Below are 142,719 nucleotides of genomic sequence, written 5' to 3' on the forward strand. Positions count from 1 at the left end.
AAGGAAATGGAAGGAACTACTCAGAGGGACCAGAAAAGTGAAGGGAGTCATGGAGACGGGAAGGAGAGGGAGAGGAAAAATTAAGAGGGGGAATATCACTGACATTCCCTAGGGTTATTAAAGCATCCTAGTCAACATTAAAGGAACAAAATCCATTTAATTTCTTTAGGATCCAAACGTGACTGGCATTGAAATTAGGTAAAATTCACTGACCAAAAACTTTATTGAAGCAGTGTTAAGGTTGCCCAGTGCTCCCTTCCAGAACAGTTCTGCCAAAGTCAAATGTTCAGCCAAACTCAAATGTGTGACAAGCAAGAGATACAGAACTAAGGTGCATGCCCAATTAACCTTACCTTTGCCCCCTGGAACTGGCAATAGCCACTGGGAATGACCTGCAAGCCCGCCAGCTGCGTTCACTTCAGGTGTAGCTGCACTGAATGATGGAGACGTTAGATGGAGCAGCTTGGAAGAGCTGTGATTGTACCATGCAGGGATGTGAGGGGCTGTGGCCTTCCAGGAGTGCATGTGGGCCTCTCTCTCAGCTCCCCACATGTGTGTGATCAAAGGAAGGAGGTGCCTGAGTACCTCGGGAGATCCAGTGGGCCTCATTCAGCACTGAGCTCTGTAGGTTGTGTCATCCATGGGCAGAGGGTTCTTCTTGCCCTGGGGATTGCCAGCAGTGAGATGGGAGCTGAGTATGGTCTGTGAGTTTAACGGACGGTGAGTGAAAGTGCAGTATTGGGTGGTGTCATGAGCATAAGGGTGAAGGGGCTGTAAAAGGGGCTGAAGAGGCTGTAGAATACAGTAGATGTGGTGTTCATTCTGTGAAACAGGTGAAGTGTTTGAGTGCAGGGCAGGTAGGTAGCTCCCATTCAGTACAGTACAAAGGCAGAGTGCGAGAGTGTGCTATGGGGCGACTGGGACATCTCTCAAAGAAAGCAGAGTTACAGTTACATGGGTGTGTACCTTAACTTTGTGTTTCCTGGTTTTCACAAGGTCGAGCTTTTCTGAACTTGACTGTCTGCGAGCACACAACATACCTCCAGGCAACCCTAACTCTAGATGGGAGATGCCCTCCCATCAACATAGCACTGTCTACACCAGGAGTTAGATCAGTATAATTGAGTTGCACAGGGGACGTGGGTTTTTCACACCCCAAACAACATAGTTATACCGACAATTTCCTAGTGTAGACCTGGCAGCAGACATCCCCAGGAGAGGCATACCTTCCTCAATTCTTGGTTTACATAAGGTGTGGGAGGTAGAGAGGCTCAGACACCACCCAGATGGGCATGGCCTCACACATCCCAGTAAACATATGCAAGGCAGAGAGAAGGGCTAATAGGGAACAGAGGGATAGGGGGCCCCAGATCTGAGCATGTGCACAGGGGTCGGGGGGCTCAGACTCCGCTAGAAGGGTAAGTCCATCCACCCCCAACAAAATGTGTTTTAAGGCAGACAAATAAAAAGTTCCACATCAAAGAACGCGGATCATACCAACAGAATGGAGGAGGGCTTTATCCTGGAAAGCAGTGACTCTGAAAAGGATTTAGGGGTCACAGTGCACAAACACAACTCCGCTCCTGGGGCAATGCTGTGGCAAAAAAAGGGCTAATGTTATCCTTGCCTGTATAGACAGGGGTGAAGTGAGTAGGGTAGGAAGGTGATTTTCTCTTTGAATACAGTGTCGGTAAGACCAGTGCTAAAACACTACATGGGGTCCTGATGTCCACATTTTAAAAAGGATGTTGAAAAGTTGGAGAGGGTGAAGACAAGACACCGGTAGATGATTCAAGGGCTGGAGAAAATGCCTGATGAGAGACTTAAAGAGCTAAACCTGTTGAATTTGCTCAACAGAAAATTTAGAGGTGAAGATCACATTATATAGGCACCTTCACAGAGAGACAATAGCAGGTCCTACAGGGCTCTTTAATCTAGCACTCCAAGAACCAATTGCTGGAAGTTGCTTCAGAGCTCCAGGTGTCCACAGGCTCCATAGGGGAAGGAGCTCTCTGCTGGAGAAACCAATGAACGGGCCAGGCCTCATTTGCATTTCAGTTCTGTAGCAGGTTGAGACATTTTGGTCAACATTCAGCAAAGTTTTAATTTTAGGGGCAATAAAATTCCTGTTGGGTAAGGAAAGGACAAGAGGGCTACACCTCTGAGCAGTTTTGGCCTCTGCCCACCCCTTCCCTCCACCAGCCCCTCGGCTCTCTTTAGCAGCAGGGAGCAGATTCTGACCGCCAGGGAGGGCTCCAGCTTGCTCAGTGACCCCAGAGTAGCGAAATCCGAGGGGAACATTTTCTAGCACTGTCCCGGCCAGGCCGGCTGGGGTTTCAGTCCCTATTTTGGCTCCAGGGCAGGGATCCTGCCCCATTCCCAGACCTGTCCCTGCCCCATCCCCATGGTGGAATCCCCTATGGGAATCGTCTTGTTGGGGTGTCACACGGGAGCTCTTGCCACAACTAAGGACTGCTGGGCAGAAGGACACCGGCCAGAGGGGGCAGGAGGTCTCTGGCTAGGAGCATTTCTGCTGAGTAGCAGGGACACGGCCCCCAGCTGCTCCTGTTCCTTGTTGAGGAGGGAGCTGGGGTTGGAGGGGGAATCATGGGATTGATCAGAACCAGGCCTATTGGCTCAACCCCAAGGAACCCCTGGACACAGCCCAGCCCTCTCCTTGATCCCTGCTCTGGGGGTGCAGGGTCCCCTTCTGGGGGCTACTGCAGCTCTGAACAGCACAATCCTGATGGGACACTACCGCCTCCCGCTCAGCCCCCAGCGGCCACCTTCAGCACCAGCCCTATGGCCAGAGCCTCCAGCTGGGAGGGTGTTTTAATGAGCAAGCGTCTCATCTATGCCAAGGCTTGCCAGGGCTACCTCTAGCCTTGGCAGTTTATAGCCCTGGCAGCCCCAGGCTAGGGGCGTCAGTTATGAAAGTAAAACAACTGCACCTCTGATCACCAATTAAGTGCTGCCCCAGGCATGAGAGCATGGGGGGGGAGGAAGGAAGGATAGAGGGCTCCTTCCCCAGAAGGTAGCTCACCCAGGGCACCCAATCTGCATAAACCCCTGACCCTGGGGATACAAACCCTGGTGACCCCAAACAAGCCTTGACACTGAGCAAAGTGCAGCCCCCAGTTATCGATGGCCCCTGCCCAGGAGCGGAGATCCCTGCCCTCCAGGATGTGGTGGCAGCAGTGGGATCCCCCCCAGTCCCTGTCCCAGCTGCAGGGAGACAAATGGCTCTTTATCCTGGGGAGAGTCAAACACGCAGGACCCTGAATTGGTCTTCCTGGCTGGGGCTCTGTCCACGTTCAGGCCTGAACGCAGAGATGGCAGGGGTGGGGCCCTTCAGTCCTTACCGTCTGTCTCTGAACTCGCTGTCTGTCTACCCAGCCTCCGTGCCTGGGAGCTGCCAGGTCCTCTGTGCTTCCCCCAAGCTTGGTGTCTCTGTGTGCCCTGGAGTGAGCAGCCCTGTTTTATCTTCACCCAAAGGTGCCACCCACCCTCGGGCATGTGGAAGGAACCACCCAGACACAACAGCCCGGCCCTGTCAGGATGTGCCTTCCCCACACCCAGCTCTGCCTGGAGGAGCTGCTGCAGAATTGCCATGACGTAGGCAATTTGGCATCTCCCTCACATTCCCTTGCGCCACTTCTCCCGCACACCCCTGTGTGAACCAGGAGTTACAGGTTAAGTTTCACTTTCCTATTCCCAGAAATGTGCTGCCTTTACAGCAATGGGCCATTTCTCTTCTGCCAACCGCCTCCTGCTGTAGGTTGAGCTGGGAATAGTCACTGGGGACAAGGAGAGGAACCACCTCCCATAGTCGTGTCAACCAGTTCCTGCAACCTGGACTCACCTCAGCTCCAGCCAGTTCTTGCACCTGCACTTGGCAAGGGATGCTGTATGGGGAACAATGGTGTATGCGAGCATCACGTCGCTTGCTCACTCAAACTGTGTCTACAGGACTGCATGCTCTCTGCCAGCACAGGCCCCTTGTGTGGATGCAGCCCATTCCACACCTCTGAAAAAAAACACTCAGTTGGTAACACCAGCTTTCTGAATTCTGTTGGTATGGCTAGCATCAGTCTTCTTGTGGGTTTTACCCTCTATTATCCAGCAGGCCCAGTTCTCTACAGATCAAATAGGGGACTTCGGCATTGCAGTGCCTAATTTTTAGGCACTTAGAAAAATCACTGGAACACGGAGATTCACCACGCCTGAGTTAGGTGCCTGGGCTCCATATAAAATGCATGGGGAGACCTAGACACCTAAGAATGGGATCCACAAAAGCCAGCCTGCTAGGCCGTGAGCCTCCTGTGGTGAAGTAGAAATTTTCTGTTATATTTTTAAGCCAATGTGCGCCTCAGTTTCCCCTGATTCATTGTTACCCAGTGAGTAAAAAGAACCGTTTCCTCTCAGGGCAGGCTATGAGACATGGGTATGAATATTGTCTAGCTATCTGAGACTGAGCGGCTCACTGGAAAATGAGAAACCTAGAAGACCATGGCACAGCCAGTTACCTGAACATGGACATCTAGAAAGCAACCACCCAGAAGCAGCTGGATTTCCCCTCACCTCTCAGCTGGGAATCTGAGCAAACAAACATCCACCAGCTCAAAGGACCGGGAAGATGCGAGTTGGAGGAATAAAGAGCTGGATGCTGGAAGGACTGAGGACTTTCACCTGGAGTCTGAGCCAGGAGGTCAGATGGAGAGACACAGACAGAGCTTGAACAATGGGGTTCCCTCGAGCTTGGCTGGGCTCTGGGCTGACCAGAACAGTTTATGATCTAACCTTCATTTCTCTGTGCTAGCCTAAGGACTTCCTATGCTGGGTCCAGCTGACGCAAACCTGACTGTTTGGACAATGCTGTTAGAGTGTCACTACGAATGTTGGGGGAGGTGGATTAACCCCTGAAGAGTGGCAAGTCTCTGCCAGGAGTTGGTCTCAGCTGGACTCGTGGAGCAGAGCTCCCACCGTGAAGCAGGAGTGCTGGAGCTCAGAGGCTCAGGGTAAGGAAGATGTGAGGCCACGTAGCTTTCCCTGGAAGAGGAGTGAGACCCCAAGGGGGCCTGGCACACTGAACTGGTTCCTTTCCGAGACTCTTCCAAAGCTGGGGGCGTAGCACTGATCCTGTGGACATGACACACCTCCCAAGGTAGCCAGTGGGAGATGCTGATGAGAAGCCCCTACGCCCTGCCCCTCTCATGGAGACAGGTGTCACAGATCAGGCAGCTGCATCTCCCCTCAGCGATTCAGCAAGGGCACCCACTCACAGCTTCCAGCCAGTGCCTCTCTTGGGTGGAGACCTGTGTCCCTTCTGACCAGGATATGTCCGGGCCTCACATTCCCTGCCATCACTGTGTAATTCCCAGAACATACAGGCTGCCCAAGGACGCCTGCTGGCTTTCACGTCAGAGATAGATACAGTGTAATTGCTACAGGCATAAGTTACCACCCAGCTCTGTCTAAGCAAGCCTACATCATTCGAAGGAAAAAGGACAACAATAGAAGAACTTACACATGTTAATAAGCTTACCAGGAATCACCCCATCCTAAGAGTGCCCTTGGGGTACCAGCTCACCAGAGCTTCAGCTCAGAACAAGCACCCAGTCTAATAAGGCCTCAGCAGGCCAGGTCCTTCCAATCCTCCCCTAAAGACCGGGACTCTCCCAGGACCAGGGGTCCTGTCCATTAGACAGAAAAGGAAGAAAGCCCCGAGTCATTTGAAACTCAGGCTTTTATCCAAAAAGCTTTGTTTTGACTCTGAAGAATCCAGTTTGAACTAGTAGCTGCATATCAACCCCGGGGGGAGGGGGGGAGGTGACTTCGAAGACTAATAACAGAGGAAAATTCATTAGCAGCCCCCTCCATACATACAATGCCACAATGACACCTACACAACTGCATTTTTGACACAATGGCTCCCAAAGGTATTAACCCTAATTCAACAAGGTTTTGCTCCATAAAGATTATCTGAACTGTGTAAAGTTCGTTCAGGATATTGTCAGTCTGTCCCATCTCCCCCCTACAGCAGTGGGTGTAGCTAGGATGTGGACCAGCACCCTAAGCGAATCCATTGGCTTATTGCCATTACGTGTTTATTCTCTGGACTGCAGTCCTGTGATCCCTTTCCACAATTCACCTGTGCAGGTAATGAGCATTCTGCTAGCAAACATCCTCCCAAAAGCCCTACAGAATTGTTCAGCAACCATCCCGACTAAGTTCTCACTTTAGAATCCATCCACCTGAGCTTTCACATGCCAATTCTTATCCCCGCTAGCCCAAAAACCTTTGGATGTAAACTTGAGACCTGGTTCTCCCTCCCCCATCCCATGCAGTGTGTGTTGATTGGCTGCACCAACATTGGATGGAGGCTCCCCACCCGCCCCGAGTCCAGGTGAGCAGAATTCCCTCTCCTCTCTGGCTCAGGATCCTTCACCATCCCCCAAGCAGCAGTCTGACCCTCCACTTGGGCATCCGCCCCAGAAATGGGGGCCATAGATTGGCAGTGCATGTCAGCTGCCTCTATGTCTGCAACAGGATTTGACTCACCAGTTTGGCACCACCTGCTGCTTATCTGGGGAATCAGCCAGGCAGACCCCCCTCTCTGCAGTGTCTCACAGTCAGTCTGAGCTCTGCCACACCTGCCATCTCATGACTCAGCCCTCTGGTTCAATCCCAATCAATACCCCCCTCCCTTTTGGGGGGGGTTCTGCAGTTCATTCTACCTCCTGCTATGGCCACTGCAGTCCTACTACCAGTCCTAAAGCAATCAGGGGTGCAGAGGGGACCCAGGCCCACCCACTACTCTAGGTCCTGACCTAGGGTCCCTGTGTGTGGCAGCCTTCCACTGCATCTCCCACACAACTCCTCCATTGATTTCCCTGGGCCACTGCCTGAGTAACTTCTCTGCCCTTACTCCAGGGCCTTTGGCTCTGCTGAGTCCTAGCCAAGCCATTCACCCCTGCACTATCCAAGGACTAACACCCCTTCCCCCTTCAAGCTCCTTAGAGGCACCATTCTTGCTCTGCTCTGCAACTCCCTTATATACTGGCCTCTTGGGCCCTGATTGGCTGCCACACAGCCCCTTCCTATTGGCTACTTCTCCTGCAGTCTCGCCAAGGGCCCTCTTAACCCTTTCCTGGCCAATGAGGGGCATGCGCCCCAGCACAGTGTCCCTATTTGTGGCTGGTGACACTGCCGACATCATGGTCCATATGGCCCCTGGATCCCTCTGAAGGGCTGGTAGAAGGTTTACTCCCCTGATCTGGGCTTTAGGGCTGAGCAGATTTCCCTTGCAGTCAGTAGGTCCCTGTGCCTGTGTCTTCTCCAGTGTACACAATCTCACTCCTTTCCTCCTCAGACATTTGCCTACAAAGCTGGGGGTGTCACCTGACTCTTCTGGGAGTCTGGCTGGGGAATATGAGCCCCCCCACACACACACACTTCCCCGTGTTAGCTCTTCTATCTGCAGCTTTGCTCACACCCCCTTTTGCCTGTCTGAGGCTACCTGAGGGGGGGCTGGTTCAGAGCCAGAACGTCATTCCCCAAAAGCAAAGACAACACACCTACCGCCTGCACCTCCGACCCTTCCTGGGGCTGTACAGAAATCTGTGACATAGGCAGGAACCTTACCCCACATTTCACACCCTGGGAGCATTTGATGGGGTTTCACTACATGGGGTTTATCAATTGCTTTAGCAGTCCCCATCTCTCTCCACCCAGTCTATGCCTCCGCATTAACTTTGCTTCCACTGGTGACCTGCTGGATCTGTGCCCAGAGGAGTGCAGCACGACATGTGCGCAGTGGGATGGGGTATAAATGATTCAGCATGAACATTATAAGTCGTTGGCAGACTGGCTGTGAGACTCTCTCCCTCTGAGGTTCGGTCCCACCATTAACTCTGTGAGCTGGGGGTGCAGCTGGCCTTCCCAGCACAGCACGGGGATGCATTCTCAGGCAGTGACCCTGCTGGCCACAGAAGGTGCACTGCTTCTCCACCCACCCCGGGACTTTCCCTGCCCTCTGCTTGTGGGGCTCAGCCTGGGCCTGATCCCTGCCCTCTGATCCCATTCCATCCCTGTTAGCTTTTCTCTCAAAACCAGATAACTCTCCACATATTGCCCTGCCAGTTTTCCAATTATGGTCACATCTCTGGGATTTCTGTCTATTAACTGTGATTTCAGGACAGGGCGGCAGAATCTACTGGTTCAGAAACAAATACAGAGCACGTCTAGTAAACTGCAGCCGCACCCTATTTCTGGGCGAGGTGCAATCTGCCCTCTGCACGTGAGCTAAGCCACACCATCACAATGTTTTAAGTGAGCTGAACATACTTTTGTAACAGCCTCTCTGACTGTATCCTCATAGCTCTGTGGGTATTGTAATCATTGACTCATTAATATTGTTATCATAATGTAAGAAAAGTGAAAGAGACAAAGCTGTTCTGGTCAATTACATGATAAGGTTTTATATTATATGAGGTTAGCGAGCAGGTAGAGGCTGAGATAAAAGAGGAATCTCTACAGTTAAAGCACCAAAAATGTGGATCAATTAGTTAATTCTAATGGGACAAGGATGCCACCACTTCATATACATTGCTTATAAAGGGGACTACTATTCAGTTAGGCCAACACCTTCTAAATGCACAGTGCGATCTGCCATGGCACGAGCCGGCCTTCATTCTCCTGCTCATGAAAGATGTCCTAACTGGCTCGGAGCAGAGAGAAGAAGCCAGATCCCCTGAATTTTAACCTTAAACTAATACAGTACCAAGGATTTTGAGCTGCCATAGTTTGTTTCCAAGCACTGCACTGCAGAGCCCGCTTTGCCACGATTAACTGAAAAATAGGGGGGAACCTGAAATGAAAGTGATAAGAAATTGGGTGGCATCAGTAGACCACAACCTTAAGATGCATAAATTAACAAATCCGTATGTATTAAAGAAGTAAAATAATGATTTAGAAGTTTAACAGTTTGGTAATTTAAAATGTGTGAACAAATTGGCCATGCAGCCCAGACGGGTAAGTTAAAATTTCTTGGGGGTACACAGGCCAGTTACTTGGAGCTGGTGTACTTGGTAATGGCCTTAATGCCTTCCGGCATGGCATGCTTAGCCAACTCCCCAGGGGGCAGCAGGCCCACAGCGGTCTGGATTTCCTGAGAGGTGATGGGCAAGTCTTGTTATAATGAGCCAGGCGGGACGCCTCTCCGGCTATGTGCTCGAAAAGATCATTAATAAAATAATTCATGATGCCCACCATGGCTTTGGAAGAAATCTGGATGAACGTGTTTCAGCACCTTGCACATGCAGATGGAATACCTCTCCTTCCTGGTCTTGTGATGCTTTTTATCCCCTTTCTTTTGGGTCTTAGTCACCGTTTTCTTGGATGCAGGAGCAGACTTTGCCAGCTCAGGCATCTCGACTGCTGCTTACACACCACAGAGCACAGAAGGGGCAGTCTAATCAGGTGGCCAATGACTAATGTGTTCTTGGGCAAAAGGGTGGGCTGAGGTTAGATAAAGCTCACTCCAGGGGCTGCAGGGAGGGGTAAAACAGGTGTACTCAGCCCAAAACCAGAGTGTCATAATTGATTTAGCAGTTTTGATTGGTCTATAAGTATGGGCCAATCAGAGAAGGTCTGAAGGTGATTGGAGGATAAAGTAGGATTGGAGAATAGACCAATCAGAACAGGCAGGTAGGAGTCAGCCAAGTTAGGACCAGAACCAAAACCAAAGAAGATCAGAGTGACCTAAAAGAGCAAGGAACAGCAAGGAAAGCTGTGCTCGAGGATTTACATGTGTGTTTTAGTTTAGGTTTAGATTGATTGTATTAGGAAAGATTGGCTACTCTCAATAAAGAAAACACTTTGTTTTGGAAAAGCACTGCTTGGGTGTCAATCCTTTGAGTGGGGAACTGTATCTGTGTCCTCCTAAGAGAAAACAGATCTAGTCTGGTCTGGAAGGTTCCTGAGGGGCATAGAGAGATCTCTGATAAACCCTGGCCATGTCACTTGGGCAGACACTCCCCCCGTTCTTGTAAAAACAGATAAATGCGTCAAGTAAAGAGAATCTCTGGTAAGTCTAGGGTGACCAGATAGCAAGTGTGAAAAATCAGGACAGGGGATGAGGGGTAATAGGCACCTATATAAAACAAAGCCCCAAATATTGGGATGGTCACCCTAGGTAAAGCCCAGGAAGCAGCAATAGGTGAGATATTATAGGGGTATCCTGAGTCTGTTAACAAAACCATTTATTGAAATTTTGTCAGGTCAAAACTGATCCTGGTGAAATATTGCAAAGGCTTTTCTACACAGAGCAGCACTCAGGAAAGTTAAACTGTGCTCTCTGCTGCTTTCTTCCTTCTCTTTGGGCTTAAAAAAAAAATCAAGTGTGGCTTACACCTGGACCATCCATGACTTTAAAAATGTTCAAGGCAGGTTAAAAGCCTGATGATTAACAGTGTTTTGGGGAAGGACTCCTGGAGTCTTCAGTGGTTGCTCTGACTGGTATTGTCAAAACAAGAGCATCCACACAGGGGTTTAAAACGTTAAGGCTCTGAAAATTATGTGCATTAATTAACACTTTTAATTTCACATTATGTAGATTAGTCCTTAATAAGGGAAGGGAATATGGGAAATTGGGGAGGTGGGGGGGGGAAGCCCCTGTTAATTCCTTTAGTTTAAAATGTTATAACTGGTTTTCATGGCACCCACACAAATGGGGGGCTGCAGACATTCAGATGCAAATATCTCTGATGGCAAAGGATCAGTTTTTGCCACACAGTCGGTATCAAGAGTTGTCAAGTTATGAATAATAGTGGTTCATTTAACATCTGAGGGCTAGTCTAGTGGGATTTTCTAAAACATCTAGATGCTTTTGACCTTTAAAAATCTGTCCTGTAGTGAATATTTGAGGACCAAGTTCTACACACAAGTGGTGATGTGAAAAAGCACTAGTGTGCTCTGTAAGGAGTCAAAATAACAGATGACAAAGGTAATCCCCGTTGGCAGATGAAAGAAACTTGAAGTTTTGACACCAGCTCAGGAACTCAGTCAGCCTCGACATCATGTGACCCTAAGGCATACATTTCTGAATAAAAAAAAAAAGAAAAAGAAAAAAATTAAAATGAAATATTAATAGTGCAAAGATGGTGCTAGTTGGTGATTGCTAAAGCTACTAGCCACTGTTAATATTTTCAATGATTATTACAGATATAAATTAAACAGCCCAGTGACATCCTTCTGCACAGTATTAACGCAGGTAAATGATGAAGTGCTCAGAGAAATCAAAGTAAATAACTTAAAAAAAGTGAAATTACATTTACAGCGGATGACAGGAAGAAAGCTGTCCCATCCAAGCAATCAGAACAGCTGCTAAGACAAATGTCTGAACTGGCAGGGGGCTTTATGTAGACACAGAAACTGATAAGGGCTTCTTTTAAACACTAAAAACATGCATGAACATTATGATTTTTGGAGGGGGCGTGTCTGCGAAATATCTCACTGACTCAAGTCTCCTTTAGCACCGCAATACAATCCTATCAGATCGGGAAGAGCTGCCTTGTCTAGGCATTGGGATGCCCTGCGCCTGTAAGAACACAGCCCTGGGAAGCAATGCTAAAACGTACCATGATGGGAGACGGAGGAAACCCCATCTGCTCCACATTTCTGCTGCCAATGCTGGTAGCTCACCTCATCTGGGATAGCTATTACCCCCTCTGCCCTTCCTTACCCTGCGGTTTTCCCCTTTGCCACTGTCAGGCAGCAGCTCAACCCCCACTGCTGCTACCACCACCACTGCTTTGGCCCTTCAGCCCCCCTCTGCCAGCTGTTTGACCCTTTAACTCCTGGGAACTGCAGGCAGCTGCTTGCCACGCCCAAGAAAGGGCAGAGTGAGGGCAGCAGCTTCAGCAGATGTAACGGAGCATGTGCAGAGATGGCTGACGCCCGCTCAGCTGTCACGCAGAGGTACGAATCCCCCCGATGGAGCAACCCGGGACTGGGCGCGTGTCACACTCGGTCCTTTTATTCTGCAGCCCGGCAGGGCGCGAAGGGCAATTGCAGAAGGGGCTTCAGTGCATTTCATAGCCAGGCTCTTTCGCTGCAGACAGGGGCACTAGCTTTGATTTACGTGCAGTCCCAGGGAAGGCAGCTGCTGCTGCGGGCTGCAGCCCGGATTGGTATCCAAGGGGCACAGGAAGGGGCTGGATCAGCTGGGGGGGGGGGATTGTATCTGGTTGCATCCGGTGCTGGCTCCCGGGGGGGTCACTCTGCATTGCAAAAAGTAAATAGTAATAATCAGGGCATCAGAGGGTCACACACGGTGCGGATCCTGTTACCGGCTGTCTCCACTGTCATCTGGGAGCCTGGACAGCTGCCCCCCCCAGGGGGGTCTGTGCTGGGCAGAGACCTGCATTGAACCCCTCTGCGCCCAGCCGCGGGGGGGACTTTCTCCGGTATCTGGAACCAGCCCCTGGCCCTGCCGACACCAGCTCCAGAGCCGGAGATTGCAGGTGATGAGAGAGACCCGCGGGAAGGTGCCGGGGCCGGGCAGGAAAGTGACTCTGCCCAAGGGAGCCTCCGAGCTCAGCCCCTGGGAATCTGCCCCCTTCTTGCTAATGCACCTGCGGGGCGGGGGAGATCTGTGCTGCCTTGACAGCAAGGAAGTCCCTGGCCCCAGCTCCAGTCAGGATCTGCCCCAGGGGGAAGAGGTAGAGCAGTTGCAGAAGGAGCCCCAGTGATTCCCCCCCCCCCCCCCCCTTGTCTCTCTGGGGAGTGAAGTTCTCAGGAAGTTAAGGTTGAAAAATAAGACAGATGTGGGGCAGAGGCAGGAGACGTGGTGAAATGTGGCAGTTTTAACCATCTCTGCCCCATTGGGGAAATAACGGGGGAGAGAAGCAAGAGTTTGCAGCACCGAGGACAGGGAAGAACAAGGGGTTATTCTAGTTTAAAAAATCTCTCCTCATTACCAACCCCCTCAGAGACCCCGCGGGAAGTCCCTTTGACAGGTAAATCTCCCCAGTATTAAAATGCTGACAAGTGCATTTTTGCTACATCAGATACATCAAGCCGGAGAGAGGGGGACTGGGTGTATTTGTATGAACATTTCCAAGAACCCTCCCCCTTCCTTGTAAATAATGTGACACCCCCTTAAATCACCTGTGTGGAGCCCTTGGTAAGATCGGGGCCCTTGAGCTTTTTGCTACTCTTAGTAAAAATGGCTATTGGTTACTGAGAGCTCCGGTGACATGCAGAGGGGGGATTCTCAGTCCTCTTTTGGGGAAATATTTTGTGTTTAAAAAAAGGCTCTTTATTTTTTTTAAATAATAAATCTCTGTTAAATATTCCTAGGACTTCAAAACAGTGTTTAAAAAAGGATGTTTTGCTGGGGAGACAAGGCCTGTCAAAGTTAATCCTAAATGGGGGTAGATTGAATTCTCCATCACTGGAAGTGTTTCAGTCAGGAGTGGAGTCTTTCTAAACAATTTGCTATAGCTCAAAGGGAAATTATGGACTCAATGCAGGAGTTACTAGGGGGAAATTATCCACACTGTGTTCTGCAAATCAGACCAGATGATCACCATGGGCCCTTCTGGCTGAAATTTCACATCCTAGTGTGAGCACTGGTCCCTTCCCATTAGCATTTTATTTACTAACATAATTTACTAGTGGCAGAAAAGTGTGAGAAGAGTTTTATGGGGCACAGACCTTTGCCAACATCATGTTGCCTTCCACCTAATCCTGACAGGCACTGAACCTTTAATTTAGATGAAGAAGTGAGATGATGTGTCCAGAATTTTTAAAAGTGACCTGAAAAATGGAAATTAATTAGCTTTCTGGTCAGTTTCCTTCTGATCAATAAAAAGGCGTGGGAACTTTTTTATTCTTTTACTAATTAAAAATTCTGGTCTTAAGAACCCTAATGGACAACTAATGAATTAGTAGCTTTATAATGTCCAGGATTTTTTAGCACTAGTGACTGTGTACCTAAAGACTTGATTCAGAGATGAAGTGATTTTTATTCAGTCAGTTTAAACATTTTTAAATTGGTTTGCTTTTACAATATATTTGACTCCAAACACTTGGTGGAAAAGATGTGTTAGTTCAATATTCGGCACCTCCGTCCTCACAGAGAGTCTGAGAAAACTCCCAGTATACATGAGTTGCCCAATCAGCCAAAGCAACAATAAGAGAGTACAGATATTTTTGGAAGAAAAAATTTTTTAAAAAAATTTTGCTTGGGGGGAAAAGAATTTGCCAAGAAACTGTCAGGCCTCTGCTGTGTGCCTCAGAGAAGCACAAAAGGGAGCAGAACTGTTGTATTCATTTAGATCAGTGGTTTCCAACCTTCTTGGCTTGAGGGCCACCGATATCATTTTTACAATCCTGAACGGCCACCAGTCTCTGACAGCAGCATCCCCACACCCCCACTGCAGCCAGATGGAAGGAGTTCAGCAAGGAGGCTACATGTCCTGTAGCCCCATGCATGCCAATTGGGTCCCTAGGCAGTGTCTCCCTTCTGCAGCCAGCAGGATGGGAGATCACTGCATCCCTCCCTCTGGCTCCAGCAGGGACCCCAGCACCTATGGACCCAGGTGGAGAGCTTTGCCGTGATCCCTGTTATAGCCAGGGGAGGGCAGCGCTGATCTCCCGTCCCCTTGGCTGCAGCAAGATGCCTTCATGTGTCTTGTAGCCCTGCGACAATGTGCTCCACCTGGGTCCTTAGGCAGTGGCTCCCTTCTGCAGCCAGCAGGAGGGGAGTGCGAGCCACTTTGAAAGACCCTGAGGGCCACTTTTGGCCCGTGGGCCATGGGTTGGGAACCACTGATTTAGATGGAATATATGGGCCAGTGTTAACATAACCCAGTCATTGTCCAACATTAAACAGTGTTACACGTAGTTCAGGATTTGGCATACAGAGACCTCAGCCTGCTTAGTACCATGGCAAACCTACTATTGAAAATCCTTTAAACCTTGTATTAAATATAAAGAAAAGAAGGATAAACAGTTAAAGCATTTGAACTGTAAAGTATTAAATACTTTTTAGCAACATTTTAGCAACATTCCTTGTTCCCTTTCCCAGGAGCTGGAGAGAGTTTTAGAAATGTGGTATCAGAGAGGGTAATAATGGTGATGTCATCGGGATCCCTCTCTTGGGCCTAGCCCAGCCAGGACATCTCAGGGTCAGGATGGCGAAGGGTCCTGGTCTTCTGTATTTTTCCCCCAAAGTCTTTTTAAGGACCCAAAAGGGGAGTGATTAAATTGGGCTAGTTTCTAACACACCCATTTTGGTTTACTGGTTTCTGGACCCACATTTTCTTGTTTACCAGGCATGACTTTAACACAGTCCTTGAGTTATATCAGTAAGTCTTTTTGTTTAGACCAATTCAGATTTTGTCTCTCTTTTGTACCCTTTCCTAGCAACATTTGTGATTCTGGGTTATTGTGACATCTTATGAGCTTTCGCATACAGTAGAACCTCAGAGTTACAAACCGACCGGTCAACCACACCCCTCATTTGGCACTGGAAGTATGCAATCAGGCAGCCGCAGAGACAAAAAAAGCAAATCCAGTACAGTGCTGTGTTACATGTAAACTACTAAAAAAAAACAACAGGAAAGTTTAAAAAACAGATTTGCCAAGGTAAGGAGACACTTTCTGTGATTGTTTCATTTAAATTAAGATGGCTAAAAGCCGCATTTTTCTTCTGCATAGTAAAGTTTCAAAGCTGTATTAAGTCAATGTTCAGTTGTAAACTTTTGAGAGAACAACTAACGTTTTGTTCAGAGTTACGAACAACCTACATTCCCGAGGGGCTCACAACTCTGAGTTCTACTGTACTTTTTTACAGTTGAGTTCACAGCGAGGGTAAATTTGTCAGCCCCGTTACTGCAATAACAAGCTTTTCTTTTCTTTTCAAATGACCTTTAAGGAAAGGCCATTTTTCAAGTACATGACACTCACCTCCAACTACAGATTTTGCCTTTTCCTCTCTAATTCTTGCATTTTGAAGTAAAGTCCCCACTGATGTATGCTTTTCTCCTTCTAGTTATTACATTCTGATATTAATCTTCTCCAAAGGGAAGAGCGATGTCCTTGAGGGACACTGCCCAGCCACAGTTTGCCCCATTTCAGCTGGTGCCCCTCCTGGCCAACCCAGCTCCCCGCAACCAACAGCTGTCAATCACCTGCCCCTCCCCTGCTACTGCCCCCTCCCAGCTGCCACAGGACCTTCTGGCTCCATCACTCACTCACTGCCCCTAATTATTTGGCATCACACAGGGCTCCCTGCTGCCTGTGTTGGAGGAAACAACTTTTCATTTGTTTATCAAACACAGAGAAAAATGCGGGGTGATTTTTTTTATCATTCTCTCGGTTGATCCAATATTGATCCAAATTCCTCTAATTTTCTCTGTTTTCCATCCAATTTCCAAATTAGATAGAAAATTCCCTCTGAATTTCGTCCCTTTTCTGTAACCAGTCATTAATATAAAATCGCCTCAGATTTTTGCCAATTTCCAGTCAACTTTCAAGTGTTGGTATAAAATCCCTTCAGAGTTGGGGAGTTCCCCTCCCTTTCATTATCAGCAATTTCTCCTGCTATTGGAGGGAAACCTTTGCTCTGTCATTACCCCCGATGTGATGGGGCAAAGTATACTCCTAATCTCCTTGAGGTTCTAGACCTGCTCCCTAGGGCAGCCCCAGACTCTGACACTGTAAATTGAGTCAGAGACTCCAGGTGATTGAGAAAGAATGCAGGAAAAGTGCTGGCGATAGACAGGAAATTGACTGTCTTCACAAACAGCCTCTCCTCACCCGCAACTCTGCTCCCCATGGGTCTGTGAGTTCCAGAGCTTCTTGCTCCCATCAGCGCTATGAAAGAGAGAACACCCCTGGGAATGGCACAGTGGCCAAGTTTCCCAGACACAGACATGTTGGAAATATTAGAAGTATGGGTCACACGTACAGGCAAGCATAATGGCTTACATGAAGGTAACTGACTTTGACCTAGTTTTTGCTGGTTGCAAGTGTTGCATTGCAAAATTAATTCTTGCATGGACTTGCTTAAATTATAGCTGCTGTGAAGGATAAAGAAGATGTTTTGTATTGTGCTGAAGGACCGAGATAAGAAGAAGTTAATCATAATCTCTGAACTAGATGACATCTCATGGTCCCTTTCAGTCTTACATTCCTGTGATTCTGTGATCTACTTACTGCAGCATCCCTGGGCTGATTCACTTTCCTGGAAACAAGGGGAGGAATCGAAAGAGGAAAAACCAGTTCCTCTCTCTGCTTAGTCTGGATGCTGCTGGGGGAATGTGCTGCTCTCAGAGAAAATGTCAGGGTGAATCCCCAACGCAGCTCCTTTGATTCTGCTTTTCGATTACAATTGAAGCATATAGTAACCCTGACAGGTAGCGTTGCCTGCACAATTTCAGTCTAACGGAACTTTTTCAGTTGCTTATAACATACTTAAAGTTACTAGATGAGCTTGGATCTGATCCACTCCAGCAAATCCTATGTTCATCTTTCGAGTTGACAATCTCTGTCCTGATGACTTTATTTTTGAAAGTTGGATGAAAAAACATTTGGCCTGTTTTTGAGACGGGTCCAGGAAAAAGAAGGGAAATACAATTTTACCATTTTTTTAAAAAGTTTGTTTTTGTTGAAAGACTACTTGATTACACCGTATAAGGACCTTTCCCGAGGGAAAATAATAGGTACCAAAGGAAAATTTAGTCTAGTGGGTAAAGGTGTAACATCGACCAATAGCTGGCAGCTGAAGCTGGTCAAATTCAGATGAGAAATTAGGTATAAAATTTTAATAGTGAAGGTAATCAACCACTGCAACAAATTACCAAGGAAGTGGTGGATTCTCCATCTCTTGATGTTTTCAGATCAACACTGGATGACTTAATAGAAAATATGCTTTAGCCAAATACAGATCACCGGAGTCAGAACATGTGTTACATTTAATGGCCTATTACATATAATTAAATTTTGGGTCTCATTGTCAAATTCACCCGCGTTTAATATTATGTATCTTATTGGTCCCATTGACTTCATTTAATCTCTGTTACTGAGAGGGTTTAAAAAAGTCTCTGTGAGTTTAGTCCTGATGGGAAGGACTGGGTCTGTACCATAATAAAGTGATGAAAGCCAGGATCTTAAAAGACAGAGACTAAATGTAGACACCTAAATCCATATTCAGGTACTTGAATAAGAGGCCTATTTAACAACAGTGTTGGATACTCGGAACTGAGCCCCGCTGTTGCTGGTAAACCAGTGTTGAAACTCAAACCTCTTACTGAGAGAGCTGAAGCGGGAACTGGGTCCTAACTTTATATTGTTGTTTTTTATTATCTTGGCTCAAGCATTTCCCCAGAATGGCAGAGTCTAGGACACCTGTCTGCAGGGAAAGAACTGGGGAGGAACCAGGGGTGTGAAGTGGACTCAAGTTCCTTCCAAAATCTCCCCAGTCACTCTTCTCATCCTGACCGGCTGCAGAATAACATCCATATTTTGCTGCAGGTCATCACATCCCCTGAAGAGACGGGGAAGGGAAATGGCTACAGCGGAGCCGGTGACCTTCGAGGAGGTGGCTGTGTATTTCACTGAGGAGGAGTGGGCCCTACTGGACTCTGGTCAGAGAGCCCTCTACAGGGACGTCATGCTGGAGAATTATGAGACTCTGACCTCGCTGGGTAAGGGATTCCTGCCCCCTCAGGTATTAGAAGTTTGGGATGGGAGGTCTTTGAAGCACCTGGGTTAGCTTCTGTGCAGGATTCTTTACTGGTGCCCCAGTTGTCAGGGGGATGTTGGGTCTAGACTTTTACCCTAATTGTAAGCTCAACTGTGAAAAGTGAGTGAAAGTTCATAGTCTCACGATAGCCTATAACAACAAATGTGGATGGGAAAGGTTGCAAAAGGGAGACAGACAGACTGAATTGATCCATACAGAAAGGCCTACTGATAGAATTCAAGGACCGTGTTAAGATCATGTCTGGTAAACAAGACAATGTGAGACCAAAAATCAGTGAAGTAAAATTAGCGTGTCAGAAATTAGGCCTAAGTGATGGATAAAATAATGGGGATGGTCCATTCCACCCACCGCTTCCTTCTGGGGTCTTTAAAGATGGAGACTTTGGGGCTGCTGGAGTGAGTTTCACCATCACAGCTGCCACTTGCAGCATCTTCCAGGACCCCTGGATCTTCTTTATTCCACTCCTGACCACAGTGGGCCAGAACGAGAGAGCCAAATGACATTGCCACCTCCACAGGCATTAACTAAATCCCAAATACCGCCTGGCATGTGAGACTGTGTCACACATACACCCCACCCCCGTTTGTGGGTCCTTTTCCTTCTCTACCTTGTTTTTTCTCTTTTCCATCCCTCTCCTTTTTCCTTCTGTCTAATAAGGGTGTGGCTTAGTTGGCCAATACTGTATATTCAGGGTGTGAAATGGACTAATGCCCCCTTCTGAAACCTCCCTAATTGCCCTTCTTGCACTGACAGGCTGCAGCATAACGTCCACAGTTTGCTCCAGATCGTCCCATCTTCCCAGGAGCCAGGGAAGGGAAATGGCTGCAGCAGAATTGATGACCTTGGAGGAGGTGGCCGTGTATTTCACCGAGGAGGAGTGGACTCTGCTGGACCCGGTTCAGAGAGCCCTCCACAGGGATGTCATGCAGAAGAATTGTGAGACTGTGACCTCGCTGGGTAAGGATTCCTGTGCCCTCAGGTGTTAGAAGAGCTGGGGGGTCTCTGATGCATCTAGGTCAAATTCTATGCAGGTTTCTTCACTGTCACCTCTTCTCCCCTAGTTTCTGGGGGATCAGCGCCAATAGCCTCCAGAGCCCATGTGTGAGAGATTTTTCCTCCTACATCCCCTCCCATGAGACAGAAGATTCAGGACATCACATTGGTGTCGTTCTCCTCATAACCAAAGCTCTCAAATGGGACAAATTCACTGTCTCCCGACTCACCATTCCCAGGATAGGTTCCAGCCTCTGACCACTGTGTTGTCTCACGGATGGACATGTGTCTCCTGACTCAACTCTGCCTAAGTCTCCACTGGCTAGATTTTCATATGTGCTTCATCTCCATCCTGCCGGCATTCTGCCTTGGCCAGCTGTGATAGCGGGCAGCCCCAGATGTTCTTTATTCTTCTCCACCAGCTGGGAAGGGCAGAGGCGAGAGTCACCGGGCTGGATTCAGTTGCTGTTAATACCCCTGGGCTAGCTGTTGAGTCATCGTGCTGGATTCTTGGAAGGAGGGTGTCGTTCCTGCGGTCCCCTTTAGGGCAGTGGTTTCTCTCTGTGAAATGATGGTTCCTCTCAGTCAGAGGGCTGGGTTCTAGGACTCAGAGGGAGCGTATAAAGTAGTTGGCTGAGTTTGTAAAGGCCTTGCCGTCAGCTTGAAGGCATTTCCCTTTGTCGGTAATTCAGTAACTTTTGAATGCACACATACAATCAATTTCAAAATTTCGGGAAATGTTTTAGGCCTCCATGGCCAGCATGTTATTGATTGTGGGAAAAATTTGAAAAAAATATAAAATGGAGAAAGGCACAGCCCCTGCCCTCTGTTTAGCACAGCCATAATTTCACACACTAATGCACTTGTCTATATATCACACAGCTGGTTGATGGCAGCCATGATGCTTTTCAGCATAACAGGCCTTGCTCTCTGCATCTCATCTTTGCTCATCCTCACGATGGCTTTTAACATGGTGACACCCTGAATGACTTAGTGCCCAGACAAAATTAAGAGAAATAACTGGGGGGGGGCAAGAGAGAAGTGAGAGGGCAAGGGGTGTGCACACGGGCCCTGGCAAGGGGCGGAGAGTTGGGGACCCTGGTATGGAGGCAGGGAGGAATTCAGGGCCCGTCATACAGGGAGGGGGAAATGGGGGTAGTAAGAGGCCCTGGCATGGAGGAAAATTGGGGACCCTGCTATATAGGAGAGAGAAATGTGCGGGTCCAGAGAATTCCTGTCATGAGGGCGGATGGGAGGAGCAGAGTACGGGGGTCACAGATAGAGCCCATGCCTTGGAGGAGAATGAGGGGCCCTGGAATGGGGGAGGAAGGAATGTGGGGCAGACAGGCCCTGGCAGGAGGGAGATAGGGGTTGAAGAGAATCCCTGAAAAAGAGGAGGATGGAAGGCGGCACACAGGGAGCTTGTGGGGGGGAAATGGAGGGATGCAGGTAGCCCTTTGTGTGTGCAATAAACTTGGTCAGGACAAACTCTGAAGTGCGTGAGTGGAATGATGCAGAGTAATTCTGGGGGGTAGATCTCTGCACCCCATCATGGAGAGGAAGGCTGGTCTTGTGATTCAGGAACTGCCCTGGGAGTCCAGGGAGCTGGGTTTGATTCCTGGCTCTGTCAAAGACTCCCTGCGTGAGCTCTCGTCAGTCACTGAGGTTGGGGTTTTAATGGGAGTTAAGTGTCCGTCCCCAGTGCCTGGACCCCTTTTGCAGGGACTTGTGCCTGCCTGGAGGACAGAAGAGCCACAGTCAGGAGGGGGTTCGGTCCTTGGGCTCCTCTCTGGGCAGGGGTGACACATCCCCGGGCCACGCTGTCCTTTCCAGGTCTGGGGTGGATGGAGCAGGCTGAAAGGCTAAAAAGGCAGCACCAAGCCTGTGTTGTCAGCCAGCCGGGCACCTGCAGGGGAAGAGTAAGTGATGGGAACAGGCTGCCTGAGCATTGATCAGCCTGTGGATGGGACCCTAGGGCCCGTGACAGGAGGCCCTTTGCTCTCTGCACTGCCCTGGGGGCAGGTTTCTAGTGATGCTTTTCCTAGGCCTTGAGTGGCATTTCCTCTGCTCGTTTCTTAACAGCTTGTGTTGAAGAAGCACCTGGAGGCCCCAGTCAGGGATCAGGATCCCGCTGTGCCAGGTGCAGCATGGAGGCAGTGAGAGGCAGTCCCTAGCCCCATGCATACACAGCCTAAGTAATAGCTTCCTGTTCTGAACGGCGCTGGGGGAGGGATACGTGTGTGCTTGGGGGGGAGGAGGGTGTGATTGGCAGTGGTGGAGACTTAATTGCACCCCCAGACACCTAGTGAGTGTCACAACTCTGCTCGGCCTCCTGGGGGAATAAGTTAGAGCGATTCTCTGGGCAGAGTGGGATGGACCCTTGCCCCAAACCAGTGCATAATGGGATCTTGTATGTTTTATAGCCCGGGCCCTATAGAGTAGGGGTAAGGGAGAGGAAGGAGCCGTTCTGGGTGAGCTACCCCACTCCTGGGTCAGGAAGTAGTAACCACATTGACCGTAATGAACCAGATTAACACCTGTTTCCTTGCTCCCCTCCCAAGCAGGATTTCTGATTTCCAAACCCGATGTGATCTCCCGGCTGGAACGAGGGGAGGAGCCGTGGCTCCCTGATCTCCAGGCCTACGAGGGAAGGGAGCGCCCAAGAGATGCCCACACAGGTAAGGAATCAGCTGAAGTAAACTCAGAAAACTAGTTATCGTGTCCTCCTGGCAAACGTCACTTGTGCATTTTCATCAAAGCCGTCGGACTCTTTGGCATCTGCTTTCATCTGTATCCAGAGGATGTGGAGGAAGGATGGGTGCCCTGCTCTCCGTCCTCCAGGCAAGGGTTGTATTGGTAGGACTCAGCTCCTGGCATTTCCATTTCCCCAGGAGTTATCTAGGTTTGTTCCTCCTTTCCTGTTCTCCTCCATGAGGTTCCCTTTCGCCCCGGCACAGGGAATAACGCCTGTCTGGATTCTCTTTATCCCAGCAGGTGAGGAGATGCTGAGTGAGCAAGAGGTGGAGAATACTCAACAGGAAGGTCCTGAGCAAGTGGAACCGCACAGGACTCTATCAAGATCTGAAGAGAACATGTCCCCACGTCCTGATCAAGGAGAAGCCCGTGACATTCAGCACAAGTCAGAGAGGCAGCAGGGAAACCATCCAGGGAAGAGAGGAAGTAAATCCACTCCCAGGAGCAGAGGAGTCAAGAAGATCAAAGAAGCTGTCTTGCACAGAATCCCCACTGGAGAGAGACCCCACACAGGCATCCACTGTGGGAAAAGCTTCCCTCAGAGATCAGCCCTGATCACTCAGCACAGGATCCGCTCACAAGAGAGACAAAGTAAGTGCCCTGACTGTGGGAAATGCTTCCGAGACAACTCGGGTCTCACCAGACATCAGAGAATCCACACGGGAGAGAAACCCTTCAAATGCCCCGAGTGCGGGAAATGCTTTCGGGCCAGCGCACACCTGACTACCCATCAGCGAATCCACAGCGGAGAGAAGCCCTATCAGTGTTACGACTGCGAGAAACGATTCAGAGACAGCTCGGACCTCATTAAACACATTAGAATCCACACGGGAGAGCGACCCTACAAATGCGAAGAGTGCGGGAAAAGCTTTAGTGTGAGCTCACACTGTCTGTCTCATCAGAGACTGCACACGGGAGAGAAGCCCTACAAGTGCCAGGTGTGCAATAAGAGCTTTAGTCGACACACACACCTCACTGGCCATCAGAGAGTGCACCGAGTGAAGGACCCCTATGACTGCCCTCATTGCGGGAAAGAGTTCAATTTCTACTCATTCCTTATTAAGCATCAGAAAATCCACCAAGGACACAAACCCGAGAAGGAGCCTTGCTAGGGATGGGTCAAGTGAATAACAACTTTGCTGATGCCCCCAAATCTCAGAGGGTAAGGCCAAGCTGCAGTGGCCAGGTAACGAGGACATGCAGCGGTTGTTAAAGCAGAGAATAAAATCACCTTCCTGGAACAGAATCGTTTAGCGGAAGAGGCTGAGATAAGATTTCCACGTTGTGAGGGAATTGGATCATTACTTCTCGAGAAGCTCGGAAGGTTTTCTGTTCAGCTGCTATAAAGTATTCAAGTTTGCTGCCCTCTGCCGTGACCCTTGTATTCTTATACCCTGTGGCTTCTGACTTATTCCTGATAGTAAAAACAACGAGAGTCCTGTAGCACTTTAAAGACTAACAAATTTATTTTCTGTAGGCATAAGTTTTTGTGGGTTGTCACCCACTTCTTCAGATGCAAGAAGTAGAAATCAAAAGGCAGGTGTATATATATACATCCAAGTTTAAGGAACAACTGGGTTTAAACAGGGATTTGGAATGGCTCTCTCATTACAAGAAGTAATTCTCACCTCCTAATCAATGGTTGTGAATAGGCCTCAACTACTTCCCCGTTGTTGTTCCTTAAACTTGGATGTATATATATACCTGCCTTTTGATTTCTACTTCTTGCATCTGAAGAAGTGGCTTACAACTCACGAAAACTTATGCCTACAGAAAATAAATTTGTTAGTCTTTAAAGTGCTACAGAACTCTCGTTGTTTTTGCTGCATACAGACTAAACGGCTACCCCTCTGGAACTTTATTCCTGAAAGTGTTTTTATCTAATTAAATTGATACTTTCAAGAACAGCAGTGGGGGCTCAGTAAGGTTCAAAATGCAACATCCTGACCTGGGTTGTGGGCCCCGGGGTAGGACAATGGTTTATTTGTGACTTTCTTGCTTTGAACAAGGAAGAATGAGATGGATCTTAGTTTCTCAAGCTCTCTATCTGCAGAGGACACGAGAGTGAAAATGAGTCTCTGTGGGTGAGGTGGGGCCTCCAGGAAAATTTCTTGTACAAGCTAGCAAATGCAATTACACTGAGGATCTGCTTTTTATTCCCATGAATCATTGATCTATAAAATTTAACTAGATATCTTAGTTACTGATTATTACCAATACAGTTACACGCTTCCATTGTCCTAGGTCTCCAGCTCTCTGTTTCGATACACATATCCACTACAGAGTCCTATAACCAGGAGGTGAATGCCATGCCTGAATTCCACAGAGTTATTAATTAATTCTGTTACATTTAGATGCTTCAATTTATCTCCTAAGAAGTAACAAAGAAACCTATATTAAAGGTACTACAGTTAGTTTTCTGTGTGTAAATGCTAAAAGGTATCAAGGACCCACCTAAAGGAGGTATAAAATTAAATCTCAGCCAGCAAAATGAGACCATAAACTTGTCTCCAAAATTGTTTGAGACATTTCTTATCTTTGAGCCAACTCAGTGTTTCCATCACAACTCTTAGCAATGTGCAAAACTGAATATGTAATCTCACAACATTGCCTAATTCATATGATGAAGAAAAGCAAACAACTAATGTTTTAAACAGCCAAGGAACAATCAGACTCTAATGCCAAATCACATTTTATGATATTTCTGATTATTAAAAAAATAAACAACCCTCAAGTTGTTCAAACAAAGGCTTTTTGGTAAGAAAGCAGGTTTTTGTGGCAATGTATGCTGTTGGATACATTCATATACATGAAAAGATATTTACTAACAAAACAGATTTTGGTGCATAAAGTTGTAGTGGATGCTCATATATTATTAAATTGAGGGATTTTGTATAAAGGTTAAGTGTAACAATTGTGCAGTTATATTAGATGACATTATTAATAAGAATTAGCCCCCCCCCTTGTTTTGTTATTAATGTTCTGAAGCATCTAGATCAATGCTTAAAGTAAGAGAGAGCATTCTAACCATGTGGAGTCAAGATACTGATTTTTATAATGAACTTGGAAGCTGCTAAAATTAGAATCAAACTAGGGATAATTTCTTCCTGCATTTGGAAGTGGGATGGAATTAAGCTCTTCTCAAATTAAAGTTAAGAGTAAAAAGAAAAAAACAATAAAGCTTCCAGAAGATAATTACCAAGTTATAACAAAATACGAGAAAAACTTACTCTGTTGTTAAATGGTTCAAGAAGCATGACCTGTCCGTGTGTAGGGTAGACTAGCTGAAAATGCCAAGGTCAGGGCAGGCTGCAAAAGGAGAGCAGATTCTCCCAGCATTGGTGGGTGATACTGAAGTTAGACTCCCCAACCAGCTACAAACAGTGCTTCTGATTCCCCACACTGGTTATCAGGAAGCTAAAACAAAAAGTACCCACCCCCCTTTACTGCATTTCAGTCTCTGGCTCCCAATCAGCCACTAGGTCCAGTAAAGAGACCAATTATTTAAACTCTATGCTCTCTACCAAAAAGTTCTCTTGACCCTGAAGGGTCAGCCACAGTACCAAATCAATAGAAGTTTGGATCTTACCCAAAATAGCACGCTGCCAGCCAATCCTTTAGTAACTAAAACTAAAGGTTTATTATAAAAGGAAAACAAACAAACAAGATGAGAGTTGTTATATGATTAAAGCAATCAGGTACATACAAGTGATTTGAAAGTCGATATATGCCAGGTTTCCAGTAGAACTGTGGAGTTTGCAGGCTTGTATAGTCCCTCTGGAGTACATCCAGTACCTAGATGGGTCTCAGTCCTTTATTTCACAGCCTGAGTTGGTCCAGAGGTAGGAAGCAGAAATGAAGATGGAAGACAATATGGATGTGGTGCAGCTGCCTGTTACAGTGGATTGCCATGTGGCTTGTTTCAAAATACAAGCACTCAGCACATGGCATGGAAAAGCCTCAGAGAGAGTTTCCCCTGTCTATAGGGCATATTCTTACATGTCCTGGTGACTCATCAGGTGTAGCCTTGGCTTTTCTCCCTGGGCTCATTGTACCTGTGAGTTTCCTCAATGGGCCATAAAGCAGGCTTAGTACTGCTGCCATTCTGTGTGGGTGGTCGTGCAGAAACACAACGTAAGTTGAAATACAGCTATGTCTTACATATTTTAACCTACATCACAAATATGACATACACAAACAATATTATTTAGAACCTTTCTAATGGTACCTGACATGGCATATCTCCAACGGATTATTGTAATTTTGCAACATTGATACTAAATCATATTTTAAAAGGTCCCCCTAATCCAGCCAGCATCAAAAGTAGCAACAGGAAGTTGAGCCAAAAGACTTTTAAAACTATTAAGGATTCTAAGACGAGGCAGAAATCTCTTGGATAACAACCTTTTGTGAAGTTTTAATGCCACCTACTGGATGGGCAGAAAATTTGCCATGACTTGGCCTTTGCCTTTAATTTGGGCAGGTAATGAGTGACCATCTGCAATTAAAAGAAATGACTCCCCAAAAGGAAAGGGTCGATGGAAAATTGCCAGATACCTACTTTTGGGGATAGACCAATCCTTCAATGCAACCAAACTGGGGGAGATGATACAGAAGAAAGATTGTCAAGCCCAAAACCCTTGTCCAGCAAAAACCTGCATCTAGCAGATCATGTTCAGCAGATCAATGGCTGATTCAGAGGAAGCGAATCCATTCCACGTAAGACGTGGTCTAAGAGAAAAGTGATTTTCTTGTTCTCTGAGAACATAGATCCAGGGATACTAAAGTCCAAAATCGCAATTATAAGCAGTATGGGGGAAAAGACATTTCTCTTAAGACAGAATCTTAAGTCCCAACACGGCTAAGAAGACTGCACACTAAAAACCAGAAGGAAGGGGGAGAAATTCCACCTGGGCCTTGGAGAGCTTAATTATTGGTTTCATGCTACACTGAATCCACTGGCGTTCAGATCTGTTCCACAAAACCATACTCTGGAGCAATATCATTTCAGCAAAGCCCAGGGCTTCCCCAGGGGCTGGTTCCAGCCACCGGAGAAAGTCCCCCCTGGGCTGGGCACCGAGGGGTTTAATGCAGGTCTCTGCCCAGCACAGACCCCAGTGGGGAGTAGCAGCGGCTTAGCCCGGGTTTCCAGATCTCTATGGGGCCATGAGGCGGCAGCGTCTGAGCTGCCTGACCCAGGAAAATTGCAAATGTCCTCCTGGATCCTGAGCAGAGAGTCACTGAGCGAGTGCAGCCCCTCGCCAGCCTCACCCTCTGGTGGCAGGAGCGACAGAATCCACCTCCCTTCCTATGATCTCCGCCGGGGCTGAAAACGGGAGCCAGGAGGGACCTGGTCAGAACCTTTTACCCAACCCTGGAAACGTGTCCCACAGAGCAGCCCCCCTGCTGCCAGTCAGAGCTGTGTCTGTCCTCATGGGGTCCCTTTGACTGGGGGGTTCTCTGGTCCACCAAGAATCTCTCCAGGCTCCTGCTTCCATTCCAGATGGCAGCACAAGGAGAAGGGAGGCAAACACTTGCTCACGGGACATCCTGCAAAGAGCACCTGGATTGCCAGGAACACCTTCAGCAGGGGCTGGGGGATGGATGGTAATGCTGAGGGTGGAGACCAGGAGCAGCTGCAATCCAAACGCATCAGGTGTTGCTATTTTTTCCTTTTCTTCTCTGTTACTTTTACCTTCCCAACGTTCCCCTTTTCTTCTATTTTCTTCCTTTTCTTATTTTCATTCCTCTTTCACCCACTTCACACAGTCACATTCTCTGTCTCTCACACACACACTCACACACAGTCTTAGAGCCCACACAGCCCTTGAAATCTCTCAAGCTGCTCCCTGGGTCTCCTCTCTGCCCACTGGGTCACTCAGACCCACCCCATTCCCCACTGGGGCTCTGATCCACCCTCCCAGTCCCCTTCTGGGCCGCTGAGCATTATCATTCCCCCTGCCTGAGCTCTGGGAGACAAAGACCCCACCACGAAAAAGAATTTATTTGGCTAAAAAGGAACAAATTCAGGTAAAAATTTCATTGAGACATAAAAACTCTCCCAAAACCTGAATTTCCAGAAACACAAGATCCTGCTCCTCCCCACCATACAGAAAGGAGAAAATCCCTCCCAGGGCATCTATTTTAGGAATAATCTCAGTGTGTCACTATCAGCTGAGCCCCCGCCTGAAAACAGGGACAAGGGATTCCATCTACAGCCCTTCCCTTCCGTTCAGTAACACATTCCCCCTGACAGAGAGAACTGGAAAGGGACAGGAGAGCATCAAAGAGTTATAATTATGGACTACATCAAAAAGGCAGAGGTGTTTAATGCCTACTTTGCTTCAGTATTCACTTGTGGGACCAGATGCTTCACATAATTAATATTTAACATTAAGGGAGAAGAATTCAAGTCAAAACAGAAAAAGAAGAGGTTAAAGAATAGTTAGAGAAGTTTGATGTATTCAAATTGGCATGGCTTGATAGAAATTCACTCTACAGTACTTAAGGAACAAGCTGAAGCAGTCTCTGAACTGTTAGCGATTATCTCTAAGAGCTCATGGAGGACGGGTGAGTTCTTAGAGCACTGGAATAGGGCAAACGTATCTATCATAACAAAGGGAAACAAAGAGGACCTGAGGAACTATAGACCAGTAACCCTAGCTTCAATACTGGAAAGATACTGGAATGAATTATTGAACAACCAGTTTGTAAGTACTTACAGGATAATAGGGTTATAAGAAATAGCAAACATGGATTTGTCAAGAATAAAACATGTGAAACCAAACTAATTTCCTTCTTTAACAGGGTCACTGGTCTAGCGGCAAAGCAGTAGACGTCATATATCTTTATTTTAGTAAGGCTTTTTGACACAGTCCCATGTGACATTCTCAAAAGCAAAGTAGGGAAATATGGTCTAGATGAAATGACTATAAGGTGAATGAAAAATTATTTGAAAGACTATACTCAAAGAGTAGTTACCAATCGCTCACTGTTAAATTATAGGGATGTATCTACTGGGGTTCCTCAGAGGTCAGTCCCGGATCTGGTATTCCTCAATATTTGTATTAATGATTAGGATAACAGAGTGGAGAATGTGCTTATAACGTTTGAGGATGACAGCTAGATGAGAAGGACTGCTGGCACTTCGGAGGACAGGATGAGAAGTCAAAATGACCTTGACATATTGGAGAATTGGTCTGACATGAAGTCAGTAAAGACAAGTCTAAAATATCAAGATTGGAAAGGAAAAAACATCTGCTTTCTAACTCTAAGGGTAGATAAACTCCAGAATAGATTTCCAAGGGACACTGTGGAATCCCCATCACTGGAAGTTTTTAAGAACAGGTTAGACAAACACCTGTCAGGGATGGTCGAGGTTTACCTGGTCCTGCCTCAGTGCAGGGAACTGGACTAAGTGACCTTTCGGGGTTCCTTCCAGCCTGGCATTTCTGTGATTCTATGAGCCCCTGAAAACACAGTAATAATAATAACAGTGAAACTCTCCCTCTCCTGTGCTTGTATACTCCTGATCCACTTCATACACTGTAATTAGTAGCCCCTCACCACTCTCCAGGGACTTGGACAACTATTATCTCAATTGTAGAGATGGGAGAAATGGACAGAGAGAGAGAGGAGGGCAAGTGACTGGCTCAATGTCACACCCAGGAGTCCTAACTCACATTTCCCCCTCTAACTCCTAGACCATATTTCCAAGAGGACAAACCCCCAAAGTTCCCGCCTCTCTAGGAAAACTCCACCATGAATTCTGCAATCTCCAGCTGCCCCACCACCCATGATGGCAAAGATGTGCAATACACCGAGCATTGCTCTGACATTCTGTCAGTTCAGATCAGCCTTGTAACTACCATCCCAGAGGCCCCTTTCTGCTTCCCTGAATAACATTCCCTTGTCCCTACCCCAAGGAGCCCTAGAAGCTGCAGAGAAGACTCAGACATGAACTGCAATGAGGCTTTTTTACCTCTTCTCTAAACTGGAGAGTGCGTCTGATAGCCACAGAAATGTCTCTCCCCTAAACCCATCACCTGCTCCCCCCACACCCTAAAACAACCCAGTTCTTCAGTACCCAAATTCCTTCCTGCTCTGCCCCCGCCAACTATACCCCACTAAAACCCAAACCTTCATCCACCTCCTGCCTCTACACAGACCATCCAGCAAAGAAACACATTTACATTTTCCTTCAGGAGGACACAGACCCATTGCCCCATGGTGAGAGCTCCTACCACCTTCTATCATGTGTGGAGTTTCTGGTGGGACATTAGAGAGACCTTTGTCTTGTAGCTTTTCCCACAGACAGAACATTTATATTTTCTCTTTCCCGTGTGGGCTCTCTGGTGTGAAATAAGTTCCGACCTCTGCTTGAAGCTTTTGCTACAGACAGAACATTTATATGGTGTCTTTCCAGTGTGGATTTTCTGGTGTCTAATGAGGTCAGAGCTGTTAGTGAAATTTTCCCCACATTCAAGGCAGTTAAACAATCTCTCTGCCCTGTGCATTTTCTGGTGTGAAATGACGTGAGCCTTCCGACTGAACCCCTTCCCACAATCAGGGCAGTAATACGGTTTTTCTCCCGTGTGGATTATCTGATGATTCATAAGATTTGAGCTCTGCTTGAAACTTTTCCCACACTCGAGGCATTTATAGGGTCTCTCTCCTGTGTGGATCCTCTGATGTCTAATAACGGCGGAGTTGTCACTGAAGCCTTTCCCACAGTCAGGGCAACTATAGGGCATCTTTCCAGTGTGCATTCTCTGATGTTTAATGAGGTGTGAGCTCCAAGCGAAACTTTTCCCGCACTCAAGGCATTTGTAGGGTTTCTCTCCTGTGTGAATTCTCTGATGTTTATTTAGGTTTGAGCGTTCACTGAAGCTTTTCCCACACTCAAGACAATTATAAGGTCTCTCTCCTGTGTGGATTTTTTGGTGGGAAATAAGGGTTGAGCTCCGCTTGAAGCTTTTCCCGCAGTCGGGGCATTTATAGGGTTTCTCTTCTGTGTGCACTCTCTGATGCACAATAAGGGTTGAGCTCCGAGTGAAGGATTTCTTACATTCTGGGCAGTTATATGGTCTCTCTCCTGTGTGGACTCTCCGATGAACGAGAAGGGATGAGTCATTACTGAAGATTTTCCCACACTCAGTACATTCATACCGTTTAGTGCAAATTCCTGGCTGGATCATGTCTTCCCTAAGGTCCTTCAAACCAACCTCTTGGTCAGTGGATTTACCCCGTCTCTTCCTTGGGGAGTTTCCCTGCTGCCCCTCTGGCCTGTGCTGATTTTCATGGGCTTTTCCCTGTTCTGGACTCCAGGAAACGTCCCCTTCTGATCTTCCCAATAGTGGTCTCTGTGTTTCCATTTGCTAAGGACGTCCCTGGTGAGGGTTCTCCTCCTTGTTCTCACTCACCATCCCATCACCTGATGTGACAGAGAGAGAATCCAGACATGAGTCATGCCCTGCACTGGAAGAAGGGGAATCTCAGAAAACAGAACAGGAAGGGTGGGGGGACATTAAAATACCTGTTGGGAAGATTGAAAGAGCTGAATCTTCCCCCAAACCTTTCCCTAGAAGAGATGTGGCAGAGGGGGACTAGTTCTGCACCCACATCCCATACGGACACTCAAAGGGAGGGAGCTACTTCCAGGAGACAGTAAGGATGGGTGGGAAGTCATGAGTGACATCTGCCATGTATATTCAACACCTGCTGGGGACATGCCTGATCTGGGTGAGACAAAAGTGGAGGAGCTCAGAGGGCTTTTGTGGGAATCCCAGCTGCTTACATCAATGGCAGATGGCTTCTGTTTAGCCAATCCCTCGCCTGTGTGGATGTTTCTTAGGATCTTCCTTTCCACAGAGTCCTGGAGATCTTGGAGCCAAGTCTCTTCCCTTTGTTACAGATGGGAGATTACAACAGGTTTGGGAAAGGGAAACCAGACACGGATAATGGGTCAGACCAAGATTTTACACTTATTGTGAGACATAATTGTTTCCAGATGTGCTAGCTGGGGGTGTGTGTGTGACATACAAGGGCACAGTTCAGACTCCTGAGCAGTTGTGTCATAGAATCGTAGAAGAGGAGGGGTCTCTTGGGGTGTCTGCCCTTCCTTTCTATAGTCCTGTTCCCCCTTTGAGAAGCATTTCCAGCTGATAATCAAGAAACAAAGAGTCTATGTGGAAGGATTTTCTCTCCTGTTTTTTCCTCACCTGTTTGAGTTCCCTTTGTTTCAATTCCCGCTTGAGGACTCTAGTTACTGCAATTTACTCTAGTTAAATGCAATTTAAGCAGAACACACATTCCTTTGTTTAGGACAGGCCTGTTTGCCAATTTCTGCTGTGGTTTGGAATATGTGTTAACATCATCATACAGGAAAATCGGATACCTTCACATACAACATAGCCACACATATTTCATCAGCACTATACTGACCACTAAATGAGGAGTTTTCAAATGATACCTCAGAAGGCATGCTTTGTACAAACCGATTACAATGGCATGTAGGGTGTGAATACAGGGGTGTATTCCATCACAGTGGTTATGCTTATATAAAGCGATTGGAAACCATTCCTGGAGATCCTTTGAGGAGGTCAAGTGGTTTCTGGGAGACTCGCGGCTCCCCCTGCAGGAGAATCAGGGTCCTCCATGTACTGAGGGATGTTATGACCCTGGCACACCACAAGTCTTTATCCTCTTAGCCCCTGTTCCAGCCCTGCTGAGATCAGAGCCCTGTCCAGACACACAGCCAGTCCTGGCAATGGAGAGATGCACCCAATCTCCATCTATGAGCATGAATCCAAGTTTAAAAAGAGAGGCACATACAAGCCATTCTTGCCCTTGGAAACTCTGGGGATAGATTAGCATCTCCCCTGTGTCTCCGAATCGCCTCCTGTGGTAATGGGTGTGGAAGGGATAGTCTCTCCCAAATGGGTTCTGAGGACTATGGGGTGGATCCTCCTGAAACCAAAGGGAAAAGACCCCTGAGCAGAAGCCAACTTGGGCACTTGAGAGACCGCACAGCTTCTAATACCTGAGGGGACAAGAATACTTACCCAGTGAGGTCAACTTGTCATAATTCTCATGCATGAGATCCCTGTGTGTAGGGAAGAAAGCTGTGTGATCATGGGGGACTTTAATCTGACATCGGCTGAAGGTCTCATGCTACCAGTGCTAAAATGTCATTAGAATTTCTAAAAATTATAAATAATGTCCTGACTCAAAAGTGTTGCATCCAACATGGGGGAATTCTATATTAGACCTCATCTTGACAGATAAATTCCTCTTTAACCCAGAATTATTGGTTGCAAACAGAATAAAGTCCAAACCCAGTTATTTATATACTTTTGGTGCTTTAACACGGCCAATTCCGCAAAGCCGAAAATGGTTATAAGCCAAACGAGCTGGGAACAATACTTTAAACAGAAAAATGTGAATGACAATGGGGAACTGTTTAAAAACGTTTTATTAGATGTCCAAAAAGCCATAATCCCAAAACTGAGAATGAAGACTACTCTGATTTAAAAAGAAACAGCCTGGCTTAGACGGGAAGTGAGAATATTTTTGAAAACTGAAATATATATGTACAACAAATGGGGAAAAATGGAGGCTGATAGCAATGAATGCAAGTTAGAAGCTAGGAATTGTATATAATTAACAAGGGAAGCAAAAGGACACAAGGAGAAATCTCTGACCAGCATAGTTAAGGACAATAAGGAGTTTTTAAAAGTTTACAAGTAAGAAAAGCAATTCTATCAATGTTATTAGTCTGTTGCTATCTGGATATAGCCGTTAAGAATAATGCAGAAAAGGCAGAAGTGTTCAATAAATATTTTTGTTCCATATTTGGGAAAAAGTTAATGATAATAAAATACTTTCCATTCTATCAATAATTTAGGAGAATGTTAAGCAGCAGCTATTAAAGTCAGACATTTTTTAAAAAGCACATCTTGATACCAGGCATTCAAGAGTTTTAAAAGAGCTGGTAGATGAGCAGTCTGGACTAATGTTGAATTTTTTTTTATCAAGTTTGGAACAGTGGAGAAGTGCCACAGGACTGAAAGGAATCTAATGCTGTACCAATATTTTAGAAGGGTAAATGGGATGACGTGGGTAATTGTAGGCCTTTCAGCATAACATCAGGAAAAATAATGGAACAGCTAATATGGGAATTGATTAATAAAGAATTAGAGGAGGGTGATATAATTAATTTCCATCAACATGGATTTATGGATGATAGCTCTTGTCAAACTTAGGATATTTATTTTTGATGATTACGAGTTTGATTGATCAAGGTAAAGTGCTGATGCAGTGTGCTTGACTTCTGCAAGTCATTCAACTTCATACCACATGATATTTGATTAAGAAAGTAGAGTTATATAAAATGAACATGGCACATTAAATATATTAAAAACTAACTGTGTATAATGTCCCTTTAAATTAAAAATAACTGCTGAAACAAGTGTTGTGTCTGATATGTACCAGGCAAGGATTTGTGAACCCATTAAAACTTACTCAATAAATAATTTTAAAAACTGCCTAACTGCTAAGTCTAAAAATGTAATTCTAATTGGGAAATCATCAGAAAACGGGTGTGTTTCTAGTGGAATTGCACAGAGGTTCGTTCGTGGCCCTATAGTATTTAACTTTTTTTATCAGTGACCTGGAAGAAGGCATAAAATCATTACTGATAAAGTTTGCAGAGGTTACAAAGATTGGGAAAGTGGTAAATAATGAAGACGACCAGTCACTGTTACAGAAATTTGGATCACCTGGTAAACTGGATGTCAGCCAACAAGATGTTTTTCTCTACAGCCAAATATAAACTACGACATGTAAGAACAAAGATTTCAGGCTTTATTTGCAAAATGGGATACTCTATCCTGGGAAGCAGTGACTCTGAAAAAGATTTGAGGGTTACGGTAGATAATCAGCTGAACATGAGCTCCCTGTGTGACACGGTGCCGAAAAAGGCTAATGTGATCCTTCAATGTATAAACAGGGGAAACTTGAGTAGGAATGGAGAGGTTATGTTATCTCTCTATGTGTCACTGGTGCAACTGCTACTTGACTACTGTGTCCAGTTCTGGTATCCACAGTTCAAGAACAATGCTGAAAAATTGGAGAGGGCTCAAAAAAGAGGCACAAGAATGATTAAAGGGCTGGAAAACATGACATAGTGATAGACGGAAGGAGCTCAATCAATTTAGCTTATCAAACAGATGATTGAGTGGTGACTTGATCACCATGTACAAGTACTCATATGGGGAACCCAAATTTGATAGTGGGCTCTTCAATCTAGCAGATACAAGACACAGTGGCCAGAAGCTGAAGCAAGAGAAATTCAGACTAGAAAGGAGGTGAAAACTTTTTACCAGAGAGGGTAATTAAGCATTGGGAGAAACTTACCAATGGTTGTAGTGGATTCTCCATCACTGGAAATTTTAAAATCAAGATTGGATGTTTTTCTAAAATATCTGCTCTAGTTCAGGGGTGTCCAACCAGTCAGAGACCAAGAGCCACACAGAAAGCCACATCTACCTTACCCAGCTTGTCAATTTCACTTTTCAGTCTCTTACCCTCTGCAGAACAATTAGTGCTGATTTGTCAATTTCACTTCTCAGTCTGCCTCCAGCTGCAGTTGTATCAGCAAAGAGCCACATGCGGCTCACAAGGTGCAGGTTGGCCACCCCTGCTCTAGTTCAATCAGAATTAGTACAGGGAAGTCCTATGGCCTGCCTTATACAGAAGGTCTGACTAGATAATCATTATAGTCCATTATGGCATGAGAACTTATGAATCTATGCCTGTCTCCTGACTTTCCGGAGTGACTTGGCTTCTAAGTTCCACAGGCTGGTTTTAGATCTTTGATATCAGCACTTTCAGGGATTTGTTTCCTCATCCTGGATAATTTCTCACTCTTCCTGCTGGCCCTTTCCCACATCTTCCAGCTCCATGTTAGGAAGAATGTCATGTCCCTATAAATGGTTTGTTAGCCCCTCACCACATTCTAGTTTTAGAAAACTCCCAAACCCAGCCAGAGCAGCAGTGTAGATTAGTTAGGCCTTGGGTGTCCGCACAAGCAGTGGGGTGTGAGTGTGTAGAGAGCAACAGACACAACAATTGATAATGGGGATGGAATCCAAACCCTGGAACAGGCAGTGACTACAGAGGCCCCATGGAAGTGAAACTAAAATGAAATTGCACCCACTGGGACCGTCAGTCAACTGCTCATTTATTGGGCGAGAAAAAAGGGTTAAAATATCTGGCTGTTTGGAGAAAATAAACTTGTTTGATAGCCAAGCAGAGGAATGGTCTACTTATATTAAGGGATGAGAACAGGATCTAATTACTAACTACCCAAAGAGAAAAAGGTGGTGGTTTTATTGAGTGTAATGGGGGGGCACACAGAGTCCCTGGCATGAGGGGGAAATCAGGGACATGGTAGGGACACTCTTCCCCCATCTCCCCCCTGACAATCACTTACCTGAGCTTGTTCTGCTGCAGCCATTTCCCTTCACTGTCCTCTGGGAGAATGGGAAAATCTGAAGTGAAACCTGGGTGTTATTTTGCAGCCTGTCAGGGTGAAAAGGGAATAGAAGAACTTTCAGAAATGAGGCTTTAGACCATTTTAGACCCTGGTTCCTCTCTCTCTCTCTCTCTTCCCCACACCCATTTCCCTACAAACAGAGGTTCTGCACTCTGCCACACCAGGAAAATGCTGGGCCGTTTTTCTAAACCCACCAAGACATGTTTAAACCCTCCCAGAACCAAATGCTAGAAATGAGCAGAATTAAAGGAGCTGTGCTGTGGGATTCCCCCTGACAGCTTGACAAAGCCCTGGCTGGGATAATTTAGCAGGGGCTGGTCCAGCTTTGAGCAGGGGGTTGGACTAGATGACCTCCTGAGCTCCCTTCCAACCCCAATCTTCTCTGATTCTGACATTGTCCCCACAAGTAGCAGAAGGGCCTAGGCAGAGGCAGGAACCCACTTTTCCAGTTTCTGCTCCTCCTCACCTTGTTCAAAGAGAAGTGAATCTGAAGTCAATACATCTGGACAGGTTTGGGAGCCTGTAACCTCTCTCCTCCCTCCCCCTCTTACTTCTCCTTCCCCCTCTGCACAAGAGATTTGGTTACTCCTTTGTTCCAGCTACATCTACTCTGCAGAACTTATGCAGGCAAAGCCCCTTAATGTAGATGCAGCATATACACCGACAGGACTTTCTCTTCTGGTGCAGGAACCCCACTTCTCCGAACGATGCACGCTTCGTGGGCACGGATGTGTCTACACTGGGTTTTTGCCGGCATAGCTATGATGGGCAGGAGTGTGGGGAAAAGCACCTCTCGACCAACACAGCTTTGCCAAGGTAAATTTTAAGTGTGGATCCGTCCATGTTTCGCTTTCCCGGGGCTGGCTCGGCCCCTGCAGGCGCTAAGGGCAGCAGAGCCCGGCTGTGTCTGGGGGGGCAGCAGCTCCGGGACCCGCAGAGCCCCGGGAGCAGAGATGGGGCGAGGAGGGGCCGTGGGGGCAGAGTCACTTTCCTGCCCGGCCCCGGCACGTTCCTCGGGGCTCCCCTCACCTGCAGCCTCCAGGGGCTGGTTCCAGGCGCCGGAGAAAGTCCCGCCCGGGCTGGGCACAGAGGGGTTCAGTGCAGGTCTCTGCCCGGCCCAGACCCCGCTGGGGAGCAGCCGTGGCTCAGCCCGGGCTCTCTATGCGGTCATGGCGGCGGCGTCTGTTCTGCTTGACCCAGGAAGCTCAAATTGCAAATCTCCTGGAAAGATCCGAGCAGAGTCACCGGGAGAGCGCAGCGCCTCGCCCGCCTCGCCCTCTGCTGGCAGGAGCGACCGATCCCGCCTCCCCTCCTCCGATCTCCGCCGGGGCTGAACACGGAGCCAGGAGAGACCAGATCAGACCAGACCCTTTCCCCAGCCCTGGAAACGTGTCCCACGGAGCAGCCCCCATCCCCTGCTGCCGGTGAGGGCTGTGCTCACGGGATGCCTTGGACTGATGGGCTCTCTGCTCTGGTCCCCAGAGAATCTCTCCAGGCTAGGGTGACCAGATGCCCCAATTTTATAGGGCCAGTCTCATATGCGGGCCTTTCTCTTATACAGGCGCCTATTACCCCCTCCCCCCGTCATTCCTTGTCCTGCTTTTTCACACTTGCTGTCTGTTCATCCTACTCCAAGCTCCTGCTTCCCTCCCTGAGGGCAGCGCTAGGGGAAGGGAGGCGAACACTTGCTCACCGGACACTATAGGCGTGCGCAGCACATTTCATTAGGGTGTGCACCCAGGGAATTTTCATTAGGAGTGTCAAACTCAATTCCACCAGCCGGCCAGATTTCAATTATTGCCTTCCCTTTCTTATTTTCACTCCTGTTTCCCCCTTTCATACAGTCACATTCTTTCTCTCTCTCTTGCACTCACACACAGTCTCAGATTGCACACACCCCTAGATATCTCTCATCTGTCCCTGAGTCTCTTCTCTGCCTGTGGAGTCTCTCAGACCCATCCCAGCCCACCCACGGGGTTCTGCTCCACCCTCTCTGGGCTTTCTGTCTCCTCCTGGAACTTCAAGCATCATCATGTCCCCAGCTGATGCTTAGGAGACAAAGACTTCACATACACACACATATACTAATATATGATGTGTGTGTGTGTATATATATATATGCATCATCTATGGAATTTATTTCTATAAAAAGGAAACCATTCAAGTAAAAAAACTGAATGAGACACAAAGATTCTTCACGATTTGAAATTCCAGGAAAATGACACAATGCCTTCTCCCCCACTATCCAGAAAGAAGAAGGAAAAGCAGTAGACGTGATATATCTTCATCATAGTAAGGCTTTTGACAAAGTCCCACATGACATTCTCATCAGCAAACTAGAAAATATGGCCTAGATGAAATTACTAAAAGGTGGGTGACAAACTGTTTGAAAAACCGTACTCAAAGAGTAGTTATCAATCGCTCACAGTCAAAGCTGAGGGACATATCTGGTGAGGTTCCCTAGGAGTCAGTCCTGGATCTGGTACTCATCAATATTTTTATTTATGACTAGGATAACAAAGTGGAGAGCATGCTCATAACATTTGAGGATGACAGCTAGATGGGAAGGACTGCTGGCACTTCGCAGGACAGGATGAGAAGTCAAAATGACCTTGACATATTGGAGAATTGGTCTGAGGTCAAGTCAGTACAGACAAGTGTAAAATATCACGATTAGGAGGGAAAAAATCATCTGCTTTTTAACTATAGGGTAGATAAGCTGTGGAATAGGCTTCTAGCGGAGGCTGTGGAATCCCCATCATTGGAGGTTTTTAAGAATAAGGTCAACAAACATCCCTCACAGGGATGGTCCAGGTTTACCTGGCCCTGCCTTAGTGCAGGGAACTGGAGTAAGTGACTTCTCAAGGTTCCTTCCAACCCTGCATTTCTGCGGTTCTGTGAGTCTATGAAAACACAGTAATAAGAATAGAATAATAGTGAAACTCTCCCTCTCCTGTATTGTAATCTCCTGAACCACTTCATATGCAGTAATTCACTGCCCCTCACAACTCTCCAGGGAGTTGACAACTAGTATCTCCATTGTAGAGATGGGAGAAATGGACACAGAGAGATGAAGAGAAGTGACTGGCTCAGTGTCATACCCAGGAATCCTAACTCATTTCCCCCACCCTCCCCTCTAACCATTAGATCATATTTCCAAGAGGGCAAATCCTCAAAGTTTCACCTCTCTAGGAAAACTCCACTATGAATTCTACATTCTCCAGCTGCTCCCACCAGTCATGACTGCAAAGATGTCCAATACACTGAGCATCGCTCTGACATCCTGTCAGTTCAGATCGGCAAATCTTACTGCCTTGTAACTACAGCTCCAGAAGGCCCCTGGCTGGTTCCCTGAACAATGCACCCCTACCCCAAGGAGACCTAGAAGCTGCAGAGATGACTTAGTCATGAACTGCACTGGGGCATTTTTACCCCTCCTCTAAACTGGAGACTGTGGCCGATACCCACAGAAATGTCTCTCCGCTAATCCCATTGCCTGCTCCTGCCAGATCCTGAAATGACCCAGTACCCCGCATTCCCTCCTACTCTGAGCCCACCTACTATCCCCCATTGTAACCCAAACCTTCATCCACCTGCTGCTCCTACACAGACCATCCACCAAAGAAGCACATTTATATTTTCCTTCAGGAGGGCACAGACCCATTGCCCCATGGTGAGAGCTCCTGCCATCTTCTATCCTGTGTGGAGTTTCTGGTGGGACATTAGAGAGACCTTCACCTTGTAGCTTTTCCCACAGACAGAACATTTATACTTTCTCTTTCCCGTGTGGGCTCTCTGGTGTGAAATAAGTTCTGATCTCCGCTTGAAGCTTTTATTACAGACAGAACATTTATATGGTGTTTTTCTATGGATTTTCTGGTGTCTAATGAGGTCAGAGCTCCTAGTGAAGATTTTCCCACACTCAAGGCAGTTAAACAATCTCTCTGCCCTGTGCATTTTCTGGTGTGAAATGACGTGAGCCTTCCGACTGAACCCCTTCCCACACTCAGGGCAGTAATACGGTTTTTCTCCTGTATGGATTCTCTGATGATTCATAAGATCTGAACTTTGCTTGAAGCTTTTCCCACACTCGAGGCATTTATAGGGTCTCTCTCCTGTGTGGATCCTCAGATGTTTAATAACAGCTGAGCTGTCACTGAAGTTTTTCCCACAGTCAGGGCAATTATAGGGCATCTTTCCAGTGTGCATTCTCTGATGTTTAATGAAGTGTGAGCTCCAAACGAAACTTTTCCCACACTCAACGCATTTGTAGGGTTTCTCTCCTGTGTGAATTCTCTGATGTTTATTTAGGTTTGAGCGTTCACTGAAGCTTCTCCCACACTCAAGGCATTTATAGGGTCTGTCTCCTGTGTGGATCCTCTGATGTCTAATAAAGGCGGAGCTGTCACTGAAGCTTTTCCCACACTCAAGACAATTATAAGGTCTCTCTCCTGTGTGGATTTTTTGGTGGGAAATAAGAGTTGCGCTCCGCTTGAAGCTTTTCCCGCAGTCAGGGCATTTATAGGGTTTCTCTTCTGTGTGCACTCTCTGATGCACAATAAGGGTTGAGCTCCGAGTGAAGGATTTCTTACATTCTGGGCAGTTATATGGTCTCTCTCCTGTGTGGACTCTCCGATGAACGAGAAGGGATGAGTCATTACTAAAGATTTTCCCACACTCAGTACATTCATACCGTTTAGTGCAGATTCCTGGCTGGATCATGTCTTCTCTAAGGTCCTTCAAAACAACCTCTTGGTCAGTGGATTTACCCCGTCTCTTCCTTGGGGAGTTTCCCTGCTGCCCCTCTGACCTGTGCTGATCTTCATGGGCTTTTCCCTGCTCTGGACTCCAGGAAATATCCCCTTCTGATCTTCCCAATAGTGGTCTCTGTGTTTCCATTTGCTAAGGATGTCCCTGGTGAGGGTTCTCCTCCTCGTTCTCACTCACCATCCCATCACCTGATGTGACAAAGAGAGAATCCAGACATGAGTCATTCCCTGCACTGGAAGAAGGGGAATCTCAGAAAACAGAACAGGAAAAGTGGGGCGGGGGCATTAAAATACCTGTTGGGAAGATTGAAAGATCAGGAGCTGTATCATCCCCCAAACCTTTCCCTAGAAAAGGTGTGGCAGAGGGGGCTAGTTCTGCACCCACATCCCATACGGACACTCAAAGGGAGGGAGCTACTCCCAGAAGACAGTAAGGATGGGTGGGAAATCATGAGCGACATCTGCCATGTGTATTCAACACCTGCTGGGGACAATCCTGACCTGGGTGAGACAAAAGTGGAGGACCTCACAGGGCCTTTGTGGGAATCCCAGCTGCTTACATCAATGGCAGATGGTTTCTGTTTAGCCAATTCCTCGCCTGTGTGGATGTTTCTTAGGATCTCCCTTTCATCAGAAAAAGGGGTGTGTTTCTAGTGGAATTCCACAGAGGGTGGTTCTTGGCCCTATACTATTTAACTTTTTTTTATCAGTGACCTGGAAGAAAGCATAAAATCATTACTGATAAAGTTTGCAGATGTTACAAAGATTGGGAAAGTGGTAAATAATGAAGACGACCAGTCACTGTTACAGAAATTTGGATCACCTGGTAAACTGGATGTCAGCCAACAAGATGTTTTTCTTTACAGCCAAATATAAATTGCCACACGTAAGAACAGAGAATTCAGGCTTTATTTGCAAAATGGGATACTCTATCCTGGGAAGCAGTGACTCTGAAAAAGATTTGAGGGTTACAGTAGATAATCAGCTGAACATGAGCTCCCCGGGTGACACGGTGCCGGAAAAGGCTAATGTGATTCTTCAACGTGTAAACAGGGGAAACTTGAGTAGGAATGGAGAGGTTATATTACCTCTCTATGTGTCACTGGTGCAACTGCTACTTGACTACTGTGTCCAGTTCTGGTATCCACAGTTCAAGATCAATGCTAAAAAATTGGAGAGGGCTCAAAAAAGAGGCACAAGAATGATTAAAGGGCTGGAAAACGTGACATAGTCATAGACAGAAGGAGCTCAATCAATTTAGCTTATCAAACAGATGATTGAATGGTGACTTGATGACCATGTACAAGTACTCATATGGAGAACCCAAATTTGGTAGTGGGCTCTTCAATCTAACAGACAAAAGTACAAGATACAGTGGCCAGAAGCTGAAGCGAGAGAAATTCAGACTAGAAAGGAGGTGAAAACTTTTTACCAGAGAGGGTAATTAAGCATTGGGAGAAACTTACCAATGGTTGTAGTGGATTCTCCATCACTGGAAATTTTAAAATCAAGATTGGATGTTTTTCTAAAAGATCTGCTCTAGTTCAATCAAAATTAGTACAGGGAAGTCCTATGGCCTGCCTCATACAGAAGGTCTGACTAGATAATCATTATGTCCATTATAGTCATAGATAATCATTATAGTCTATTATGGCATGAGAACTTATGAATCTATGCCTGTCTCCTGACTTTCTGAGTGACTTGGCTTCTAAGTACAACAGGCTGGTAGTAAGTCTTTGATATTAGCACTTTCAGGGATTTGTTTCCTCATCCTGGATAATTTCTCACTCTTCCTGCTGACCCTTTCCCACATCTTCCAGCTCCATGTTAGGGAGAATGTCATGTCCCTATAAATGATTTGTTAGCCCCTCACCACGTTCTAGTTTTAGAAAACTCCCAAACCCAGCCAGAGCAGCAGTGTAGAGTAGTTAGGCCTTGGGCAGTGGGGTGTGGGTGTGTAAAGAGCAACAGACACAACAATTGATAATGGGGATGGAATCTGAACCCTGGAACAGGTAGTGACTACAGAGGCCCCATGGAAGAGAAACTAAAAGGAAATTGCAGTCACTGGGACCTTCAGTCATCTGCTCATTTACTGGCAGAGGAAAAAAAAGGGTTAAAATATCTGGCTGTTTGGAGAAAATAGACTTGTTTGATAGCTAAGCAGAGGACTGGTCTACGTACATTAAGGGATGAGAACAGGATCTAATCATTAACTATTGAGGAGAAAAAGGTGGTGGTTTTATTAAGTGTAATGGGGGGCACACAGAGTACCTGGTATGAGGGGAAAATAAGGGACACTGGTAGGGACCCTCTCCCCCCATCTGCTCCCTGACAATCACTTACCTGAGCCTGTTCCACTGCAGCCATTTCCCTTCACTGTCCTCTGGGAGAATGGGAAAATCTGAAATGAAACCTGGGTGTTATATTGCAGCCTGTCAGGGTGAAAAGGGAATAGAAGAACTTTCAGAAATGAGGCTTTGGACCATTTTAGACCCTGGTTCCTCTGTCTCTCTCTCCTCCACCCCCATTTCCCTACAAACAGAGGTTCTGCACTCTGCCATGCCAGGGAAATGCTGGGCCGTTTTTCTAAACCCACCAAGACATGTTTAAACCCTCCCAGAACCAAATGCTAGAAAAGAGCAGAATCAAAGGAGATGTTCTGCATAATTCCCCCTGACAGCTTGACAAAGCCCTGGCTGGGATGCTTTAGTAAGGATTGGTCCCCGTTTGAGCAGGGGGTTGGAATAGGTGACCCCCTGAGGTCCCTTCCAACCCCAATCTTCTAGGATTCTGACATTGTCCCCACAGGTAGCAGAAGGGCCTAGGCAGAGGCAGGAACCAACTTTTCCCGTTTCTGCTCCTCTTCACCTTGTTCAAAGAGAAGTGAATCTGAAGTCAATAGATCTGGACAGGTTTGGGAGCCTGTAACCTCCCTCCTCCCTCCCTCCGCCCCCCTTACTTCTCCTTCCCCCTCTGCACAAGAGATTTGGTTACTCTTTTGTTCCAGTTACGTCTACTCTGCAGAACTTATGCAGGCAAAGCCCCTTATTGGACTATAAAATGGATAGAGAACTGGCTAGAGCATAGGGCTCAACGAATAGTGATCATTGGCTCCATGTCTAGCTGGCAGCCGGTCACAAGCGGAATTCCCCAGGGATTGGTCCTGGGGCCGGTTTTGTTCAACATCTTCATTAATGATCTGGAGGATGGGGTAGATTGCACCCTCAGCAAGTTTGCAGATGACACTAAGCTGGGGGGAGTGGTAGATACCCTGGAAGGTAGGGATAGGATACAGAAGGACCTAAACAAACTGGAGGATTGGGCCAAAAGAAATCTGATGAGGTTCAACAAAGAAAAGTGCAGAGTCCTCCACTTAGGAAGGAAGAATCCCATGCACAGCTATAGACTGGGGACCGATGAGCTGGGCAGCAGTTCTGCAGAAAAGGACCTGGGGGTAACAGTGGATAAAAAGCTGGATATGAGTCAGCAGTGTGCCCTGGTTGTCAAGAAGGCTAATAGCATATTGGGCTGCATTAGGAGGGGCATTACCAGCAGGATGCGGGAAGTGATTATTCCCCTCTATTCGGCATTGGTGAGGCCGCATTTAGAATATTGTGTCCAGTTTTGGGCCCCCCACTAAAAAAGGATGTGGACAAGCTGGAGAGAGTCCAGCAGAGGGCAACAAAAATGATTAGGGGGCTGGAGCACAGGACTTATGAGGAGAGGCTAAGGGAACTGGGCTTGTTTAGTCTGCAAAAGAGAAGAATGAGGAGGGATTTGATAGTGGCCTTTAACTACTTGAAAGGGGGTTCCAGGGAGGATGGGGCTAGGCTGTTCTCGGTGATGACAGAACAAGATGACAGATGACAGAACAAGGAGCAACGGTCTCAAGTTGCAGTTGGGGAGGTCTAGGTTGGACATTAGGAAAAAGTTTTTCACTAGGAGGGTGGTGAAGCACTGGAATGGGTTACCTAGGGAGGTGGTGGAATCTCCATCTTTAGAGGTTTTTAAGCTGAGGCTTGGCAAAGCCCTGGCTGGGATGATATAGCTGAGGTTAGTCCTGCTTTGAGAAGGGGGTTGGACTAGATACCTCCTGAGGTCCCTTCTAACTCTGTGATTCTATGATTCTATTGTAGATGCAGCATATACACCGACAGGACTTTCTCTTCTGGTGCAGGAACCCCACTTCTCCGAACGATGCACGCTTCATGGGCACGGATGTGTCTACACTGGGTTTTTGTCGGCATAGCTATGATGGGCAGCAGTGTGGGGAAAAGCACCTCTCGACCAACACAGCTTTGCCACGGTAAATCTTAAGTGTGGACCAGTCCATGCTTTGCTTTCCCGGGGCTGGCTCGGCCCCTGCAGGCGCTAAGGGCAGCAGAGCCCGGCTGTGTCCGGGGGGGCAGCAGCTCCGGGACCCGCAGACCCCCGGGAGCAGAGATGGGGCGAGGAGGGGCCGTGGGGGCAGAGTCACTTTCCTGCCCGACCCCGGCACGTTCCCCGGGGCTCCCCTCACCTGCAGCCTCCTCGGGGCTGGGGTTGCCCCAGGGGCTGGTTCCAGGCGCCGCAGAAAGTCCCGCCCGGGCTGGGCACAGAGGGGTTCAGTGCAGGTCTCTGCCCGGCCCAGACCCCGCTGGGGAGCAGTCGCGGCTCAGCCCGGGCTCTCTATGGGGCCATGGCGGCGGCGGCGGCGGCGGCGTCTGAGCTGCCTGACCCAGGAAGCTCAAATTGCAAATCTCCTGGAAAGATCCGAGCAGAGTCACCGGGAGAACGCAGCGCCTCGCCCTCTGGTGGCAGGAGCGACCGATCCCGCCTCCCCTCCTCCGATCTCCGCCGGGGCTGAAAACCGGAGCCAGGAGAGACCAGATCAGACCCTTTCCCCAGCCCTGGAAACGTGTCCTTTGGAGCAGCCCCCACCCCTGCTGCCAGTCAGGGCTGTGCTCACTGGGTGTCTTGGACTGGGGGCTCTCTGCTCTGGTCCCGAGAGTATCTCTCCAGGCTAGGGTGACCAGATGCCCCGATTTTATAGGGCCAGTCCCATATGCGGGGCTTTCTCTTATACAGGCACCTATTACCCCCTCCCCCCATCATTCCCTGTCCTGCTTTTTCACACTTGCTGTCTGTTCACCCTACTCCTAAGGGCAGCGCTAGGAGAAGTGAGGCGAACACTTGCTCCCCCAACACCCTGAAACGGGTGCCCTGATTGTCAGGGATGCGTTCAGCAGGAACTGGGAGGAGGATAAGGCAGTGGGGACGGGAGCTGCAGTGGAGAGCTGCGATTCAAAAACAGCAGGTGTTGCTATTTTTTTTCCTTCCTCTGTCACTTTTACCTTCCCAGCGTTCCCCTTTTCTTCTATTTTTTTCCCTTTCTTATTTTCACTCCTGTTTCCCCCTTTCACACCGTCACATTCTTTCTCTCTCTCTCACACTCACACACAGTCTCGGATTGCACACAGCCCTTGAGGTCTCTCATCTGCTCCTGGGTCTCTTCTCTGCCTGTGGGGTCTCTCAGACCCACCCCATTCCCCCCTGGAGTTCTGCTCCACCCTCTCTGGGCTTTCTGTCTCCTCCTGGGACTTCGAGCATCATAATGTCCCCAGCTGATCCTTAGGAGACAGACTTCACATACACACACACATACTAATATATGATAGATATATTGATATCATATATGGACTTTATCTGTCTAAAAAGGAAAAAATTCAAGTAAAAAAATTGAATAGAGAAAAAGATTCTTCACGAACTTGAAATTCCAGGAAGATGACACCATGCCTCCTCCCCCCAATCCAGAAAGAAGGAGAAAATCCATCCCAGGGCAATTATTCCAGGAATAATCTCAGTGTCACAATCTCAGCTGAACCTCTGCCTGAAAACAGGGATAAGGGATTCCATCTAGAGCCCTTCCCTTCTGTTCAGTAATATATTCCCCCTTGACAAAGATCTGTGAAGGAACAGGAGAGCATTTTGCTTCAGTATTCACTTGTGAGACCAGATACTTAACATAATGAATATTAACAGCAAGGGGGAAGGAATTCAAGCCAAAATAGGGAAAGAACAGGTTAAAGAATAGTTAGATAAGCTTGATGTATTCAAAGCGGCATGTCCTGATGAAATTCACTGTATGGTACTTAAGGAACTAGCTTAGTGACTCAACATTTTTTTGATGGAACCCTTTTGAAAAATATTTCACACTGTGATGAACCTCCTCTTCCCCCCCCCCCCCCCAATAAAATAATGACACCCTCTGACCATGCCACCCTTACTGGCATGTGCATGGGCTCACACCTCATGACCCCCCTCCCAATTACCTCATGACCCCCTAAGGGCTCACGGCCTCCAGTTTGAGAACCCCTGCACCAGTCTCTGAATCATTAGTGAAAATCTCTGAACTCATGGAGTGAGGTCCCAGGGCACTGGAGTAGGGCAAACATTGTATCTATCATAATGAAGGGAAACAAAGAGGATCTGGGGAACTATAAACCAGTCACCCTAACTTCAAGATCTGGAAAGATACTGGAACAAATTATTAAACCATTTGTAAGTACCTACAGGATAACAGGGTTATTACAAATAATTAACATGGATTTGTCAAAAATAAATCATGCCACATCAATCCAATTTACCTCTTTGACAGGGTTACTGGTCTAGTGGCTACAGGAAAAGCAGTAGATGTGATATATCTTGATCATAGTAAGGCTTTTGACAAAGTCCCACATGACATTCTCTTCAGCAAACTAGAAAATGGGGCCTAGATGAAATTACTAAAAGGTGGGTAACTAACTGTTTGAAAATCCATACTCAAATAGTAGTTATCAATCGCTCACAGTCAAAGTTGAGGGACATATCTGGTGAGGTTCCCTAGGAGTCAGTCCTGGATCTGGTACTCATCAATATTTTTATTTATGATTAGGATAACAGAGTGGAGAGCATGCTTATAACATTTGAGGATGACAGCTAGATGGGAAGGACTGCTGGCACTTCGCAGGACAGGATGAGAAGTCAAAATGACCTTGACATATTGGAGAATTGGTCTGATGGTCAAGTCAGTACAGACAAGTGTAAAATATCACGATTAGGAGGGAAAACATCATCTGCTTTTTAACTATAGGGTAGATAAGCTGTGGAATAGGCTTCTAGCGGAGGCTGTGGAATCCCCATCATTGGAGGTTTTTAAGAACAATTTCAACACACACCTGTCAGGGATGGTCCAGGTTTACCTGGCCCTGCCTTAGTGCAGGGAACTGGAGTAGGTGACCTCTCAAGGTTCCTTCCAACCCTGCATTTCTTTGGGTCTGTGAGTCTATGAAAACACAGTAATAAGAATAGAATAATAGTGAAACTCTCCCTCCCCTGTATTGTAATCTCCTGAACCACCTCATATGCAGTAATTAACAGCCCTTCACAACTCTCCAGGGAGTTTGAGAACTAGTATCTCCCCTGCAGAGATGGGAGAAATGGACACAGAGAGATGAGGAGAAGTGACTGGCTCAATGTCATACCCAGGAATCCTAATTCATTTCCCCCACCCTCCCCTCTAACCACTAGATCATATTTCCAAGAGGGCAAATCCTCAAAGTTCCCACCTCTCTAGGAAAACTCCACCATGAATTCTGCAGTCTCCAGCTGCCCCCACCACTCATGACTGCAAAGATGTCCAATACACTGAGCATCGCTCTGACATCCTGTCAGTTCAGATTGGCAAATCTTACTGCCTTGTAACTACAGCTCCAGAAGGCCCCTGGCTGGTTCCCTGAATAATGCACCCCTACCCCAAGGAGACCTAAAAGCTGCAGAGATGACTTAGACATGAACTGCAATGGGGCATTTTTACCCTCTCCTCTAAACTGGAGAGTGTGGCTGGTACCCACAGAAATGTCTCTCCACTAATCCCATTGCCTGCTCCTGCCGGATCCTGAAATGATCCAGTACCCCGCATTCCCTCCTACTCTGAGCCCACCTACTATCCCCCACTGTAACCCAAACCTTCATCCACCTGCTGCTCCTACACAGACCATCCACCAAAGAGGCACATTTATATTTTGCTTCAGGAGGACACAGACCCATTGCCCCATGGTGAGAGCTCCTGCCACCTTCTATCATGTGTGGAGTTTCTGGTGGGACATTAGAGAGACCTTCACCTTGTAGCTTTTCCCACAGACAGAACACTTATACTTTCTCTTTCCTGTGTGGGCTCTCTGGTGTGAAATAAGTTCTGATCTCCGCTTGAAGCTTTTACTACAGACAGAACATTTATATGGTGTTTTTCTATGGATTTTCTGGTGTCTAATGAGGTCAGAGCTCCTAGTGAAGATTTTCCCACACTCAAGGCAGTTAAACAATCTCTCTGCCCTGTGCATTTTCTGGTGTGAAATGACGTGAGCCTTCCGACTGAACCCCTTCCCACACTCAGGGCAGTAATATGGTTTTTCTCCCGTGTGGATTCTCTGATGATTCATAAGATCTGAACTCTGCTTGAAGCTTTTCCCACACTCGAGGCATTTATAGGGTCTCTCTCCTGTGTGGATCCTCTGATGTCTAATAACAGCTGAGCTGTCACTGAAGTTTTTCCCACAGTCAGGGCAATTATAGAGGATCTTTCCAGTGTGCATTCTCTGATGTCTAATGAGGTGTGAGCTCCGAGTGAAACTTTTCCCACATTCAAGGCAGTTATAGGGTCTCTCTCCCGTGTGGATCCTCTGATGCTTAATTAGGTTTGAACCTTGATTGAAAGTTTTCCCACACTCAAGGCAATTATAAGGTCTCTCTCCTGTGTGGATTTTCTGATGTGAAATAAGGGTTGAGCTCCGCTTGAAGCTTTTCCCACAGTTGGGGCATTTATAGGGTTTCTCTTCTGTGTGCACTCTCTGGTGCACAACAAGGGTTGAGCTCCGAGTGAAGGATTTCCCACACTCTGAGCAGTTATAGGGTCTCTCTCCTGTATGGACTCTTTGATGAACAATAAGGGATGAGATATTACTGAAGATTTTCCCACACTCGGGGCAGTTATAGGATCTCTCTCCTGTGTGGACTTTATGATGCACAATGAGATGTGATTTCCGATCAAAGCTTCTCCTGCACTCAGCACATTCATACAGTTTTCCTTTAGTGCAGATTCCTAACTGGATCATGTCTTCATCAAGGTTCTTCAAACCTCTCCCTTTGTCAGTGGGTTTACCCCATCTCTCCCCTGGAGAGTTTTCTTGCTGCACTTCCAGCCTGTGCTGATTTTCATGGGCTTCTCCCTGCTCAGGACTCTGGGAAATGTTCCCTTCAGCTCTTCCCAATAGTTTTCTCTGTACTTCCATTTGCTCTGGACCTCCCTGCTGAGGATTCTCCTCCTTGTTCTCACTCACCATTCCATCACCTGCTTTGATAGAGAGAGAATCCAGACATGAGTCATTCCCTGCACTGGGGAAAACGGAATCTCAGAAAGTGGAACGCGAAAGGAGGGAACAAATTAAAACACCTGTTAGGAAGATAGAAAAATCAGGAGCTGAATCCTCCACAAATCTTTCCCTAGAAGAGAGGTGATGGAGGAGGACCAATTCTGCACCCGCATGCCATCCGAACACTCAAAGGGAGGGTGCTACTCCCAGGTATCAGTCAGAATGGATAGGAAGTCATGAGCAACATCTGCTTTGGGAATACAAACACTTACTGGGGACAACCCTGACCTGGGTGAGACAGAACTGGAGGAGCACACCAGGTTCTTTGTGGGAATTCCAGCTGTTTACATCAATAGCAGATGGCTTCTACATCCCTTTAACCAATTCCTCACCTGTGTGGATCTTTCTCAGGCTCCCTTACTTCAGAGCCCTAGAGATCTGGGACCCACGGCTCTTCCTTGTGCTCCAGCCGGGAGATCACAACAGGTTTGGACAAGATTTGCTCCAGGCACAGAAAACAGGTAAGACCAAGATCTTACAATTATTCTGAGACAGAGTTGTTTCCAGATGTGCTGTCTGGGTGGGTATAAATTGTATAAAACAAGGGGATTCCTTCCTTCCTATAAAACAAGGGGAAACCTTTCCTGGAGATTCTTTGGGAGGTGAGATGGCTCCTGGGAGACTTGCGACTTCCCCTGCAGGAGATTCAGGGATCTCCACAAACTGAGGGATGTTTTGACCCTGGCACAGCACAGGTCTTCAACCTCTTATCCCTGCTTCTAGCCCCGCTGAGATCAGAGCCCTGTCCAGGCACACAGCCAGTCATGGGCAATGGAAAGATGCACCCAATCTCCATCTGTGACCATGCATCCAAGCTTAAAAAGAGAGGAATATACAACCCATCCTTGCCCTTGGAAACTCTGTGGATAGATTAGCATCCGCACTGTGTCTCTGAATCTCCTCTCCCATGGTAATGGGTATGGAAGAGACAGTCTCTCTCAAATGGGTTCTGGGGACTATGGAATGGATCGTCCTGAAACCTAAGGAAGAAAACCCTGAGCAGAAGCCAACTCCGGCTCTTGAGAGACCCACCAGCTTCTAATACATGAGGGGACAGGAATACTTACCCAGTGAGGTCACATTCCCAGAATTCTCATGCATGAGGTCCCTGTAGAGGGCTCTCTGATCCGAGTCCAACAGAATCCACTGCCCACTGAAGGTCACTGACCCTCAGTCACGTTCCCAAAGATCATCGGTGTCTGAAATAGCAAGCGTCCTTTATTTAATACCTGCTGCCCCAGCTTTAATCCCACCAACTGAGTCACAGGGAGGGCTGGGAAATCCCCCTCCCCACAGAGAGCAGGGGACATCCCTGGGAGTTGGGAAATTTCTCAAAGCTTTCATTAAAAAAACACACAATTTCTGTCATGGAAGTGTGGTGCCCACAGCTGCGGACTCCCGTGATTTTATCACAAGTCTCATGATATGTAACTGGGATTTTTTCAATTCAAAACTCATATATTTCCCCTTGTGAGACATTGCCACCATCTCCCATTACTTTCAAGGGGGCTGAAGTCAAATTACCCTTAATCAAGATGGCCACCATTTCCCTTCAGATTTGGCGTGTGGAAGTGAGGCTGTCCCCAATAAAGATGGCCACCAATGCCATTGTTCCCAGTGGGAATGACATCAGTCTCTTCTCAGGGAACCTAGTGGGGGCTCTGTGGTGAGGAGACTGGACAGGAAACCCTGAAGAAAAATGGAAATGTGGGGCACTATTGGAAGCCTGGTGGGGGCACAGAGGGAAGTGTGGGGGGCAGAGAGATGCTGAGGCAGATTCAGGAGTGTGTGTGTGTGGAGGGGGGGGTTGATGGGCGGCTGAACAGATGCAGAGAAATAGGGAGTGCAGGGGCATGTGGGGTAATAGCTGTGAGAGGGGGAAAACTGTAAAGGGAAAAGCAGATATATATGGGGGCAGGAGAGAAAAGGAGGTTGTGAGGAGTATGATTCCCCCCAGCCCTGCCATCAACATGGGCAGCAGGGAGCTCTGGGTGATGCTGAATTAACAGGGGTGGGGATGGAGCAGGAATTTGGAGGGGGGCAGCAGTGGGGCGGGGCAGGTGATTGGCACTGGCATTTGGGGGGGCTGGTGACCTGGGGGCAAGCATCTGGAACTGGGCAACTGGGACAAGGCAGTTTCCATTGGGAACCCGGCTCCTCTCTTGGTAGAAGTTTTATACCAGTATTTAATAACTAGAGAGAAAGTGGGGATTTAATTTTATTTCCAAATGCAAGAATCAGGGAGAAAAAATGGCAAAATTTGTGGTTGGAGGTGAGTGTCTAGTATGTGAAAAATGACCCTTCCTTAAAGGTGACTCGAAGAAAAACAAACAATAAGGGTCTGTTTGTGCTTCTCTTGGGTCCATGGGGGAGGACTAATAGGCACTCAGCTAGTATTTCTTCCCCCCCACCCCTCCACAAAATGAATTCTGCTAATTTTTTCTTTCAAAAATATCTTGTTTCTCCTGTTCCTATGTCTGGTTTGGGGGGATCCTCATGTGTACTGGGAACTTTCTCAGGGCTTGTCTACACTTCCAACGCTCCACCACTATACCTGCACCACTGTATTGTTTAGTGAAGATGCTATCTGTGCCGACGGGAGAGCTTCTCCCATCAGCACAGGTACTCTGCTTCCGCTAGAGGTGGGAGCTATGTGGACAGGAGAAGCCCTCCCATCGGTAAAGCGCTGTCTACACTGAGGGTTAGGCCGGTATAACTATGCTTAAACTGACTGAATAAATGTCACTTCTCATTAGATATATATATCCAGGGCTAGAATCAGGTTAATTTGCTATATTCATTGGACATTATAATCCTACTAGTTCTCCAGTTGTCCATAGACTCTTTTAGAAAAATTAGGATTCTGATGACCAGAATTTTTAATGACTAAAAAAGAAAATAGCTGCCAGGCCTTTTGTATTGATCACAAGGAAACGATGATCAGAACATTATTTTATCTTTTTTCAGGTCACCTTTAAAAATTCATTTCACTTCCTCATCTAAACTAAATTTTGGCATCTGCCAGGATTAGGTTGAAGGCAGCATGTTGTTGGCAAAGGTCTGTATTTGATAAAACTCTAATCACACCTTTCTGCCACTAGTCAATTATACTGAGAAATAAAATACTGATGGGAAGGGTAAAATGCTCATATTAGAGTGTCAAAATTCAGATTAATGAGTTTTAAGGCCAGAAGGAACTATTATGATCACCTGCAGAACAAGCCAGAGAATTTCCCCTGGTAATTCTTGCATCAAGCCCAGACATACTTAATGAGCTACAGCAAATCTTTTATAAAGACTCCATTCCCACTTTAAACACTCCCAGTGATGGAGAAACTAATCCACACCATTGGGAAGTGGGAGGATTTTTAAAAGCTATTTTGAAGTCCTGGGACTTGTTTAACAGAGATTTATTATTTAAAAAAGCAGCCTTTTTCTAACAAAATACTTCCCCCAAAACTGAATAATAATCTCCCTACTCCATGAAGGTAGAGCTCTTGGTAAGTAATATTCATTTTTACTATGAGTATCAAAATCATTGACAGCTCCCAATCTTTCCAAAGGATCCAGAGGGATCATTTCAAGAGTTGTCATTTTATTGACAAGGAAGGGGCTTTATCTGTAACAGTTCATACACACACACCCAGTCCGAGTTCTTTTCTATCTGGTGTGTCCAAGCCAAACACACACTGGTCAGCGCTTTAATGCTGCGGCAATTTACCTGTCAAAGGGACCCAAAAGCTTCTCTCTGAAGGGGTTAGTTATGGGGGGAGATTTTTAAAAACGAAGAATAAACCCCCATTCTCCCATCTCCTCTGTGTCACCCCCTCTGCTTCCCTCCCCTGTGACTTCCCCAACTGGGCAGAGATGGTTAAATCGGCTGTCACATTTCACAGTGCCCCCCACACACACCTTCGCCAGAGCCAGGGCAAGCCCTAGGCAAACTAGGCGGTCGCCTAGAGCAGCACAATTTGGAGGGGGGCAAAAAACGGAATGAACTATTCATGAAATGACATAACTAAACCCAAACTTCGGCAGTGGGAATGATGAAAGAGCAATAAGACTGTACAATCACTATCGTAATATTCTCTACTTTTTCAGGTGAAATAAATCTATAATTATAAATACAGATTTTTTTTATTCATACTAATGCACAAGGCCCGGCTTGACAAAGCCCTGGCTGGGGTGATTTAGTCGGGGCGGGTCCTGCTTTGAGCAGGGGGTGGGACTAGATACCTCCTCAGGTCCCTTCCAGCCCTCATCCTCTAGGATTCTAAGAGTCAGTTTCAAAAGTTAATTGTGGGGAAAGGGGCGCAACACAAGGCTGAAGGCTGACCTAGGGCGCCTGATACTCTTGCACCAGCTCTGACCTGCGCTCCCTCCCTCTCTCTAGATCTACATATTCTTTTTCAGCTGTAACATTCCTGACAACCTCACCCCCCAGAAAGGCAAAGGGGAAACCCCACTCATGGTCCCTCTGGCCCTGCAGCCCAGATGAGGGCAGAGACTTCGCGGCTGTGAAGGCAGCTGCCGTCCTTCCTGGAGGTGCATTCACAGCAAAGCAGGGGATCGGAGGCTCCCTGGGTTGTTCTGCAGAGTCACTTTCCTGCCCGGCCCCGGCACGTTCCCCCGGGTCTCCCCCTCACCTGCAGCCTCCGGCTCGGGAGCTGGTGTCGGCAGAGCCCGGGGCTGGTTCCAGCCGCGGGAGAAAGTCCCCCTCCCGGGGCTGGGCACAGGGAGGTTTCACGCAGGTTTCTGCCCGGCCCAGCTGGGGAGCAGCCGCTGCTCCCCCCGGCTCCCAGATCACAATGGAGGCAGCAGCAGCAGCTGCTTCTCCCTCTGACCGCGGAGCCGCACCGATCTCCGAGCCGCTGTTACAACCATAACGCTGATGATGAGGATCTGTTTAGTGCAATGCGGAAGTGCCTGGGAGCTCTCAACTCTCCCTGCTTCCTGCCTCCCCCTGCCAGCGCCGGATACATACAACAGCTGCTCTCTCAGCAGCAGCTGCAGATCTAGCCCCTTCCTGTATCCCTCCCTGGATATGGACCCAGGCAGCCGCCTGTAGCCAAAGCTGAGGGTGTCTGTCTGCAGGGAAAGAGCCAGGGGAGATTTGGGGTGTGAAATAGACTAAAGCGTGTCTCTCTCACCAACAGAAGTTGGTCCAATAAAAGATATCACCTCACCCACTGTGTCACTCCAATATCCGGGGACCCACATGGCTGCAACCACACCCCTTAAAGCCTCTTCTGAAATTTCCCGTCATCCTTACCCTGACAGGCCGCTCATCCGTATTTTGCTCCTGATCGACCCATCCTCTTGGGGGAAACTTGCTGCTTTTCTGTCACTGAGCAGCCTGGCTGGAGCTGGACATGATCTGGAATGTCTGCTGAAGCCTCTGCCCTCCTTCAGCTCTGACTTGCAATCCAGATCTGCTCTACACAAGTTTTAAAGGGGGGAGGGAAGGGGCAAATTGGAGAGAAGGGATGGGCAAATTTGTTGCAGGAGACAGAATCTATCCAGAGGTGGGGCAAACAGGCAGAGAGAGGGGAAAGTGAGGGGCAGATAGATAAAACCAGGCAAAAGATGCAGGAGCTGGATTTAGAAAGGAGGGATGCGCTGTCAGAAGGTGGCAGAGGGGGAAACCTTGGGATAGTGAGGGGCAGAGGGGATAAAAGTTACCACAAATAGGATGACCCATCTGCAGCGGTTGTCAAAATAGGGTGTGGGTAGCAGAGGGGCTTGGAACTCATCACTGGATGGTCCATCTCAGCCCCCTCTCCCCAGGACTGTGGCATTAAGGGTACCATCCAGTGCCCAGATCCAGCAGCCTGTCTCTATCTGAAATGATGCACCCAGCTGCCTAAAGAGACTTGATTCAGTCTCCATCATAGATTCATAGACTTTAAAGCCCAACAGGACCATTATGATCATCTAGGCCTTGTCTATACTGCACTGTTTTGCCGACAAAAGTCAGCTTTTGTCGACAAAACAGTGGAGGGGCACACACTGAAATGCTCCTCCTGCTGATACAGCTCACCTGCTAGACCGACAAAATAAAACCACCTGGACGAGTGGCTTAGAGCTTTTTGCGATATAGTTAGAGCAAGGCAGCATCGGTGTAAACCAGTGGTTATCAACCAGGGGGACACATACCCCTGGGGTACGCAGAGGTCCTCCAGGGGATACATCAACTCATCTGGATATTTGCCTAGGTTTACAACAGGCTACATGAAAAGCACTAGGGAAGTCAAAACAAACTCAAATTTCATACAGATGACGACTTTTTTATACTGCTCTGTAGACTATATCAGTGTTTCACAGCCCGGGGTCATGATTTATTTTATAATTCTATGGTAAAAATGAGAAAGGAAGCAGTTTTTCAATAACGGTGTGCTCTGACACTGTTGTATTTTTACGTCTGATTTTGTAAGCTAGTAGATTTTAAGTGAGGTGAAACTTGGGGGTACTTGAGACTGTTCTTCTTTGTCGTGTCCCGTTTGACCAAAAGCCTGTGTTTGATCCTGTTAGTAAACTTGAGTCTTGGAAATGAAGTGAGTCTTTACTTCTGAAATACATACATACATCGCTCAGTGTTAACATTGATATACAGTGGCTATAGGTAGGAATATTTGCTGCTTGCAGTTAGCGTTCAGGAAGCAAGCGCTATTGGGGTCATTCATGGTGACAAGTAAACACTGCCGGGCCCAATGCATCACATAAAGACACATTACTGGGAATCATTGTCAAAATGCTCCTCCAAAGTCTCCCTGATTTGAATAGCCTCCTGCTGCGCCCCTCTAATTCTCCTTGTATCTGACTGCTCCAAATCAGCAGCCAGCCAATCAGCCTCCGTGGTCCACCCCATGGAAGCTTCTCCCCCTTCGCTTTGCAAATATTATGGAGAGTGCAGCAGGCCGCAATGAGCATGGGAATATTTTCCTGACTGAGATGTAACTGACCAAAAAGACAGCGCCAAAGGCCCATTCAACAGTCATTGAGCACCTGCTGAGCCTGTTGTTGAAGCGTTCCTTGCTGCCCTCCAGGTTCCTGGTGTAAGGCTTCATGAGCCACGGGAGCAAGAGGGGGGGGGTCTCCCAGATCACTATGGGCATTACCACATCCCCCATTGAAATCTTCTGGCCTGGAAAGAAAGTCCCAGTGTGCAGTTTTCTATACAGTCATGTTCTGAAATACGCGTGCATCATGCACCTTTCCTGACCATCCTGCACTGATGTCAGTGAAACGGCCCCGATGATCCACCAGCACCTTCAAGACTATGGAGAAGTAGCCCTTTCACTTGATGTACCCTGTCGCAAGATGGTTGGAGGCCAGAATTAGGATATGCGTTCCATCTATCATCCTGCTGCAGTTAGAGAATCCCATTGCCTCAAAGCCATCAATTATTTCCTGTACATTACCAAGAGTCACAGTCCTTCGAAGCAGGAGGCAATTAATGGCCCTTCACACCTGGATCACAGCAACCCCCACAGTGGATTTTCCAACTCAAGGACTCCTTCTCATAACACAAGAACTAGGGGTCACCAAATGAAATTAATAGGCAGCAGGTTTCTGACAAACAAAAAGGAAGTATTTCTTCACACAACACACCGTCAACCTGTGGAACTCTTTGCCAGAGGATGTTGTGAAGGGCAACACTATAACAGGGTTAAAAAAAAAAAACTAGATAAGTTCATGGAGGATGGCAATTAGCCAGGATGGGCAGGGATGCAAAACCAGATCTGAGTGTCCCTCGCCTCTGTTTCCCAGAAGCTGGGAGTAGATGACAGGGGACGGATCACTCGATGATTGCCTCTTCTGTTCATTCCCTCTGATGCACCTGGTGTTGGCACTGCTCTGAAATGCCTGTGCAATGCCAATCTGAATATTAAAAGCAGCTCCTTATTGGGGGAGCTGTATCAGAGGAACCCCTGGACCAAATGACCACAACCTTGCACCAGTAACTCTACCCCATCCCAGATGAGGCACAGCAATTTTCAAGACAATCCAAGTCCACATGTGGATTTTAGAGCAGACAGAAAAACTGACAGTTATAAAGAAAGTGACTAGTCTCAACTTTAGCTGCAGTGGTGCAACTGCTCCAGCGTAATTCAATTCAGCCAGCCCTAGTCAGGGTATTTATCAGCTTTCTCCCACATGGGTTCTCTGATGTCTACTGCGGACTGAGTTCTGACTGAAGCTTTTCCCACACTTGAGGCACTTATAGGGTCTCTCTCCAGTGTGAATTCTCTGGTGCCTAATAAGATTTGATCTCTGACTGAAGCTTTCTCCGCAGTCCAGGCAGTTATAGGGTTTCTCTCCTGTGTGAGTTCTCTTATGTCTAATAAAAGTTGACCTATCAGCAAAGTTCTCCCCACACTCGGGGCAGTTATAAGGTCTCTCTCCGGTGTGGATTCTCTCATGTCTAAGAAAGGTTGGCCAGTCACAGAGGTTTTTCCCACATTGAGAACATATGAAGGGTTTTGCTCCTGTGTGGACTCTCTGGTGGCCAATAAGGTGGGATCTCTGACTGAAGCTTTTCCTGCAGTCGGGGCACTTATAGGGTTTTTCTCCAGTGTGGATTCGCTGATGTTTTTTCAGGGTTGGGCTGTCAATAAAGCTTTTCCCACACTGAAGACATTTATGGGGTCTTTCTCCAGTGTGGGTTCTGTGATGTATAATAAGGTGTAAACTCTGACTGAAGCTTTTCCCACACTCAGTGCATGTGTTTTTTCTTTCCTCGTTAGAGAATCTCTGCTGCATCATGTTTTTACTGAGATTCTTTATACCACCTTCACATTGAGTGGATTCCCCCACTTTCTTCCATGGCTCGTTTCCCTGCTGTCTCTCCAGCCTGCACTGATGCCCACAGACTTTTCCATGCTCCAGACTCCAGCTCACAGTCCCTTCAGATCTTTCTGATGATGTCCCATTCAGTTCCACTTGCTCAGGACCTTCTTGCTGTGGATTCTCCTCCTTGTTCTCACTCATCCCCTCACCTGCTGGGGCAGAGACAGAATCCAGACATGAGTCATTCCCTGTGCTAGGGGGAGAGGAGAGAAACAAACCCAAATAGCATTGGAGAAGAAAAATCAGAAGCAGAATCGTCCCCAAACCAAGGGAGAGAGAGGAAGGGAACAAATCTGGCCTCCATATCCCATTTGAACACCCCGCAGTGGGGAGGTCAGGAAAGAGAGAGCTACTGCCCAGTGTCAGTCAGACTTTGCAGGATGCCATGAGTTGCTCCTGAGAACTTGCCAGCTGCAGCCCACATGAGCTGTAAACCATGGTCCTTATCCTGGAGCTTCAGGTGATAGGTATCCTGGCCTAAGACCTCTGAGCACCAGAGACTGAATGATGGAAGGCTCCTGACTGTGATGTTTTACTACATAGGGAGCAAGACAGTAAATAAGTTAATTTTAATGTATTAAAGGGGAAACAATTGATTCCAAAACATATGGGAGAAAGTTGATTATCGGGGAGTTTATTCTCCTTCTTCAGCCACTCGCCCCACATCTGGGATATTAACTCAGAGCACCACTGTCTCCAAAACAAGGGGAAAATGTGGCAAATTAAATGGGTAAGAATCCATAATCCGAGATTTTATAATGATTTTTTAGTATTATTAGTGAGAAAATAAGGCAGCATCTGAGAGGGATAATCTTCAAGAATTTGAGAGAAAGGGGGGGGGGGAAAGTTTTCATTAAATAAATAAGTAAATAAATATTTAAAGAATTCTGGGTTTTTTTTAACTTCAGAAACATCGGGGCAATTGAGTCTTGTCTCTCCTGTTGTTGCTGGGGGCTGGTTAAGTGACTGTCTTGTACATCACAAGTTTTCCCTGCTTCTCTTTGAACACGGGAGGTGTCGCTGAATCTTGAACAAACAGACATTTTCCTTCAAGTGTTTGCTATGGAAACAAACCAATTAAAAACTGTTTAAACTGTCTAAATAAAAGTCCTTTCTCCTCTCAATCAAGTCATAAAGGAGTCTAATTTTCACGGGCTCTGAGCGCCCATTGCTCTCACTGACTTCCGGTGAAGTGGTTATAAATTTGCAACAATGCCAGATCTCCATTCTCCCCCCTCCCTTTTTTGCTCTCTCTCCATTGACACAACCGCATATAGGAACGATGCCCCCTTAATGCTGGGAGAGGCTTCCTGTGTCTAGATCAGTGGTTCTCAATCTCTTTGGGTTCATCAGGACCCATTTGTAAATGTTTATGGGTTGTCGTGACTCAGTAAATAGTCTGCGGATGGAAGCCCTGGGATGGTTTTGGTCGGGTCCTGCCCCCTAGAGGCACTGGGTCCTGCCTGGCACTCACCCCATAGTGGCAGCTCCTGCAGCGCCTGTGCTGTGGGGCTGGCTGGGCTTGACTCTCCTCTCTGCATGTTGCAACCTCCAGGGTTGCAGTGCTGCTCTGGTTTGGCCCCATCCCCCAACTGGACCAAATTTGTGCGAGGTGCCTGACCCTCCCTCCCCTCATTGTATAGGGAGCCAAAGTGCCAAACTCAGGCATTGGGAATCCCAGTCCTTTTCTAAGTCCCTAACAGTTAGGCATGGTAAGGCTCAGCATCGCCACGCCTACATGTCTGTGTGAACCTACCCTGCCCACATTTTTAAAAACAGGACTTAGGTCCCTTGGAAAAATTGTCCCTCTGGCCCACCAACGCCGAAATAATGGATCTGGGCACAGATAATAATGGATCTGGGCACAGCTTCTCACACAAAGCACAGAACTGAGCATCCCTCTCAAATTCCAGGTTAGCACCCTAACCATGGGACAGTTTAACCAGCCGCTGCAGAGAATTCAGATACTAAGGTGCCTGTCCTTGCAGACAGGTTTAACCAGGAAGGATGCATCATGCCACGCCGAGGGTGATGACAGCAAGGTCTCTCTTACCTTTGCACTAAGCAGTGCCATCTGCAAGGTGGGGATTGGCTTTCCCCTGGGATGTGGGGTCCCCAGCTCTTTTGCAAGGGGAAGGTCTATCTTCTCGTGAAGGGTTTCCTGGACTAGGAGACTCTTTTGGGAAGCAGCAAGTATGTTACTCCGTCAATATCAACCTCTCCCTTCTGCAGCCAGGGTGCTGGAGTGCCAGCGTTCCCAGCAGCAGCAGCAGCTGGGGGCTGAGAAGAACAAAGAAGCACCGGGACTCCAGGCAGCAACAACCAAGACTTAACCGCAGTGACTGCAGTTCTCTTGCTGCTGGAGGGGTCACGTTCCTCTGCGACACAGACTCTGTGTGTGATTCGCTTTGCAGCAGATTTCTCTAGTTAAAGGGCAGAGAGGAGGATTCTGGCTGGGTCCCGGTGCTGTGTCCTGGGGATGGTGGTTTCCTTAGCTGTTGTCTGCAGAAGGGGCCGATTCTTGCCAGGCGAGGCTGCTCTTCTCTGTCTCTTCAGGTTTTTCTTCCTGGGTCAAACACGGGAGGGCAGCCTCCCTTGTGATCTGGGAGCTTGTGCTGGGCAAAGCTGCATTAACCCCTCTGTGCCCAGCCCGGGGGGGACTTTATCCGGCGTCTGGAACCAGCCCCTGGGGCAGCCCCGACCCCAGCTCCCGAGCCGGAGGCTGCAGGTGAGGGGAGCCCCGGGGAACGGGCCGGGGCCGGGCAGGAAAGTGACTCTGCCCCCACGACCCCTCCTCGCCCCATCTCTGCTCCCGGGGCTCTGCGGGTCCCGGAGCTGCTGCCCCCCGGACACAGCCGGGCTCTGCTGCCCTTAGCGCCTGCAGGGGCCGAGCCAGCCCCGAGAAGGGGCCAGGGAGCGAGTCTCCCGGCCGGGGGGGGAGGGGGAGGCAGGGGGAGGCTGGCAGGGGCAGAGGGGCGATGAGCGGGGAGGGAGGTTCCCGGCTCCCAGCCCTGCCCAGCCCCAGTCACTGCAGCCCCGGGGCAGATTGACTGTCCGGGCCCAGGTGAGGAGCGGAGCGAGGAGAAGCCGGTTCCTGCCCCTGCCTGGTCCCCGCGCTGCTGGGAACGAGCTGCCCCGGGGCAGTGCCGGGGGATCCCGCAGAGCCGCCCCTGGGATTCTGCCCTTTTCCAGGGTTTGGGTCAGGGACTCTGTTACTGGGATGGTTTAATGTTGTCTCCTGGGTTTGGCCTGGTCAGAGGGGTCGGGTGTGCGCCATAAGACAATGACCAAGCATTTTCCCATCCTGACACTATCTAGAGCATCTGTCTGCAGAGAAAAGGCCTGGGGAGAATCAGGGTGTGAAACAGACCAAAGCAGCTTCTGAAATCTCCCCAGTTGCCCTTCTCGCCCTGACTGGCAGCAGAGTAAGTCCGTGTTTCACTACAGGTCGTTCTGTTCTCCCCCGCGGATGGAGAGGGGAAATGGCAGAGGTGTGACACTTCACCAGCTCAGCTGAGAGATTCTCAGGGGCCCGCTGGTGGTTTTGAGACAGAGGGGCAGGATGGGAAATGCACAAGGGGGCAGAATGTGACAAACCTGCCAACGTGGTCAGTCTGAGGCCTGGTTTTTCCAACAACCCCAGATAGGGGGGAGGAGCAGATTTCCCCATTCCTGGAAAAGTAAACAACCCCCCGGGACTGGACGGAGAAAACTGAGGAGACTCCCAGACAGTGCTGCAGCCTGACCCTGTTGGGGGCACCCACCCGTGGGAGACACACTGTCTCTTCACATTCAGCTGCTGGGAACGAAGATTTTTGGGATTCCTGTCCCTGGACCCCACTCTCTCCACTTCCTGACACCTGCTGGCTCCTCTGTGCAGGGCGGGGGTAGGTTATGCTAGTCTGTCCCTCCCAGAGTTTCCTTTTTTGGGGGGCATCCCTCCCCAATGAAGACTGGGGCATAAGGTTTTGCGTGTGGGACCTTAGTTGTTTCAGGGGCCGGTGACATTCGAGGAGGTGGCTGTGTATTCCACTGAGGGGCAGGGGTCTCTGCTAGAGCCTGGTCGGTCAGATAACCCTCTACAGGGACGTCATGCAGGAGAATTCTGAGACTGTGACCTCACTGGGTATGGGATTCCTGCCCCCCTTGATTATTAGACGCTATGGGGTTTCTGATGTGCCGTTTCACTTCTGCTCAGCTTCTGCCATGGGCACATGAAGGAAATGGGTCTCAAAGGCCGCAGAGCCAAATGGAAAGTGATTTTCATCTCCATACTACCTCCCATGGATTAGGGGAGTCAGTGACATAATATGGATGCTAATTGATCCCCATCCCTCCTCCATGACTTGTTGTCCACGCAATAGTCTTCCAGCAGCTGTCCCAGAATGCCCCATTCCCTGTGACAGTGACTGATCTAGTCACAGTTGTAAACTCTACTGCCCCAGGGTCACAAAGACTGGAAGCCACCCACCTTCAAAATCCCCCACATTTTTGAAATGCCTTTTCCTGATTGTCGTCCTTGGCAAGGGAACAAGGAGCTTGCCGTTGCGTGCAGCTGCCCTGACAATGATGTACTAAACGTGCTCCTGCCTGAAGCAGATGTGAAGTATTTGATCTCCTGGGCCTGTGGAGAGAAGAGGCTGTGCAAACAGAGGTACGGACCGGCTGTAGAAACATTGGCATCTCTGAACAGATTGCATGAGGGGTGCAGCTGACGGTATATGACAGGGATCAGCGCGAGTGCCGCATGAAATCAAGGGGACTGCACCAGGCATACCACAAGGCAAGGAAGAGCAACAATCGATCTGGTGCGGTGCTGCTGACCTGCCACTGTCACGAGTGGCACGCCGTTGTTGGAAAAGACCCCACATGACCACTGTGGGGGACCTTTGAGGAGTCCAAGACAGAGACCCCTGCCGGGAACGGTCAGGAGGAGGAAGTGGGGAAAGCGGGAGGAAATGCAGCAGAAGGCTGCAGCCATTCCATGAGCCAGGACTTGTTGAAGACACCACCCCTGTCTAGCCACTCTGCTAGGCAAGCTGAGATGAGCCCGATGAAGGGCAAGGTACCTCGGGAAAGTGTGACCATAAATTTTTCCTTACAATGTTTGACTTTAGCCTGGCCCATCCCCAAGATAACAAGACACAGGTACTGACTTTTTTCATTTGTTTTATTTGTACAAGAAGAGGTAGAGGTGGCATGTGCTTTTTATTTCCCTGCTGCGTTAAGACTGAGGGGTGTGGGGGGAATGCAGAGCACTTTGCTTATGTACTTAGGGCTGTCCTTTGTAGCCCCCTCAGACTGCTCGATGTAACTTTTCTGGGGATACTCTGCAATCCTCTCCCAAAGATTTCTAAGGAGGGCTGCCTTGTTTCTTCTCAGCATTCACTGACTTATCACTTGATGATTATCTGTTCTGTTCATTCCCTCTGAAGCACCTGGCATTGGCCACTGTCAGAAGATAGGGGATGAGATGGACCATTGGTCTGATCCCGTATGGGCCTTTAAGAGGTGACCCTTTGGGAGGTGAAGGGGTAGCACTGAGAAAGTTTCTGTCTGAGCCATAGAATTTATTCTAATGCTGCTGGGGCAAAGGGGGAATCACAACGGCGATGGGGGAAGAAAGGAATCCCTCTGATTCTCCCCATCACCCTTAGATCTCACAGATTCTGAAACAACATATTTATGTAGCCCTGCTCCTGCTCTGCAGTATATGTAAACATATTTGAAATAGGAGAAAAGGTACAAAAAGTAACGACTCTTCAGTTCACTTCAGATCAACGTGAGAATATCTGGGAATGAGACAATCTGTCCTGAACGCGCATACTTCATCGTAAGAGTGACTCAATCACTCTGCTAATGAGGTGCTCAGGGAAGGTCTAGGACAGAAAAAGGGCTGGTTCAGTCAGGATTGGGGGAAACATGCCAGCTAACCCTCACCTCTTTTCTTAGTCTCTAGACAAACCCTTGGAGGCTAAGGCTGAGATGGGTCTTGCCCATGCGTCCCTTTGGAAATCAGTACTTCTCAATGATGCTTTCTTAATATCGAGAGGACAAGGCAAGGGACAAGGGGCTGAATTATAGGAGAAGTATTCCTTAGTCCCATCCCATGGTCCCCACATGCTGGATACTCCAGTACCCTGCATCCAACTGCTTCTGCTTCCCCTCTCCACCAGACACAAGCATTAAACTCCCCCTTCCCTGCCCATCATCCCTCCCTCCTGGTCTGTTAACATCTGATACCCCCTGAGAACCAAGCACATTGGGGGACCTGAGGAGAGAAGGGGTTATCAGACTTCAGGGACACCTCATTGCAGGGAATAGCTCCTGATAAGTGGGGGAGCCCAGCTCCTGGCATGGTGGAAGAAAAATGATGGAGACAGGGCGCTAGAGAGAATATGGGCCCAAGTTTTCTCCCTGAAAGGAAAGGGAAGGAGAGAGGGAATTTCCAGAGGAGTTATTTTCCTTTGCCCAGCAGGTAGGTGGTAGAAAGGCACATCCACGCAGCAGCGAGGGCTGCAGAAGGGAGGAAAAGCTGATCAGATATTCTGTTCTGCTTGGGGTTTGCTAGACAGACAGAACCAGAGTCACTGCTGCTGTATCCTCACTCCAGAGAGGGGCCACCAGATACTTGGAAAGCAAATGTCACTGATGCAACAGGGAATCAGGAAATGGTTTATTTTTACTATGGCTAATGCTGATCAGGGCATTTTTGGGTGTCACCGATGTGTGGATTCTCTGATGTTTAATAAGGTATGAGCTCCTAGTGAAGCTTTTCCCACAGTTGGTGCATTTATAGGGTCTCTCTTGTGTGTGAGTTCTCTGATGTCTAATCAGGGATGAACTAATATTGAAGTTTTTCCCACAGTCAGAGCATTTATAGGGTCTCTCACCCGTATGGATTCTCCGATGTGTATTAAGGGATGAACTCACGTTGAAGCTTTTCTCACAGTCAGGGCATTTATAAGGCTTCTCTCCTGTGTGCACTCTCTGATGTCTACTGAGGGCTGAGTTCACACTGAAGCTTTTTCCGCAGTCAGGGCATTTATAGGGTTTCTCTCCCGTGTGAACTCTCTGATGTTCAATAAGGCGCGAGCTCCGAGTGAAGCTTTTCTCACAGTTGGGGCAGTTGTAGGGTCTCTCTCCTGTGTGGATTCTCTCATGTCTAGTTAGGTCTGACCTCCGTTTGAAGCATTTCCCACACTCAGTGCAGGTGGTCTCTCTCTCTTCCATGAAGATTCTCTGCTGGGCTGTTGTTCTCTTGAGGTCCATGCAATCTCCCCCACAATGAATGGATTTGCCTACTTTCCACACTGGGGGGTTATCTTGATGGTTCTCTAGGCTGTGCTGATTCTCACAGGCTTCTTCCTGCTCAGAACTGGAGAACACATTCCCTTCAGATATTCCCCGTAATGTCCAGTGTTGTTTCACTTGTTCAGGACCCTCCTGCTGGGGATTGTCCTCCTTGTACTTATTCATCATCCCATCACCTAGATAGATAGAAAGAGAATTTGGACATGAGTCATTCCCTGTACAGGGAAGGGGGAGGGAAGGAAACCTCAGAAAGTGGCACAGCAAATGGGGTGGTCATGGAGGCTAGGAGGGAAGGAGACACAAATGAAATGAACTGTTGTGAGATCAAAAAAAGAAGAATCCCTATAATTCTTTCTCAGAGAATAGAGATGATGAAGCTACCACATCCTATCTGAACACTCAGGCCGAATGAAACTACTGCCAGGTATTAGTCATGGTGTGAAGACATGAGTGATGTCTGCAATGGAGATACAACACCTGCTGGGGACAATCCAGATGCAGGGGGGATCATGAGGCCTTTGTGGGAATCCAAGCAGTTTTCTTCATTCAGCCTTTGTTTCTGAGTTGGTTTAATGGACTTCTTATCTGCACAGATGTCTCTCAAGATCTTCCTCTTCTCAGAGCCCTGCAGATTGAGGACGCACAGCATTTCCCCTTGTTCCATCTTGGAGATCAGGTCAGGTTCAGGAAGAAGAAATCCTGTTCCAGGAGAAAGTAAACAAGTGAGATGAGGGTGAATTGTAAATGCAAAAAATATTCCACAGGTTAATGTTGGTTCGTTACTTCCAATTTTTTATTCAAAGGCCAAGATTTCTTTTTAAACAATTCAGGTTTAGTTTTTTAAAAATTTCAGCAAAAGAAGTGAGATTGCATTTTTTAATAGTTAATATTCAACAAAACCTAGTCTCACATGCTGTATTTGACTCTTCATTTGAATATGTTATTGATGTTTTACAATGCTTATGTAATCACAGGCCTTGTTCTTGTGACTGTTGGACTGCCCTGAAGAAGCAGGGCCATGCCACTCCTGAACGTGAAGCTTTATTCCCGTGCAATGTGCTGGCATGTGTCATCCCCTGTTGTGATAATTTACCCTAATGGTGAGTTTAACTGTGAAAAGTGAGTGAAAGTTCATCAAATATCACAATAACCTATAATAACAAATGTTGATGGGAAAAGATGCAAAAGAGACAGGAAGACTGAATTAGGGCTACTGATATAACTCAAGGACTGGGTTAAAATCATGCTTGGTAAACAAGAGCAGGGTGAGATCAGAAATCAATGAACCAAAATTGGTGTGTCAGAAATGATAAATACCTGAATATTTATTGGACACAGCTACCAGATGTCTCTCCAGAGCAACCCAATAGAAGAGGGGCAGCAACACTCTTTGCTAAACACTTCCCTTATATTGTTTCACCACAACACATAGACACATAGATACAGAGGGCAAATATATTTTAATTAAGGGGTCCTTGGAAAGGTGAACTTCTCAACTAAGCCAATGCATACGCTCCCTATCAAGACCAAATATTTTTTTTAATCAGTGTTTTAGAGATTTAGGAAGTTTTAGGGAAAGGGATATTATTCTAGGAGGGTAATTTTAACAAAGTGCTTAATCCCGCTTTGGATCGATCAAATGTACACAAAAGGCGTTCAGGAGAAGAAACTGCAAATGAAGATCTGGTATGTGTCTGGCCATGGATGAGTCCAGATACCAGGGACTACACATATTCTTCTGCTACTCATGGATCTTATTCCAGGATTGATATGATTTTTGTTTCTAGGACTTCAACTAATTTAATCAAAAAAACTAATCAGGGGGTTATATATTGTTCTGGTCATGCCATGGCATATATTATATTAAAAGATTGAGACTCAGTGGAAAACCTAAGGGCCTGGTGGTTGTACAGAGATTTGTTTGTGATCCTCTTAGAATTAAAAAACTCAAAGAAAATTTTCAGAAATATACAGAAGAGAATGATACGGAACAGATCAATAAAAGTGTTCTCTGGGATGCTGAAAGGCAGTAATGGGGGGGATCCCTATAAATGAAGCATCCTATCTCAAAAGAGATGAGAGATCTTGCAGAAGAAAGTCGGATTAAAGATCTCTGTGGTTAGGATGATAGATATAAATCTACAGGATCCAAAAAAGAGAGCATAAAAGAATAACTGAGATAAGAGAGAAGATTAACTTATTACAAACAGGTAAAACTGAACAAACACTTAGATATATTAAACAAATATATTATGAAAAGGGAAAGAAATCTGCTAGACTTTTAACCAGAAAGTTAAAAAAGAAACAGGATCAATCAGCTATCCCTCTGATTAGAAATGAAAAAGGAGATTTAATAACTGGCGTTGAACAAATCTCTGAAACATTTGCTAACTTTTCCCCATACCTTGGACACTTCAGAACATCCAAATCCTGAACTGATAAATAGGTATTTGAGAAGTATGAAGCCAGCTCAGCTCTCAGAGGATGATGTGACAACTCTTGATGGGAATATTGCTTCAGAGAAAGTTGATGTAATTAAGAATTTAAAATCCAATAAAGCTCCAGGTCCCTATGGAATTGCTAGGGAGTATTATAGAGCTCTAAAGCAAGTGTTGGTCCCTATTTTAACTGAATTGTTTAATGGTATATTGCAGGAGATCAAGATTCCAGATTCATGGAAAGAGCCAAAAATTGTGGTCCTTCCTAAAGAAGGAAAAGATCTTACCAGTTGTGCATCAAACAGACCTGTTTTTTTAATTAATGTGAATACTCAAATTTATGCCAAGGCACTAGCAAATAGACAATGTCATCTTGTCCAAATTTGTTCACCCTGACCAGTCTGAGTTTGTTGCTGGCAAGCATCCATCTGATAATATCAGAAGAACTCTGAATTTGATCTGTAATGTTAATTCCAGCAATTCTTCCTGTATGCAGGTTTCTTTGGATGCTGAGAAAGCCTTCGACCTGCTGGAGTGGGAGTACCTCAGACAGATTTTGGTAAGGTTTGGTTTTGGAAATGTTTTCTACAGTCATATTGGCCCTACATACTCATCTTCAAGTGTCAGCCTTGGCTAATGGACATCATTCACTTCCTTTTAATTTGTCTAGGGGTATCGGACAGGGTTGTCCCTTATATTTGTCCCTGTTTGCTCTGGCAATGGAGATATTTGCAATAAATGTGAGAAACAGTCCCTTGGTAAAGGGTATCAAGATGTGAACACAAAACAGCTTTGTATGCTGACAATGTCTTCTTATATCTCCAAGATCCAGAAGCATCATTAAAAATTATAGAACAATTGACTTTGGAATGTAGGCCGGTATCAAGCTTCAAAATAACTATGATAAACCTGAAATTTTAGGAATTAATATTTCTGAGAGGGTCCAAACAAACTGTTGCCAGCTACATAAATTTAAATGGGTCAAAATATTTAAAATATTAAGGAATAAATATTGTGGAGAGACAGTAATATCTTTGTAAGGCAAATAACCCTCCACTATGGAATAAAAGAACATCAGAGTTGGAGGAATTGAACAAATATGAAATTTCTTAGCCAGATAGGGTAGCCTTGGTAAAGATGAATGTTGTCTGAAAGTTATTATTTTTGTTTCAGTACATCCCCGATATGAATTATAAACATGACAGGATGCACTATTAAAATTCATATGGAAACATACAAGACAAAGGGTGAGTTCTAAAGTACGAATAATCTTACAAAGTGGGGTGGACTAGCTTTCCCTAATTTGGCTTATTATTATGCATCACAATTGAAAGATGTGATCAATTATGTTAATAGACTATCCAAACACTGGGTGAAACTCAAAAAAGATCAGAGCCCCAATATAGCTATTTATAGTTAGGTTACAAAGAAATGTAGGTCACCAAAACCAAAAAGTCACACATTCATCCAGACCATTTTAGCAGCTTTGGACAATTTTTTTTTTTAATTTCCTGTCACTGAGGCCCACTCCCTTAGCTACTTTTATCAATAATCAGGAATTTATCTTTAGGAAATATCAAAGTAATTATTTATTGTGGGTAAGAACTGAGATTACTCAGTTTTGATAGCTGATTTTGGGTCCTGATATGAAATCATTCCAAGAGATATCTAATGATGTAAATAATATAAAGATCCCATATTTTCAGTATTTACAAGTCAAACATTTTATTGTTAAATCTGGATACGAGATAGCTCTATCTAGGCCTTTAACCACATTTGAAGAGTTGACCCAGGAGTAAGTTGGGACAAAAAGATTAATTTCTCAGATAAATACAATTTTGATTGAAAAAGATATTGACAGGAAGACAACCCAAATGAAAAGATGGGAGAGGGATTTGGACAAAGATACTGATCTAGATGAGAGAGTATTTATATGCAGGAGGAGGAGGCCTCCCCTGTTGGCAAGGCAGAATATTAAATCCTGAATATTAACCTGATGTGAATAAGCAATAAGTAATGTATGATGTAGTAGGTTAATATTTCATTATATTTTTGCCTTAATAAAAAGTTTCAGAAAGGAAATGCTGTGTATTATCATTACAGTAGCACAATCTCACCTGTTCAGATAGGCTCAGAGGCTCCTGCCCATTTTCTTCTCCCCTTTCACCGAGTAGTTGAACAGGGAAACCTCCCGGGGCAGTTCAGAAATGCTCTCATCCCCTCTCTTGACAATGGCTCTGTCTAGCTCTTCCAGCTGGGACAGAAGGAGCGGCTCCTGCTCCTCCAGAAACCCACACAGCTCCTTCCAATCCCAGAGGATTTTCTGCCTCTTGGCTTCTATCTGTTTCTGCAATTACAGGGAGAGGACGACTTGGTAACAAGGGGAAAATCATCAATGTTCCTCCCAGCAGATGGGGAAGATATTGGCCAGAACCCAGGATCCCTTGTGGTGCATGATGGGAAATTCACTGGGAACAGGAAGGATGGAGGTATCAGGGCAGGGGAGAGCTGCATGTCACTAGTGGCAAAGCACAGATTTTTGTCTCGAAAACCTCATCAATTTGCAGTGGGCCAAAATCTCTGTCCAGTCAGCCCACATATTCTCTCCTCTCTCCCCATCTTCCCTTGGTGCTACAGAGAAATCCCAGTCACTATAACATCCTGAACAGCCTTTGGGCAGTGTCTCTTTGGGCCAGTACACAGACAAGGCCCATATGACGACAGATGCTTTTCAGCACAGCTGCTTCTTGCTCCCCAAGAGTGTCATGTTACCCTCCACAGGCTTGACCCTGCCCTCCTCCCTGGATTCCAGCGGGGATGGTTTCCTGGTTGAGGCCTGCAGGATGGGCCAAGACAAACCTCAGTGGCGAGGTGGGCCGAGCACCCACTAGCAGGTCCTCTCTTTGCCTCTCCTTGTCATCCTTGGCTTCTTTCAGTTCGTTTCGCGCACACAGGATGGACGCTCTTGCAGCCTCTCCTAGAACAATCAGGGAGGGGGGGAGATTATTTTTTTACAAACTACTACAAACGCTCTCACATCTGGCAGATTTCAGGGCCCAATCCTGCACCACAGTGGCCCACGCAGCGCCCCCAGGACTCGCACCCGGGGCAGGATGGGGCCAATAGGCTTTTTCTCGATTGCAGTTCAACCTCAGCCCAGCAGGGGTGAAAAGGGAAACAGATAAAAACAGAATCCATGGGGAACCTCCCCGACCTCACTGATGTACCCAGCATAATAAGGGTCACACATTACCTCTCCAGCTTCCCCAGCTCTAATCAAACAACATAACCAGCGTGCCAGCTCTGAATTCCCCCCCCCCCGGCCCCCCACACACACACACAAACATTAGCTTCTTTCATTGCCCTCAGTGCTCAGAACACACCCCCGGGGCAGATACAAAGATTAAAGACATGAGCAGGGAGTCCCTGTAGCACATGCAAATTGAGCCTGGGAACTGCTCATTGATATTCATTCCACTTAAAAAAATAAAGTCTTTGGCTTCCATCAGAATCCGAACCGTGAAATGGAGCATCCAGCACGTGGAGCACATGGAGCAGTGTAACCCGCACCATGCAGTGTCTGTGTTGCAGCTAGAGAAACTGCTCCCCGCCCCACCAAAGACTGGGGCAGAAAGTTTGGGTCAGCCAAGTGGGGTTTGTTACCAGTAGCAGGTGCAAGACCCAATCGGGCTGTGGGAGAAGAAATGCCCCCAGAAATGGGACAATAAGTCTTCCAGCCAGAAAGGGAGGTTACAGAAGATAGGAGGGGAGGATAGAGAGGATGAAAGGGGCAGAAGGAGCAGTAAGCGTGGAGGGAGGTTCCCAGCACCCAGCCCTGCCCAGATCCATTCACTGCAGTCCCCGGGCCAGACTAACTGTCCTGGGGACAAGGTGAGGACCAGAGAGAGGAAAAACCAGTTCCTGCCTCTGCCCTTCCTTCTCTGGCTCCTGCTACTACAGGGCTGGCCCCTTGCCATACATGTGGAGCCCTGCACAGATAGAAAATCTGTATCTGCATCCGATCTGCAATAATGATCTGTGAATATCCACATCCGGATTTCTGTGGATATGAAGTGGATATGCACAGATTTGCAGTGCTCACTACCCCGTGTGGTCTCCTGGTATTTCCCTTCCTCCCCCCTTTTCCGCCCCCCACCTATGGTCTGCCAATGACACAGGGCAGGGAGCCCTGGGTGAGTCAGCATTAACAGAGGGTGGGAGGGAGCCAGAAGTGTCCAGGAACTGGCTGGGTACTGGAGGATAATCAAGAACTATGGAGAAAATGGAGCAAAATCTGTGGAGGATTTCAGATCAGTATTTAATAACTATTCAGAAAAGGAGAAAATCAGAGGGAATTTCATCTCAAAATGTGATGACTGAAGAGAAAACAGAAAAATCTGAAAGTGTCCACTCATGTCTAGTACTTTAAAAATGGTCATTGTTTAAAGGAGACTTAAAGAGGAAAGAGTCATTGGGGCATATGACCTTTTTGTACTTCTCCAGGGTTCTTAGAGGAGACTGGCAGGATAGTGGAGTGTTCATCTGGGGGGGGAGGGGGGAAATGTTTCCCATTATTTACCAGAAAGGGGGATTGTGTGGAAATAAACAAATACACACAGTCCAAGTCTTTTTAGACCTAAAGCATCTAGTGCAGTTACATCATCCCTTTCATCACTTTAACTGCGGAGATTGATCCGTCAGAGGAATCACGTTCAATATAAGGAAGATAAAGCTATGTAAATCGGCTCTTTAAAAGGGTGTTAAAGATAAAATTTTTCACATATTCTGAAATCAAAGTGTAAAGTCTAACCATCTGTTCTGCATTGTTACTGAATATTTGTATTGTGGCAAGTCAGAGCCCCATTGTGGTAGGTGCTGTACAGACACATGACATGACTGCCCCACCCCAAATTGCTTACAGTCTCAAAAGCAAGATATACCCGGTGTGACCCTTCCATGCTTAGGGCAGCCACCTGATAATGCCAAGGTCAGGGCAGGCTGTGAAAAGGGAGCAGATTCTCCCAGCGCTGGTGGGTGGAACTGAATCCAGGCTTCCCAACCAGCCACAAACAGTGCTTCTGATTCCCCACACTGGTTATCAAGAAGCCAAAATACAAATACACACAGCCCCCTTTACTGCATTCCAGCCTCTGGCTCCCAATCAGCCACTAGGTCCAGTAAAGAGAGAACAGTTACTTAAACTCTGTGCTCTTTACTAAAAAGGTTTTTCCTGACCTCAAAGGGTCAGCCATAGTACCAGATCAATAGAAGTGTGGATTGTACCCAAAATACCATGCTGCCAGCCAATCCTTTAGTAACTAAAACTAAAGGTTTATTATAAAAAGAAAGAAATAAACCATAAGAGAAACGTTAAAGGCTTAAAGCAATCAGATACATACATTTGATTAAAAGTCCATATACATCAGGTTTCTAGAAGAATTGTGGAGTTTGCAGGCTTGTATAGTCCCTCTGGTTTACACCCAGTAATTGGATGGGCCTCAGTCCTTTGTCTCACAGCTTCAGATCAGTTGTAGATGAGCTGATCCAGAGGTAAGTTGGTAGCTGAAACTGAATCCCAACTGAAAGACAAAATGGATTCCCAAGGCTTCTGCCTTATATAGCCTCTGTCCTTGCCGTGCTGCTTGTGGAATTCTACAGGAACTAAAACGAAGTCCAGAGTCACAAGAGCAAGTCCTGGTGACTTATCAGGTATGTCTCTGGTTTCTCCCCCCTGGGCCCCTTGCCTCTGTGAAAGTTTCAATGGGCCATTAAGCAGGCATTTGTCCTGCCGCCACCCTGTCTAGAGTGTGTCTCATACAGCACAACTTGAAATACAGGTATACCAAATATATCCATAACTTCCACTACATATATCACACATGAACATAAGTATTATCATCTTACCTAACACATTTTAACCTTTCTAACAGTACCTGACATGGCATATCTCACATGAATTATTATGATTTTGACATACTGATGTTAAACCATATACTAAATGTCCTTCCCCCCCCTCCTCCCCACAGTCTAACCAGCGTGACACCCAGTATATCTTTAAACCATGATTTGAGGACTTCAATATCTCAGTCATAGGTTAAGGGTCTATTACAGGAGTGGGTGAGTGAGGTTCTGTGGCCTGCGTTGTGCAGGAGGTCAGACTAGATGTTCATAATGGTCCCTTCTAACCTTAAAGTCTATGAATCTGAGGGGACCCCACGGCTCGTCGCTGAGTAGGGGGATTGTAATGGGGTTAGACTTTTAAATGAGCAATACACCCTCCATTATCTCCTCTCCTCTGTAATGTTTCTAGCTGCACAGAGGTAGTTAAATCTAGCACATTTCAAGCTCTCTCTCTCTCTCATATTTCACCTCAGCCCCTCCTGACACCTCCATCCCCAAGAAAAAGGGGAAACCCCAGGGGGACCAATTTAGGGTTTCCCTGAAGTCCCTCTGCCATCTCCTCTCCAGTTTAGTTTCTGAAGCAGACAGTACCGAGAACCCCAAATTCTGAAGAATCACTAGAGGGGACAAAAAGAAATAATCACGACTAATGAGAAATTGGCTTATAAACATATGGGTTTAAAAAAATAATAATAATAAATGTGGTTTGATTTCTGGCTTCTGACCCTTTCGGTTACATTCGGGTCACAAGTTTACTGAAAGCTGAGACTGTCACCTAACCACTGACTAGGGGAGCTGAGGCTTTAAGGAAAAGCACCAGTTACCTGTCGACTCTCACGAAAATCACAAGAGGGTGCAAGCTGATTCTGGGAGGCGCTGAGGCAGGAAGCTTCATTCATTGCTGTCAATAGCTCCGAGGAGGGGAGATCGGAGGCTCCTGGCCCTGTTTGTACAGCTAGTCACTTTTCCCTACACTTCCCCAGCCCTTTCTCCATCACCTGCACTCTCCGGCTCAGGAATATCAGCAGAGCCCGGGGCTGCCCCAGGGGACTAGTCCCAGCCACTGGAGAAAGTCCCTGTCTGGCCTGGGCACGGAGGGGGCTGTAAGGAAGGTCTCTCCCTGGCACAGACCCCGCTGGGGAACAGCCCCTGCTCAGCCTTGGGCCCCCCAAGTCTCAGATCACAAGGGAGGAGAAGTGGCAGCGTCTCCCAACACCCCCGCGGCTGCGAGGCCAATGAATCCCCCCAGCGAACGGATGCCTCATCACCGGCCCCTGCTTTTCCCACGGCCTTCCTCCCAGCCGCCCCACCAACTGCTACAACTGCTCTCAGCTGACACAGCCCCTTCCTGTCCCGCACAACACCACTCCCCGGGACCCGGGACTTGCTCCGGCTGCCTGGGAACAGCTGGCCTTTCCAGGTCTGCGGCTAGAACCCAGGCACCCTGCCTCCCAGCCCAGGCCTGGGCTCTCGCCCCCTGGTCTCTCTGCATTTCTTTTCTTCCATCCAAGCTAAGGAGGGTCCCCCCCCGCCAGAATCGCATTCACTGAGTGTCACAAACACCTATGACGGGCCCTGGGACACCACGTTCCCCCCAGCCCAGGGAGCCCCCTCCTGGGCGCAAAGGAGACGTGGCCGGTGTAATTTACAAACTGCTTCCCTTCTGGAGCGATTTGTTAGTGGTAGCAGTTACTCACAGGGAGGTGTTTTCCTTTGCTGCCCTGTCAGAATTTGCTGCCTTTGTCTTTCCCATCCTCTACTCCAGGGGAAGCACATTATGATGGAGGTGACCCATCCCATCCCCTGGTCCAAGAGCAGCAAGTTGTGACACATGGAGGCATGCCTCTCCCACTGTGCTACCTCTGCCATTTCCCAGCCTCTGGTCTGTGAAGGGCAGGGACACTCCAAGCACATTTTGCTACCACGGTGAAATCTCTATTTGTCAAATAAAGATATTTTGTAATTTGGGGAAGCATTCTCCAGAGTTAAACCTCAAGGCCGTTGTACGTAAAACCCTCAATGAAGGTATTACTTCTTTATTAGTCTCTTTCTATTGTACATTAAGCCATACAGTTTCTATATTAAACAAACAATGCATACAGAGCTCTGAAAATAGTGTAAAGGCTTGTGTAAACAGTGTTTGAAATACTTAATTCCTTGTAAACACGAGTGGTTAGGCAGAAAACCTACCATTGTTCCTTGTGCAAAGTTCCCCCCTTTGTCTCTGTTACATATATTGAACATGTTTGCAATATAGAATCTGGACTTTTGCTTTGTACAGAACACCTTTTTTTTTCCCCCAGCAGTGAGGAAAAGACCTAAGGGACTGGGATGCTGAGTGGTGCAATGCCAAGCTTGTAGATGGCTAGAAAGTCACAGAAACAGCAGCATAATCCACAAAGCTTGAGTCAGCTCTCTATACAAGGAATGAGGAGACAGAAGTGTCCAAATGTGATCCACAAAAGCCTGCACACTAAGTGGGGAGAAGCCCAAGCTAGTCAATGGGAGATACTGATGAGAGGGGTCTATCCTAAGCCCTACCTGTCTGATAGAGTTCAATACCTAAGGTCATGTCTACACTACACATTTTTGCTGATGCAAGTTACATCAGCAGAAAGCCACTGCAGTCAGTATATCGCTTGTGTATGTGCATTCTTAGCTCCTTGGACCAGCACTGCACCTGCTCACCAGGAGTGTTTGTATCAATGCACAGCACGGTGCATCATGGATAAGCATCCCATTGCGCGACTCGCCATTGTCTAGCACACTGTCTTTTGGGAAATTATGGGCAATACATTTTGGGCAATGAGTGATGAAATGAACTGAGTCATGCAGGGAGCAATAAGACTGGGGCAAGCAAGAGGTCAAGTTCCCATCATGCAATGTTTTCTCCATCCCATAATGTCACCCATATTCCATTATGTTCACGGCTTTTCTAAAAATCCCACAAACCTGCGAGGTGCTTCTCACTGTCTGCCATCTTTGACAGAAGCATGGAGCCTGCACAGCTCCCTACTATTGTTACGGCCATGACAAACACAGAATACCCTTATACATTGTACCTGCTAGTTCAAACAAAATATCCTCATCCACTGTTCTGTCTTCCCAGCTTTATTTTAAGAGGTTCCAGTTTGCACCTGTACAATTTCTTGGGAATTTATTTATCTAGTGACTTAAGAACTCTGCGTGTTCTTGTACCACCCTTTCTGATCTGGGATGTGCTTCCTTGGCTAGTCAATACCTGGTGTGATACTATTCTGCCAAGGCCAGGCCTACTCTAGTTCACAGCCTTTGGTTCACACTGCTAGTTATGTCTAGGGCTCCAGCCAGGCCTATGACACTACTCAAAATCACATTCTCACCAGAAAATTTAAGTTCCAAAGCATCTATTTCTCTGAAATATCAAATTCCACAGCCATCAGTTAAATGTGCTACGCCACCACACCTGTTCCCATGCTGCTTAATGCTCCTTCTCCCTCTTGGTGATCACCAGGCCCACCCTCTACTCAAAACAGTGTCTTTAATGTGGTTCAAAACACAACACAACCACTCAAACTCATCGCATGGCAGGCATGTTTATTGTAGTGGCAGACAGAGGATGAGAAAAAGCAACAGAAAAAGTACTTTAGCTCACAGTTGGATCAATGCCTTGAGCTTTTAGCTACCTTTACATATTATTAGGTAAATTGCCCAAATTAGGCTACAGAGACATTTCACAATGCATAGAGATTATAAGGCATTTGTGGCTATTTCGAATCACACCCCCAGCATTGTTAAACCCTTGGGGTACAGAGCACTTACTGCAAAAGTGTATCTTACAGCACACTTTGTACCGATGTGCAGTTGCTATACAAGAGAGCTTAAGGCAAAGAGAGTGCTCCATTTTTGCATGCAGATTGCACAGCAATGCAGTTTTCTCAGGGCTACCCATGTAAGTGGTGGTTCCCTTCCAGGCCTGCACTAGATGTGGGGACACCATCCTGCCAAACTGCAGGGCTGCATAACTTCCCAGTTTATCCATTGCCTTTTTGAACAACCTTCTCTGACTCGTCTAGGGGACACACCTCCAATGTAAGGACAGCCAGCAGAGGTGCACAGGCCCTCTGCCATCCCTCCCCCCTCCAAACACCCACCTATCCACCTCACCTCCAGAATTGGTACGGGGCTCCAATAAAAGGTGAAAAATGTCTCACCACCACTATGCTTAACCCCCCGGGCGTGTGGAGCCCATGGAAATAGAATTCCAAAATGGAGTAAAATGCAGCATTTTATCTTTGTTGCCATGGAGACTAATTGGGACAGTAACTACTTGTGCTGTTTCTCTGCCCCCCCTTACATCTTGATACACTGCAGACTCCATGGACAAGAGCGTTGTCAGACGCTGAACTCTAGGAAAAATCTCTGGGCAAAGCGGAAGAGACAGAGGACAGGTTCAGTGACTTCAAGGCTGCATCCCAGCACAGGAAGAAGACTGAAAAGTGGAGGGATAATTGCATTCACCATGATATCAAGGACAGGAAGAGGTATAGAGAGAACACGGACAAAGACAACCACTGCAGGCACAGGTACTGGAGATCATGCAGCGGCAGACAGCTCTGCTGGAGAACAGTGGTGCTCCGTTCACAACCACCACCCCAACCTAGCCATGTGCCGAGAACTCCTTGAGAACTCTGCATAGGAAGCACCCCTTTGCTTCCCCACCCACAAGGACAGAACCTCCCTTTGCCACCTGGCACAAGACATGGAGAAGAGTCACCCCCTCTCGAAACATATTTGGGCCCATGGGGGTCATAAATATGTTTCGAGAGGGGGTGACCAAAGTTGTGCACTCAGCACTTTTGGCAAATATGCCACGGTTTTATTGTTGTAAATTTGTGCTGAGCTATTTCCAAAGGTTTTTATTTACAGATATTTATTATTTAACTACAACTGAAAAGTTTCATAAAATCCTTGCACAAAAGCACAATAAAATCCTACACAAAGCACAGTAAAATCCTAACACCAAGTTATATACTTTTTTTCTCACTACCCCTTCACTTCAAAGGGGGAGAACACCACATCTGTGACTGTGTAACCCTGAGCAGTTATGGCATTTAGCAGACAGTCTTTCTGGCTGTTCATAATATTCAGAAAGTTTCTTCACCACAACATCTCATCGATCAGTGAGGGTCTTTCACTTGCTCTCACAGATGTTGTGAGAAATGCAGCAAGCACCTATATCACAAGAGGCAGATATTGCTCAGCAACACTCCAGCCTTGTCACGAGGCACCTTCACCTACCCTTCAAACTTCCCAATGCCCACACCACTTTCATTCTGGAGCAACTCATGGTGTAGTTAAAAGAGCTCCTACCTCCTACCCAAGTGTTCGTTAGCAGGCTTCATAAGCCAGGGAATCAGAGGGTAGTCTGGGTCTCCAGAATGACAGGAGGAATCACATTATTAATGTCCGTAGCAGTACCTAGCACAAGTTCCAGTCTCACTGCAGAAAAGAAGGATGGAGTGTCTAACAACGCTGGCACCATGGAACTTTCCAAACCACCCCCCATTAATTCTGGTGAACTTTCCACAGTGATCAACAAGGCCGTGCAGCACCATGGCAAAATATCCCAGAACTCTGCGGTCTTGCAAGTAGGTACCATTAATGGCCCCAATACAATTCAGGAGCCCCAGCCTTACAAATTATTCAATAACTTCCTATGTCTGACCAAGCTTTATGACCTGGCCTAGCAGCACCCTCTGAATAGTAGTACATGCCTCCATGACAGCCCCAAAAGTAGATTTATCAACACCACATTGCTAGGGGCTTCTGGGCAATAGCTAACCAGAGTAGCAAGCATCCAGAGAGAAAAGACCGCATGCTTATTGCTGAAGGGAACTCTCAGATAAGCATTCTGCCGCTTCTGGTCCAGGGTGAGCTCTGCACAGTTTTCTGGGAATGGGGCTTTTGTCATCCTGAAGTTCTGCCACCACTGCTAGTCATCCTTGGTCTGCAAGACTATCCTGTCCCACAAGTCATTGCAAGCTGGTCAAGCCCAGAAGAGAGAGTCCACTGAGGAAATGTTCTTGTAGAAGTAACTTATTGCTTTTGTCTTCCTTCTCTATTTGTATCACCCAGATTGGTGCAGCACCATGGCTCTCTCTCAAAGTGTCCAAAGCACCCCCAGCTGCCAGTACTTGTGCATCAGTCTGTTCATGTTAATGAGTGTCAGGGTCACAGCACTCCGTAGTGTTCCCTTCATGCTGCCTGACAGAGGCTTGAAAATGGGGGCTGGCTCACACAAGTCAGATGAACGATGGGATGGCGTGAGAGCAATCTTGGAATTTGTTAGTTTGACCACAAGTCCCAGAATTCCAGTGGCGTTGGGTCACTATCCCACAATGCACCATGAGAAAGTCCCAGAATACATAGAGCCAAGTGGCAGAAACATAGCAGCATGGGGCATCTGCCCAGAAGGCAGTGCGCTTATTTCAAAAAAAGTGCACTGCTGTGTGGATTCAATTGTTCAAAAGGGTAGTAGCTTGAACCAGTATAACAAAGCAGTGTGGCCGTACTGCTTTTGGAATAGTTATTCCTGATTAAACTGGACAAACATAATCCAAAATAAATTTCAAGTGTAGACAAGTATTTAGCTAGCCTTAGGCAGGGCAATTATTGAGTTCATCTCCTATTGCGTAATAACGGACGAGCTTTCTGCGCAGCTTTTCCCACAGTCAGGGTTTTTAACAAGGTGCTTCTCTCTTGTGGATCCTCTGATGAGAATTAAGATGTGAACGACTGCTGAAGGTTTTCCCACAGTCGGGGCACGTATAGGGTCTCTCACCCGTGTGGATTCTCTGGTGTATAATAAGGGCTGATTTTACACGACACCTTTGCCTACAATAAGGACATTTATATGGTTTTTCTCCCGTGTGGGTTCTCTGATGCGTAATAAGGTGTGAAGAGCAAGTGAAACCTTTTCCACAGACAGGGCATCGATACGGTCTCTCTCCCGTGTGGATTCTCTGATGCACAATAAGGGCTGAGCTGTCACTGGATCTTTTCCCACAGTCGGGGCATCTATAGGGCTTCTCTCCCGTATGGAGTCTCTGATGTCTAATGAGGTCCGAGCTCTGATTGAAGCTTCTCCCGCAGTCAGGGCATTTATAGGGTTTTTCTCCGGTGTGGATTCTCTGGTGTTTAATAAAGGTGGAGTTTGCAGTGAAGCTTTTCCCACATTCACGGCATTTATAGGGTCTCTCTCCAGTGTGGATTCTTAGATGTGTAACGAGGTTTGGGCTCTGGTTGAAGCTTTTCCCACACTGGGGGCATTTATAGGGCTTCTCTCCTGTGTGGATTCTTTGATGTATAAGAAGGTGTGAATGACTACTGAAGCTTTTCCCACACTCACTGCATGTGCTTGGTCTCTCTCCCACGTGGATCCTCTGGACTCTGGTTTTCTTGAGGTGCTTCAGGCCTCTCCCACAATTAGTGGATTTATCCACTTTCTTCACTGGCTGGTTTCCCAGCTGCCTCTCTGTGCCACACTGACTCTCACAGGTTTTGCCTGGCCCAAGACTCCAACAAATGTTTCCTTTGGAGCTTCCCAATAGTGTCCCATGCAGTTCCACTTGCTCAGGACCGCCCAGCTGAGGATTCGCCTCTTCATTCTCATTCTTGATCCCATCAGCTGTTGGGATAAAGAGAAAAATCTAGACATGAATCGTTCTGTGCTGAGAAGTAAGGAAAACTCAGAAAGGAGAAATGCAAAGGTGGTGGTGAGGTAGAAATAAATCAAATTAGCTGTTGGGGAGATGGAAAAATTCAGGAGCTGCATTCCCCCAAATCCCTTCCCAGAGTTGTGAGAAGAACTAGGGGCGTTCATGAGAACTTTGTGAGAATCCCAGATGTTTCCTTCATTCAGCAATGTTTTCTGAGTTGGGTTTAATTGACACCCTTACCTGTGCGGCTGTATCTCAGGATTCTTCTTTTCTCTGAGCCCTGGAGATCCATGACCCATGGCTCTTCTCCCCGCTCCAGCTGGGAGATCACTTCAGGTTTGGGAATCGGAAATCCTGCTCAAGGGGAAAGTAAACAGATGAGAAGTCCCTTGGCTTTAGGGAAGTCCTATGGCTTGCGTTACACCAGAGGTCAGATTATATGATTACAGTGTCCCTTCTGGTCTTATCCTCTATGGTTCTAGGAGGTCAAGGTGAATAAACGGGTGTGGAGAACATTTCCACTTAGAAAGCTTTGTAATTTTGACCCAGTCACTGTTTGTGCTAGTGAAACATGCGTGGGAACATGCTCACAGAGATCCTTTGGGAGTTAGATGTAGGTGTGTGTGGGTGGCTGGGGTGCTGTGCCCCCTGTAGGAGAGCTAATGATCTTCGGCCAGTGGGGAATTGGATCCCTGAGACATAGCCTTGGTGTTAAAACCTTTGCCTGCTTCTAAATCTCCAGTCCCAAGAAGTGTGGGGGGGGAGGGGGAAAGAAGAGTCTGTATGCACATGGGTCTGTGAACACGGACAGGCAAATTCAGCCTGCCTTTTGAAAGTTCTGGGGTTGGAGGAATTAGTATCTCCAATATGTACCGACTCCCCAATCCCATGGAAGGAGGGCTGGATGGGGCGGTCTTTCTCACTCAGTTCTGGGCACTGGGAGAATGGGTCATCCCCTCTGCAATGAAAAGGGAAACAGACACGTACCAGCTGTATAAGAGAGATTCAGCCAGCAGCTGAGAGTTGCAAAATGGGCTGAGGCTTGTTGTTGCCGGGGGGCTGAGGGGGGGGGGGGAAGAGGACGACTGGGGCAAGTTAGCAGCAAGTCGAAAGTCACCAAAAGTTGCCCGGGTAAAAAAAGGTCCTCAGTGCTGGGCCTGACATCATTATATCACATAGGCAGGCTGGGGGTGCATATCCTGATCCCCTTTAAATCTAAAGGGCCAGGAAAGAACCCTGACCAGAAGTCAACCGGGTACTACGCTCCCCCACTCCAATATCCAAGGGGACAGGAATCCTTACCCAGTGAGGTCGCATTCTCATAATTCTCCTGCATGACGTCCCCATAGAGGGCTCTCTGACCCGGGTCCAGCAGAGCCCACTCCTCCTGGGTGAAATACACAGCCACCTCCTCGAAGGTCACTGGCTTCTGAAAAACAACAAGGGTCCCCCATTTGGTAGCCATTTCCCCAGCCCCAGTCCCTATTCACGGGGGCGGAGGGACAAAAGAGTAAAAGCTCTGGAAGGGGCACAGTAAAATAATCCCTTCCTGTGCAGAGCAGCCCGGAGGCTTCTGGATGTGGGGAGAAAGACAGTCCTTGACCCTTCCAGAAGACAGAGGGCCATTCACGTTTATCACACACCTACTAGCCAGAGGCTGATGCAGAGGGAGACCCATCGCATGGTCCAGGGACACAGCACTAGTAGGAACTCAAACATGTGCCCCATTCCCAGCAGATGGATGTGAGGAGACAGGGGTTGGATTAGGAACAAAGAATGCAGGCCATACTTCCGTAATGGGGGATGCTGCCCTGGGAAACAGTGATTCTGAAAAAGAGTTTGGTGTCATGATGGATAATCAGCTGAACACAAACTCCATGTGCGATGCTGTGGCCAAAAGAGCTAATGTGATTCTTGGATGCATAAACAGGGGAATCTTGAGTAGGACCAGAGAGGTTATTTTACCTCTGTATTTGGCACTGGCGTGACCACTGCTGGAATACTGTGTCCAGTTCTAGTGCCCACAATTCAAGAAGGAGGCTGATAAATCGGAGGGGGTTCAGAGAAGAGCCACGAAAATGATTGATGGATTAGAAAGCTTGACTTATAGTGAAAGACTCAAGGAGTTCAATCTATTTAGCTTGACGAAGAGACTGTTAAGAGGTGACTTGATTACAGTCTATAAATACCTACATGGGGAACAGAAATGTGATAATCAGCTCTTCATTCTGGCAGACAAAGGTATAATGTGATCCAGTGACTGGAAGTTGGAGCTAAACTAAGTCAGCTGGGAAATAAGGCCTACATTTTTAACAGTCAGAATAAATAACCACTGGAACTATTTACGAAGGTCATGGTGGATTCCCCATCACTGGCAGTTTTAAGATCAGGACTGGATGTTTTTCTATAAGATCTGCTCTACGAATTATTTTGGGGAAGTTTTACAGCCCGTGTTATACAGGAGGTCAGACAAGATGAAAATTGGTTGAAAAATTGGACATTTGAAGGCAATTTGGGGGAAGTGATCATGAAATGATGATAGATTTCATGATTCTAAGGACAATGGACTTCGAAAGAGCAGACTTTAACAATCTCAGAGAACAGGTAGGTAAGGTCTCCGGGGCGGGGGAGGTGGTGGTGGGGGGTTAAAAGGAAAAAAGGTGTTCAGGAGAGTTGGCAATCTCTCAAAGACACAATATCTAAGGTACAACAGCAAACTATCCCTATGCAAGATAGGAAAGATAGGAAGAACAGTAAGAGGCCAATATAGTTCCACTACGAGCTCTTTGAGGACCTGAAAAATCAAAAAGGAATCCAACAGAATGTGGAAATGTGGACAAATTGCTAAGGATGAGTACAAAAGAACAGTACAAGCATGTAGGGACAAAATTGGAAAGGCTAAGGCACAAAATGAGTGACACTTAGCAAGGGACACAAAAAACAAGAAGAGGGTCTATAAATACATGAGGAGCAAGAGAAAGATAAAGCAAAGCGTAGATCCTCTGCTTAGCTGGGAAGAGAGCCAGTAACAGATGACACCAAGAAGGCTGAGGCGTTTAAGGCTTATTTTATAAGCACCAAGAAGATAATAGGATTATAAACCAAGAAATTTATCAAGAATAAATTATGCCAAACCAACCTAGTTTTCTTTTTTGACAGGGATATTGGCCTAGTGAATATGGGGGAAGCTGTAGACATGGTATGTCTAGACTTTAATAAGGCTTTTGACACAGTCCCACATGACATGGTCATAAGCAGATTAGGGAAATGTGGTCTACTTGAAATTACTATAAAATTAGTGCAAAACTGGTTGAAAGACTGTACTCAAAGAGTAGTTATCAATGGTTCACTGTCAAGCTGAGGGGACGTATTTACTGGGGTCCCACACAGGTCCATCCTGGGCCGGGTACTATTCAGTGTTTTCATTAATGACTAAGATAATAGAGTGGATTGCATGCTTATAAAATTTGCAGATGACGCCAAGATGGGAGGAGCTGTTAGCACTTGGGAGGATAGGCTTAGAATTCAGAATGACCTTGACAAATTGGTCTGGAATCAACAAGATGAAATTCCATAAAGACAAGTGCAAAGTACTACTTTTAGGAAGGGCAAATCAAATGCACAGCTACAAAATGGGGAATAACTGGATATGGAATGTACTGCAGAAAAGGACCGGGGGGGGGATTATAGTGGATCATAAACTGACTATGAATGTGATGCAGTTGCAAAAACGGCTAATATTCTGGGGTGTATTAACAGGAGTGTTGCATGTCCTACATGCATGGTAGTTTTCCCAGTCTACTTAGCACTAGGTAGGCCTCATCTGTAGTACTGTGTCCAGTTTTGGGCACATCTTTCAGAAAGATGTGGACAAATTAGGCAGAGTCCAGAGGAGAGCAACAAAAGTGTTGAAAGGTTTAGAAAACCTGCTCTATAAGGAAAGGTTAATAAGACTGGGTACATTTAGTGCTGAGAAAAGAAGACTAAAGGGGAACCTGACAACAGTCTTCAAATACATTAAGGGCTGTTATAAAGAGGACGATGATCAATTGTTTTCCATGTCCTCTGAAGGCAGGACAAGAAGTAATCAGCTTAATCTGCAGCAAAGGAGATCAGGAAAAACATTCTAATTATATGGATAATTAAGTTCTGCAATAGGTTTCGAAGGGAGGTTGTGGAATCCCCCTCACTGGAAGATTTTAAACAAAAGGTTGGACAAACACCTGTCAGGGATGGTCTAGATTTACTTGGTCCTGTCTCAGTGCAGGAGGTTGGACTAAATGACTTGTCGCAGTCCCTCCAGCCCTATATTTCTGTGATCTCTCTGGAGGATGCAGGTGGGTGCCCTCTTCATATTCTTCACTTTCGTGTATCTACTGCCTTTTCTTCCTTCCCAACACATCCCCCCCCCCCAAGCAGTGCACTAAAAGACCTTACCTGAGCCGCCTCCACCGCTGTGATTTCCTGTCCCAGTCCCGGAGGAGGATGGGATGAGCTGGAGTGAAACATGGCCTTTATTCTACAGCCTGTCAGGGTGAGAAGGGCGACAGGGGAGGTTTCAGAAGAGGCTTTAGTGCATTTCACACCCTTACTCTCCACAGGGTCTTTCCCTGCAGACAGACACTCTATGTTTCTGGAAAAACCCTTGGTCACTTTATTACTGCACAGACCCAGCTCCTCCCACCAGAACTAAACCTACCAAGACGTTTTTAACACCACCCCTGCAATAACCGAGTCTCTGAAGCAAATGCTAGAAAAGAGCAGAATTAAAGAAGCCACTCAGGGGGATCCTCCCTGATATGGTCCTTGAGGGGATTTTATATCAATATTCAACCATTTGAGAGAAAAGTGCAAAATCTGAGCAGATTTTATATAAATATTTGGTAAATAAACTGCAAGCGCATATTCCCACCCCCGGCCCTGCCACAGGCAGCAGGGAGCCTTGGGCCCCACTGCTTTAATAGGGGATGCAGGGGAGGAGCATGGAGATGGAAGGTTTTGTAGTGGTTGGAGGGGGAGCAGCGGGAGGTTACTAGCAGCTCATGGCTCTGGGGAGCCGAGTTGGGCTGACAGGAAAATTGAGGCTGGACTGTCTCAGCTGAGGGTACTTGCTCCACCCATTTGCCTTGCATGGCCCTCCCATCTGGGCTACTGACTCGGGACAAGTTTCCCTCAGAAACGAAAAGAAGGGCTGAAGTGAAAACGAGTGGAAAAAGTGCACAATCTGAGAAGATTTTTAAAATTGATATTCCATTAGTGGAGAAAGCATGGGAACATTAGAATAGATTTTACGTCAACACTCAAATGAGAGAGAAAATGGCAAAATTTGACAAGATTTGATATTAGTGTTTGATAACTCGAGCTCTGAGAGGTGTTAGGACAATATTTAATAATTAGACAAGAGAGCTGGAAAGTTTGAGGGATTTTATATTAATATTGATAATGGGGAAGGGTCAAAATCAGAGTGCATTTTATAACAATATTTGAAAATTAGAGGTGCAAAATCTGAAGAGATTTAATGTTGATATCAGATAGAGACAAGGCAAAATCTGAGGATGTTAAATCATTAATAGATAGCTATAAAATGAGGCATAATTTTAGAATATATTAATTTTAAACACTAGGGAGAAAATGGACTAAAACCTAAATATTCAATAACATGAGAAAAAAGCAGCAGCAATCTCCAATTGTGTGAGAGAACAGGGGGGAAATATAAGGGGATTTTATGTATTCGATACATAAAAGAGAGAACAGCCACCACCACATTCCCACCAGTCGGCCAAATCCCCATGCTCTCTGAAAATCCAACCACTTGCCACAAACTGACACTCTTACCCCCCCCCATCCCACCTGGGGAATGACTCAGGGAAACAGTTTTCCTTCATATTAAGAAAAGGGGAATTTGCTGCATTTCAAAAAGGGAAGACACCCCCAAATCTGAGGGGGATTATATCAGGATTTGAGAATTAGAGGAGAAATAGCAACATTTGAAGGGATTTGACATTCATATTCATAATAAGAGGGGAAAAAAAGCAAAATCTGGGAGATTTCAAGTGTTTTTTTGGTAATCAGAGAGAAAGGGGGAAACTGAATTGCATTTCTATCAATATTCAACAATTATCTGGATAATGGCAAACTCTGAAGGCAATTTTATATCAATATTTGATCATTAGAGATTAAAATGTATCCCTGGCTTCTCCCCCTGGCCCATCATACCTGTGAGTTGCCTTAATGTGCAACCATCCTGCCTGGGGTGTCACCCAGATATAGCACAATTTGAAATACAGATATATCAACCATATCCATAACTTCCATTATACATCTAACACATGAACATAAACATCATCATCTTACTTAGCACATTATAGCCTTTCTAACAGTACCTGACATGGCATATCTCATATGAATATTATGATTTTGACATACTGATAATAATATAATAAATCCATCCCCCCCAATCCAGCCAGTGTGACAGGCAGGTCTAAGAAGTCTACTGGCACTGGGAACTGTGGCAGATGGCTGGCTTCACTCTAGCAGGTCTCACGCTTCACATCTTGTAGTGGGCCAGGGAGTCGCCCATCACCCCAGGGAGAGGGGCAGGGACCTGGGCCCACCCACCCCACTCCTCCGGGTCCCAGCCAGGGGCCCTATGAATAGCAGCTATGAGCTGCCAGCACTGTATTCACAGCTGCAGTCTTTTTCCCCTGGGCTACTTTTCCCCCCTCAGTCCTTCTGGCCTTTCAGGCCCTGTTTCCTTGCTGCCTGAACTGGGCTTCCTGACCCAGGCCCCTGTGCCTGGGGGAGTGTTTCAGCCCAGCCAGGGGCAGGCTCAGTTCTGCTCTTCCACATCTTCACTGTACTCCACTCCAGTGCAGTTAGCACCTCCTCCAACTTATGCCCTATTTCTCTGGAGCAGAGGGCTTTTATCAGGCATCTGGCTGGGCCTTAGTTGGCCTCAGCTGCTCCTAATTGCCCTCTACTGACTCTGGCTAGGCTGCAGGGGGAATAAAGCCCTGATCATTCTGGGGCTTACATACCTCCACTCCTGCCCTCGCTATAATCACACAACACAGAGGGGAGACATTTGTGGTGATTTTTAGCTCCTGTGGGAGTTTGTTACACTAACGAATGACATGCTGATAGGAAAGTGCTCCTTAGGGATTAACATTTGGGATTTAAATTTGACACCCCTTTTCTCTCCAACAAAACACCATCATTTCTGGAGCTGTTGTGAAGTCCTGGGAGTGTCAAACAGAGATGTAGTATTGGAAAATACAGGCTTTTTTGAAGCACAAAATACTCCCTGAAGAGCTGGATGTTCAGACTCCTCTCGCTGTGCATGTGGTGGCTAGAGCCCTTGCAAAGGAATAGTCGGTTTCCTCTGATTAGCAAAATCACTAAGTACCCTGAGCCTTCCAAGAGAACTGCAAGCATCATTTTGGGGGTGTCACATTATATACAGAAAGGCAATGCTCAGACCAAGCCAGGTTAGACCTGGGGTGTCTGATGGAGCAGACGCAGACCTGTCAGCACCTGGGGAGTGAGGAGGTTTACTGACCTCTGTGGCATCTGAGTGGCTTCTTGCTCAGGGGTTTGGTAGTGTGGAGAGATGTTTCAAATTAAGAATAATCCCCCCTGCCCCTCTCCTCTGAGCCACCCACTCTTCTCTCGCTGCTACTTCCCTACAGGTGCAGAGATTTCTTGCTGTCCCCCACCCTTTTTCCTATCCATCCCTGTCTTATTTTTCATCCCTTTCCTTCCTGACAACCTTGCAAAGTCGCCCCAGACATAAAGGAGACTCCCCCCTGGAGGCCCATTCATGCCCCACTGCAGCAGCCCCCCTGAACCACTGTCCGCCCCTTCCCCCCACCTGCACCCCCGGGTTTTGCTAACCGAGCAGCAGACCCCGGGCAGACAGGAGGGGCAGTGAGTGGCTTCCTTCAAGCCGCTCCGATCAGATCTCCCTCCCCCCCGGTGCATCCTCAACAAGCAGGGAGGAAAATGCACCGGGGGTCACTAGATCTGAGGCTCCGGGTTGTTTCTTTGCGCCCGTCCCCCTCCCCCCTCCATCACCTGGGGGCTCCCTCGCAGCGGGAGCCGGGGTCGGCAGGCGCAGCCAGAGCAGCAGGAACATCTTGCAGCCGGCGGCGGCGGCGCCTCGGATCGCGGCTCCGGTCCTGCCTTCTCCGCCTCCCCGCATCCAGTCCGCCGCACAACAACAAACCCCAGCTCCACGGCTTCCTGTGCCCGCAGACACCGAGCCGGGCTGCCGCAGCACGCCCGAGCCAGGGACTTCCCCCAGCTGCTGGCTGGATCTGGCTCCCCCAGAGCTGCGGGCAGGCCGACACCCCAGCCCCGCTCTCCCCCTTCCCGAGTGGCTCTGTCCCCCCGACCCCGGCGGGGATCAGGCTTTCTAGTCTCCCATCCAGGTGGGGTTTGTGTAGCCAGAGCTGAACTCATCGGCTGTCACAAAGACCCTCTGAGGGGCCCCGCAGCTGGAGCGGATTCCCACCCGCCCGGGGGATCTCTCTGGCGAAGGGGGTGTTGTGTGGTGCCCTTTGTGTTGGCAGAGGAGCCATCCTGACCAGGCGGGGAGACTGCAGGCTGCACTCAGCTGCCCTGTGGGGCCTGGAACATTTCACTCACCGGCTGCTGGGATGGGGAGTCTTTGCTGCCCAAATATAGTCTCAGAAACTGCTTCCTGGCAGACTTTGCTACATGGCAAAAACTGACCCTGGAGGGGGGAGAAGCATCGTGTATTTATTTCTTTGCCTCTGCATTAAAAAAAAAAGTGGATCCCCTTGTTCACAAGCAGTAGGGTAGCGAATTTGGAGAGAAGAGGAGAGTCTCCTGTTCAGAATTTGCTACCTCTCGCCTTTCCCCATCTTCTAGGGGTATCCCTCTCCCCAACGCTCTGCACTTGTTCAGAGAACTGCTGGCCTCCCCCCTTTTCCTCTAGAAGCAGGAGGTTGCGGGGGGAGGTTGAGCTTACAGAACTTTCTCCACTTCTGCATGCAGCACGATTTAACCCATAATGTCAGACAATTATGGGACAACTAGTCTTTGGTATTTAAATGGTCAAATATATAGAAAATAGGTAAAATAGTCAGCTGTGACGCTGTGCAATTTTGGCTAAGGGTGGATGAGTAGCTATGATTTTAGATCATTGCTTGAAAACTCAGTCACCCCCAAATTTAATTACTCGGCTTAATTTTTCCACTCTGCCACTTTGCTATGGGGCTCTGTTGTTGCAGCTCCAATAAAAGGTTTATCTTGTCTACTCATCAGAATGAAGTAGTTAGTAGGCCTGTGTTTTTGGGCGTATATTTGGTATACTAGTGAAAAGCCACAGGAAATGTAATTCTTAAATTACTGGCCCTTAGCCTGTCTGTTGTTAGATGTCATGATGATTATCAGTAATACAGCTCGACACTGAGCGTCTGCAGTAATACTGTAACATGTGTAGACATTTGCATAGGGAAAGAAGTGGGATTAAAACTAAGAGAAAGTAATATGGTGTATAAGTAGGTTTGGATGGATTCAATTTTTATCGATAAATATTGGTAAATAATTTCACTGTACACACCCAAACCAATTCAAATATGTCTATCAATAATTATGGAAAGTTACAGATGGACAAAGCTTCTTTAGACCTTATTAGAGTATGATTTAAGGATATTTACTTTGTATATTTTGATATGATGTTGACAATTTGTGTTTTAATGGTTTATAAAGCTTTAAGTTTTTTAATTTCAATATCTACTGTAATTTAATAATTATTGTCTGACGCCCCTGTAAGTCTGAACAACTGTGAAAATTTAAATCTATACAAATCTAAGAACATGCTTAAAAATAAACATTTATATGATCAGTTGAAATTTAAAAAAAAATCAAATTCTGCCAAACCTATATATAACTTAAATATTAAGTGTAAAATTCTCAAAAGCTCATAAGTGACTTAGAAGCCGAAGTGTCACTGAAAGTCAACAAGACATACTCCGAAATCATTTAGGCATTTATGTAAATGTCATAAAAGTATATGTGAAACAATTCCACGGGTAATAAATCTTAATGCCTTTTCATTATTTGGTTTTGTTTTCTGGGTTTTTTTTTTGTTTGTTTGTTTCTGTTACTCATTTAAATGTGAGTGCAGCATACAGAGGAAATTTCAATGTCAAACTATTCTGCCAGTAGCCTAGGGGTAGATTGCTAACCTGGGATGCAGGAAACCTGGAGTTACTTTCCTTGCTGTGACACAAGCAGCGTGACTGTGGGCAACTGACTTAATACCAGACCTACAATGTGAATTAGGCACCTATACCCCAGATTTAGATGCCTAAACCCCTGCTCAGCTTCTGCCTAACCTAGTAGCACTTAAACTCACTCAGGACCCTTTTTGCAGTAAAAGTCCCCTTGACATGTAAGTCACTGCCTCTCAGCGTGCACACTCCTGCTTCACTCTACGGCCTGGTGTACACTACAAAGTTAAGTCCACATCAACTGCCTTGCATCACCCTAATTATGCATGTGTGTACGCATTTAAATTTGTGTCCCACCAGTGTAAGCTCTCCATTACACTGACATAGCAATGCCACCTCCCTGAGTGGCCGTGTTCAGAGGTCAATGCAGCACGAAGGTAGGCGCTGTATTACCCCCATCAACCCTAATGCTCCTCCAGCAGCTGTCCCAAAATGCCGGATGCTGACCTCTCTGGTCACACATGTGAACTCCACTGCCTAGGGCTCTTGGGAAATGGAAGCCGCCTGCCCCTTTAAAGCCAGCACATTTTTTAAATGCCTTTTCCTGAGCATCCAGCTTGGCGAGCCCACCTAGGAGCTCTCCATTGTTGTGTGCGACTGCCCTACATGGTTCAGATGCACTCCAGCCAGGAGAGATGGGCGATATTGGATCTCATGGGCCTATGGGGAAAAGAGGCTATTCAAGCACAGCTGTAAACCAATCACAGAAACATGGATAGCTAGGAGTAGATTGCACAGGGTGGACAGGAGAATGGATACGATAGGGACCAGCAACCATGCCACGTGAAAGCAAAGGAACTGTGGCATGCACAACATTCTCAGGATGTCTCAAACACCATTAAAGGCCATTTTCACTCATTATTCCAGACAAAGGACTCTGGGTGCTTTTGAAACTAAATTCTACTTTATTATTTCAAGGCAAACAGTAAAAACTAACTGCTCTCCTGACCCAGTGTCCAGAACCCAGGCCAGCATGGTGCATTTCAGTCCCAGGCCAGTACATTGGTGCCCCCACCTCCCACAGACACCGAATCTGGTAAAAAAAAGTGAGAGACTCCTGTCCAGTCACAAAAGTAAATGCAGGAAATGCTGGGAGCTCAGATTTGTGGGAACCACAGCATCAGGTAAATTTCAAGCAGGGTCAGTGTTTCCGACCCCAGCAGAGGCTTTCATTCCCCCAGGGACATCATATGGGGCTAGGAAGGGGGAAGAAGAGAGAGGAATGGGGCAGGAAGAATTTCTGTTGTCTCCGTACAGAGCACTGCAGTAGAGGGGAGAAGGGGACGTTAGGATGGATTGTTAGGCTCCCCGTCTCCCTCTGGTTTCAGTGTTGGGGCCTTCCTCACTTTTGTCCTTTCCATTGTTCCCCTCCTCTGCCCCCCATCATTCTCCCCCTTATTTGCCCTGCTCATGGTTCTGGAGGGCCCATGTGGTTCTGATTCAGAGGTTCCCCCTCATCCCTTGTTCCGTGCTGTCTGTGAGTGACTGCTAGGGACGCCTGGGTAGGAGCCTGGAGTCTCGGTCAGAGCAGAGTGGGATTCAGAAAGTCCCACCACTAAGGGGTGGCAGCATTTGACTGCCTAGAAGGGATGTGAGGAGGGTTCTGAATACGCAGAGGGGGGTGTTTGCACAGTGGGAGTGGCAGAGAAGACCGGGCATACAAACATAAGAATGGCCAACGGTCCATCCAGCCCAGTATCCTGTTTTCCGACAGTGGCCAATGACAGGTGCTTCAGAGGGAATGAACAGAACAGGTCATCATCCAGTAATCCATCCCGTTGCCCATTCCCAGCTTCTGGCAAACAGAGGTTAGGGATAATTCAGAGCATGGTTTTGCCTCCCTGCCCATCCTGGCTAATAGTCATTGATGGACCTATTCTCCATGAACGTATTCTTTTTTGCACCCTGTTATAGGTCTTGGCCTTCACAACATCCCCTGGCAAAGAGTTCCACAGGTTGACTGTGCATTGTGCCAAGAAATTCTTCTTTTGTTCATTTTAAACCTGCTGCCTATTCATTTCATTGGGTAACCCCATGTTCTTGTGTTATGAGAAGGAGTAAATAACACTTCCTTATTCACTTTCTCCCCACCAGTCATGATTTTATAGATTTCTCTCATATCCCCCCACCGTCATCTCTTTTCCAAGATGAAAAGTTTGCTTTTTTAATCTCTCTCATATGGAAGCTGTTCCATAGCCCTAATCATAAGGGGCAGCATGGGGGGAGTTGAGGTGTCTCTGGTAATTGCAGGAATCAGCAGACTGTGTGATGGAAGGTCAGTGTTGAATGGGCTGCTTAGTCTCCCCCCAAAGGGCTGGTCTGGGCACAGCTGAAAGGACCAGTCCAGATCTGTGTTTGCTGCTTAATCCTGGTATCTCGACTCAGCATCTCAGCTCGCTACATGGGGGAAATCCAGTCTCTGGCCCTAGTGAGCCACAGAACTGAAAGTACAGACTAAGGAGAACTCTAAAGCCCTTATCACTCGATATCTCCACTCCTGCCAGGCCTGACACATGGCTGGAGTGAGCTTGGGTAATTCAGGGAATTACAGACTGCAAGGAACATATTCCCCTCTCGGTTCCCAACCCCCTCCCCGCAAATCCCAAACAACTGATTCACCCGCCCTAAGCCTCCCTTTGATTCCTGCTGCCCCATTTCCAAAGCACCCGGCCTCATCCCCCTTTGATGCTTCCCCTCCACAGACAAACCCTTTCCCCACAATACTCCAGTGATGTCTATTGCAATCTTTTTTTTTTTAAACGCTGCAGAGCTCCAATCAAACCCCTCATGGTTTCCCATCCCGCCTGGCTTCATGAATGGTCTGAGCCATGACTGAAGCAGTCTCTTTAGGGTCAACATTTACAGCGTTTCCCAGATGGAGTCTCTGATGTTTGATAAGGGCCGAGCTCTGCCGGAATCTTTTCCCACAGTCCAGGCATTTATAGGGTCTCTCTCCCGTGTGGATTGTCTGGTGTCTAATAAGGTGTGAGCTGACGGTGAAACTTTTCCCGCAGTCTGAGCAGTGATAAGGTCTTTCTCCCGTGTGGATTCGCTGATGCTTAGTAAGGGCTGAGCTCTGACTGAACTTTTTCCCACAATCAGAGCAGTGATAGGGTCTCTCTCCCGTGTGCAATCTCTGATGCGTAATAAGGGTGGAGCTACCCCTGAAGCTTTTCCCACAGTCAGGACATGTATAAGGTTTCTCTCCCATGTGGATTCTCCGATGGGCAGCAAGGTTTGTGCTCCGACAAAAGCTTTTCCCACAATCTTTGCAATTGTAGAGTTTCTCTCCCGTGTGGATTCTCTGATGCTTCAGAAGGTCAGCACTCACAACGAAGCTTTCCCCGCAGTCACATTTATAGGGTCTCTCTCCCGTGTGGATGCTCCTGTGTGCAGACAGGGCTGAGCGCTGACTGAAACTCTTCCCACAGTTGGGGCATTTATAGGGTCTCTCTCCAGTGTGGATCCTCTGGTGGGTGATAAGGGATGAGTTGCTATTGAAGCTTTTCCCGCAGCCTTTGCATCTGTAAGGTCTCTCTCCCGTGTGGATGCGCCGATGAACAGTCAGGGCGGAGCTCACACAGAAGCTTTGTCCGCACTCGGGGCATTTATAGGGCCTCTCTTGCAAGTGTAGTCTCTGATGTTTAAGAAGGGTGGAGCTCTGTCGGAAGCTTTGCCCACATTCAGGGCATTTATAGGGCTTCTCCCCTGTGTGGATCCTCCGATGTGTCGTGAGGTTCGCGCTCACTCTGAAGCTCTTCCCACAGTCGGGGCATTTATAGGGTCTCTCTCCCGTGTGCACTCTTCGGTGTTTATTAAGATCTGAGCTCACACTGAAGCTTTTTCCACAATCTTTGCATAGAAAGGGTTCCCCATCTGCATGGATCCTCCTGTGTACAGCAAGGGATGAGCTCCAGGTAAAACTTTCCCCACAGTAGTCGCATTTATAAGGCGTCTCTCCTGTGTGGATTCTCTTGTGTTCAGTAAGGACCGAGCTCCGCATGAAGCCTTTCCCGCAGTCCTCACACTTAAAGGGTTTCTCTCCCGTGTGGCATCTCTGATGTGTGATAAGCTGTGCCTTCCAGTTGAAGCTTTTCCCACAGTCAGCACATTTATGTGGCTTCTCTCCTGTGTGGATTCGCTGATGAATGGTAAGGCGTGAGCTCCATCGGAAGCTTTTCCCACAGTCAGGGCATTTATAAGACTGACTCTCACTGGATTTTTCCTCTTCAGGACTCTGGGAAATTTCCCCTTCGGTGCTTCCTGAAAACGTCCCATGGAGTTCCATTTGCTCAGGATCTTCCTGCTGAAGATTGTCTTTCTCATTCTTCCTTCTGAACCCATCAGCTACTGAGAAAGAGAGAGAAATCCAGGCATGAATCATTCCTGATGCTGCAACAGTGAATGGCAAATAGGGTTAAAACAAACAAAATAAAACCTAACCCAAGTGAAGAAAAAGGAGCAGAGGGACCAATTCTGCCTCCCTAACCCATCTGAACATGGAGGACATACAGGTCTCAGTCAAGGTGGGTGGGAGGCCATGAGAGCCAACTGAGGGTATGACATATGCTGGCTACAGTTCTGACTGAACTGAGGCGAGGAAGGGGCTGGAGAGCTCATGGGAGCATTGGAAATTTTGGGGTTTGGTTTGACTGATTCCTCACCCGTGTAGGAGTCGCTCCGTGTCTCCTTTTCCGAAGACTCCTGAGGGTCTGAGGCAAAGGGCTCTTCCTCGTGGTCCATATGGGAAATGAGGTCCAGTGAGGTGTTCGGGGGTCCTGCTCATGGGATGGTAACAGGCAATATCAAAGTTTTTTACAGCTCCATTGACCATTTGCCAGTGAGAATGTCCCATATTGTCCCATCCAGCCTCTTTTTTTGCAGGAGGGACATTTCATCCTCACAGATGGGAAAAGGTTCATGGACACGCCATGGGAAAGCCCCCCAGGAGAGAGAGACATGCTGGGTATTTCCTGGAGTTAAACCCGGGATCCCCAAACACGGGGAATTGATGACTTAGGCAGACAGCAGATAATAAGCCGCTTGTCACAACACTGCAAAAGGGCCAGAGAACCTCAGGGAAGGGAACCAGCCCACGACAGGGGACACAGGGAATCTGCCTCTGCTGAAGCCCTGTGCATACTCAGATTAACACTATGCTCTGGCCCTGAATTGCCATCCCTGTGGGAGGAGGTGTAGAGGTGGCCATATCTCTCACACAGGGCCTGGATTCTGCAAGTACTGATTGCCCCTGAAATCTAAAGGTTGGGGCAGGAATATCCGAGAGCTAAAGCCAACCTGCCGTGACCCCACAGCTTCTAATAACCGAGGGGACTGGAACCCTTACCCAGGAAGGTCACATTCTCATAATTCTCCTGCATGACGTCCTGGTAGAGGGGTCTCTGACCGACCGGGGTCCAGCAGAGCCCCCTATCCCTTGGTGGAATCTACAGCCACCTCCTCAAAGGTCACCAGTCCCTGAAACAACAAAAGAGTCTCCCACTCAGAACCTGGTGCCCCGGCCACAATCCCACCAGCTCAGTCACAGAGGCCCAGAATGGCATCTCTGCTCCAGAACCGTTATGCTTTCCAGTGGCCCACTCCAAGAGCTCAATCTGTTTAGCATAACAGAAGGTCCAGGAGTGACTTGACTGCAGTCTATGAGTACCTACATGGGGAACAAATATTTAATAGCGGGCTCTTCAGGCTAGCAGAGAGAGGTATAATATGGCTGGAAGTTGAAGCTAGACAAATTCAGACGGGAAATAAGGTGCAAATTTTTAACGGTGAGAGTAATTAACCATTGGACCAATTTACCAAGGGTTGTAGTGGATTCTCCATCACTGACAATTTTTAAATCCAGATTGAATGTTTTTCTAAAAAGACATACCCTAGGAATTATTCTGGGGAAGTTCTCTGGCATGTGTTATACAGGAGGTCAAACTAGATGACCACAATGATCTCTTCTGAAATCTATGACAGTTATATACCCTTGACCCCCTGGGTTAGACTCATCTCCCAGCAACACTCGTTCTACCTTATTAGTATTATTCTCTCTCTTAGACCTACTGCTCCCTGTAATTTCTGAATGGATATTTCTGACATGGATAATCTGCCAATAACAAAATGAATCAGGCCATATCTTTAGTTCCCTGTGCCGTCATTTCTCTGGCCTCCCTTCTCTCGAGAGCTGGGCATCAGCAGAGATAAATTACTTCTCACTGCTTCACATTAGTCATTTAATTCCTTAGGAGCCGTAAGACATCTGTCCATTTTGTTAAATCACTTAAGAGAAAAAGGTGGAAATCTGAGGAAATATTATATGATTATTAGCGAGAAAATGGAGCAAATATTTGTGGGAATTGGGGAGAAAATAGAAAAAACCTGAAAATTTGAGAGAAAAAGGGAACATCTGAAGGAATTTTATAGCAATATACAATAATTTGAGAGAAAAGATGGAACATCTAAGGGTGTTTTATACCCATATTCAATGAATAAACAAAGTCATTGTTCCCACTCCACTCCAGCCCTTCCATTGATATGAGCAGCAGGGACCCCTGGTCAATGCAGCTGTCTTTACCAGAGGCAGGAAGAGGGGGTTAGGTGCGGCAGGTGATTGGCATCTGGTAGTTGGGGTGAACTGGGTAGGGCTGGGGGGGAGGAGGGGAGACGGAAGTGGCTGGGACAAGGTAAACTGGAGCTGGGAAATATTAATACTTGGTGGGGAAATGGCAGAAAAACCTGTGAAGAAATTGATGTCAATATTTCTTAGTTGTCAGTCTGAAACCTGTCAGTTACGGGGTTGGCCAACTGTCACACTAGCAGCTGGGCTACACCGTTCCCCCCAAAGGGGGGAGGCTCTTGGATTTGAAATTTATTAAATAACGGGAAAGTCATTTTCATCAGCCAACATGTCGGTTTCTATGGTCATAAGGGGGGAAACAATTTGATTCTCAAACATGAGGGGAAAAGTTTAACCCTCCCCCTCCTGCATCTTCCCTCACATGGGGCCATGACTCAGAGCAACGGCGACCCTCCAAAACAAGAACATGTTGCTGCATCTAAAAAGAGTGGGGGAAACCTCACCGACTCTGAAGAGATTTTTATATCCACATTCTATAATTAGATAGAAAACAGCAAATTCTGAGGAAAAATTATTTTAATGTTTGACAGTGAGGGAGAGGAGATAAACGAGGTCCTGGGGGGTGGTCAGCAGTGGGGGTTGGGCAGATGTTTTGCAGCTTGTGGTTGTGGGGGGGAAAAATTGGGGGGGGGGGCAGGAAGCAGGACTGGGAAAATTGGGTTAGGCAAGGTATTAATATTAACTCATCCAAGAAGAAATGGGACAAAATCTGTAGAGGATTTTATGTCGTTATTTATGAATCAGTGGGAAAAATTGGAGGGAATTTTATTTCAAAATGCAAGAATTAAAGAGAAAACAAAAAAACTGGAAAGTGCTACTCAAACTCATACTCAGAAATGTACTGTTCATTACAAACTTGACGAGGAAAGAATAACTGGGACCTGTCCCATTTATTGCTTCTCTAGGGTGGAAAACGGAGGGCTGGTAGGATTCTGTAGTTTTTGCTTCCTAGGAAAGGATGAATCATGTTGTTTTTTTCTCCAGAAACATTATTGATGTTAAGTTTTTCCTGCCCTGTTGTGGCTGGTGGACAGATTGGATAATATTCATGTTTTGGAAGCCTTCTCTGATTCTCATAAATGGGTTAGTAATATTATTTCTTTGTATTACAGAGATACCTAGGGATCCCAACCAAGAATAGGGGCCCCATTGTGTTAGTCATTGTACAAACATAGGAAGAGACAGTGCTTGCCTTGAACACCTTACAATTTAAAAAGAAATGGCAGACAAGGGGTGAGAGGGGAAGTGACTTGCCCAAGATCATATGGTATGGCCCCAATCCTGAAACACTTATGCAAGGACTCTGAAGTCATGGAAGTAAAGTTAAGCAACATGCATAAGAATATGCAGGGTTGGGGTCCAGGTTAACAAAGAACCAGCATTAGAAGCCAGAACCCAGAGTTCCAATCTAGTGCCCACTAGACCACACTGCCAACAGACTATGTTGAATCTTGAACAAACAGGTCTTTTGCTATATATGTCTGGAATTAAATGCTGTAACCTCCTCCCTCCCAAATAACAAAATATATTTACAGTGTTGTTGTAGCTGTGTTGATCCCAGGATATGAAGAAGAGCTCTGTGTAGCTCGAAAGCTTGTCTATTTCACCAACTGAAGTTGGTCCAATAAAAGATATTACTTCACCCACCTTGTTTCTCTCAAAAAATGTTTAAGCTGTCTGAATACAAATCACTTTCCTGCTTAATCAAGGGCTTAGATATTACAGGTAGAGTAAATTGCAAATTTTCCAAACATTTTTCCATCAAAAATGCTGATTTTTGTTTTACAGTATAAATTATAATATAAAAAATTAAAAGTTGAAGTTGAAACAAAACATTTTGATTGGCCTGAAATGAAAGTTTTCAGATGATTTCATTTCACTGGAAATGCCAAATTCTGACACTTCATTCTGATTCGGAACAAAACAAATTTTAAAAAACACAGAATTCTCCATGAAATGGACATTCCAGTTTCACACAGCTTTAACTACAATGACTGATACTTAAAAAAAAATCCTGGGATTGAATCATGTTTCATTTGCTATGTTCCCTGGATTTTGTTAACCTAATAGTTCTCCAGTTGTCCATAGAGTCTTTTAGAAAATATTAGAACGCTTGAGTACTTCTAATATTAAAAAAGAAAAAAACCAAAGTTCCTTTCAGGTCTTTTTTCACTGAGCACAAGGAGGAAAAACTGGTGGGAAACCCAACTGTTTTTTTAGGTAATCTTTTAAAATTGTGGTTGCCTCATCTCATTGCTATTGTTCAGCAGCTGTCAAAATTAAGCTGCAGGAACCAGGATTTGGTCACAATTATGTGCTCCAGTCACATCCTTCTGCCACTAGTCAGGGACACCAGTAAATAAAATGCTGACGAGAAAGGGAAAGTATTCACATTATGGTCTGAAATTTGCTTTTTGGGGTATGACTCCATCAAAACATCATTATTTTTTAGGCAGTTATCAGATCATGGGAGTCTTAAACAGAAATATTATTTAAAGAAATACAGACTTTTTTTAAAGCATGACAGTCTGAAATATGATCGGTCCTTTTTCCCTAGTCAAACATTATTTCTGAAGCTATTATGAAGTGATGTGAGTGATAAAATAAAGATTTAAAAAAAAAATTCAGACTGTCTTGAAACAGAAATATTCCTTTGACAGCTGTACATTCAGGATCCTACTACTCTGATGTGGTTTGTGCCCTTGATAAGGAATAATCACTGAAGGTCCCCATCTTCCCTAGGGATCTGTGTGTATCATTTCCTTGTGGGGAAGGGAGGGGAGGGAAACACTTTTAAAAGGAAGGAAAAAAAGTCACACAGTCCAAGTCCTTTTACTCCTGATGTGTCTGATAGAGGGAGCAAACACTTCCCTGCTGGCACTTCACACCTGGGGAGGTTTATCTATCATAGCAAAATCTGAGGGGATGCCACAGCTTCCCTTAGGGAGGTTGGCAATGGGGTTATATTTTTAAATGAATAACTCACCACACACACACACACATTTTCCCCTCTCTTGTGTGTCACTCGTTGGCCTCTCCCCTGCTGTTCACCTAAATGCACAGCTGGCTAAACTAACCGTATTTCACGCTGTCTCTCTACATCTGTCATATTTTTCACCCTTAACCTTCCAGATAACTCTACCCTCCCCCAGACAAAGGGAACACCCCCTAGGAGGTTGTTGGGGGTGCCCCTGAACTTAGGCGCTCTTCTTCCTCCCCCAGCTATTTCCCCATCTGAAGTACACACACCTCAGCTTTGCCCCTGGGAGAGATCCTGACAACAGCTCAGGGCAGACTGAGACTGGCCACATCATTGCTGTTAAGGCAGCTCCAATCCTTCCAGCAGGCATATTAACAAGGGAGCAGATTCCCAGGGGCTACCAGATCTGAGACCCCAGGGTCCATATGTGCAGAGACTTTCCTGCCTGGCCCCAGCACTTTCCCCCACGTCTCTCTCTTCACCTAGGGTCTCTGGCTCCGGAACTGATGTCTGCCAGGGTGACCAGATGTTCCGATTTTATAGGGACAATCCCGATATTTGGGGATTTTTCTTATATAGGCGCCTATTACCCCCTACCCTCTCCCCCGTCCCGATTTTTCACTCTTGCTATCTGGTCACCCTGATGTCTGCAGAGACCAGGAGTCTAGTTCCAGCCACTGGAGAAAGTTCCTACCTGGCTGGGCACAGAGAGGGGCTTTAATGAAGGTGTCTCCCCAGCACAGACCCCTCTGGGGGGAGCAGCGCAGCCCTGGCTCCCAGATCACAAGGAAGGCAGCAGCAGCTTCTCCTAACAACTCAAAGGTAGAGGGATGCCCAGCCTCTCTGATCCCTCTCTTCTTTCCTCTCCTCCCCACTTCCTGCGTCCTCCCAACATCAGCAACCCACAAGTGACTCTCCCTGCACCAGTCCCTCCCTTCCTGTGTGTCCCTCCATATCAGCTCGGGCTGCAACAGCCTGGGACAGGGGCTTTAGAACCCAGGCATCCTGCCTCCCAGCCCTGCTCCCCTTCCATTCTCCCCTCTCCCCACCCCACGGATCTGCTGCCCTGGCTGCCTGGGATCAGGGTCTCTTGTTTCCCTCCCAGGCTGAGGAGCATTTTCTCCCCCAGAGCTCAATGAACCACATGTCACAAAGACCCTGGCAGGGGCCCCAGGGCATGCGCCAATCCCAGGCAAGGAGATGCATCTTCTTTTCCCACCACCATAAAATCCTCCCCCCCCTTCCCCCCCCCCCCCCCCCCCATTCTCCAAACCCAGGCAGGCCACAGACTGGACTTCTTTGTATATTTGCAGAGGGGCCATGGCCTGTAACGGGAACCTAGTCCCCAGCCTGCAGGATACGCTCCCCTGCCCCGTGTGCCTGGAATATTTCACAGATGCCAGCTGTGGGCACAACATCTGCCCCCGGGCCTGCGTCCCAGAGCCCCCTGGAAGAGCCGGCATGGAGTCCTTGTTGTCCTAGGTGCCAGAAGCCCGTCCTGCATGTTTCATGTCCCACATACTGGGTAATAACATGAGTGGACACCATGCTTGTAAAACTGAACTAGCGCTAACCTAAAGAAGTATTTACAGAAGTGCTGCATTCTGCAGCCAGCATGCGAGTCACGTGCACACAGACTGGCCCTTTTCCAGGCCAGGCGCTACCTCCAAACTCTTCTTCCTTCCCGGAAGGAACCCTTGCTGCTCCTTCCAAGTTCCACGCAGGATACCACACCACGCAAGGGCTGTTCCGGCGCCCCAGGTGGCGTGGTGGGAGCATGGCAGGGATTTGCCATGTTGCCAACAGACGCGTTCAAGTACCAAGAGATTGGCTTCAGAATCGTGAGATTGTAAAAATAACACCTGTGGAGATCTTTTTATTTTCTTGCTGGCCTTTAAGGTTCATGTATTGAGGCTTTTCAACGCAACCACAAGGTTTAGAAACTTAATACGTGTGTAAAGTGAAAGCTGAGATGGGGGTATTCATATGACTCCAGGTTCTGGGGCATTAGAGAACATCACAAAATATCATGAGACTCATGAATGAATCAGAGGAGCTGGCAATCATCAGGCAGTTCAGGGCCTGGGGGGTGGGGGGAGAAGAACAAGCAGAGGTGGTACATGAGGCAGACACAGAGAAGTGTTGACGCTGTCCTGCCAGGAGGATCAGGAACCCATCTCCGTGGTTTGCCCCAGGCATCCCGAGTTCCCCCGTGGGGCCCAGAGCAGGGGATGGCCCAAGGCACTGAGATGGGAAGTGATGGACAAGTCTCACAAACGCTAGAGAGAACAGCCCTTGCAGGGTGGATGTGACTCAACCAGGGAGAGGCTGGGGCTGGGGAGATGCAGGTGAGGATCTAGAGCCCAGCGCCCATTGCAGAGCACGGAGCCAAGTCTCAGCACCCCCAAATGTAAGGGGCTAGTCGCAGTGGGTGGTCTTTGTGTGGGTGTTGTGAGTACAGTTTGGGGGGGATGGAAGCTGCATGTGGGGGTGTTCACAGCTGGGATTTTGGTTGCAGAGGGTATTTGGCGAAGGCAGGATGGGGAAGTGGAATATGTTGATGGTGTGCATCCAGGATATTTGGTGTGTGGCAATATTTGGGGCTGGGCTTGGAGGCATATTCAGGGATTGAGACGGAGTATGGAACTTGGGGTGGAGGGGGCATGTTGGTGAGGGGAGGGCTGGTGTTTTTATGGAGCTGTGCTTTTGTGCAGTAGCTTTACTACTTCTAGTTCTCCCTGTTTCGCCATCCCCACTCCCATTTGCTTCACTGAGAATGAGCTGTAACTTTAAAGCAGTGATACTGAGACCTCAGGGGTTCAGTAACCAAATTAGCGGTCAACATTACCCAAAATTATGGATCCCACAATATTAGACTTCCACCACAATTTTGATGCTGAACCCAGGTGTATGTATGTTACATTTTAACAGTCGCCCTTGGTTGGTTGGATTCTCCAAATTATTACAATGAATAAAAGTCTATTATTACTTTTCCACGATTCCCCATGTCTTCTCTGCAACTCAGCCGCAATTATTTGACAATCATCCCGCGATTCAAGTAGGGCCATATTATATAATTCTCACAGCAAATAAGTTAATAACTCAGTGCACGTTAATAACTTAATTGGTTAATAACATAGTAAATGCATCCTCACTGGTTAATACATTAGATTGGTTCAGAATTAAATCACCCAGTGTTTTAATATCATCTGCTGCAAAAAGCCGCAGGAGACATGTTAAAGAGCCACTTGCGGTTCTCAAGCTTCGGTCTGAGTATCACTGCTTTAAAGAAAGAAAGTTAAGGGATAAATCCTGCCCTAGGATCTGTGCAAGTGAGTGCCAGGGATGCTTCAGGGCAGATGGGGCCCTGAAATCTGGCAGCTGTGAACATGTCTATAAAATCAAACCTTCTTACACCTCGCTCCCACCCCCACTTATTCTAGGATATGCCAAAAGAGCGTCTGGCCCATCTGATAAAAAAGAGAGATGAAGCCAAAGCTGACGAGGAGCTGCAAAGCAAGAAGTTGCTGGTAGGTGCCCAGAACCCTCTTCCTAAAGCTTGCCTGGAATTAGAATACCTGGAGTGACATGGCAAACACAGGGCTTGGCCTGCCGGCTCAGATAGGGAACCATCCCCATTGCAGCCCAGGAAAAAAGGCAGGATCAGGGCAGGAGAAAGCCAGGAGAGCCTCTGTCTTGGCACAGAGACACTCTTGCCCACAAGCTGTTCAGGTGATTACAGGGACCAGGGTTTCTGGAAAAGGTGTCTCGGTGACACCACAAGAAGAAAATACTGGTCCTGTGAAGGGCCTTTTCATCTATCAGAGAAAGGCAGAACAAAAACAAGTGGCTGGAAGCTGAAGTCAGACAAATTCAAATGAGAAACAAGACACTTTTCTTAAAAAGAAGTGAGGGTGATTAATCCTTGGAACAAACCTCTGAAGGAAGTGGCGGATTCTCCATTCTTGGTTCCTTCAGATCCAGCATGATTGCCTTTCTGGCAGACATGCTTTAGTCAGATACAAGTTGTTGGGTTCAATACAAGAGTAACTGGTTGAAATTGGGTTGTGTGCGATAAACAGAAGATCAGTCAGGACGATTGAATGGTCCCTTCTGACCTTAAAATCTTGAATCTAGAGCACTGAAAAGATGTCCACCCCATTGCCATTAGTGACATGCAACTCACCTCTGCCCTGAGCCCTTCTTCCATCCTTCCTATGCTAAGTGAACTCCTCATCATGCACCACAAGGGGTACTGGGTCTGGCCAATATCTTCCCCATCTGCTGGGAGGCACCTGTGTGATTCTTCCCCTGTTACCAGGCTGTCCTCTCCCATTAATTGCAGAAACAGACAGAAGCCGAGAGACAGAAGATCATCTGGGAGTGGAAGAAGTTATATCGGTTTCTGGAGGAGCAGGAGCAGCTCCTGCTGTCCCAGCTGGAAAAGTTAGACAGAGCCATTGTCAAGAGAAAGGACGAGAGCATCTCTGAACTGTCCCGGGAGATTTCCCTGCTCAGTGACCTGCTCAGCGAGAGGGGAGGAGAGAATAAGCAACAGCTGCAGAGCCAATCCCTACAGGTGAGACTGTGCTATTATCATGATAATGCACAGCCTTTCTAGAGCAGCATCTCCGCTCTAAATCCCAAAGCCTCAGGCAGGTGGGGGCTGGTTCACTATTCCCATTTTACACACAGGGGAAAAAGGTGTGGAGAGAGGCAGGGATTTGCCCAAGGTCACAGAGTGAGTCTGTGTCAGAGCCACGAATGGGCTCCAGGTGTCCTGGGCATGGTAACCCCAAGACCTTCTCTCCCGCCCTGTAAATGTCTATCTGTTTTTACTCTTCGACAGTGAAATTCCTCCCAGCGTCAGCCCTAAGCCACCAAATCAGCCCCTTGGTTAAGTGGGGAAGAGGGGCTTGTCTGGACTCTCAGTACCAGGCCAATTTCACTCTAAATGCCCCAGATATTTTCTTCTTCTAAAGTGGGCTGGGTTGCCAATGACCGCCTCTCAGCAGGGGTTCCCAGGGCTGCTGAGGGTAAATACCCCCAGCTGAAGGAGATGGCAGCTGCTCCCTGAATGTGACCCTGTCTGAAATTCCCCAAATATCTGAGACTCCAATAGTGGCTTGTCTGCAGGGCAGGAGGTCTCCCCCAGCCTGGGACACACCCACAGGACTGCCTCTTCTTTGTCTCTTTCTAGGGTGTGGGCAGTACTGGGAACAGGTGAGTCCTGGGCTCCATCACCCTCTTCTCCCTTGTGTCATGTTAAGCTTGAAGACCACACTGAATACACAGCTTTCCCCTGCCTGGGGAACATGACACTCTGGTTTGGTGCCCGTGATCATGTCTCCCCCTAGCCGCTGCCTCCATAAGGAGAGAAGCCGCCTGCTATCTGACAGCCAGTGGGGTTACTTCTTTAGCTTAAGCATTAGGGCCATTGCATGAAAGGGCCAGGTTCAAAGAAAGCTCCCAAACTTGTCACCATTCCTTGGCTCAGTGTCTCCCTACCTCCATTTCTCTCTGGCCCCACTGAAAGCACAGGCTGAAGGCAGGTGATACCACCACAGTGCCCATCTCAGCCTACAAACTTAGATCCCAGCTTTCCCTGGTGTTCGGGGGCTGCGGGCTGGGGTGGGGGAATCAGGCCCATTTGTCGCCCCCTCCTCCTTCCTCTAGCAGGGAGGACGGGCCCTTTCATCCACTGGAACCCAGACCATCCTCAAATGAAGCAAATTATAGTTTGCTGCAGGTGGGCTCAGGCCCATTGCCCCACAGTGAGAACTCCCATCTTCTGTGGAGTTTCTGATGGTAAATTAGAGCAACCTTCGCCTTGTAGCTTTTCCCACAGTCAGGACAGTTATAGGGTCTCTCTCCAGCTTTTCCAGCTCTCTCCTATAAGCTCCATCTTTAGAGGTTTTTAAGCTGAGGCTTGACAAAGCCCTGGCTGGGATGATATAGCTGAAGTTAGTCCTGCTTTGAGCAGGGGGTTGGACTAGATGACCTCCTGAGGTCCCTTCCAACTCTAATATTCTATGATTCTAAGAGAAGGGAATGCTAGGTACCACTGGGGAGATGGGTCATTTCATGGTCTGGGAGGAGCAGGTGATGGCATTAATGGTGAGAGATTTCTGTGGGTTCCACACACGCTTTCCAATTTAGAGAAGAGATGGAAAAAACTCCCTTTCAGTTTGTCTCTGAGATGTGTCGGCAGCTCCTAAGGCCTCTTGGACAGGAGCAGAGACATGTTATTCAGGGAAGCAGTGAGGGGCTCCATTGGTCTGTAGTTATAAGGCAGTAAGAGTTTGATCAGAATTTGCAGGATTATAGAGTCATTCTCAGTGTATTGTACATCTCTGCAGACACTGTCAGTCGGTTGTTGATTGGGGGATTCGAGGTGGAGATTCCCCAGAGAGGTGGGGCTTTGGGGGATTGCACAGTTCCTGTGTGGGCAGTGTGGTGTAAGAGTGAGACCAGGGGAAACTGTGACTCTGGGTTCAGATCCCAGCTCCGAGTTAGGAGTGAGGTCTAAATCAGAGTGGGGGGTAGGGTGGAACTGGGAGTCTGGAGTCCAAGGTCCAATGACCAGCTCTGCTACTTTCTTCTTGTGTAACCTAGTACGACTTACTTCCTCTCCTCTCTGTGCATCTGTTCCTTCTATTCCCACAATGGGGAAAATAGTAGTCACCTACCTCCCTGGGGAACCATGCAGTATCGCTAATTACTGTGTGGTAAGTAGCTCAGAAGGATGGAGGTACCAGAGGAGAGAAAGTTTCTTAATTGGCTGAGGAAAGTGAGGCTCTTCACTCAATCTGATGGCACATCTCTGTTTATCTGGATGTAATGTGATAACTTTTGAACACCACATCCAATTCATTCCAAGTTTCCAGGGAACGTTCTAAGCATCAGTGGGCAGAACCCCACTGAGTCTCTAATTGTCTGTAGATCAAAGAATGGGTTGATCATGGCAAATCCCAGAGGAATGGGGCCTTCTTGGAAACGGAGAGCCATCCGGATTGATCTCTGCTAAGTGCTTAAGGTGGTCTAGCTGTATATTCAGTTTATATCCATCACTGGCAATCTTATTGGTGCCACCAAAGTTTTTGGCGCCCCTGTGACCCTGGGCTGTGTAGTGGCATTCTTTGGTACGCATATTTGGGAACTCGTTGGTCTTCCTTTCTAATAATAAGAAAGCCACTGAAACTGAACCAGTGCTGTTGGAGGTGGTTGCTGAGTTTGGCTTCAACTATACTCATTTCTGATCTTGTCCTGCCACTGGGTATGGAGCAGTTGATGCAGACGATGAGAGTGTGGTGTTCTTCATCCTTCCTCAGTGCCCTCTTCCACGCAATAGAGTCATTATAGACATGATTCTTTAGATCCACAGTTCTGTAGCAAGCTTGTTGTCAGAACATCCTCACAAAGGCCGTGGAAGGGCCCAAAACATGGCCGCCACTGCTACTAAATAACTGTCCCATCTTTTGAGCATCCTGCAGCCCTGTCCATGACACTGCCAAAATATTTGACAGTTGCCACCTGCTCAGTGTCCCATCTGGAAAGGTTAATACTGAGCTGGTTGCAATCTGGAGCTGGATGGTAATGGCCAGGGATTAATAACCAGACCAATGTGCACTGCTTCTTCCTGACCAACTTGTCCATCAGCTGCAACGATTCATGAGACTGAGCCAACAAGATAGCGTCATCGATGTATTTAAGATCTCAAAGCAGAATGGTATTCAGCTGAATTCCACCTACTTCTGCCTCCTTGAGCTTATTCGTCAATCAATCAGGGTTGATACCGCTCAAGGATGGTGATAGATCTAAGCCTTGCCTAACTTCTGTGGAGATATAACACCATGCTGTGTATCTGCTATTGACTCAAATGCAGCTTTCCATTCCATTGTAGCGCTCTTCTGTCAATGAGATGATGGATGCTGAGCATCCTCACTGGATCCTACAAACATGGTCAATGCACTGAATCAAAAGCCTGGCAGAAATCTTTACAATTGCTGTGCACAGCTTATTAAGTTCAGCTATCTTCTCCAAAAGCTGTCTCAGGGTCAATAGTGCAATGAGGTCTAAAGTCACTCGGTGAGCATCCTGGCCTTTGCACAAAGTGCTTTGTTAATTCAAGACATTGACCTTGAGGGCTGTCAAAGCTATTGTTGTGATTGATGGACCTATCTCGGCACTGACTGGAGAAGGAGTGCTATCATCAGAAATTATGCCTGTGCCCCATGGCATATGATTGGGAGCAGGACCTGCCACACCCCATTTTAGTGTCCCCCCTCCGGCCAGTCTGCGCTAATGGGTGTGAACAGAGATTAACAGGCGGGTGTGAAAATTTGTCAGATGGGGTGTAAAAAGGTGGCATGGGTGTGAAAAATCATAGGGCTGTGAAAATGTCGACAGCTTGGGTCCTCCTAAAGACTCATGGAGATCTGCCAATGACAGCCCTTCCCCAGGGCAGCATGTATTCCTGGCAGCCTGGCCTTTCTACCCCTGTTTGGGAGATCCTTTTTCTGACACCAGGCCTACCTGAATACCTGCCATCTGCAGCTCTTCCTTTAGGAATCTCCTGGGTTTAGGAGAACCACCCAGGCTCTCTCCTTTGGTAAGTGCCTCTTCTCGGAAGCTTTCTCTCTCCTTGGGCATCCCTACCTGACTAAGCTCAGGGAACCTTTTTATTAGAGCCCGGTGCTCTTGTACCACTTAACCTATAGGTGGCCCTCAGGACAAGTAGCTTTTGAAAAGAATTTTTCATCATCAATGTTCCTTTTGGGGGCGTTATTCTTCATACCTGAGAGTTTATCTTTCTTCAGAGGTTGGCAGATAATGTTCTCCTCCAGAGAAAACCATCTCTTATTATTCCCTTCCCAAATGGTTTGCATCTCCTATTGTTCTCAGTCAGAGTGAGTGAGAATGTGGGATCTTCTTAGCAAACCCTCCTGCCTCCACACCACCACCACCTCCTCTTGTCACCAACGGACATGAAGACAAGCTGCCCTTGGAGAAGATGGTGGCCCTTCCCTGGTAGGCTGTTTGCAGTATTCACGACCCCAAGAACTTGAAGTTCATGAGTTACAACCCAAAATCAAGAAACTGCCTGTGTGTGTGTGTCTCAGTGTGTGTGTATACACCTGTACACCTTGTGATTTAGGAGCTTTTAGGGTGAAACTGTTGACCTCCAAAAGCTGTGACAGCATCCCTAGAGTAAAATTTAAATGCACATGCAACCTTGTGAGCTTCCCTGTAGGGTGGGTGAAGGGGACTTACCTCCTCTAACTCCAGGCACTGGGGAGTTGCCTTTCTATCCTCTCCATCACCCTCTGTTATCACGGCAGTGTCATGCCCCTCTTACCTGTATCCCACCCTACCACCCATCTTCTCCTCCACTCACATTGTACCTTTGCACTTCCCCAGCCTCTTCTCCTTCACCCTATCTTTCCATTCCCATTTTTTTCTCTCCCACCCGTATTCCTGCACTCAGTTCCCTCCTGCTCTCCCCACGCCCCTGTCTCATAGGCTCCCATGCTGTCCCCTAACCATAGAACAGCAGTCGTCTTCACTGATGACAGCCTGGCTGCAGTCTCATTGACTGGATGATGGGGGTTGGCAGAAATCTTTACTGGGGGGGCAGTTTCCACCTGCAGAGACAGTTAGGGAAAGGCAGGCAGGCATTTTATCAGTGAGCATCTTGGATTCAGCCCCACAGAAAGTAGCGGGGGGTGGTGACTGCTTTGGATAAGGGAGAATTTGAAAGGCTGATGCTGGCAAACATGGGACAATGAGAAATTTAAAAAATATATATATCCAGAGGTTTTTTGCAATAAAATCCTCAGAGCAGGCAACTCTCCAACTGCCCCCTCTGCTTTTCCCCGCCCAACCTCTGGCACCTTGCCCAACACCCACCTTGCTGCTGAGTCTGACCCAGCCACAAAACCAACCAGCCTGGAGAGGGGTGTGCATGGAAGGTCCCTCCCACCAACACTTTCCCCAGGGCGTGGGATGGGAGAGGGGAGGGAGGGTCCTGCCTGCCACCCACACCTGCTGGGAGCCCAGTGATGGGCGGGACACAAGGAGGCGGTGTAATGACCTGCTGCCACCAGAGGGCTGTGGCTATTGCGATGGGAGGGCAACTTGTTCTCTCTGGCTGTATTTGTTCGGCTTAGGGGGAGGTGGGGTCTGACGGGTCAGATGCTGCTGCTGCTGCCGCTCCTGCCTCCATTGTGAGCTGGGAATCCGGGCTGATGTGCAGCTGCTGCTCCCCAGAGCCAGAGGGGTCTGTGCTGGGAGATGGGAACTTTCTCCGGCGCCTGGAACCAGCCCCTGGGGCAGCCCCGGGCTCTGCCGACCCCAGCTCCCGAACCGGAGGCTGCAGGTGAGGGGAGACCCGCCGGGGACGTGCCGGGGCCGGGCAGGAAAGTGACTCTGCCCCCACGGCCCCTCCTCGCCCCAGCTCTGCTCCCGGGGCTCTGCGGGTCCTGCAGCTGCTGCCTCCCGGACACAGCCGGGCTCTGCTGCCCTTAGCGCCTGCAGGGGCCGAGCCAGCCCCGGGAAGGGGCCAGGGGCGAGTCTCCCGGCCGGAGGGGAGGAGGGGGCAGGAGGAGGCAGGGGGAGGCTGGCAGGGGCAGAGGGGCGATGAGCGGGGAGGGAGGTTCCCGGCTCCCAGCCCTGCCCAGCCCCAGTCACTGCAGCCCCGGGGCAGATTGACTGTCCGGGCCCAGGTGAGGAGCGGAGCGAGGAGAAGCCGGTTCCTGCCCCTGCCTGGTCCCGGCGCTGCTGGGAACGTGCTGCCCCGGGGCAGTGCCGGGGGATCCCGCAGAGCCGCCCCTGGGATTCTGCCTTTTTCCTGGCCTGGGGTCAGAGACTCTGGGGCTGGGGGGTTACCAGTGTCTCGGTGGGTTCAGTCCTGGAGGGAGGGGCCGGGGTCTGGGGGGGAATAAAGCCTCCAAGGTTTTCTCAGCATCCCAGAGTTCAGAACTAACCTCTCCGCCGGGAAAGAGCCGGAGAGCACCGGGGTGTGAAAGGCACCAAAGCCCCTTCTGAAACCTCCCCCATCGCCCTTCTCCCCCTGACAGGCTGCAGAATAAGCTCGGCGTGGGGCTCCACGTCGGCCCGTTCTCCCGTGGGACAGGAGGAAAGGGGAACGGCTCCAGCAGACCTGGCTCAGGTAGGGGATTTCCAGGAAGTTGCTGATGGGATTTTGCTGGAGAGGAAAAGGGTGGGGAGGGGCAATTCCCCCTGTAGCCTGTGCCCTGAGGATGGTTTCATGCCCTGCCCATGACTGAGGGGGTGGGGTGGCTGCTGCCGGGGGCTGGTACTGAGTGGAGGATGTTTACAGGTGCCAGAGGCTTTCCAGGAGGTGACTGTTTATGCCACAGAGGAGCAGTGGGCTCTGCTGGACCCTGCTCCCAGAGCCCTGGTCGGGGACCTCACGCCGAAGAATGACACGACTATGCTCGCAGCAGGTAAGGGGTCCCCGCCACTTGGTCATTAGACCTGGTGGAGGCCCTGGAGTGCCCTGGGTGGCTCCCCTGGTGCTTTAGATATCAGGGGGATTGGTTATTTCCAGAGTGCATGCAAGAGAGACTGTCCCTGTCCCCTCCTCACCACCTCCCATGGGACAATAAGGGTTAGGGATGGAAAGCCCCATTCGGTCCCATCCCATCCATCTCCCTCAGCCAAGGCTGGGTTGTTCCCTGCAGTGCATTCCCTAGTGCTCTGCGCAGTCTCAGTTTGGAAGATTCTGAGCAATGGCTCTCCCACCTGTACTCCTGGGGAGACAGTTCCCTTGCCCACAGCATCACCCTGCCAGATTTCTCCAGGTTCTTCCTTCTGCAATAATTGTGCACGCTGCCTTTCTAATCCCAGACACAAAATCTAGAGCTACTTTGAGTGGACAGACCTGTAATTTAGGGCAAAATAAGTTGTGAGTGTTTCAAGCCCAGGGCATTCAGAATTTAAAAGAATTATAAACACTGTAAGGTCTGGAAATGCACAATTAGGGGAACCAGATGGCTGTAAGTCTGCCCTGCAGTGAGACCACACAATAACAATACCTCGTTTTATCAGTAGATCACAAAGGGTTTTACAAAGGAGGGCAGTATCATTAACCCCATTGTACAGATGGGGAAATTGAGGCACAGAGAGACGAGTGACTTGGCCACAATCATCCAGTAGCCGAACTCTATTTTGAGAGTATCAGCCTAGTGCTCTTTAAGGTTTGTTGTCCCCAGATCAGATTCATCTGATTTTTAAGGGCACATTTGATTTCACGGCTCCTTCCCCCATGGCATCGTCACAGGGATGAATTAAGGTGGTTTGACTCATAGACTTTAAGGTCAGAAAGGACCATTATGATCATCTAGTCTGACCTCCTGCACAGCGCCCTGTGTATTTCAATACTTAACATGTTCAGATTTTTTTTAAGGTTACTCTGAATATCCTGGTTTTATAATGCTTGATTTGAGATCATTACAGTCTTCATGTAATGTATATTCCTCTACATTACAGATACGTAATCTCAATTTCTATCCCAGTACTTAACATAGAAATTCCCAAGCTAAACGTTGATTAATTTAAATTAAAAATATCATGCATGAACCATGAGCAAGAAGCCCAAAGAGAATGGGATATTTCTCATTATGTGAAGAAATATGAAAGCAACAGCAATTTTTTTTTCCATTTTAACATTTACATCTAGACATAGTTGCCAAGTTCCTACAGCTCCATGTGCAACATTTTATGTAGATTAGACCATTCATTTGCATAATTAGTATGTGGCCATAAGCTTCAGTTTGAGTACAATACACCTCACCCCAAGCCATGATGGGGCAGGACACAAAGCTGCACAAAACAGGTGGGTTGGTGCTGAGGGTGTCTGGGGAGAAGGTGGGGGCTGGGTGGGGAGGGGGAAAGCCAGGGCCGGTGGGTTTGTGGTGTATCTAGCGGTAGGGATATGAGGGCAGCTCCGTGGCTGAGGGTAGTTATGGGGTAGAGATTTAGGGACAGCTGCATTTGTGGGGCTGTCTGGGTCAGCAAGGCGGTGGCTAGAGTAGGTAGATTTGCTCACAAATCAAGGAGGTGAGATAGAGGCAGCAGGCAGGGATGGCTCATGGCTGGGTGGAATCTGGGATCTGTATGCAAGAGTATTGGATGGGAACGTTTATGGAAAGCTGGTTGGTTGCTGGGTGGGGGAGCCTGAGACGTGCTGTCCCTGCTGCCACTGCTTACTGCTCCCAGTTGCTCTTTCCACTACTGGATATGGGCAGGGAAAAAGTGAGGTAGAGGCCACATGGCTGCCCGCTTAGCAGGTGTCCCTACAGCCTCCAACAGCCATGAGGCAGCCCTGCTGAATGTGACGCTCTACCGGGACATCAGGAGTGCAAACAAGCCTGCAAGATGCACGAGTGTCATGCAAGACAAACATTGCTTGGCAGTGCTGGCCAGATTCAGCAGTAAGCTGTGGCGGCTCAACACCAGTCTGGAGCAACACAAAGCAAGCAGAGCATACCATCCAGTTAAGTTGGGTTGACAGCTGCTTTGCATCCCAGTTCCCCACAGCTCACGTGCACTCCAAATCCCCCCTCCAGTCCCCTGAATACACACCCAACTTTCTTCTCCCTCTCTGCAGCTCCCTCCAAACACCCTCCCTCCTCCACCTCGCATCCCTTTGCTTCCAGGCCAGGTGTTGCAGGGAGGGACGGGAGAAGCTGAGAACTTGTTGCATTGCTCCTGGGGAGGGACAAGGCAGCAGAAACAGGTGGAAACCTCTGCCTGCCTCTTGCAGCAGCCCTGATGGGCTGCCCATCCCCAGGAGGCGGGGCAGTGGGGAAGTCAGCAAATCAGTGAGGTTTCTCTACTTAATGCAGTGCTAAAATCACGTGTGACCCATTTGGAAGCAGTGCACTTTAAACCCTGCTTGAACTGGTCTGGTACAAGGCACAACTTTTGACAATAAATATTTAGGATTGCAGATCACTGTTTGCTGTTGTTTGTCATGACAGAAAGTTTTATCCTTCAGCAGAGGCTGGCATATGAAATCTTCCCCTGCAGAGAAACTCAACACTAAACTATCCTCTTTCAAAATAGCCACCATCTTTCATTGTTCTCAACTGGACTGAAGTGGCCACTAACCCCCATTGTTCCCAAGGGGAATTAAGCCAAGATGCCCTTTCTGGGTATGTTTACGCTGTAATAAAAGACCTGCAGCACAGTCGCAGCTGGCTGAGGTCAACTGACTCAGCTGTGGCTGCGGAGTTGCTAGCCAGAAGATTTTATTTTTTTAAGAAGAGGATGGGTATGAAAAAAAACCGCAGGACATTCTCTGTATCAAACACTCCCTAAATCTGTATTTAACACTGTTCTCACCTGTTTCTTTCCTCTGAGCAGGATTTCCGATTTATAAACCTGACTTGCTGGAACGGCTAGAACAAGGGGAGGAGGCCTGGGTCCCAGATATCCAGAGCTCCGAGGAAAGCGCGGATGAGGAACAAGTGAGACCCATTCTGAAACAATGGCTGAGGAAAGGAAAACGGTGGGATTACTACAAAGGCCCCATGAGCTCTTCCACTTCTTCCTCAATTCACTCAGGTCAGGACTGTGGCCATCAGGTGCCGAATCCTCATGGCAGACGTCACTCATGGCTTCCCCACCTATCCTGACTGAGACTTGGCAGTTGTTCCCTTCCCCTGAGTATTCAGTTGGGATGTGGAGGCAGAACTGGTCCCTGCCTCTCTCTCCTCTGGTGAAAGGGTTGGGGGTGGGGGAAATTGGCTCCTTATTATACAGTCTTCCCAGCAGTTATTTGGTTTGTTTCCCCCCTTTCTGAGCTGTGCTTTCCTCAAGCACAGGGAATGACTCCAGTCCGGCATCTCTCTGTCCCAGCAGGTGATGGAACTGTGAGTGAGAACGAGGAGGGTCCTCAGGCAGAAGGTCCAGAGATGTTTTCAGGAAGATCTGAAAGGAATGTCTCTCTAGCCCGTGGGAGTCAGGCCAGGCCAGAGAGGCAACAGGGAAATCATCCAGAGAAGAGATGGGTTCAATCCACTCACAACAGGAAAGGTCACAAAATCCTCAACATTAAGATCCAGCAAGGAATACAGATGGGACAGAGAAAACACGTATGTATCGAGTGTGAGAAAAGCTTCTGCAGTAGCTCGTCCCTCCTTAGACATCAGAGAACCCACAGGGGAGAAAGACCCTATAGATGTCCCGACTGTGGGAAAGGCTTCTCCTCCAACTCAAGCCTCATTATCCATCGGCGAATGCACACAGGAGAGAGACCCTATCAATGCCCAGACTGTGAGAAAGCCTTCATTGCAAACAAGTCCCTCACTAAGCATCGCAAAATCCACAGTGGGAAGAGAGCCTACAAATGCACTGACTGCATGAAAACCTTCATCACCAGTGACTCCCTCAAAAAGCATCAAAAGAAACACATGTCAGTGAAACCCCATCAACACCTTGAGAGTGGGAAAGGCTACACTGTTCATTCAGCCCTTGTCATCCACCAGGGAACCCACATGGAACAGAGAGCCCATGTATGCCCCAACTGCGGAAGAAGCTTCCGAGACAGCAGGACCCTCATTAGACATCAGAGAATCCATACGGGAGAGAAACCCTATAAATGCTTTGAGTGCGGGAAATGCTTCCGGGCCAGCTCAACTCTCACTATCCATCAGAGACTCCACACAGGAGAGAAACCTTATAAATGCCCCGAGTGTGGGAAAGGCTTTAGATCCAGCACAGGCCTCACAAAACACCGGAGAACACACACAAGAAAGAAATCATTCAAGGGCCCTCAATCAAGTTGACCAAAATGAGTAATGCATTTGCCGGGTCCCACAAATAGGTCAGACCCCCGGTTGGCATAGCAACAAGCTGCTGGATTTCAGGAATGGAAGGAAGTGCCATAATTGGAATCACTGGATGTGTGCTATGACCGGGTAACTCTGAAGGGGCAAGATGGCTTCCCTTTCTAGGGGTCACTTGAGGCCAGATTCCAAAAGGTATTTAGGCATCAATGACATTTTCAAAACCACCACTGAGCTGTCACCAAGTCCCATAGGCACCTAGGTTTCTGCTGGGGGGGGGGGGGGGGGGAAAGAACAAAGTTGGCAAACAAAGCACGAATGCTGTCCTATAGGTAAAGAACTGCTCAAAGCCTCACCCAAGCTGAAGGCCCAGTGGTCACGAAGTGGGATTCTCAGATTAGATGTTCCCCCATTTATCTTGCCAGCCTGGCCCAGTTCCATTGGCATTCTCAGAGCACACCGAAGACCCGATACAAAAGACAGCTGGGGTGAGCAGGCTGTGAATTTTGCGTGTCTCACAGCAAGTAGGGCTTTCATGTAGAAGATGGGAGACCCAAAGGTCCAGTCCCTGTTCTGATTTGGAGCAGGCACTTGAATGCAGGTTTCCAACGTCCCACATGAGTGCCTTAGCCTGTTGTAGCTGTTCTACTTTGTATAAATAATTAAATATTCAGTGGCCCACAGAAAGACAGACTCTATAGCCGTGGGTCTCAACCTATTGACCATTGTGGGCCGCATATGCAGCTTTCTATGTGTTATGTGGGCTGCATCCACACAATATATATACTATCTATTTGGCCCTGAAGATGTCACATGGGCTGCAGCTGTGTGCTGATTGGGCTGCAAGCAGCCAGTGGGTTGAGAACCACTGCTTTGTACCCATGGATGATAGCACCCACGGATGGTGACACCCACCTGGGGTATGGGTTCAAGTTCCTACTCCAAATGAGGCAGCGCAAGGACTTGGCCCCAGGGGAGTGCTTTAACCACTGGACTATTGGATATACTGGGGTGGTCTCTCTCTCTCTCTCTCTCTCTCTCTCCCTTCAGGTTTGTATGTTGACTTCCAGTGCATGGGCTGCTGAAGCATCTGAGCTGGCTTAGGTGCTTTCCTCCAGGAGAGGGTGGCATAGCTGAGAATCTTGAATGGAGTGAGTTGCTTCTCAGACACACAAGACCCAGATCAATGAGAGTTAGGGACTTCACGCCTTTCCTCTTCATCTTTCTCCTGGCTTGCTTAGGTGGCTCTCTGCTCAGCTTGCTGATTTCTGGCTGTTTGTTCCTTAGTCATCTGACTCTCCCTGTTCAACGCCTGGGGAGCCTGGGAGCCAGGGGTGAGCATACCACTGGTGGTGGGGTGCCGTAGCTGGCCCATTGCTTGAGCTCAGCCTGTAGGTGGAACAGCTTGAGGAAACCAGCATGCTGGAGAGGGAGTAGCTTCTCCATCAGGATTGCTGGGATCCCAGAATCTGCCATCACCCACAGGTCCTTCATTTGCCTGACAGGTGTCCCAACCAAACTGGGTGAGAACTGAAAAAGCACCATTCAGAAAGGCTGATCTCCATGGTGCCATACAGGGGATATCTAGGAAAACCTTTGTGTGCAGAGGGAACTCGCCTGACACCTGGCAGCATTAGCTTCCAAATGTCATTGAATACTGTTCTACACCTCAGTTAGTCACTGAACGTCAAAGATATATTGGTTCCCCACTTTGAGTTGCCAAATTGACGGTCTCATTCCGAGTTATTCTCACAGTGCTCTGGGTTGTTCTTAAGAACTTTATTTATTATTTTGATACCTTCTCATTTAAATTGTGCAAATCACCAAAGAGACACATATAACAGCTTATACCCACCCAGTGCAATACTGGCCAAAAGGGCTAATGTGATCCATGGATGTGTAACCAGGGGAATCTCGAGTAGGAGTAGGAAGGTTTTATTACTTCTGTATTTGGCACTAATGCAATGCTACTGGAATACAGTATCCAGTTTTGGTGTCCACAATTCAAGAAGAAGGTTGACAAAATGAAGAGGCTTCAGAGAAGAGCCACGAGCTTGAGTAAAGTATTATCTATTATCAAAGGTATAAAAAGATCCAATGGCAGGAAGTTGAAGCTAAACAAATTCAGACTGGAAATAAGGCACACTTTTTTAACACTGAGGGTGATTCACCATTGGAACAATTTACCAAGGGTTGTGATGGAATCTCTGTCACTTGAAATGTTACAATAAAAATGTGTGGTTTTTCTAAAAGATATGCTTGAGGTCAAACTGGAATTAATTCAGGGATGTTCTCTGGTCTGTGTTGTACAGGAGGTCAGACTAGATGATCACAATGGTCCATTCTGGCCTCAGAATCTATTAATCGAGGTATTTCTATTTCCTGACAGTCGTTTGGTCAGATACTCTGATTTGTTTTTCCTTTGTCTGGCTATAGCACCGGCGAATGCAGATTTTATTCTTACAAATTGTTATATGTCCCATAATAATTTCTTTTTATAATTTTGACCTTCTATTGCCCCTTTTTCTCATTTCGTCCTTATAATTTTTCAGTTTGAAATGCAATGTTCTGAACTGGTTTCTGGGCAATAGTTTATTTGTGATTCTCTTGCTTTGAATAAGGAGGAATAAAGTGAACTGAGTTTCCCAGAGTCCAGAGTCCTTTATCTAGTGAGAACATGAGTAAACATATATATTTAATGGGGCAAGGAAAGGAAAGTCTCTTTATAGGGGTTTATAGGTTACACTTTATAAAGCCACTGAGTGTGCTTCCTACTTCCCATTTTTGCCCTTTTTCTAAAATAAATAAAAAAGTCAGATTGGCCTCAAATTTGATTGGCCTCAAATTTGGCAAGTCAAATCTCTCTGAGCTGAGATACCAGTTCTTGACAGCCTCATCTTACATGAGCCTTTTCATCTCATCTCATCCAAGAAAGGGAACAGAAGCAACAAGACAACTGAGGCTCTGTTTACACTTATGATGGCGTGTAGAGTACAATACATCACATTGAAAGGTAGGCTGAGTCTGCACTTGTCACCGGGATTTGTAGCCTCAGCAGAGGGGAAGCAGTGGTGAAAGGTTCTGGCAGTGGGGAGCTGTAATTCTGCAAGTGCCTAAACTTGCTTGATCCCTAAATTTTTGCAGTAAAAGTTCCCGTGGTGTCTATGTTTCCACCTCTGGGTTTGCGCACAGTTACAGGTCTGTCCCTCTCTTGCTCTAATATGGATTTTCCTATAGTTAGTAAAGTTTGAGCTTGGACTGAGGCTTTCCCCTCAGTCCGGGAACCTTTAGAAAAGGGATGGATAATAGAACAGAAAGTATCATAATGCCACTATATAAATCTATGGTATGCCCACAGCTTGAATACGGTGTGTAGTTCTGGTCGCCCATCTCAAAAAAGATATATTGGCAGTGGAAAAGGTACAGAAAAGGGCAACTAAAATGATTAAGGCTATGGAAAAGCTTCTCCTAGGATCCCCTAGTGTGTGCAATTAGCTCAGACAATGGAAGCAATGAAGTGTGCAACTCTCTGGTTATTACTGTATTTTCATAGATGCATAGAAGATTAGGGTTGGAAGGGACCTCAGGAGGTCATCTAGTCCAGCCCCCTGCTCAAAGCAAGACCAACACCAACTAAATCATCCCAGCCAGGGCTTTGTCAAGCCGGGCCTTAAAAACTGCTAAGGATGGAGATTCCACCATCTCCCTAGGTAACCCATTCCAGTGCTTCACCACCCTTCTAGTGAAAATATTTTTCCTAATATCCAAGCTAGACCTCCCTCACTGCAACTTGAGATCATTGCTCCTTGTTCTGTCATCTGCCACCACTGAGAACAGCCTAGCTCCATCCTCCCTGGAACCCACCTTCAGGTAGTTGAAGGCCTCTATCAAATCCCCCCTCACTCTTCTCTTCCATAGGCTAAACAAGCCTAGTTCCCTCAGTCTCATAAGTCATGTGCTCCAGACCCCTAATCATTTTTGTTATCCTCTGCTGGACTCTCCAATTTGTCCACATCCTTTCTGTGGTTGGGGGCCCAAAACTGGACACAAAACTCCAAATGTGACCTCACCAATACCGAATAGAGGGGAATAATCACTTCCCTCGATCTGCTGGCAATGCTCCTACTAATGCAGCCCAATATGCTATTAGCCTTCTTGGCAACAAGGGCACACTGTTGACTCATATCCAGTTTCTTGTCCACTGTAACACTCAGGTCCTTTTCTGCAGAACTGCTGCCTAGCCACTTTTTAAGCTGTCTGTCATTATATAATGTAATTGAATGGGATTCTTTGTCATTTGACTATTTCTCATCAGATCCTACCCATATTTTATCCTCTTCCATCCTCTCCTCCTTACTAGGATATAGAGAATCTCCATTAACAGATCCTTCCCTAATGGATGTCTCTGTCCAAATGACGTGCTTCTCCGCACCTGTTGGCTTTCCCCTGCCCTTAGTTTAGAAACTGCTCTACGACTTTAATTTTACGTGCCAGAAATCCGGTTCCATTTTGGAGTAGGTGCAGCCCATTCTTCCTGTATAGGCTCCCCCTTTCCCAAAAGGTTCTCCAGTTCCTAATAAATCTAAACCCCTCTTCCCTACACCATCATCTCATCTATACAGTGAGACCCTGCAGTTCTGCCTGTCTAACTGGCCTTGCATATGGAACTGGAAACATTTCAGAGAATGCTACCTTGGAGGTCCTGGACTTCAATCTCTTACCTAACAGCCTATATTTGGCCTCCAGGGCCTCTCTCTGATCCTTTTCTATGTCACTGGTACCTACGTGAACCATGACCACCGGCTCCTCCCCAGCACTACACATAAGTCTGTCTAGATGTCTCAAGAGACCCACAACCTTCCCGCTCGGGTGTCAAGTCACCAGGCAGTTCTCCTGGTCACCACAAACCCAGCTATCTGTGTTTCTAATGATCAAGACTAAAATAAAATGGAGAATAAAAAAAATCAGGAACTGAATCAACACCTTTCCCTCAACTCTTTTCCCAGAGGAGAGAGAGAAGGGGACCAATTTCTGCCTCCAGATCCCACCTGAACTCTTAGGGAGAAGACATCTGTCAGGGTGGGTGTGAAGTCATGAGTGATGTCTGCCAAAAGGATATGACAGCTGCTGGTCACAGTCATGACCTTGAGGAAATGAGGGAAACCTGAGGGAGCTCATGGGTTTGGGGGGGGGGAGGGGAAGAGGGGGAATCCCAGCTCTTTGTTTCCCACGTTGATGGTTTCTAACTTGTTTTAGATTTCTCATGTGTCTGGTTGCCTCTGAGAATCTTCTTTTTCTACAAAGATCTGGTGGTCCAGGACACATGACTCTTCCCTGCAGTACAGTGGGGGTGATTATGTTAGGTTTAAGAATTTGAAAATCTATTCCTAGGGAAAGTTAATAGGTGAGATGAGTGTGAATTACATATCTGAGGAATATTCTGTGCATAGACTTCCATGGTTTTGACCCAGTCCCCTTCCATTGAGTGTGTGCGTGTAATTCCAAGAGATGTGAACATGGTTTTGGAGAGTCAAGTGTCTGTGTTGCACCCCATCTAGGGAGTTAGCTGACATAATCCTGTTCTGCAGATGCCTAGGACTCATTGACACCCAGGGCAACATTTTTTTTTTAAAGCTACAATGTGGCAGACTGGAGACAGGGCAGGGCAGATTGTCCACAGAGGAACGGAGACTACTAGGAGTGGAGGTGCAGGCCAAAACTCCAGTTCCAAACATATTACACATCAACATTCCCCCTAATAATCAGAGTCTGCAATCAGAAAACTTAGTGCTAGCCATGGGGGGCAAAGTAGCATCTCAATTAATCCTAGAACCACAACAGAGGAAATCTTTACAGTTGAGATCACCAAACCTGAAATAATTGGTTAACAAGGGGCCACCACTTTAAGTATATTGCATATGGGTGAGGGAGTCTCTGTACAGCTAGGTAGGGTGCGTAAATTGCAAAGAGAGATCATCACCGGGAAGGCTGCAGCCACCCTTTGCTTGCACATCTCAATCATTCTACCATAACACTATTGGGACTTCATCATCCTGATCATGAAAGTTGTCTTGACCGTAGAAGAGCAGAGAGAAGGAACCAGATATCCTGAAATCTAATATGACCTTTAAACCATTTATTATAATATTATCAGGCCAAAATTGCCCCATAGAACAAAAAGGGAAGTTTTAAATGCTTTAGCTGATTTTCCAGGACACTCCCACAAAAAACACAAATGGAGGGCAGCAGACATTCATGTGCAAATATCTCTGATGGTGAAGGAGATTTGGTAGCCATGCTCTAGACTAGCAATCTCAGAGAGTTAACATCTCATTAAGCATAACAATGCATTTAACATCTTCATGCTGCATGAGTCTCACAGCTTTTCTTTACAGGGAAGTCCTACTGTTATAACTATACCAACATAATTATAACATTGTTATACAGGAATAATTAACTAGCTGGACACTCCTATTTGGGAATAAGCGTTTGTCTATGTTGGAAGTTACCTGAATGCTGGAGAAAAGCAAAATAATTATGAAGAAAATCTGTCCTCATTGGTAAATCAAAAGAAATGGAAGAAGATTTTATGGCAACTCAGACAACCACGAAATTACATAACAAAAGAATAAACTTGAGTTATAGGAAAAAATAAAAATAAAAAAATTGAAATACTGTGATAATTCTAAATGAAAAAACCCACAATAATAACCACAGGAAATTTTGTATTAGAAAACACTGTGGGATGTGATTGCTTATCTACTAGCATCAATTATTATTTACCATGTTTGTTTGCTATTAAAGTTATACATTAAGTAGCCACCATCCATCTGCTCAGTGTTAAACAAGGTAGTTTCTGATGTGTTAAGGTTAATGAGTTCTAGAAATACTGTTTTAAAAATAAATAAATGGTGAGAAACTACATTTACAATGGATTACAGGAAATGGAGTACCATTGGGGCAATCAGAACAGCAGATAAAACATCTGTGAGCTCCTATGATCCTATAGGTATCATCAACTTCCATCGACACAAGCTGACAAGGAATTCTTTTAAGCACCCAAAAAAGTATGATAACGAGGAACATTTTTAGGATGGTGTCTGTAAAATGTTCCACTGAACCCAGTCCCTTTTGATAGCTCAGTCCATCAGTTCAGCTAGAGAAGAGCTGCTGTCTCTGGTCATTGAGCTACACTGTTTCCACAATACAGCCCTGGGCAGGGGGGCTGATATGGAGCATCCAGTGAGGAGCACAAGCCCCCCTCGCCCCCCACCCTATTTTGACAACCACTGCAGATCACATGGCTCTGCTCACTTGTGGTAACAACTTTCATCCCCTCTGCCCCTCCCTATCCCAGGGTTTCCCCCTCTGCCACTGTCTGGCAGCGCATCCCCCCCTTCCTGAATCCCAGCTCCCGCAGCTTGGGTGTGATTCTCGGCTTCCCCTTTTTGACCCTGCTCAGGATCTGTCTCGTGCACACAGATTAGCTCCTGTTTGCAGCAGGGAGGGAGCAGATCTGGATTACTGGCAAGTGAAGTGAGGGCAGCGGCTTCAGCAGCTGTTACCCAGAGCCTGTGGTTCAGATCAGGGGGCTCCAGGCCTGCTCACAGCAGATGCCCATTCTGGCATTTGCATCTGCCGGGGGGGCTGTGGGTACAGTCTCTGCAGATGCAGTGCCTGAATGGGTGAGCCCCCCCCTCCCCGCAGGTGTGTGCACACCCTGCACTGAGCCAGGCTGCTCCAAGCACCGGCCAGGGCTCCTCTGCCAATACACAAAGGAGTGGGCTGGCGGTGGGGGAGGGGAGAGGCTGTAGAGGGACGTGGAGGGGCGCCCCGGGTCCTCTCCAGGGATCGGCTTGGGCCCCCCCCCCCCAGCAGGGTGTTTGTGACGCGCTGAATCGAGTCCTCGGATCCCCGGCAGTGAGGGGGAGCGCCCTACTGGGGTAGGAGAGTGTGGGAGAGGAGGGGGCTGGGAGGGAGTCCGGACGCCTGGGTTCCATTTGCAGGGGAGGGGGGCGCACAGGAAGGGGCTGGAGTAGTTGAGCTTGTAGCGGGAGGAGGGGAACGATAAAGAACAAAGCGATCCTAAACCATGCAAGTCCCATGTGCTCCTCCTGTTACCAGTGTGAACGGGGAGCCCGGGCTGAGCCACTGCTGCTCCCCAAAGGGGAGAGACCTTCACTAAACCCCCCTGTGCCCAGCCAAGCTGGGGAACCAGCCCCCTGGGGCAGCCCCGGGCTCTGCCGACCCCAGCTCCCGAGCCGGAGGCTGCAGGTGAGGAGAGACCCGGGGGAACGTGCCGGGGCAGGGCAGGAAAGTGACTCTGCACAAAAGGTCCCGGGAGCCTCAGATCTCACACAGCCCCTGGAAATCTGCTGTGCTCAATGCCCCAGTGGGAGGGATCGGAGCTGCACTAGCAGCAATGAAGCTGCTCTGCTCTTCTTCCTCCCAGGATGGTACTGGAGGTCTCTCTAGAGTTTCTAAGAGAGGCTGCCGGGGGCCATGGACAGTTTCCAGAGGTGTTTCCTCTGAGTAGAGCAGTTGGGATGGAAGAGGTGAAAAGCTAAACAGCGAGGGAGGAGGTGAGGTGAGAAATAGTGTGAAAAGGTGACAGATTCAACTGTCTTTTCCCATTTAGGAAAATAGAAGAAACAGGAGTTTTGGGGTTCGTTCCTCATTTAAAAGTCTCTCTCCCTTGCAAGTCCCCTTGATACAAGTCATGTGCATCCCCCAGACTCTGCAGTGATGGGGAAACCTCCACAATATTAAAGTGATGACAAGGGTGTGTTTGCTCCAGGGGTTTGGCAGGTGTAAAATGGCTTGGGCTGCGTGTATTTCTGTGAACATTTCCAAAGAAGCTCTTTACCCTGTAATAAGGTGACATCCTGAAATGAACCATGCATGAAAAATCCACATCCCTGAGCGACGTAGTTAAGATGACCTAACTCCTGGGGTAAATTTTGCTAGGTTGATGGAAGGATTTTTGTTTCTTCTGTCAACCTAGCTACCGACTCTTGGGGAAGTGGATTAAGGCCTTGTCTACGCTAGCACTTATGCTAACAAAATTTATATCGCTCAGGGTGTGAAAAAAAAACACACCCCTGAGCAACATAAATTTTGCTGGCATATGCTAGTGTGGACAGCGCTATGTCAGTGGGAGATGCTTTCCTGCTTGTTTAGGTGTTTTTTTTATGTCAGCGGGAGAGCTCTCTGCCGTCAGCATAACGCAGCCACACAAGCGCTCTTACAGCGACACAGCTGTACTGATACAGCTATGCCACTGCCTGTTTTCCAATGGGACGACCTCTCCTGTTGTCACTGTAGGTAGTGTCTACACTGAAGCACTATAGCAGAGCACCTGCAGAGCTGCAGCTGTGCTGCTGTAACATTTCAAATGTAGGCAAGCCCTCACTCCTCATATTCTATTTCTAAAGAGACACGGTTCACCACTGAATCTCATAAAGACAGTCTGTGGTTAGACTTAAAGCTGCAATTTCTCTCACTATTGAATAAAATCTGCTAAAATGTTGATCCTTTTTTCCATAAAAAAATGGAATGAACCAAAAAGAAACGCACTTCATTTTGGGCCAAGCTGTCCACCCAGCTGGGCCTCTTGCCTGCCCCATTTCCTGAGTGCCCATTTGATCACTCAGGGTATAGCGGTCCAGAGGCAAGGAGTCTGGTTACAGTGGGGGGCTGGGGTCAGAATGGGCATGAAAGACCCAACTGGGGGCACTGGCTGGCTGAGGGAGGATCGACTGGAGGTCCAGCTGGAGGGGATACCTGGACTAAGGGTGCATCGCCAACTTGGGGGATCTGGCTTGAATGATGCTACTCCTCTGTCATAGGCCTCTGTGAGGTCACTGCCTCACTCCTGTATCCTGAGCAACCAAATGGTGATATTTGTGGAAATCAGGCTGAATTAGGTTCTGCTGAAATTTTGGAATTGATCAGATGTGATTTTCAAAAGTTATCCTATTACAGACAGCAAAATGCCATTGACACAGCCATATCTTTCCTCTTTTCTCTCCACTTCCTAGAAGTGGTCAGAAATCAGAATTTCTGTTGGATGGGAAATTCCCATTTTTCTTTTTCATCCTGAGTCAGGACAAAACCAAACTTTTGAAATTCCCAATGAAATGAAAAGTCTGAAAAAAAAATTCAGCTTGGAATCATTGCAACGGTTCTTTTCATTTGGAATCCTTTTATTTTGATGTTTTTATTATATTATATTATATAGTGTGTGTTCATTACAATGTTTGTATTATGTAAAAGTCTAAATGAAATTAACTGACACTATGAAGTCGAAATTCCTTTTACGGCTTTTGTAGAATGAGCTCATTGCGCACACTGGAGCTTCCTGCAACCCTCCCGATTCACCCACTCACCCACAAGCTCATTGCCAGCACTCTGCCTCTATTTCAGGAACTCCCTGCAGCTTCCCATGGCCACTACCCTTCTCCCATGGCTGGGGCTCTGTGAGTGCCCTGATTCGTCTCGAGTCCCCCATTCCTCTCAGACCAGGGTCCCCCAATCTCCCATTCCCAGGGGTTCTGTTTGCCCCCCACTCCCTTTTCCTCCCATACCAGGGATCCCCATTCCCCTCCCCCGCCGGGCTGTATGCACACCTCTGTTCCCCCCAGTTACTTCCTCCCTCCCCACCCTTATTTGTCATTCAGAGTGTTGTCATGCTAACCACTATGGCAGGATGGCAGAGATGAGGTGGTGTATTGTTGTGCTGGAAGGTGATAATGGCGGCCATCAGCCAGTTGTTTAGCTTACAGACAAATACAGAGCTGCTTGAACCTGTGGCTGTGCTAAACAGAGAAAAGGGCTCCAGACGTCATCAGTTTTTCCCCTTCCAGTTTTTCAGTTCTCACCAAAATTAACAGGATTCTGCCCACTGATGACTAGAAGTCAAGTGGATGTGTGATGATTTCAACTTCATTTTTAAAGTAAAAGTAAGTTTTTAGCTCTCAGGGCAGTGGAGAAAGCTTCAAAATGTGAGCCCAGTGCACCCTATAGGCTCCAAAAGAAGGCGGCAAATAAAAAGAACCTCAAATCTATTAATTTTATATAATCTTATGATTTTAAAGCCAGTCTCATGATGGCTGGTGAGCCTGACTCAGCATTTTTGAACATTTGGGGATGGCAGTACCGTGTCATTTGGAAGGCCCATCATTCCATAGGCTACTGGGGTCAGGTTTTTTTGGATACTTTTAGATTTGTCGTTTCCTGGGGGGGAATGATGTCTGCCATTCGCCAGACTCCTTTACTGCCATAGATCAGAGCAGAACGAGGAGTTATAAGATGATCCTTCCCTAGGGGATTGTTAATGAAAGGGCATGGCAAACCCAAAGGAGGAAATTAAGATGCAGTTTCTCCGATGGGGACATTCTTTCTCATTTTCCATTGCTAATATTCTGTCCCCTCAGATTTTGTCTGATGTATCATAGAATATTAGAGTTGGAAGGGACCTCAGAGGTCATCTAGTGCAACCCCCTGCTCAAAGCAGGACTAACCTCAGCTATATCATCCCACCCAGGGCTTTGTCAAGCCTCATCTTAAAAACCTCTAAGGATGGAGATTCCACCACCTCCCTAGGTAACCCATTCCAGTGCTTCACCACCCTCCTAGTGAAAAACTTGTTCCTAATGTCCAACCTAGACCTCCCCCACTGCAACTTGAGACCGTTGTTCCTTGTTCTGTCATCTGCCACCACCGAGAACAGCCTAGCCCCATCATCCCTGGAACCCCCTTTCAGGTAGTTAAAGGCTGCTATCAAATCCCCCCTCATTCTTATCTTTTGCAGACTAAACAAGCCCAGTTTCCTTAGCCTCTCCTCATAGGTCCTGTGCTCCAGCCCCAAGCATTTTGATACTTGCACCAAATACTGATATAAAGTCTCCTCATATGTTGCCACTTCCTAGCTAATCCTCTAATATCGATTTTAAATCCTCTCTGATTTCACCCATTTTCCTCTCTAGCTATTGAACATTCATATAAAACCCCCATATATTTTGCCCCTTCTTTCTGTGGGTTATTAATATAAAATCTCTGCAGATTCTCTATTTCCCATCTAATTTTCAAGTATTGGTATAAAATGTCCTCAGATTTTAGTGGTTTGCCATCTTTTTTTTAACAGCAGCAATTCCCCCCCCCCCCACACACACATTTGAAAATCAAATTGTTTCACCTTTTATGTCCTAAAATCAACATGTTTGCTGATGAAAGTGACTGGCTCCATATTTAATAAACAGCAAAGCTAAGAGCTCTCCCCGTTTGGGGGATACAGTGTCTCCCAGCTGTTAACAAGGCAGCTGGCCAGACCCTGATGGATTGTTTTATTGTGGCTGAAAACCTCCATCACTTATAACTACCCTATACTATATTCCTGTATATTAACTCCTCACATTCTCATTACCACTTTCATCCTAAAAGGTCCCAAAAGTTCACGACAAATGGTCTCTGTGTGGTGTTCAGTTCCCCCCCATGGCTGAGTCACAACTGCTTCTGGGGTGGGAACGTATCGGCTATTCTTGCCAGCCATAGAGGATGGAAATTTCTGGAATATTCAGGCTCTTGCATTCCCTCCTTACTCCTGTTAAAGTAGCATCACCCAGCGCATCCCTGTTCCCTATGTGATGGGCAAGTGGGAAATAATATTTTTTCTGTATTTATCTAATTGATATAAAATCCTATGATTGTTTTTTGCTTCCCATCCCCCTTTAAAACTGCAGGATCTTCTGGTTTTGGAGGGAAAACATTTGCTCTAAGTCCTTATCTCAGCTTCCTCCCATGGATAAGAATCTGGTTATTTGCCCATTTATGTCAATAACAATGGATGTGGTTGCTGACTGAGGCCTACACTACAAACTTAGGTCAATGGAAGCCACCTTATGTCTACCTAATAGTGTATGCGTCTACACTATCAGGTCCCTTCTGCTGACCTAACACCTGTAACATTGACTTAATCACAACACCTCCGTGAAAGGCGTAGCGCTTAATTCGATGTTGATGGGTCAAAAGAGAGGCAGTGTAGTAGATGCAGTGTTACATAAGTGGACTGAATTGACCTTCAGGAGGCATCCCACAATGCTCCCCTGGGACCGCTATGGAGATTGTTTTCAACTCCACTGCACCGCAGACAGGTACACAAGAAACAGCCCCTCCCCTGTTCAAGCCCCAGGAAATTTTCCCATAAGTAATTCAATTGCTAATTAAAAACAACATTGAGTCTATCACCTATCTAGCTTTTAATTAGTAAAATTATTATTAGTGAATATCACTAAAGATCACCGTCACAGAATGGATAGATTCTTTTACCACTCCTAAGAAGTAAATGACTAATCATAGACACAGAATCACAGAAATATAGGGCTGGGAGGGACCTTGAGAGGTCATCTTCTCTAGCCCCCTGTGCTGAGGCAGGAACAAGTATCCCTTGACCGTTCCTGACAGCTGTTTATCCAACCTGTTCTTAGAAACCTCCAGTGATGGGGATGCCACAACCTCCCCAGGTAATCTCTTTCAGACCTTAACTATCCTTATACTGAGCAAGATTTTGCTAATATCTAATCTCAATCTCCATTGCAGCAGATTAAGGCTCTTACTCCTGGTCCTCCCTTTAGTGCACATGGATAACAATTGATCCCCGTCCTTTTTACAACAGCGCTTAACATATTTGAGGACTGTTATCAGGTCCCCCCCACCACTTTTTTTCTCATGTCTAAACATGCCCAGTTTTTTTAATCTTTCCTCATAGGTCAGGTTTTCTAAACCTTTCATGACTTGTGTGGGTCTCCTCTGGACTCTCTCCAATTTGTCCACATCTTTCTTAAAGTGTGATGCTAAAAACTGGACCCAATACTCCAGCTGAGACCTCAGTGCAGAGGAGAGTGGATCAATTACCTCCCATGTCTTACATTCCTGTTCATTCACCCATTAACCTTTTTCACATCTGCTTCACATTGTTGGAGCATGTTCAATTTGGGATCCACTCTAGGCCCCCGGAAGTTTTTCTGCAGTACTCTAACACGGGGGCCTGTCTGGCCCCGCAGTAGTGGCCCTTCTTCGGGCCCTGGCTCAGAGGAAGGTCTTTGCACATTCCAAAAAGGGGAATGTTTGTTGCGAATATAAGTCTATCGCCCCCGGCCCTCAGGCAGGGCGGGCGAGCAAAGCAGTCTATCGCCCCCGGCCCTCAGGCAGGGCGGGCGAGCAAAGCAGTCTATCGCCCCCGGCCCTCAGGCAGGGCGGGCGAGCAAAGCAGTCTATCGCCCCCGGCCCTCAGGCAGGGCGGGCGAGCAAAGCAGTGGTTTAAATTCGAGAGCGCAGGGGACAGTGCTCACTCTCTGGGTGGCAAGAGTAAGGAGGGAGGGGAGGGGGATGCAGGCCCACCCAACTCCACTGCGTCTCAGCCCAGGGCCCTAGCAGTGGCAAAGCCGTGCCACTAAGTCAGCGGGGCGCCTGCTGCAACATGCCGACTGGGGCTTGCCACTGTCTCAGCCACAGTTACGGCCACCCCTGGGCTACTTCCTCCCCATGTCCCCAGGTACCTGCATCTGTAGGTTCCTCAGAGTCACTGGGGTAGACCACCCACGGCAGGCTCGCCAGCCCCTCGGCGTCCACTGGCGGCAAGGCAGGACGCTCCTTGGCTAGGGGCAGTTCCTCTAGGTCCCAGGGCTCGGGGGATTGCTCGGCCTCCGGCAGTTCTTTCAGGTCAGGTCCGGTCTCGGGAGGGGTCTCCCAGCCCTCCGGCTCAGGGAACTCAGTCCAATCTCTAGGGCCTACGGGCTTGGCCCAGTCCCGGGGGCCTGTATGCCTCAGCCAGTCTAGGGGGCCCAGGGGCCCTACCCAACCCTTAGTGGTTGGTCTCTTGGGCCGCTCCCAGGGTCCCCGCCCCAGATGGCGCTCACTCCTGTCAGTGGCCCGGCCTAGTTCAGGCTTCAGCTGTAGCCAGCAGGGCCGCACGTCTGCCTCCAGCAGCAGCTTCCTCCACTCTGAGCTGTGGGCCTGCTTTTTGTAGTCTCAGGCTTGGCTGAGACTCCGCCCCTTTGGTTCTGGATTGGTCGGCCAGCAGGCCCTATTGCAGGCCGGCCTCCCGGTTGCCGGGCAGACTGGGCTGCTGGCCCTTTCTCTGTCTCCCCCGCAGTAGTGGCCCTTCTTCGGACCCTGTCTCGGAGGAAGGCCACTGCACCTTTCTACAAGTACCTACTGCCTGGCCTGGCATTCTATATTTTGTCTTTGTTCATTTAATTTTTCCTTACTAAGCGTAGTTCTGTGCACTTGTCTTTATTTAATTTCATCTTGTTGATTCCACACCAATTCTGCAATTTATCGAGGTCATTTTGAATTCTAATCCTGTCCTCCCGAGTGCTTTTAACCCCTCCCAGCTTGGTGTCATCTGCAGTTTTTATCAGAATACTCTGCTTTATTATCCGAGTCGTTAATGACAATATTTAATGGTATTGGACCTAGGATAGACCCCTGTGTGGCCCTTTTAGATACTCCTAATATTAAGAAGTAAAAAATGATTTATCTCTGTGGATGCCCAGCTCTTGAGAGGAAGGAGGCCAGAGAACCAACAGTACATGCAACTCAAGATTCATTTGTTGATGTAGAGTGTGTTCAACAGTGACAGATGCATGACGGGGCACCTCCAGTGGGGTAACAACAGGGAGAAAGCAATAGGTCTGAGTGGGAAGGGAATTATTGGGCGGTCGGTCTATCCTAGAGATGACAGGATTACAACTGCCACTGAAAAGCACAATGCAGTTGAGATTAGTGCAGAGATACCATTCTGGGCTCCTGTGACTGAACTGGTGGGGTTGTGGCTGGGACAGCACACACTGCGTGGGGGACACTGGCTGTTTCAGGAACTGGTGACCTTCAAGGAGGCCAGTGTATTTCAATGTATTTCATCGAGGGACAGGGCGGTCTGTTGGACCCCATCAGAGAGCCCTCTACAGGGACATCATGCAGGAGAATTATGAGAATGTGACCTCTCTGGGTAAGGATTCCTGTCCCATTGGTTATTAGAAGCTGTGAGGTCCCTGCAGGCCAGCTTCAGTTCTGGGATCCTACAGCCCCTGCCCCTTAGATTTCTGGGGCAACCAGCACTTGCAAGTTATAGGGCCCCCACACCTCATCCCACTGAGATGGAAACTCAGGACTCGGTGTTAATCTGAACAACCCCAAGGACCAGCACAACCCTCACTAAGCACCAGAAAACCCACACGGGAGAGAAACCGTACGTGTGTGCCAAGTGTGGGAAAAGCTTCTGGGCAAACTCAACCCTCACTATCCATCAGAGACTCCACACAGGCAAGAAGCCCTACAAATGTCCCAACTGCGGGAAAGGCTTCAGGGCAGCTCGTTCCCCACGAAACATTGGAGGATGTGCGCAAGAGAGAAATTGTGTGAGAGCCCAGTCTAGGGCAGGCCAGAGGGAACAATAGATCTACTGATTCCCCACAAATATCAAGGGTCTGCTCAGGAGCTGACAGCAGCAGCTGACCTGTAAACTGTTGGTCTAGCAAACCCCCTGCAGAGAAAGAGATGCCCCAATTGATACCTGGCTGCAGAACTGCTGGGTTTTTCTGTTTCCTGCCAAACATGGGAGGAGAGAAAATGGGCCTTCCCCTTGTGCTTGCTGCGCTGAAAATCTTTGTGTTCCTATGTTTGATTCTTCATTCATGCAAGCGTCATGCTAGAGCAGGGATTCTTAATCTTTTCAGGTGGGTGATCTCATACTTAGAATGAAAACTGTTCACAAGCCCTTGACACTTACTTTTATAGTAAGAATACAAAAGGGAGCACAGAGTTGGCTGAAGATTTTTTGACAGAACAGTTTTCTATAAAAAAACAAACAAACATTTTTTTGAATTTGCAATATTTAGCACAAAAGTGTCAATTTCGACACAATTTTCCAATTGGAAAAACTCAAAACGTTTTGACAGTCATTTCAATTCATTTTGACTTCTACATCATATTAAAAAAATGATTTTTAATATTGACATATGCTTTATATTTTAATATAAAAGCCTAAATGAAATGAATTAAAATGACACTACAAAACCAAAACATTGTAACCCTATCAAAACAAAATGTTAGGATGGTCTGAAGTTAAAAAAATCAGTAGTTTTTTTTTTAAAACAAACTGCCAGAATTTCTTACGGAGTGGAAATTCCAGTTCCCAGCCAGCTCATATATATATATACACACACACACACACACACAGTTTGTGTGTTCTCATAGAAGACTAGACAATAGATTACCTTGAAGAATAAAGGGGGATGTGATAGTGAGATATTCTTTCCTTTAGTAATAACATTTAACACTTTGCACCCCTCCCCTCCCAATTTTTCTTTTGTGACCACAATTCAGAAAGCACCATTCATGGTTTGTGTCAGCCCTGATGGGAGGCCTGGAAAAGCCCTTGTAGGCACAGGGAATCCCACCTCATCCTTGGCAGCATTAGCCTCTGAGGATATGTCTCCACTGCACAGTTAATCTGGGATCTTACCAGGGTTTTTGTCCAGCCACCTCTCCTGTCCACACACAGAAATCTGACATGGGTTTGGAGGTACTTTAAGCCCGGGCTAGCTGACTGAGGTGGGAGTTGGGGGTTAAAGCCTCACTTTGCAGCGAGGATGCAGGCTAGATCATGCGAGTGCTGATAGTCCACCAGTGTTTTCCCATGATTCCCCCTGAAGAATCCAAAGTTCTTCTGCAATTGACCGGGAAAGAATGCTGCGGTGTTTCAGCGCAAAGAACCATGGGATATTGCGCTACACACACACGCCAGCCTGGGCCAGGGCAGAAGGAATGAGGACTCAATGACATGGGAAGGGCTTTGTGCTGGGGGTGCTCAGTTCTGGGCTAAGCTAACTCAGCTGCTGATCACCCCCATTAACTGTGCAGGGAAGAGATGCCACATCTACACTATTCCCCATTAGCTGGGTGGCTGTTGGGATCTTTGGGGGATAGATTGTTGCTCTGGAGCATGTGATTTTTTGGGAACTTTTAGCCCAGAGGGTAGAGCACACACCTGGGATGTCATACCCCCATTCAAGTCTCCCCTTTCTGGTAAGGAGAAGGGATTTGAACAGGGATCTGCCGCTGTTCAGGGGGGTGTCCTGACCAGTGGGCTATGGGATATTCTGATGTGGGGCTCCCTCCGTCTCTCCTATCCAAGATCTCCCACTTAGGATAACTAATAGATGAGTCACTGGAGCAGGGGGACTGGATCATGGTGAATGCTCTAACCACCAGGCTCTAGCGTCCGCCTCATTCTCTGGCTCAATGACTCTTTCGTTATTTAGCCAAAGTGGAACAGCTTCAGCAGAAGAGAATGAGGGCACCCCCCGGCCCAGAATACTCCACAGCTCAGTGATCAGAGAAACATAGAAGATGAGGGCTGGAAGGGACCTCAGGAGGTATCTAGTCCCACCCCCCTGCCAAAGCAGGACCAACCCCAACTAAATCAGCCCAGCCAGGGCTTTGTCAAGCCGGGCCTTAAAAACCTCTAAGGATGGAGATTCCACCGCCTCCCTAGGTAATTAGAGCATGCACCCGAGCAAGTCCTTGGTCAAATCCCTTCTCCTCACCAGATGGGGGGGGGGGGGGAGGACTGAAGCCAGGTCTCCCAAATCCCAGCTCAGTGCTTCAGCCACTGGGCTAAAAGTTACAAGGGAATTTATTTTTCCACAAGAGGCTTTGCAAACTGAGAAGCCCGAGCAGAGACAGCTGCCTCCCTCCAGCCTGGATTTAGGCAACGTTAGGAACAAACCACCCCTCCTGAGTGACGTAAGTGACACGAGCATTTCCTGTCAACACAGAGCATCTTCACCAGACACCCTGAACGTGTAGACATGGCCTTAGATGCCGAGCTGCCTGAGAGGTGGGTTTAGGACACACCCATCTCCCATTGGTAGCTAAGGCAGGAAGCCCATGAGCATTGTACAAGATAGGGGAGCGCCGACTCAGGCTTGGAGAGTCCCGGTGATTTTCTAGCCACGTGGAAGTTAGGTGTGGTGATGTCAAGTGTCACCGTGCCTAAGTCCCTTTGTGAATCTAGCCCACAGGGACTGTAACCAGGCTGGCACTCGGGGCAGCTCAGGCCTCTCAGAGAAGAACCATGCTCCACCAGGCAGGGTATTAAAGGGAAGACCGATTCTGTATGGAGCCGGGGTTCTGTAAGAAAGGGCCCAGCCTGTCAGCCCAGCTGCTGGGGCTCCACTTCCAGCATGAACAATTCACACAGAGTAATCCAGGAGTGCTGTGTGACCTCCCATCCGGGCTGATCAACACCCCTTCAACACCTTTGCTGCCCCACCACCACAGAGACCTCCACAGGCCTGGAACAGAAGATCAGAGACACCGATGCTGTTGGGGCACCAGGAGAAGCGAAGGCTAGAGTTGCAGCCCTCCAGTGATGAGCAGGTCCTACAGGGAGCCCTTCCTTAGAATCACAGAAGATGAGGGTTGCAAGGGACCTCAGGAGGTCACCTAGTCCCACCCCCTGCTCAAAGCAGGGCCAACCCCAACTAAATTATCCCAGCCAGGGCTTTGTCATAGAATCATAGAATTGGAAGGGACCTCAAGAGATCATCGAGTCCAACCCCCTACTCACATCAGGACAAACTAGAGGTGCTGGGGATTGAACCCACAGCCTCATATATGCAAAGCATGTGCTCAAACCACTTTTGTCAAGCCGCACCTTAAAAACCTCTCAAAATGGAGATTCCACCACCTCCCCGGATAACCCATTCCAGTGCTTCACCACCCTCCTAGTGAAATTTTTTTCCCTAATATCCAACCTAGACCTCCCCCACTGCAACTTGAGACCATTGCTCCTTGTTCTGTCATCTGCCACCACCGAGAACAGCCTAGCTCCATCCTGCCTTGTTACACCAAGCAGATGTGAGCTGTGTTGTCTCCGCAAGAGAGGGAGCTCGGAGGAAAGCAGGGCCCAAACCATTCCGGGCATTAGAGATTAACCCCACCCCCTTGAATTGCCTCAGGACTCAGCTCACAGCCAAGTCCATTGCTGTGGTGCAGGAGTAATGTATCACCCATGGGGAATCCGGCTGGGCCGCTGCCTCTTGCCCCAGTTGCTGTCCCCATGTGCAGGTCCCTACAGAGTGCACAGTCATGATCCCCACAACAGGGAGACCTCAGAGGCCTGGGTGCCTGTATTGATCGTCTGGATCCCTGCTGGGTTATCTTTACTGCAACCACACACTGGTCTCTGCGTTGCTTGCTCCTGCCGGCACCACGGTGCAAGGGAGCAGCTGCAAATGACAGCAGGGAGGCAGGCAGTGCTTCCAGGGAGAGGACCAGAAGGTGGGAGGAAAATGGGAGAAGAAGGAGGCTGCAGCGGGGATGAGGGGGAAGGGAAGTGTTTTAGCTCCAGGGCTGGGAACGTAGGCAGGGTGCCCAGGGGAAGCACCAGCAGGGTGTGGGGACAGCCCGCATGTGAGGCAGAGAGGAGTTTGGTGTGAATCCCAGAGGCAATATCGCTGCCACTAGCAGCCCAGGCATCGCTCTTAAATTACTGAAAGCAGCAGGGGCTCCCAGTGAAAAAATAAATAGGATTCCAGACAATTTCCATATTTGCAAGTTTTATTTACCGAAACGGATATAAAAAAAGTTCAACAAAGAAAGAGAGAGAAAGATGTCTCTGGGAGAGGGAGCAACTAATGCAGAGGGAGGCGAAACATCACCTGAAATGGGCAGTGGGCATCAAAGAATCAACCACTCCCTTCACCGTATCCACCGTGAGCAGAGGCATCACAGAGGGACCCTCACTGACCCCGAATCCAGTTGTCTGGGAAGGACAGAGCCCGCCAAGATGGCTCCCTAAGACAGAACTTTTTAAAGCCAAACAGACATATACCAATTAAAAGATTTTGACCATCAGCGACCCTTATTAGTCATTCTAACTGTAGACATTTAGAAGAACTGGAATAACTTGGGGATTTAGCAGGAATTATTTCTCCAGAGATAAACATAAGCCAGACACATTTCTTTCCCAACACCCATGTGGAGGTCACTTGTTGCAAACCCCAAATATGCATAGGAAATTACTTTAAAGCTGGTCTCTAATTTCTTTTGAAGATTCCCAGTTAGGAAACTCTCCCCCGACCCATGAGTTACCCTTTTAGCTCCCGGCACTCTGAGGTCATTTTAACGCAACATCAGAAATCAACTTGTGAGGGCTGTAACTCTCAATTCACCAACTGAAGTACCTGTGGGGGGCTCAGAGCTGCCGATGGCTCTAGGGGTTGGAAGATTGCTACAGACAGTAACTCCGATCCGTGTGCTGCCTGGCACACAATATCTTGGTCCTTCCCTTCCAGTGGGAGTTCCTCTTTGCAGCAATGAGCTGTGGCCAACTAGTGCCGAGTTGTCCAGTCTCAGCATTTTATCACTTGCTAATTCAAACACTCGAATCAAACTCCCAGCTCTCCTTGCCCCAGAACATTATTTCCCTGCCCATTATCCATCTCTTAGTCCTCTGAACATTTGACCTCCATGGTTTTCTTTCAAAAAGTCTGCAAGGGAGGGGCCTCTAGAACACTCACCCCACAAGAAGCAGGTCCAGTAAGGGGGAAAAGAAGCAGCCCAAACCCCAGAGGATGGTGTAGAGACAGATCTCTGGCGTGAGAAAGGTGGCTTAGCTCACGTATCCTTCATGGATGAAGGAACTGGTGAGTGGAAGGGGATTTCACTCCAGGGACATGAGTTTCTAGGGGAGTTGGGTTCTTCTTTCCCCTACCCCCACCTGGCTGGCAAAAAGCAGAGGGGCCTGACAGTGCAGCAGTGAGAAGCTGGACAGGGCTTCTCCTCTGCCCGGGGTTTGCTACAGGAGGCAGAACCAGAGATTCACAGAGCAGCCCGGAGGCACCTGCAGCAGCCCCCTGACCCCAGAGATGGGAAGCTGGGTACTCAAGGAATTGGGAAATGCATTATTCACTCCATTCCAGGCAGGTAATTTACAGCGTCTCTCCATTAGGTGGCGCTTCTGGTGCCTAATAAGGTGTGGGCTCTGATTGAAGCTTTTCTCACATTCGTCGCACTTGTACGGTCTCTCTCCTGTGTGGATCCTCTCGTGCACAACAAGGTGTGAGCTCCGACCGAAGCCTTTCCCGCAGTCGGGGCATTTAAAGGGCCTCTCCCCCGTGTGGGTTCGCTGGTGCCTAATGAGGTGCGAGATGCAACTGAAGATTTTCCCGCACTCTATGCATATTTTTTGCATCTCTCCAGTCTGCTGGACTGTGGTTTTGATGATGTCACTAGGCCCACCCTCTTGGGGAGTGGATTTACTCTGTCCCTTCCCCGTGTGGTTTTCCGTCTGCTTCTTTGATCCAAGCTGACCCTTGCAGGCTTCTTGTCGCTCAGAAACATTTTCTCTGGATTTTCCCGACATCATCCCGTGTGGTTCCGCTTGCTCAGGACCTTCTTGCTGAGGATTCTTCTGCTTGTTCTCACTCACCATCTCATCACCTGCTGGGGTGGGGAGAGAATCAAGACATGAGTCATTCCCTGTGCCGGGGAGGGAAAGAAACTCGAAAAGGGGGGTGAAACAAGCCAAAATAGCTGCTGGGGAAATTGAAATATTAGGATCCAAATCCTCCTAAGCCCTTCCCCCAATAAGAAAGGGGAAGAGTGAACCGACTCCACTTCCATATCCCATGTGAACACCTTGGAGGAAGAACTACTGCCAAGTGTCAGTTAGAATGGCTGAGAAGCCATGAAAGAAATCTGGGGAGCGGCCGGCTACCCTGTGGACCGGGCTGATATGAGGCAAAACTGGGGGGTTTAGGGAGCTCACGTGGGCATCCCAGCTGTTTCCTTCGCAGATGGATGATTCACAAGTCAGTTTAACCAAATCCTCACCTGTGCAGGCACCTCTCAGGATCCCCCTTTCCTCAGAGTCCTTGCGATCCGGGAGCCACATCTCTTCCCCTTGTTCCAGCCGACACATCAAGCCAGGTTTGGAAATCAGAAATCCTGCTCCAGGGAAATTTAACCTTGTAAGATGAGAGTGAATTACACATTTGGGTAACCAATGTTCAATGTATGTTCTAGCCCAGTGAAAACAGTATAACTCCAGAGGCATCTTTTCAAAGTCGCAGGCCACTGCTAATGAATGTAGTTAAATATTCAGAGGGGGTTCCTTTTTAATACTCTCCCTGCAGGAATCTCCTCCAGGGCCTCCCCCCATGGGGCCTCATCCGTCTCCATATGGGCGGGGGAAGCATAACAGACTTGGGCTACTGCAAACCATGATTGGTTATTGCAATTATTCTGAGTCATGAGTAATTAATGTGAGGATGAGTAATTAATGGGGAAAGTGAGTTTGAAAAGTGCAGGGCTCTAACACAGCATGCGTGGCCACCAGCCCCATCTCTTGCACCAAAGGGCAACTCACTGCCTGCAGTCATGGCTCTGTGTCACGGGAAGGGTGGTGTCTCTTTGATAGGCAGGTCCCAAGACTATATATTTGCAGTGAA

General features: G+C 47.6%; 5 protein-coding genes and 2 pseudogenes across 7 annotated transcripts in view; 3 read left to right on the forward strand and 4 right to left on the reverse strand.

Moving 5' to 3' along the window:
* Positions 1–8,495: 8,495 nt before the first annotated feature.
* LOC137142550 (histone H2B 8-like) lies at positions 8,496–10,245 on the reverse strand (annotated as a pseudogene).
* An 8,302-nt stretch (positions 10,246–18,547) lies between these two features.
* LOC137142541 (zinc finger protein 485-like) lies at positions 18,548–23,963 on the forward strand. The gene is made up of 4 exons (XM_067531955.1): positions 18,548–18,716; positions 19,529–19,732; positions 22,330–22,446; positions 22,760–23,963. The coding sequence occupies exons 1-4, from the start codon at positions 18,578–18,580 to the stop codon at positions 23,632–23,634; spliced, it is 1,335 nt and encodes a 444-aa protein (XP_067388056.1). The 5' UTR covers positions 18,548–18,577; the 3' UTR covers positions 23,635–23,963.
* A 1,655-nt stretch (positions 23,964–25,618) lies between these two features.
* Positions 25,619–91,692, reverse strand: LOC137142553 (zinc finger protein 850-like; annotated as a pseudogene).
* Positions 91,693–96,496: 4,804 nt separating this feature from the next.
* On the reverse strand, positions 96,497–98,761 carry LOC137142532 (zinc finger protein 665-like). Of its 2 annotated transcripts, none has more exons than XM_067531942.1 (2): positions 98,427–98,761; positions 96,497–98,109 (listed from the first exon to the last, which is right to left on the reverse strand). In XM_067531942.1, the coding sequence occupies exons 1-2, from the start codon at positions 98,503–98,505 to the stop codon at positions 96,548–96,550; spliced, it is 1,641 nt and encodes a 546-aa protein (XP_067388043.1). In that variant the 5' UTR covers positions 98,506–98,761; the 3' UTR covers positions 96,497–96,547. The 2 variants fall into 2 exon arrangements, with proteins under 2 accessions (XP_067388043.1, XP_067388042.1); XM_067531941.1 differs by having other exon boundaries at positions 96,497–98,112.
* Positions 98,762–106,830: 8,069 nt separating this feature from the next.
* Positions 106,831–108,700, forward strand: LOC137142552 (zinc finger protein RFP-like). Its single transcript, XM_067531966.1, has 3 exons — positions 106,831–106,915; positions 107,731–107,964; positions 108,586–108,700. The coding sequence occupies exons 1-3, from the start codon at positions 106,832–106,834 to the stop codon at positions 108,610–108,612; spliced, it is 345 nt and encodes a 114-aa protein (XP_067388067.1). The 5' UTR covers position 106,831; the 3' UTR covers positions 108,613–108,700.
* Positions 108,701–116,679: 7,979 nt separating this feature from the next.
* On the forward strand, positions 116,680–119,200 carry LOC137142562 (zinc finger protein 572-like). The gene is made up of 3 exons (XM_067531968.1): positions 116,680–116,842; positions 117,777–117,977; positions 118,275–119,200. The coding sequence occupies exons 1-3, from the start codon at positions 116,680–116,682 to the stop codon at positions 119,198–119,200; spliced, it is 1,290 nt and encodes a 429-aa protein (XP_067388069.1).
* Positions 119,201–139,807: 20,607 nt separating this feature from the next.
* Positions 139,808–142,719, reverse strand: part of LOC137142537 (zinc finger protein 621-like) — an 11,700-nt gene continuing 8,788 nt past the window's right edge. Inside the window, exons 4-5 of one of the 2 annotated variants that reach the window (XM_067531952.1) lie at positions 142,103–142,216; positions 139,808–141,709 (exon numbers count right to left, since the gene is read on the reverse strand). In XM_067531952.1, the coding sequence (XP_067388053.1) occupies positions 141,066–141,709; positions 142,103–142,216 (758 nt within the window). In that variant the 3' untranslated portion in view covers positions 139,808–141,065. Of the gene's footprint in view, positions 141,713–142,102; positions 142,217–142,719 lie in introns of both variants that reach the window. The other variant, XM_067531951.1, reaches the window with a different exon arrangement.

The sequence above is a fragment of the Emydura macquarii genome, unplaced genomic scaffold (assembly GCF_026122565.2).
Source record: "Emydura macquarii macquarii isolate MOO-44397 ecotype Brisbane River unplaced genomic scaffold, CSIRO-AGI_Emac_v2 contig_3231, whole genome shotgun sequence".
NCBI classification, from domain to species: Eukaryota; Metazoa; Chordata; order Testudines; family Chelidae; genus Emydura; species Emydura macquarii.

Excerpts from the sequence above, each read along its gene's own strand:
- LOC137142552 (XM_067531966.1), top strand. The coding sequence starts at position 106,832 with ATGCCAAAAGAGCGTCTGGCCCATCTGATAAAAAAGAGAGATGAAGCC. Across the intron at positions 106,916-107,730 it reads TGCAAAGCAAGAAGTTGCTG|AAACAGACAGAAGCCGAGAG; the intron begins GTAGGTGCCCAG and ends CATTAATTGCAG. Across the intron at positions 107,965-108,585 it reads TGCAGAGCCAATCCCTACAG|GGTGTGGGCAGTACTGGGAA; the intron begins GTGAGACTGTGC and ends GTCTCTTTCTAG.
- LOC137142541 (XM_067531955.1), top strand. The coding sequence starts at position 18,578 with ATGGCTACAGCGGAGCCGGTGACCTTCGAGGAGGTGGCTGTGTATTTC. Across the intron at positions 19,733-22,329 it reads TGAGACTGTGACCTCGCTGG|CAGGATTTCTGATTTCCAAA; the intron begins GTAAGGATTCCT and ends TCCCCTCCCAAG. Across the intron at positions 22,447-22,759 it reads CCCAAGAGATGCCCACACAG|CAGGTGAGGAGATGCTGAGT; the intron begins GTAAGGAATCAG and ends TCTTTATCCCAG.
- LOC137142532 (XM_067531941.1), bottom strand. The coding sequence starts at position 98,505 with ATGGACCACGAGGAAGAGCCCTTTGCCTCAGACCCTCAGGAGTCTTCG. Across the intron at positions 98,113-98,426 it reads ACGGAGCGACTCCTACACGG|TAGCTGATGGGTTCAGAAGG; the intron begins GTGAGGAATCAG and ends TCTCTTTCTCAG.
- LOC137142562 (XM_067531968.1), top strand. The coding sequence starts at position 116,680 with ATGGCTGCCCGCTTAGCAGGTGTCCCTACAGCCTCCAACAGCCATGAG. Across the intron at positions 116,843-117,776 it reads AGTGCTGGCCAGATTCAGCA|GATTTCCGATTTATAAACCT; the intron begins GTAAGCTGTGGC and ends TCCTCTGAGCAG. Across the intron at positions 117,978-118,274 it reads TTCTTCCTCAATTCACTCAG|GTGATGGAACTGTGAGTGAG; the intron begins GTCAGGACTGTG and ends CTGTCCCAGCAG.